Consider the following 144179-nt stretch of genomic DNA (forward strand, 5'->3'; position numbering starts at 1 on the left):
TACCACCCACCAAAATGTTAAAATATTCCTTCTCACCACATTCTGGGGCACATTAGGATGGCGGACGGAAGTGCGACCGCAGTCCTGGAGTAGGCGGAAAATGCCTTTTCCGTGTCCGCCTGCCGCGGTCACTCCGTCCGCCATATTAGGATAGTAAACACTGTCAAAAGTCTGTGCGCGACGGAAGAGCACGCACCGCCGACGAACTACACCCGACCCCGCGGCGGATGTAACCAATCCAGAGACACCGCTGTATGGACTAAAGTCAACAACCGTCCCCCAAATCACGATGACGGAAAACACACATAAAACCGCTGCGGAAAAACAACCTGCCTGAACACGGCGGATTCCCCACAGCGAAGAAAACACACATAGCAGAGATACCCACCACAAGCTGCTCGCCGTCATGGACCCAGCGCTACACGCTTTTCCGATACTCTTCGCGATCCACCACCTGCAAGTCATGGACCATCATCGACGACGATGATGCAGGTACGCAACACACCATTTGCTGTCTGAAGGGGAGTACCTGCCAGGGTCGTGACGTTGGGAGTGGGAGTGTCATGTTTGAGAAACCACATCACATCGCAAATACATATCCACAATTGGAGTACACAAGCAGGAATGACAACGACAAACCACTACGCATGATTGACTTGCTTTATTAGACACTAGCAGCCCGCCCCAGCGTTGCCTGGGGTAGAAGGGGGCAGGGGGCTGCATTTCAGGTTTGCGTGCTCTCCCGCCCAGGCCCCCGCCCGCCACGACATTGTCTGTGTCCCGGACAATGTTGTGGCGGGCGGGGGCCGGGGCGGGAGAGCACGCAAACCTGAAATGCTGGCTTCCCCTACCCCCGCCTGCCCTGACATTCCCCAGCAGCCCGTGCCCCGCCCGCCCGCCCCGACCCTGGCTGCCCCGGATTCTTACCTTGCCTCTGCTACTCACACCGCCGGTCCATATTTCTTCGCTCCGCCGCTCTGCCACTCACCACCTGTCCGCCGCCGCTCCTCCCCGCGCCATATCTGCCTCTCCGCTCCGCCGCTGGCCTCACTTCACCGCTCCTCCCCTGCGCGCCATGTCTGCCGCTCCTGGGACGCTGCTCTTCCCCTGCTCCTGACGTGACCACGCACAGTCGCGGCCGGCGCTACTTTGGGGAACTACTTTTTGTAAAAACGTAACTTTTTATATAACGTTTATTTTAAAAAAAATTTAAAGCCTATGACCATCTACACACCCTGCCGATTTCAACGGTGTATCGGGTGTGTAGATTGGCGCTGTGGTTCCCGAGTTTACCTTGCCTAAAGGTGCAAGTTCTCTCTTTATAATAGTAGTATAGATATAGGGGTATAATCACTGAGTATGCAAGAGCATGGGCACTGGGCATAACAGATCAGGTAAATCAGAGGCAGCATATGAGAGGGGCACAGAGCATCAACAGTCCATGGCATCGAACAGGTACATCAGAGGCAGCACATGAGAGGGGCTAAGTGCATCAACAGTCCATGGCATCGAACAGGTACATCAGAGGCAGCACATGAGGGCAGACTGTAGTATCTGAACACCAACAGGGCATTGTGGCCAACAGAGCAGGTACATCAGAGGCAGCACATGAGAGGGGCAAAGTGCATCAACAGTCCATGGCATCGAACAGGTACATCAGAGGCAGCACATGAGAGGGGCTAAGTGCATCAACAGTCCATGGCATCGAACAGGTACATCAGAGGCAGCACATGAGGGCATACTATAGTATCAGAACACCAACAGGGCATTGTGGCCAACAGAGCAGGTACATCAGAGGCAGCACATGAGAGGGGCTAAGTGCATCAACAGTCCGTGGCATCGAACAGGTACATCAGAGCCAGCACATGAGGGCAGACTGCAGTATCAGAACAGCAACTGGGCATTGTGGCCAACAGAGCAGGTACGTCAGAGGCAGCACATGAGAGGGCAGACTGCAGTATCAGAACAGCAACAGGGCATTGTGGCCAACAGAGCAGGTACGTCAGAGGCAGCACATGAGAGGGCAGACTGCAGTATCAGAACACCAACAGGGCATTGTGGCCAACAGAGCAGGTACATCAGAGGCAGCACATGAGAGGGGCACAGAGCATCAACAGTCCATGGCATCGAACAGGTACATCAGAGGCATCACATGAGAGGGGCACAGAGCATCAACAGTCCATGGCATCGAACAGGTACATCAGAGGCAGCATATGAGAGGGGCACAGAGCATCAACAGTCCATGGCATCGAACAGGTACATCAGAGGCAGCACATGAGAGGGGCAAAGTGCATCAACAGTCCATGGCATCGAACAGGTACATCAGAGGCAGCACATGAGGGCAGACTGCAATATCAGAACACCAACAGGGCATTGTGGCCAACAGAGCAGGTACATCGGAGGCAGCACATGAGAGGGGCTAAGTGCTTCAACAGTCCATGGCATCGAACAGGTACATCAGAGGAGCATATGAGAGGGCAGACTGCAGTATCAGAACACCAACAGGGCATTGTGGCCAACAGAGCAGGTACATCAGAGGCAGCACAAGTACATGGTGCAAGTTACCAGTCCCAAGGACAAGAACAATGCAAGTCTGATTACAATGGACAATCCACACACCAAGTCAAATTACATGTGAGTGAATGTAAATACACCTCACATCACGCAGCTGGTGGACTGCCTGAACTACTTGCCTCTGACACACTGGTAGCACCAGAAACTTGAGTGTGAGACACAGCCACAGCTCTAGTGACTGACACATGAGCCATAGACCCAGACACACTGCCAGCACCAGACATAGGAGTGTGAGACAAAGCCACAGCCCTAGTGACTGACACATGAGCCATAGACCCAGACACACTGCCAGCACCAGACATAGGAGTGTAAGACACAGCCACAGCCCTAGTGACTGACACATGAGCCATCGACCCAGACACACTGCCAGCACCAGAACCAGGAGTGTGAGACACAGCCACAGATGTAGTGACTGACACATGAGCCATAGACCCAGACACACTGCCAGCACCAGAACGTCGAGTGTGACACACAGCCACAGCTCTACTGACTGACACATGAGCCATAGACCCAGACACACTGCCAGCACCAGAAACAGGAGAGGGCACAACTGAGACAGTGCCACTACATGATGCATGACAGCAAACAACAGACACAGTGCCACTATCTGACAACTGAGAGTGAACCTCTGATGCGCCACTGGGAACACCGAAATGATGAGCCACAGGGCTGTATGGGCCAGGAGGCAGGGTGGCTCTGGGAGCTGGGGTTAGCTGTACTGGAGCGACATCGGGTGGTCAGGTGTCAATGGTGTGTGTCTACGTTTCGTAGGGATATGTGAGGGCACCCTGGACATGGCAGGACTGGCAAGTGGTGCGGACTCCAATGAAATATCACCCACCAAAGGTGGAGCATCTGCTGCTGGGGGTCTGCTCTCTGGGGACGTGCTGGACCCTGCTTCTCGTTTGCTGTGTGCCTGCCTTCTGGCCTCTGCATCATGTGTAATGGGGGATGTAACAACAGGGTACTCCTTCCTCTGCTTCTGACGGGCCTGGATGGGAGTGGAGGTATGGGGGTACTCTGCCGCGGAGTCATCTGCTTTCCGTTCCTTCAACAACATCAGTCTCAGTGCAGCCAGGGGTGATGTATGCCTGTCCTTGATGGAGCTAGTGTCTATGGGAGAAGCCTTCTCCCTTGGATGTCCCTTGGCTGTAGGAGGAGTCTTGTCTCTGGACTTTACCTGTTCCCTGGACGGTGCCCTGTCCCTGGCAGCAGACTTGTCCTTTGTAGTGTACCTGTCTCTAGAAGACACCTTGTCCCTGGGTGTGTCCCTGCCCTTGGGAGATGCCCCTTCCTCTGCAGTTGGCCTGTCCCTGGGAGTGTCCCTGCTCTTGGGAGTGGCCCCTTCCTTAGTTTTGTCCTTGTCCTTGGGAGTGTCCCTGCTCATGGGAGTGGCCCCTTCCTTAGTTTTGTCCTTGTCCTTGGGAGTGTCCCTGCTCTTGGGAGTGGCCCCTTCCTTAGTTTTGTCCTTGTCCTTGGGAGTGTCCCTGCTCTTTTGAGGTGCCTTTGCCTTTGTAGTGTCCTTGTCCTTGGGAGTGTCCCTGCTCTTTTGAGGTGCCTTTGTAGTGTCCTTGTCCCTGCTTCTGGGAGTCACCCCCTTCCTTAGTAGTGTCCTTGTCCTTGGGAGTGTCCCTGCACTTGGGAGTATCCCTTGCCTTGGGAGTACCTTTTGTGTGGGATGCCTGTGTAGCATGTGAAGGCATTTCCCCCAACACCACTTGGGGATCCTGTGTGTGAACTCCAGTGTATCTCACGTCGTCTTTGGTAACAGATTTTCCTGTCCTAGGGGATGGTGTCTGTGCCCTCCGTGCCCTGCCGTGCTGCTTGTGGCTGCTTCTAGTGCAATAACCTGTAAAAGAGTCCTGGTCAGAATATTCACTCCCCCTGAGACATCACGTGGTGTAGATGGGGTACAGAAGTAGCACCCTGTCTATGCGACAGTACGATGGCGGAAGAAACAGTGTTTGCCAATGACTGAACAGTCCTGTGTAGACCAGCAACATCGCCATGCATCCCTTCCATGAATGCCACCACCTGCCCCAACTTCCTATCGTGGTCTTGGAATGCATTGATCATGTTGGTCTGCCCCATACACAGCTGTCGCAGCAGATCAACCGCCTCAGCACAAAGTGCACTTTGTGTCACCGGGGCAGGGGCAGCGGTGCCTGCACCGAACGCCACTCTGCTCCCCCTACGACTGCGTGCACGAGCAGTACTTGGTGCAGTTGGCGGCAGTGTGGGCCCTGTGTGCTGTGTCGCGACCGAAGGTGTTGATTGCACACTCCCTGTCTGTGACAACAGTGCTGACTCACCAACACTGTCGGAAGATGAGGACGATGGTGTCTCGACATGAGAGTCCTCAGGGACGGTCCTGTCCCCCTCTCCGGGGCTGCCCTCTTCTGTGTCAGTCTGCGTGTGTGGGATGTCTGATCCGGATGCATTGCCACCACTCATATCCGTCGTCTGTGGCTCAGTGCCCTCTGCCAAAGCTGAAATAGAGAGAAAAGAGGTGTAAGTAAGTGCCACACTCACGTACTGAAGGACAACAAACCTCTAATTCCATTTCAGACAAAGAACATGTAGGCCCCATCCTGCACACGTCCCACCCCTACAGTCATCCTCACATGAAATAACCGGTGGTGGCCGTGAAACATGTACATCATACGAACAGGGCAAGTGCATGTAGATCTGCACACATGTCTTGCCATGGGACCACAGACCTCTACGGCATGTCCTAGAACCCTCAACTACTAAGCAAGTGGCGTGTCAACATGGCGGACATGGATGCCAAATTACACTCCGCTAATGGCACCAACATGGTATTCCTGCAAAACATACGCACCACGGAAATCACTACTGTGTCTGAGCACCAATACATGCATTGCACTCCCAAGTAACATACACATACAGTCTGCTTACCGCTAGTTTGCTGTTGATCCACACTCAGCCGGGCGGACAGGTCAGGATGCCTCACAGCAATGATACGGTGCATAAGAGGGGTCATGGTGCGTCGGGCCATTCGTGTCGTTCTTGGAATCAGCCTCAGTGTCATCTCCGCTACATTCTTGCTAAGCCTGGATATGTCATCCCAGCACTTGTGGCAGTGTGTGTGTTGTCTATTGCTCACCCCCACTGCCCGTACATCACGTGCTATGGTCCTCCACACGGCCTTGCGAAGGTGCAGCTTTACCTACCATGATGGGAGACAAGAGGGTAACGTAAGTGGACAGTATGACATGCACAAACTTCGTAGAAACACGTATCTACATGCAGCCATGCTCTGCACAACACATGTGAAGGTCCCACAGTACACCGCCAGGCTTGCAGTAGACAGGAGCCACTGACCACCTCATGGCCAACAACATGTACACCACTGCACTTACCACCTGTCCGGGTGCACCGTAGAGCTGTTCGTAGTGGCTGAGCACACCGACCACAAGAAGATCTAGTTCCGCTGCGGTGAAGGGACGAGACCGGATCTCTCACACTCTCTGCCTGGCAAGGTCCTATACTGTGGCACTACAGCAGCAGTCGTTGGTCAGCTCAGCAGCAGCAGGTGGAGGTGATGGTCACAGGTAGCAGTCGTTGGTCAGCTCAGCAGCAGCAGGTCGAGGTGATGGTCACAGGCAGCAGTCGTTGGTCAGATCAGCAGCAGCAGGTCGAGGTGATGGTCACAGGCAGCACTGGATCACAGAAGTGAAAGTGTGATTTTGGAAATCACACATGTATAGGGCCCTGAGCCCATGTGAGTGGCATACGTCGGCAGCAATGGGTCCCCTCTGGATGCCTTTTTCAAAAAGGGCCAATGAGTGGCCCTGGTGTGGCGGTGCACGGATTCCGCAATTTTTGATTGGGCATACGGCCCCGCGTTACCCCTTCCCATTGGCTGCATGTGCACGGACCGTCACGGTCACACATCGGCAACCGCATGTGCGCGGTTCCGGGACGGATGCTTCATTTGCAACAATGTTCAATCAGTGGTGCCACCATGGCGGTGCACGCATTCCGCAGGGGAGGTGCAGGCCAACACATCCTTGTGGTGATGAAAATCGAAATGGCAGTTCATGACCCCCCTTACAGTCACATTGCATCATCCACCGTACACCGGCCGGCCACGGCCGGTCCACAACCGCCGTGCCAGGCCAGTCACCCACCATCGTGCCAGGCCAGTCAACTACCGCCGTCCCAGGCCAGTCACCCACAAACCGGCCCAACCCGGTCCACAACCGCCGTGCCAGGCCAGTCACCCACCACCGGCCCAACACGGTCCACAACCGCCGTGCCAGGCCAGTCACCCACCGCCGGTTGTTGACTGGCCTGGCACGGTGGTGGGCGACTGGCCTGGCACGGCGGTTGTGGACCGTGTTGGGCCGGTGGTGGGTGACTGGCCTGGTACGGTGGTAGTTGACTGGCCTGGCACGGTGGTGGGTGACTGGCCTGACACGGCGGTTGTGGACCGTGTTGGGCCGGTGGTGGGTGACTGGCCTGGCAGGGCGGTTGTGGACGGGGTTGGGCCGGTGGTGGGTGACTGGCCTGGCACAGCGGTTGTGGACCGGGTTGGGCGGTGGTGGGTGACTGGCCTGGCACGGCGGTTGTGGACGGGGTTGGGCCGGTGGTGGCTGTCAAAGACGGTCTTTGAAAAACAGCGCCGGGAACTACAGGAGGGGGAACAAATCCAGTCAGGTGTATCCGCCTGTCTACCCTAATTTGAGCGCTACTGCTTCAATCTCTTCTCCTCCCGGTTATGGCCTCCTTACGACTACACTAAGGAACCATCAAACTACGCGAGTAAAGTTCATCACCCATATTTCGCCATTTCGGGCGTTGGCCACATCACTACTTCCGGTTCTTTCTTTCAAGAGGCCCTGAAGATTCGCAGTCTGTTTCCCTGCGATGAAACACGTGTTGGCCAGTACAAGAGGAACAATAAACCGGTGTTTTATACCAAGAACTCTACTTCATTGAAATTCCTTTCTCGGCACTTTGCAATCTATTGACTTTGAGAAACTTTCGATGTGCACATTTTACTTATGCTACAGTAACTAGAAGTCACTCAGACATTATTGTTGATTTTCCAGTGCAGGGGTTTTGTTGTTTTTGTGCAATTTGTGTGGATTTTGTGATCCACTTTTGAGCGGTTACGAGGGATTACCGCCCGCCCTTTTGCCTGGAGTCTGATACCCTATAGCAGTACAATACTTTGCGGTTACTTGGTTGCGCGCCTGACCAATTCTGGAATACCTTAAACCATGTGTGGCACGGGGTACCCACCAATTCTGGTTGTGATATTTGTGTCTGTCATCCCCTTACATAGGCGACTCTGCGTACCCAAACCGGCCGTGGCTGCTGAGTGAGAGAGAGAGAAACTTGTTTATTTAGACCATAGTCTTTTAAACAATACAAACAAAATGCAAACAGAATCGGACAAAGTACGAGCCGACAAAATATTCCTACGTCATAAATAGTGGCTGCTGAGTGCCATACGTAATCCAACAACAGTGGGTGAAATGCGATACAATGATGCCCATGGAAGGACACGAAGAGTGGTGGAACGTACTTTTGGACTGCTAAAGTCTAGGTTTCGGTGCCTGGATAAGACCGGAGGGGCCCTGCCTTACTCACCAGGCAAAGTATGCAGGATCGTGATTGCCTGCTGCATGCTCCACAACCTGGCCTTGCGCAATGACATTGAACTGATCTTGGACCCTGAAGGCCAACAAGTTCCTCGGCCTCCCTTCCCACCCATGTCGACTGATGAGGATAGTGGTGAGGAGGAAGGTGTGGACCAGAGGCGTCAGCTCATTGATCGCTACTTCCCTTGAATGTGAGTGACTACCTCTTGTGCCGGTTGACAATGCGTTATGTATGTTTGCTGGTGGTGTGTGGGTGTGGTGTTCATGAGTTGGCTGTTCTGGTATGTCATGTTTGCATGTGTGTGTGGTAATTTTTGTGTACATGCAAATCTACATGATGTGTGTCCTCTCATCCACTGATTTGGTGATGAGTGTGGTTTGTGGGATGTTGCACTGCAGTGTGTTGTGATGGGTGCGAATCAGTTTCCTGACGTGTGTTTGTTGTCTCTCTTTTTCCCTAGATCACTCCCACAGAGGCATGATTCTCACCGACATAGTTCCCTGCACCTGGTGACGTCTGTTTATGAGTCAATAATGTGATTAAAATATGGAGACAACACATCATTGAGTGATTAAGTAAAATTTATTTACAGGTTGTGAATTGATGCTGGTGGATATATACAAGTAAGTGTTGGGTGGGGGAGTGCGAGTTGAAGGTCATGGTAGATGAATAGACCGTGGTGACACCACTTTGGGTGATGTCCAGCTAGTCCAGCAGACCTGTGCCAATACTTGGCGTAGTGGGACAGGATAGTTTGTGGGTGGATGGCAGCCTCAGTCAAGGTTAGAGTCATTTGCGGACCCTCTTTGAGTGGCTTGATGGAGCATCCCCACTGCTCTCACCTACTTCCAGCCTCGGACGGCCCCTCCGTCTTGGAGCCGGAACGGAGTCAGCTGGGGGGGCAGGTTGGGCAGGGGCCACATCCGTGTCCATGGGCTGAGGTGGCGGTGGTGTTGGTGACTGTGGCGGCTGGGCACTTGGGTGAGGGGGGGGGTGGTGTGGTGCGGGATACCAGTCCCTCTACAGTGCTGTTTGCTGGCCCATGAGGTCCACTATTTGCCCGATTCGGCTGTCAATGGACCGTAACAGATTACTGTTGTCTACCAAGTCCTGGTGGGCACGATCAGCCTGTTCCTACCCACGCTCGTAGGAGGCCTGGACTCTGGCTAGGGCTTCCAGTGATTCAGCGCCATGATGGGGTGGGTGTCCTTCCCCAGCTCGCCGGTGAGATGCACTCCTGCTTGGGGGATGTGGCCTCAGCTCTCTCCTTTCACGTCCAATCTCCCTGCTTGGCTGGGATGTAGATGGCCCTACGTCGTGCGGTGGGTCAGGCAGGGTGGCACAGGCAGGAGTGGTGGTACTGGTGGTGATGGAGGTGGTGGTGGTGGCTGTACAGCTCACTATGGCAGGTGCTGCTGGAGTGACACGGGCCGAGGTTGTGGAGGCAGGGATGTCCAGTGAGCCTGATGGCCCTGGGAGTGTGCTTGGGCCCGCTCCGTCCTCCGCACGGAGCTGTCTATGGGATCGTCCCCAGAGAGTCCTGGCTGTGAGTGAGGCGACTGTTGCTGGTTTCGCCGGTCAAGTTGCGATCACCTGAGGGACAAGATTTTCATGATCAACACTGTGGACATGACATGTTTTATTTTTCCAACATTACATTTCACTGACCTCTCACACACCCCACCCGCCACCACCCTCCCTGTGGACATGGGGGCCTGTTGGGAGTTGTAGTAGTGACCACTCAAGTTCAAGTTCAAGTTTGAAATTTGTATAGCGCCCTATATACCCAGAGGGTCTCAAAGCGCTTGGGGGAAGGGGAAGTTTATTTGTCGAATATCCCGGTTTTTAGTTGTTTTCTGAAGGTGAGGTGGTTCTGGGTAAGGCGGAGATGGGTGGGGAGAGAGTTCCAGGTTTTGGCCGCTAAGTAGGAGAAGGATCTTCCTCCCATGGTGGATTTATGTATGCGTGGGATTGCTGCGAGGGCTTGTGTGGATGATCGCAGTTGGCGGGGGGGGTGTAAAAGGACAGGCGTGTGTTGAGGCAGTCGGGTCCTAGGTCGTAGAGGGCTTTGTGTGCGTGGGTAAGGAGGCGGAACGTTATTCTCTTGTTGACGGGAAGCCAGTGGAGGTCTTTCAGATGCCCGGAGATGTGAGCTCTGCGGGGGAGGTCCAGTATAAGTCTGGCTGAGGCGTTTTGGATGCGTTGGAGTTTTTTCTGGAGTTTGGTGGTGGTTCCGGCGTAGAGGGTGTTTCCGTAGTCCAGTCGGCTGGTAACCAGTGCGTGGGTGACCGTTTTTCTTGTTTCGGTGGGGATCCAGCGGAAGATTTTTTTAAGCATGCGTAGGATGTTGAAGCAAGATGAGGTGACGGCGTTGACTTGTCTGGTCATTGAGAGGGAGGAGTCTAGGATGAAACCCAGGTTGCGTGCGAGGTCAGCAGGTGTGGGTGCAATTCCCAGGGCCGGTGGCCACCAAGAATCGTCCCAGGCGGAGGGGGATGAGCCTAAGATGAGGACTTCAGTTTTGTCCGAGTTCAGTTTTAAACGGCTGTCTTTCATCCATTCGGCTACTTCTTTCATTCCTTCGTGTAGGTTGGTTTTGGCGGTACTGGGATTGTTGGTGAGGGAGAGGATGAGCTGTGTGTCGTCTGCGTAGGAGATGATGTTGAGGTTGTGCTTGCGTGCGATGGATGCGAGGGGACTCATTTATACGTTGAAGAGGGTGGGGCTGAGTGAAGATCCTTGTGGTACACCACAGATGACTTCGGTGGCCTCTGATCTGAAGGGGGGGAGGCGGACTCTCTGAGTTCTTCCGGCGAGGAACGAGACTATCCAGTCTAGTGCTTTATCTTGTATCCCGACGTTGCTAAGGCGTTTGATAAGGGTGGTATGGCAGACAGTGTCGAATGCTGCGGAGAGGTCAAGTAGGATGAGTGCGGTTGTTTCTCCATTGTCCAGTAGTGTCCGAATGTCGTCAGTTGCTGCAATGAGGGCGGTCTCCGTGCTGTGTTTGGCTCAGAAGCCGGATTGTGAAGGGTCGAGGGATTTGTTGGATTCGAGGAAGGCGGCGAGCTGATTGTTGATGGCTTTCTTGATGACTTTGGCAGGGAAAGGAAGGAGTGAGATGGGGTGGTAATTCTTGAGTTCGGTGGGGTCTGCTGTGGGTTTCTTCAGGAGGGCGCTGAGTTCGGCGTGTTTCCAGCTTTCTGGGAAGGTGGCAGCGTTTTGGGAGCAGTTGATGACATCTCGGAGATGGGGTGCGATAACGGAGTCTGCTTTGTTGAAAATGTAGTGGGGACATGGGTCGGTTGGTGATCCTGAGTGGATGGAGTTCATCAGACGGATGGTTTCTTCAGTGGAGATTGGGTTCCAGGCGCAGAGGTTGTTAGGGGGGTGTTTAAGTTCAGGTGAGGGCGGTGGGGCTTGGATTCCGGTCTCATTTGCGAAGCTGTTATGTATGTCTGCGATTTTGTTGTGGAAGAATGAGGCTAAGGAGTCGCAGAGGTCTTGGGAGGGGGTGATTTCGTTCGTGCCGGCAGGGGGGTTGGTGAATTCTTTGAAAATGTTGAATAGTTCCTTGCTGTTTTGGGCGTTGTTGTCGAGTCGGTCTTTGAGTGCTGATTTCTTGGTGGATCGGATCAGTTGGTGTTGTTTGCAGATGGCGTTCTTGAAGGCTGCCTGGTTGTCAGAGGTTCGGTCTTTTTTCCAGGCTTTCTCGAGGGTGCGGCAGGTCTTCTTGGAGTTTTTGAGGTCCTCATTAAACCAAGGGGCTTTATTGTTGATTTGTTTGGATTGCTGTTTTTTCAAGGGTGCTAATTCATCAGCGCTGTGGGTGATCCATTGTGTGAGGTTGGTTGCTGCAAGGTTTGGGTCCGATGATTTTGCAGGGAGGTTTTGTTGCAGTGATGTGAAGAGTTGGTCAGTTGTAATTTTGTTCCAGTGTCTGCGCGGAATTGGTTGAGGGAGGTTGTGGGTTATAGTCTTTTTGTAGCTGAAGTGAACGCAGCTGTGGTCTGTCCATTGGTGGGCTGTGGTGTGGTCGAAGGAGATATGCTTGCTGGAGGTGAAGATTGGGTCGAGCGTGTGCCCTGCGTTGTGAGTGGGGGTGTTGACAAGTTGTTTGAGTCAGAGATTGGCGAGGTTGTCCAGAAGGGTGGTGGTGTTGCTGTCATTGTTCTTTTCTAGGTGGAAGTTGATGTCTCCTAGCAGGATGTAGTCCTCGGAGGGGAGGGCGTGAGGGGTGACGAATTCAGTGATGTCTTCGCAGAATTGTGCGTGGGGTCCTGGTGGTCTATAGATGAGGGTGCCTCTGAGTGTGGACTTCGGGTCGGTGTGGATCTGGAAGTGGAGGAGTTCGGCGGTAGCAAGGTTATCGTCGGAGCTGGTAGAGATGCGGATGGTGTTCTTATGGACGATGGCGATGCCTCCACCTGTTTGTTTGGTGGTGCGATCTTTTCGGATGATCTTGTAGCCGTCCGGAATGGCTATGGCGATGTCGGGTGCTGAAGATGTGTTCATCCAGGTTTCTGTGAGAAAGGCGATGTCCGGCGCTGTGGTGTCAAGAAGGTTCCATAGTTCGATGGCGTTACTGTGGACCGAGAAAATGTTGAGCAGGATGCACTTCAGATGGTTGGGGTCGGAGCGCGGTTTGGAATCTGAGGGTGTGGTGGGTTTCTTAGTGCAGTTGTACTTGCAGGAGTGGCAGGCGAATGGTCCATGGGTGCGTCCAGATTCGGCTTGGTAGCAGTTTGGTGACCCGCCGGGATTAAGGGCTGAGAGGGTAGCTGCATTGTATGTGATGCGGGAGGGGTGGGGTTTGCGGGGACCAGGGGGTCTGGCGCTGGGCGCGGGCTTGGCGCGGACGGGCGTAGACGGGCTTATCTTTGGCGCACCTTCGGCGCGGCCGCAGCGCGTGGACGCTGCACGTAGGACCATCTGACTTAAATGGATAGTGGAGGGGGCGGAGCGTGGGAGGGGCAGCTGGGAGGCTGGGAGGAGACACGGGCCACGAGCACAACAAATGGAGGGATGGAAAGTGAAACTGGGGCACGGACACACAGAAGGGGACAGCTAAAACCCAGTAAATGCAGCGCAATATAAATAAAATATGCTTTAAAGTAAAACGAAATTACACAGGGCAGGCAATGCAGCGCTTTTAAAATAAAGTGAATTAAAATGTGATATTCCCTAAATAACGATACCACACAGGCAATGAGCGCTAGTCCGGCGTCGAGGCGCTAGAACTGCAGGCGATGTCTGGCAGTGATTAGCAGGAGTTTTTCCAGGTGGTCGGGGAAGTGAGGTAGGGAGCGAGAGGGAGCGACCCACCTCTCAACACACACCACCTCCACCCTCCCCGTGGACATGGGGGCCTGTTGGGAGTTGTAGTAGTGACCTCTCACACACCCCACCCACCGCCACCCTCCCCGTGGACATGGGGGCCTGTCGAGAGTTGTAGTAGTGACCTCTCACACACCCCACCCACCTCCACCCTCCCCATGGACATGGGGGCCTGTTGGGAGTTGTAGTAGTGACATCTCACACACCCCACCCACCTCTCAACACACACCACCTCCACCCTTCCCGGGACATGTGGGCCTGTTGGGAGTTGTAGTAGTGACCTCTCACACACCCCACCCACCGCCACCCTCCCCGTGGACATGGGGGCCTGTTGGGAGTTGTAGTAGTGACCTCTCACACACCCCACCCACCTCCACCCTCCCCGTGGACATGGGGGCCTGTTGGGAGTTGTAGTAGTGACCTCTCACACACCCCACCCACCGCCACCCTCCTAGTGGACATGGGGGCCTGTTGGGAGTTGTAGTAGTGACTCTCACACACCCCACCCACCGCCACCCTCCCCGTGGACATGGGGGCCTGTTGGGAGTTGTAGTAGTGACCTCTCACACACACCCCACCCACCTCTCAGCACACACCACCTCCACCCTCCCCGTGGACATGGGGGCCTGTTGGGAGTTGTAGTAGTGACCTCTCACACACCCCACCCACCGCCACCCTCCCCGTGGACATGGGGGCCTGTTGGGAGTTGTAGTACTGACCTCTCACACACACCACCCGCCTCCACCCTCCCCATGGACATGGGGGCCTGTTGGGAGTTGTAGTAGTGACCTCTCACACACCTCACCCACCGCCACCCTCCCCGGGACATGGGGGCCTGTTGGGAGTTGTAGTAGTGACCTCTCACACACACCACCCACCTCCACCCTCCCCGTGGACATAGGGGCCTGTTGGGAGTTGTAGTAGTGACCTCTCACACACCCCACACACCTCTCAACACACACCACCTCCACCCTCCCCGTGGACATGGGGGCCTGTTGGGAGTTGTAGTTGTGACCTTTCACACACCCCACCCACCTCCACCCTCCCTGTGGACATGGGGGCCTGTTGGGAGTTGTAGTAGTGACCTCTCACACACCCCACCCACCTCCACCCTCCCCGTGGACATCGGGCCTGTTGGGAGTTGTAGTTGTGCCCTTTCACACACCCCACCCACCCCCACCCTCCCCGTGGACATGGGGGCCTGTTGGGAGTTGTAGTAGTGACCTCTCACACACCCCACCCACCTCCACCCTCCCCGTGGACATGGGGGCCTGTTGGGAGATGTAGTAGTGACCTCTCACACACCCCACCCACCTCTCAACACACACCACCTCCACCCTCCCCGTGGACATGGGGGACTGTTGGGAGTTGTAGTAGTGACCTCTCACACACCCCACACACCGCCACCCTCCCCGTGGACATGGGGGCCTGTTGGGATTTGTAGTAGTGACCTCTCACACACCCCACCCACCTCCACCCTCCCCGTGGACATGGGAGCCTGTTGGGAGTTGTAGTCGTGACCTCTCACACACCCCACCCACCTCTCAACACACACCACCTCCACCCTCCCCGTGGACATGGGGGCCTGTTGGGAGTTGTAGTTGTGACCTCACACACCCCACCCACAGCCACCCTCCCCGTGGACATGGGGGCCTGTTGGGAGTTGTAGTAGTGACCTCTCACACACCCCACCCACCTCCACCCTCCCCGTGGACATGGGGGCCTGTTGGGAGTTGTAGTAGTGACCTCTCACACATCCCACCCACCTCTCAACACACACCACCTTCACCCTCCCCGTGGACATGAGGGCCTGTTGGGAGTTGTAGTTGTGACCTCTCACACACCCCACCCACCGCCACCCTCCCTGTGGACATGGGAACCTGTTGGGAGTCGTTCACATTTTGGTGAGTATGTGGCACAAATTCATGGGTTGGGGCCTGGGAGATGTGTCTTCTCAGTTGTGTGAGGTAGACCATGTCGGTGTGATAGTGGTGCTTGGTTTGTACTTACCAGCCTCTTCTCCCTCGTCAATTCCTTCCAGGCTCTCTGGGTGCAGTATGCCCAGCACCTTTTCCTCCCATTCAGTATACGGTAGGGGCTCCGAGGGTGTTCCGCCGCCAGTGTGATGTGCTCGCAGGTGGTTTTTGGCACGGATGCCTTTGACCCTGGTTTTTAGGTCATGCCACCGCCTCTGGATCTCGTGCTTTGTCCTTGGCATGGTCCCTGATGCATTCACCCGACTTACTATCCTGTCCCACATGTGGTTTATGGTTGCCACGGTGGTCTGCTGGACTAGTGTGCCGAATATGTGGGGTTCAACACGGATGATTTCATCCACCATGACCTTCAACTCTGTGTCAGTGAATTTATGGTTTTTCTTAGGTGCCATGGTGTGTGCTGATCAAGGTGTGGGTGGAGTGGGTTGGGAAGTGCAGGTGTGTGGTGTGTAGGAATGGTGTGGTAGGTGTTTGTGTGGTGGGTGTGTTTGTGCGCTGGTTGTCTGTGTGAAATTTGTGTCTGCTGTCCGTCGTATTAGGCCTCTTGCTAGCAGCTATGCTGTGATGCAAAGGATTGTGGTAGTGGGTGGGAATCATTTTATACTCTGTGTCGTGGTTGTGTCCCAATGGTTGTTGCCAGTCAGGTGCTAGGTGGGTGTGTTGACTTGTGTGGATTTGTAGGTGCTTGGGGGGGGTGTCATTGTGGCTTGTGATTGGTGTGGGTGTTTCAGGTGGGTGGCTGTCCTGTTTCGTGTGTTTTGTATTTACTTCCATCAGCCATTTTGAAATTGGTTTGACGGTAGGGATGGTGTTCGTGTTGGCCTTCCGCTGGGATGCACCGTTTATCGTTGCATTGTTTCCGCTGCGGTCGTGGATGGAGGTGAGTTCCGTAGGACTGGCGGCGTTATCCTAATTGCGGGCACGGAGCCTCCGCAGGTATTGCGGTGGCTGTGGCTGTTCCCGCGGTCATGTTCGTCCGCGCCGGTCGGTGTTTCTTAGGTTCCGGCCGCTTGCGGCGGTCTCCGGCGTACTCCGTCCGCCGCGGACGGAGTTTGATGTGGTCCGTTCGCCGCGGTCGGAGTTTCGTTCCATTATTATCCTAATCGCAACGGCGGTTTATCCGCGGAGCGGTCCGGAGTATCTTGGCCGCTTCCTTGGCGGACGGAACCCGTTTCCGTCCGCGATCCTAATCAGCTCCATGGTATCCATACTGGGATCAATTGCCAACATGGACTGGGGAGGAGGTGTGTTAGAGGAATAAAGCCCATAATTAATAGTACCAACCATGGGTTGTGCACTCTGGACAGTGGAAGCTCCTCCCACATTCCAGAGTGTGTACACTCCTGGGTGAGGCCAGTGGGATGAGGTTCTTGGCGGGTAGGAACTCTGTTCTAAAATCTCAGAACTTCCACCAAAATTAGCATGCTCCAGTGTTACCCAAAGCCTAATGTGATCCGGATTGGCAGGTGTTCTTTAAGGGGACTTGTACAATTTATCTGCAGTATCAGCAATTGGCTTGTGCCTCGGAGTTCTCGGTTATTTTTGACAAGATGAGGTAGCAACATTTTGTAAGAAACTGTGCTCAATTTGGGCTAGTGGTTGCAAGTGGACTAATTTTTTTTTTCATAATTTGATGCAGTGCGTGATAGAGAGAGGCAGAAAACAGAAAAATAAGGGGGATGTGAAAGATAGAGAAAATGTGAGAAAGGGAGATAGCAGGCATGAACAAGAGCCCACAAAAGACCGAAAGTTTAGGGTGGTAAAAGAAAGAATCTTGAGGTGGAAACAAAGCTGGCAAAACCAGGGAGCATTGGTGATCAGCATTACTGGCATTCAGCAACACCAGCCGCAGGCTCCTTGGAAACATTTTAAGATTTTATAAAAAATATTTAGGGGGCGTGGCCGAGCTGCGAGGAGCGATAGACGCAGCTTAGCAGAGCTCCGCCGATTTCCTTCCTTCCCCGTATATCCACTACACTTCTCCGGGACCCAATCTCACGGCCACAGCCCGATGCATAGTCTGTGGGAGAGTGCACCTTGAGGAGGCTCCAGAGGCCGAAATTGGACCGTGACCGAGGCACGGCCTTGTGGCGACGGCGAGACCGGGGCATCGAGTGGAGATCGTAGCGGGGAGCGAGGCTCCTTCCGGATATATCCCCCCAGCTGTGAGCTCGGTGTTGGAGGGTGTCAGGGGGGATATCCCCTGCTGCGGAGTACCTGTGTAAACACCGGGAGTCCCGGAAAGGAGTACAGGGCACCTGGGGCCTACCTGGATACCAGGCGCCGGCGCCTAAATTACCGAAGCAGTTGGATTGGGACAGAGTCCGCTGAAGTCCTGCGGCGGATCCTGGCCAGGGATCGCAACCGTCTGGCTGAGTGCTGCTCGGGGGGGCTTCCCCGCCGCCCCTTCCCCCCCCCATCAGCGACGCGGAGGCCTGCATCACCAACACGCGAGGATGAGCCGAGTATTGCGGGATCAGTGTGGTGTTTGACGGATGCCGACGCCCGGAGAGAGTACGTGACTTGGGGGTGACCTGCGCTGGGTGTGCCTGAGGCCTGCAAGGAGAAACGTGGCTGGAGGCCAGGTAGCACCCCCCACCTGCATAACGCACAGCGATGGTAGATGGACTGGGGCTCAGGATATAAGGCCATTTCTGAAGGTCGAGAGCTCTGCTGCATTGGCCACTATCAACGCATCACCGGTACGCCTGCTGCATGACCTTCTGCTCTAGCACTGTGATACATTAGTTGTAAGTTGCCTAATTGCACGTATCAATGAATGCCCGTGAGTGACTTGCCTTGTAGAGGTCGTGAATCATGTGATGCTTGACCTGGGCCAAATCTGACGCTGCCGAACACACTCAGCGATCGACTGAGGGCCACAGCTGCCCACTGGGGATCGTCGCTCTGATACGCGGGGGAGGGAGGGGGGCATCCACTCCTCCTGGCCCCCACCCTTCCCGCCTGTGTGTGCGGTAGTGGGCACCAGTTTTGTTGGCAGCCGGGGGGAGGAGCGGGCAGGGTACCAACGTGGACAGAATCTCCTGACCTGGTCGCTGCTCCAGAGGCTGGAAACCAAGTGATCGCAGAGACAGTGGTGGAGAGACTGAGTAAGCCATTACCCTTGGGGGTGACCTCTCACAGCTGTCGCGCCAGGGACCAGTTAGGGGTACCATGTCTTTGTCCAGGGGCAACAAACCAAGACAACAGAACCGGCTTGACAGCTACACACTCCCCAAGACTTCATTGCCCGATTCTTCCCCCGGCAGCAAGGGTTGTGCTGCACAAGGAGAAGCAGTGCCGGAACCCACGCTGGCAGCAATAGCGGATATCAAGACCTCCCTTGAGCACAAGATGGATACCATCATGGTTGAAGTCAACCTACTTAGGGCGGATATGAACAAAAACAGCGAGCGAGTGAAGCAAGTTTAGCTGACAACTGCGAGTCTGGTGGAAGATGCTTCCGACCTACAACAACATCTCAAAGATCTACAAGCTTTCCAGAAATTCGCAGGGTCCAAGCTCGATGATTATGAAGGACGCCAGCGTCTCAATAATGTGAGAATCCTAGGTGTACCGGAAAAATCAGAGGGCAGTCCACAGATCTTTTTGTGGAAGACCTTATCCTGAAGCACCTGTAACCCAAGGAACTTGGAAAAAAAATTGGGATCGAGAGGGCCCACAGAGTCCCGGAGGTCGTCCCTAGCCTGGAGCCCCCCCTCGTCTGATCCTTGCCAGGGTGCTCAACTTCCAGGACCAGGTTGTCATACTCCAGGAAGCCAGGGCGGGACCACCCTTAAAATATGAGAATGCAGACATCACCACCTTCCCAGACTTCACTCAGCTGGTCCAGAGACAGAGATGCTCCTTTCTGGGAATCAAATAGACACTGAGGGATAAGGGCTACAAGTACGCCATGCTGTTCCCGGCAAGACTACGGAGTTGAAGCGGATGGCAGGGCCTGGTTTTTTGAGCACCTGGAATCAGCGGCGGAATGGCTGGAGAATCGCTGACCAGTGGAACTTTGTAAATGTGGGTGGGGCTGATGGGCGGGGTGGTGTTGAGTGGGATGGATCGCGTATTAGACTATTATGCAGTGCTGGGCGAGTGGGGTCTGAGATCGCGAATGAGGACATGCCAGTGAGTAACCTCGACCCTCTTGGTCCTTCCTCAGTACATATTAATAAGGGGTGAGATGATGTGTTTGTACAAAATGTGAGATTGGGAATTACCCTGGAGGAATGGGGAGAGAGAAGGGGCACCACGTACCCTGAGTTTCTACCTTTAGTTGGTTGAAGGGGCGACAGGCACTCTGCAAGTTTAATCATGGGCAGTTTGAAGCACAGAGTGCAGGGGAGCAGGGATAGGGGTGTGGTTGGGTGGGAATGTTCAGGTCGAATTACATTTTTTTATAATTGCTTGACTCACTTACGGTTTGAAATATATGTTGAGTCTGTTCTTTCGACAACAACAACATGGGTTACTGAGCAGGAGCGGTTTCTATGCGTTAATATAGATAGGTACCCAGTGGGACACAGGGGTTAGAGTCCTCAGTTGGACCGTAAATGGACTGGGTGACAAGATCAAACAGAGCCTGGTCAACCAGTACGTAAGGAGACAGGCCCCAGATGTTGTCCTCCTGCAGGAAGCACCTTATCGGGAATTAGTGCCTGGATCTGAACAAAGGGGGATATAGGTTGGTGGCACATGTGTTCCCTTTCGCCGTACAAGCCACATGGTCAGATGTTAGGGGTAGATACATTGGAGTTTCGGGTAGGTGGGAGGGCAGGGCGGCTACATTTGTCTCGGTGTACGTTCCACCCGGCCTTCAGAAGGACGCATTCAGGGACCCGGGTACCATATTCTTATTGCTCCCCATGGGACTCCTAGTGATAGGAGGAGATTTTAATGCAGTAATGTCTGGAACACTTGATTGCTATCCGCCGCGGGAAACTAGACCCGTCCAGAAGTGGCTACCAGACTTTTTAGAGTCCATGGGACTTGTGGATAGCTGGAGGTTACACAGCCCAGGCAGGACCCAATATACATTCTTCTCGGGAGCCCACCGTAGTCTATCTAGAATCGATTATATCCTGATCCCAGCTGCACAGGCACTCAATATCAGGGAGGTTCGTCACTTGGGTAGAGGCATCTCAGACCACTCTCCAGTCTGAATAAAAGTAGTCCTGGGGAAGGTGAGTGCCGGAAGGATAGCCACCATTAATCCATGGTACCTGCAGGACCCAGAAAATAGGCAAATCATGGATAATTATTTTCAGGAAAATGAGGGATCTGTTGCCTCAACCCGGACACTGTGGGAAGCCTACAAAACTGTTGTTCATGGGGAAACTCTGTCCCTGATAGCGGGTAAGAAAAAGGAAAAGCAAGTAGAGTTAGTACGAGCAGAAGACGAAATACGGAGAATGGAGGAAGACATAGCTCAGGCGGTGACCCCGAAAAACTACATCTCTTTACCCTGAAACAAGACAACTTTAAAAGCGTAGCGGAGGACAGAGCCAGGGCGCAGGGCAGAGACACGCAGAGTAGAATCTACGAACATAGTGATAAGGCGGGTAAACTAATCGCTAGGTTAGATAGGAGGAACTGGGCGGCTCGATTGGAGCCTGAGCTACAAGGGGAGGACACCATACCCATAATAGACCCGCAGGAAATAGCTGACCAGTTTGCGGACTACTATCAAACAGTATACTCCACAACTAGTAACTACACAGAGGACGAAAATAGTGAATTGCTTAGAGATATCAGACTTCCTACCCTCTCGGATGAAAACAGCAAATATCTTGAGTCCGCTTTTAAGGATGACAAGGTGGCACATGAAATAATCGGGGTAATTTCGGGAAAGGCGTTGGGTCCCAGTGGCATTCCGATTGAATTGTACAAGTTGAGACCAGACAAGATAGCCCCGTACCTCCGTCTGATGTTTCTGAAGAGCAGGGAAGAGGGAATGCTCCCCTTTGATCAAAGAGTGGCAAATATCGTAGTCATTCATAAAGAAGGGAAACCCAAAACCAGCTGTGCGTCCTATAGACCAATATCGCTGCTGAATGCAGAACCGAAGATCCTTGCAAAACTATTAGCTACTTACTTGATCAAAGTTATTGATACACTGGTACACCCCGACCAATCGGGCTTCATGCCACATCGCAATACCGCCCTTAATCTACACCGCCTGCACGGTGTTCTGGGCAGGGTCCAGACTATCCTAGAACCATACTGGTATCCCTAGACACCACTATGGCGTTCAATATGGTTGAGTGGCCATATCTCTTCGCCGTCCTGGGTAAATTGGGATTCAGCCCCGCCGTTAAGGGCTGGGTCCGCCTGCTGGTTGTAGTGAAGGGCCAAAAGTCTTCAGCATTCCAGCTGAGCCATGGGCCGCGTCAGGGGTGCCCCCTATTCTTTCTCCTCTTTGCGCTAGCCCTAGAACCCCTGGCTGCATGGATTCGTAGAGATCAAGTGATCCACGGGATGCGGTGGTCTCCGGGCTGGGAAGAATAGATATCGCTGTATGCAGACAATATTCTGCTCTGACTTCCCCAAGAGCCTCCTTGATTGGACTTCTAGACATTCTCGCGGTGTCTGGGAGATACTCCGGTTTCACCATAAACTGGTCAAAGTCTGTGGTCGACGACCTAAAGAGAGAGAGACCCCCTCTCTCCCGTGGGCCTGCCCGATACAAATAGAGCAGGACGGCTTCCGTTATCTTGGAATCTTTATTATACTGAGCTCGGAGCTCCGCTTTGCCCGCAACCTGGTTCCTCCTATACAGAGGCTGAAAAGTGACATCAAGAGATGGAAGTCTCTACCCCTCTCGTTGTTAGGCAAAGCGGTTCTTTTTAAGATTATGGCATTGCCCCCCTTCCTGTGCGCTCTCCAGAACTCAATGGACCCAGTTCCCATATCTTATTTCAAAGAAATAGAGAACCTCAAAGAGATCTTCTATGTGACGGTAAGCCCTGGATTGCTTTCACCAAATTGACCCTTAATTGGTATGACGGGGGCATCAGCCTGCCAGATATTAGGAAGTATTATTGAGCGTCTCATTTGGCAGCTATCAACCAGGGGATTTATGGTCGACCGGATGACCCCGGTTATGCCATGGACAGATGGCTGCTCTCTGGGGGAGAGTACAGCAGAGTGCTATATGCCGGGCCCAGTAGCTACCCACTTACAGGTCCATGTGTGGCATGTAGTTTACAAACAACTAGGATGGGACCGTAAACTCACCATGGCAACTCCATTATGGAACTCTGAGAGGCTGGGTAATCTGTGGCGGTCCAAAGGCTTTGATAGTTGGGATTTATCGGATTCTCACAGATAAAAAACGTCTGGGGCAAGGGATCAATTCTTCCCTTCGCCTCCCTCCAGCAGCAATACCACAGACACAGCATATTATAGATACCTTCAAGTGCGCTATGCCTTGCATACCCGGGGGGGGGCGTGGCTTGCGCGCCATCGAGGGACTCAACCCACGGATGCCGTGAGAGCCTTTTTCGCAGTTTTTCCGAACGGCTGTTTGGGATGCAGTGTCGGCGGAAGGCGCAGGGAATACGAAGAGACCGCTGAAAGTTGTATCCATGCAGCGCAATGCCTTCTCTGAGCTGCGGTAATTTGTCTCTCTCCTGAGACGCGGGCGGCCGCCATGTTGGCCGCTGAGCCTGCGTCTGTGTTTTTTCCCGTGTTTGCTACGTCGCATCTCAGGAAATGCCTATTAACTCTGATAAATGGATTGTGTTGCCATATTGTTGACCCTGTTGCAGAAACATCTATATTTTTTTGCTGGTTGCATGATGCTACTAAGTTCTCGGCGTTCTTCCCCTACTCTGTGTGAGGGTTAACGGCCGCCATTTTAGGAATGCCTGACTTGAAGAGACAGTGTTTTTCTACTATGTCATCTTCATTGCAATAACTTTCAAAGCGAGTTTTGCCATGCTATCTAGCAATTCACGTGTGCTGGGTCATGAAGGTGTTTCCTATTGAGATTTCCGATTCCTCTCAGTGCACTGCTGCAACGTGTATTAAAGGTCTCTCAACACAGTAGTTAGACAGTCACTCCAGTTCTTTGTGGACATGTATCCCAGCTTATACTGGCTAATCTGTTCAATTTGTGTACACCTATTGCTGTTTGCTCGTCTAGGACTCTGTGAGGTTACGTCTGACATATAGGTACTTGCAGTTCTGAGTGCTGTACACCCCATTCTGCTCCCTTTTGCAACGCGTTCTGGCACACCTCAGTGTTTTCATCATGGCCAATGACTCACCTCATCCAAAAATGTCTCACACTGGGACCAAACCTAAGAGACCTAAGAATGACCCGCCTTCTCCTATACAGTCTTCCTCAAACCCGGTCCTGGATTCCATTCTTGAGGAGGTTTGTGGTCTCCAACTGTTCATGACCGCCACCAATAAAAAGCTTCAACAGATTGAGGAGCGCTGGGTAATTATGGAGGGAAAGGTTTTGAATTTGGAGCAACGTGTGAGCGATATTCAGGATGCCTCAGCTAAAATCCCGCTACTGGAGCAAGAGATCCACAAACTCAAACTGCATACTGAGGACCTTGAAAATCTTATCGTAGGAACAATCTACGCGTTTATGGTATTCCGGGGAATGTGGAGGGGCCAGACATGGTGTCTTTTATACGAAAATTCCTACAGGAACTTTTGGATCTTCAACCTGCTTCGCACCCCCTCAATATACAGAGAGCCCACCGTTTAGGACATCTAAACTCCAACTCTACCAAGCCACGTGGCATTATTATGCTTTTTCTAGAGTTCACAGAGTTAATGTCTGTCCTGAGGGCCGCTATGCTTAAACGACGTCTCCAATGGTCTGGTCATAACATCTTTATCTCTCAAGATCTCTCGACTGCTACGAATGCCTGACGCAAGGAATTCTTGAATCACCATCCTCTAATGAGAAAACTGAACATTCAATATGGGATTCTACATCCGTGCTTCTGCAAGATCACGCATAATGGCCGTACCCGAGCTTTTGATGATCCACAAAAGCTTCACTCTTACTTACAGAGTGTCTCTCCTTCCAATATGGACAATGCTAACTAATGTTTCTCTTCTTCTGGATTTCACTGTAGTTCTTCTTGTCTTCATCCTGGCTTCTTTTGGTCTTTTATTCTAGTTTATGTTCCTTTTCTTGAGGTTCCACTTTTACATTCTTGTCTTTTTTCTATGTATATGTCCTTTTTTTGGCGGCTCGTGGGGATGTGTCCCCTCTCTGGTATTTCCTGTCAGATCAACACCCAACCTCCCAACACTGCAGAGGCGAAGATAAGCCCAATCCCCTACCCCCACTCCGAACGCGGCTCACCGATCTATAACAATGAACCTGCGATCCGAGCGGGAAAAAGTCCTTAGACTGAAAAAAAACCTTTTTTCTGTGCATAAAATACCCATAAAGCAAATATATCAGGCAAAGACCTGATATCTGTGGCCACAGTACTCAAAACACCCAAAAAAGGACTAGGAAACGCTATCCTCGTGAAAGCGTCCAAAAAGTCTACAACGACTAGGATAGGTAAACAAACCCGGAAGTAGGGATTTTCCGGAACTACTCGCGTCTGCACACAACCGTGCACAGACACTGTCCAAGTCTCTAAAACGAGCGATGTTAATCCTCAGAAGAGTCCTGGCACAAGGCTCCAATTTCCCTACAATCCGGCAGGAAATCCAAAAAGCAATGGTCCGCGATCCCGCGAACCTTCGAAGCGCAGCCGCGCCTCGCGATCAGCAACAGCTACAAACAAAGACAAAGTCCCGAAAAGCAATCCAGACCTCCCAGGAAACCGCTGAGCTGACAAGGATAGAAACCAAGCACTGATGTCAGCACAGGCTCCATTTTTATGAAGAAGGAAGGTAGGAGGGGCTGTACCTGCTGACCGGTGTAGGAGTGATGCATGGCCATAGAGAGAGGACAGGCTAGATGGATTACCTGGCTAAATCGCAACATTTCCTCACCCCTGATGTCTTGGTTATTTTACTTTTCTCTGATCTGGCTCTTATGCCTTGATCTGTATACTCTTTTACTTCCTTTTTTTATTTTTTTCATCCTTCCTCTTCTATCTTTTTTCCTTCCTTTACTTGGCTTTTTTGCTTGTTCTCCTTTTTTCAATATTATTTTTTTCCTGAACGGTCTCTACTTCTATTGTTGTTCTTTAGGTTGTTATTCTTCTGGATTCCAGATGTATTTTACTTCAATAATATGAGTGTGTTGGGAGTTCCCTTTTCATGTAACTTATGTGTTTGCTTTTTCCCTTTTTGTAGTTATCTTCATGCCATGTGTCTACTCCGTGTGTTGCCCATCCTTCCTTCCTACCATCATGTGTAATTTTGTTTCGTGAAACGTACGAGGTCTTGGTCATCCTGTCAAGCGTCAAAAGGTATTGTCTCACTTATCTAAACTTAATTCACAGGTTGTTTTTCTCCAAGAAACGCATTGTTCTGATGTTGAATCTATCAAGCTGAAAAGGCATTGGGTGGGTCAAGTTGTGTTTTCTCCTGCTGTTATTAAAAAAGGGGGGGTTGCTATTTTATTTCATAAAGCTTTAAATGTACAAATTGTTTCCTCTCAGAATGACGATGAAGGACGTTGGGCATTGGCCAAGGTTGTCATCCAAAATAAGACAATGGTATTGCTAAATATTGACGGCCCGGTACGCCCTGTTCCCAAATCTTGGAAAGATATTAAAGTCCTAATTTCGTCCATCGACTGTCCTGACTTTGTCATTGCTGGTGACTTTAACCAATGGTTAGACCCTTTTTCAGATAGATTATCCTCCAGTAAATTTCTACCAGACAAATCTCATAAGAGCTTTCAATCTGCCATTGCCTCTCGTCCTTTATATGATTCATGGAAATTGTGTAATCCTGATTTGCTAGAATATACTTTTTTTTCTAATGTGCATCACACCCGCTCTAGAATTGATTACATTATGGTTAGTAAATCCTTACTCCCTTCAGTGCAAAAATCTGTAATTGTTTCCATATTTATTTCCGACCATGCTCCTGTTTACACTACACTTGACCTTTCCCTCATTTCCTCCAAATTCAGCCGTTGGAAAATTAATTCCTTTCTTTTGTCTGATACTATTTTTAAGAAAGAAAGTGTGGGTTTTTTTAACAAATTTTTCTCCTTTAATAATCCTTCCGATACCTCCGTTCCTTATAATTGGGACACTTTTAAGGCTGCTTTCCGAGCATTTACTATATCTTACGTCTCTAAGAAAAAGAAACTTAACAGGAAGAAATATGAAGACCAACTTCAGAAAATTAAACGGCTTGAACATTCTTACTTTTCCTCTAAGTCCTCCTCTGCCCTCCAGGAATTAATCCTAGCCAAAACCGATCTAAACTAAATTATCACTAATGAAGCTTGTAACACCCTCCTTAAAATCAAATCTAAATTCCATGGCGGCCAGAATAAAGCGGGAAAAATGTTGGCAAATTATTTAAAAATCAAATCAGAACGTAAAAATGTAGGTCCTATCTTTAACGATTCGATTAATAAACTAGTTTCGTCGGATGAAGATATTGCTGAAGTGTTTCATAATTATTACCAATCCTTGTACACTGACGACACGCACCCCTCTGATGTAAACTTAACGTCCTTTTTTGAAGGCCTTCCCTCTCCCCCACCCCTTACGGCTGACTTCGCTCAATTGGAAAAAAATTACTCTCCAGGAAGTCACTCGGGCCATTAATTCTCTTAAAAAATCAAAGGCTCCTGGCCTGGATGGCTTGCCTGTTGAATTTTATTCTTCATTTCATAACTTTTTTGCACCTAAACTCCTACAACTGTATAACTCCTTTATTTCATATGCTAAGGCTTCTGGATCCTTTTTGGATGTGCTGATTATCATAATCCCCAAACCCGACAAAGATCATTCACAATGTAAAAATTATCACCCTATATCTTTAATTAATTATGACTGTAAAATATTTGCTAAAATCCTGGCTTCGCGTCTTGACTCCATTATTCCCCGTCTAATTAAAACGGACCAAGTGGGGTTTGTGAAAGGTAGACTTGCTGCTGACAATGCTCGTATGTTTTCCAATGTTATTGTACATAGTAAAAATCTTAAAGTTCCATTGGCAGCTTTGTCCTTAGACGCGGAAAAAGCTTTTGACCGCATAAACTGGCAGTTTATGTTTTGCACTCTCCTATGGTTTGGATTTGGTCCCTCTTATTTCCTTGGTTAAACTCCTTTATTCCTCTCCCCGGGCCAGTATTTTTGTTAATAATCAATTTTCCAAGTTTTTTTCTTTATCTAGAGTCACGCGACAAGGATGTCCCCTTTCACCCTTATTATTTATTCTCTGTCTTGCGCCTTTTTAGAACGAATTCGGTCCAATCCTAGGATTACTGGCTTTATACTCTCCTCTACTGAAACTAAATTATCTGCTTACGCGGATGATGTACTGGTATATATGTCTGACCCTGCGTCATCCCTTCCACACTTTATGGATGAGGTTCGGTTGTACTGCTCTATATCGGGATATAAACTCAATCTATCCAAAACGGAAGTTCTGCCCCTAGATTCGATCTGTTATCAACACATGTTTAATAATACTGAATTTGCATGGTGTCCTTCCAAAATTAAATACCTTGGTATATGGTTCTCATCATCCTTAATTGATACCCTCAAATTTACTTTTGATTCCCTTTTAAAGAAAATCCAACCCCTCCTTCAAATCTGGTCCCCCTTATTTCTTTCCTGGTGGGGTAGATTAGACACGATTAAAATGATTACTCCCCATGTTCTTTATACTGTTTCCATGCTCCCTTTCAAAATTCCCAATTCATATTTTTCCCGCATACACTCTATTTGTACTAAATTCCTATGGACTGACAAACATCCTCGAATAGCCTTGCATAAATGGATTCGTCCTAAAAATGAAGGTGGAGTTTGTTTCCCCAATTTTAAAACATACCACTCCGCCTTCTTGATTAAGCAATCCTTTTCTTTGGCTTAGGACTTTACGGATAACCCCGTACCTAAATGGGTTCTCCTAGAACGCTCTCTCTCAAAAGATTTTTCATTTCAACATACTGTTTTTATGTCAAATTGTTCTTTTTTAATTAAATACCCTATTTTAAAATACTCCCAGTGTTACACAATGTTTTCTCTTCTACTCTTTCTCCTCTTCAATGTTTTTTATCCTCTGTTGTGTGGTACAACAAATTTTTTAGATATAAAGGCAAATCGTTTTACTTTAAATATTGGAAGGAAAAGGATATTATGTTTGTTCATCAGTTTTTTGAGAATGGCTCTATCATTCTGTTTCCTGTAATGCAAAATTTATTTCATTTGCCTTCATCATCTATAACTGAATACACCATTATAACTTCTGCCCTTCAGTCACACTTATCTTCTTTCTCATTACCTGATGTCTTTCCCTCTTTCACCCCTATCACTCAACTATACCCTTTATTTTCCACTCAACAACCTAAGGCTGCTCTCGTTTATTCAATTTTGTTATCTAATGTTAAGGACCGCCCTAAATCAAACGTAGAGACTGCTTGGGAAACTGATCTTGATGTTTCCCTCTCCGTCTCGTTGTGGGTTCGTTTATGGTCCAAACTGTTTAAAATATCTCTTGCTGCTCGTATTACTCAATCTTTATTTTTCATATATCATAGAGTTAATAATACCCCAGTTATTATCCATAAATTTTCCCAAAACTTCCTCTTCGCTATGTTGGTCATGCTCTAAAGAAATTGGAACGCTTAAACATCAATTATACGAATGTTCTCCTGTTTCGTCATTTTGGAATGAGGTATGGGATATTTGCATGCCAATGTTTTGTTGCTCTGCCTCATTATCACTATTGAATGTTTTTCTAGGATCTTTATCCACGGATATTGATATTGTATCTTCTTATGCTAGATTATTGGACCTGTTTATTGCTCTTGCATTTAAAGTTATTTTATCGTGTTGGAAGGATAACTCTAAGCTGTCTGTTCATACTTGGTGGAATTTTATTTGTGATGAACACAGGATCGCTATTGCTTCATCCTATTCTGTTCCCCTAAAAATCAAATCCGACCTCCTTTGGCTCCCCTTTACCATTTATCTTTCTTCCAAATCTCCTAGTTGATTGTTTTATTTTATTCCCACATGTTCCCTCTTGTTTTTTTTTTCTTCTCTTTCCTTTGTTCTTCTATCTTTTCTCTTCTCCCTATATCTCCCTATTCCCTTTTTCTTTCCCCTTCTTAATATTTATTTCTTGCATGTTACATATGTTTTATACTCCTTATTAATTATGTACTTTTCTCCAATATTTATGACATGTGTATTGTTTTATATTTCAAAAATGATTAATAAAAATGTCTTAAACAAAAAAAAAATGCCTTGCATACCCACATTACAGCTAAATCCACACTTCCGGAGGCCTCCCCCTTGGAGGATAGATTGTTAGACGGTCACCTCCTTGAGAAATCCATATCCCTGATCTAAAAAAAAGCTGATCAATAATATGGCAGATCCACTACAATCGTTGAAGGAGAAATGGGTTAGAGATGGATTTGAATTGGATGAGGAAGACTGGCAGGTGGCAATCTCCTCCCCGAGAGAAGTAGCTGTCCAGGCAAGGTTACGGTTGGTGCAACTCAAAATACTCCATAGAATCTACATTACAGGGCCGGGCTTGGTGCGCATAGGCAGAGCAGAAGATGGGGAGTGCAGACATGGGTGCGAGGAGGTCAGCACATTTGTGCACATCCTATGGAGTTGTGTGCACATACAGTCCTATTGGCAAGCCATACACCACACCCTATGGGAGGTGCTTCGTATCGACTTGCGACCCGAGGCACGCAGGTGCCTGCTAAACATTTGGGAACCTATGGATCTCACCTCTCATACTACACAATGGGCAACTTCGGCACTGATGATTGCGAAACAAAATATTGCTCAGCACTGGTGGGCCCGTCAGTCAACTACACTGGGAAAGTGGAGGGGGGGACCTAGATTGGTGTATGTTCAGGGAGAAGTTTGTCTATGTGGCAAGAGGGTGCCCTGGGAAATGGAATAGAGTGTGGGGGCCCTGGACCCAATACAGAGGGGATATCTGCACTCCACCGACTCCTTTGCAGGATTCTGAGTCTCTCGAAACCCCTTGATTTATTCAATTATCGTAAAATGTTATTTGATTTTCTGTGTACCAGATGGGAAGTTTGAAATGGACAATGTATCTTGCTTATGTATTACAAAGGTGAATTTTGTCGATGGTGTTTAAATTATTATTATTTTTTTAAATATATATTTAAAAAGTTTAACAAATTAAGCAATTTGTAAGAGGTTGATCAAAAAAAACAAATGTTACTGGGACAATGAAAAATGTTAGTGAGTCTGTACAGCGTGTTTAAAGATACAATCACTGACCTTTAACATCTAAGTGCTGGTTTTGCTACATACCGTCAATAATGCTACATATTGTCAATATGTGGACTTTGCCGGCTTTCTTTATGTTTTTTCTACACAGATTATTGCTGTGAGCTCTGCAATATTTCCCACTTGTCTGGGTCACTGTCAGTGGTGCAAAGTTTTTTTCCAACAGGAAAAGAATGCAAAATTCACAATTTCTGCCCTTGGCCAAGGTTGCAAGGTTTCCCTGTTTCTTTACCACAAAGCACGTTTTTCCATATTACGAATGACGACACAGGGACACAATTATCACTCAAAGAAAATCCAGCAACACTTTTATGCAGGTTTGTTTTAGTTAAGAATGCATAACACTGAACAGGAGAATACGAACTGTTTTCACACAAAGGTGACAAAGCAAAACATTGTCCAATCTTCGCAAAGCTTCACACTGACCTTCGTAAAGGTAGAAGGGAAAATGTAACTTTGCAAGCATCTGTTTACAGCGTGGAGTGTTGTAGATTCTTAGGCTGTTCCTATTTCTGCCATCTAGTGTTGGGCTCGTACATTTGCAGGTTGTTTTTCTTCGTAGAAGTGTTTTGAGTCGTGAGGTAGTGTTACTCCTCCCTTAGTTGGCAATGTGCATGAGCATTGACCTCACGTTAGATTGTTTTTTGTTCAGAGGGTGAGAGTAGCATGGAGTGGTCAGTGCAGGCGCGAAGCTAGGCACTCTACCGCCTGTGGCGGTCCCTGCCTTTTGCCACTGTACGCTACGCTGAAGAGCCAGGGGGTGCTGGCTTCGATTTTTGCCGACACCCCGTAAACTCGCACCGCCCCTCCCCCACCCCTCCCTTGCTACGCCTCTAGATGAGTGAATGCAATATGGTGCACGTGTATTGCTAAAGGACGCGACCTGAGATCAGAGCCATACACTTCCGGGAATGAGTGTAGGAGCAATAAATGACAAGTTATCCATGAAGGACCATGTAAATCAAACCCTGGCCAAATGCTATGGCACTATGCGAATGCTATGAAAAATCTTCCAATGGATACCGCTGGAAGCCAGGAAAACGCTGGTTCAGGGTATAAATATTAACCGGTAAGACTATGGCAATGTACGCATGGCTTTCATTAATGAAGACCTATATATTAGACTCCAGGTAATGCAGAATACCGCTGCCAGATTGGTCCTAAATCTTCAATCCCAATCCCCTTCGGCACCTATACTGAGATCACTGCACTGGCTCCCAATCAGGAAGCGTACCCGTTTCAAACTTAAGTGGATTGCACATAAGGCCCTATACGGAGCTAGGCCAAGTTATCTATCAAAGAAACTCACGTGGTACTCACCAAGAAAGAACCTTAGGTCGGAAGGAAAACTTGTTCTGACCTCTTTGAGAGTTTAAACCACCTGAAATGGGGGTCTTTCTTTCTCTCAACTGGCCCCTTAACAATGGAATAAGCTTCTAACACATATTTGTGTTATCTCAGACCCTAAACAGTTTAAAAACCTGGTTATTCTAAATCCATTTCTCCAGAGTGTAGGACCCACTCCTTAGATGGCCCTGGTACAGAGCAATGAGACCCTTAGGGGTGATATGTGCATTTTACAAATGGCCATAACATAACTTTCTACAGCACTGCACACTACGAACAGATGCTACAAACAGAAAATGTTATCCAGTAAGCAAGTGTTGCTGTAGATACACATGCTCGGCATAGACTTTAACATAGTACTCTCCTATAGGCGGTGGTAAGCATGTGGATAATGTAGATGTCTGAGATAAGGTCCTAAAGGCTGTCCGGTTAATCAGTGCCTGCTGTCTGTCCAGGTTATCCCATATAAATACTTAGCAACTGTGTGTGGGCTTGCCCAAGTGGCAGCCTAACGCATGTCAGCTAGGGGATATTTTCTAGGAATGCCATGGTGGTAGGCTTCTTAAGTGTTGCGTGTGCCCTGGGTTGTACAAGGAGGGATAGCAAATTTGGATGCACTTGACTATCCATTTGACAATTTGTGCATTGGATATGGGAACCCAAAGCAGCCCTGGCAACTTTGTAGGACCAGCCCCACCCCCTTTCCTGAGGGAGATGGGGTGCAAGTATGAAGCGCTGCTGTTTTTCTTACTGGGGGCCGATATTGCAGAAATGCTGCAAAACCAGCCCCTAGTAATTAAAAAATGGCCCCCACCTTTCCAACCTTCCAGGAAAACGCCTGATGCCCCCTATGGCCAGTCCGACTCTACTGGTGTTGACCCCTAGAACATCTAGGGTGCATGCAGCAAATAGTTGCATCTGAGATTATCTTCCCTCTGCCACTAATTCCTCAACCCTCTTCCTGTCGTCCTGAGCTCTGGTGGGAGATGCCTTACCAGTTCCTGTATCTCATCCCACTGGTCCCTATGATACCGGGAGAGGAGGCTAACTGAGTTGACTAGGTGGCTCCTGCAGCTACCCTCGCTCTAGTAGAAGCAAGCATTTTGCTCTCCATCTCAGACAGGGAAGCATGGCCCACGGCGTGAGCAGAAGCCCATTCGCATGTCAAGAAAGACCTGATACCTAATGTAGGCTGGATCATTTGAGGAGGGCATATATTTTTTCTCGACATATGGTGTTACCACCTTCGCTTTGGCAGGTTCCTTAAAGGTTTGTTTGGTAGATTTTAGCATGCCCTTCTGCATGTGGAGGAATTGTCTGGTCCTCTCTGATCTAGATAGTATTTCCACTAGGAAATCATCTATCTTCCTCCAGGAGGACCTGCATATCGAACCTTATGAAAGGTGACTGCTCTTTGAATCACCTGATTGGGAAAAATGGTGTCATATGGGGGCGATAGCCTTACTGGATAGTGATCCAGGTCTGGATCTCCCAGGGTCATCAGTGAGCACCAGATCAAACGGTGCATCGTAAGTATCAGTGGGATTTAAAGTGCTGCCTTACCCACATGGGTGGTGTGGGTAAACCTTGGGCGAATGTGAAGGTAGTGATGTAGGAGGTAATGGTGGGAGAAAGAGACGCAGGAGGAGGCGGACAGAATGGAGGGGTGCTGATGTCCCTGCCCTTTCTGCTTTTTTGTTTAGGAGCCGGGAGGGGTTTGCAAGTCAACTCTTCATCAAAGGTTATTATCCTTGTCCAAAGCAAAGTCTGCATAGGCTTGAGTAGGAGCGCGCTATGTAGAGGTTTTTCCAGAATTTGGGGGGGGGTTGGGTGTTTAAATGATCACATCCTCCTGGAGCCACTGAAGGATGTGTTGCTTAGGGTCGTCAAAAAGGTGCTCCTGAAGTATCTGGTGCCAATGGGGTCCTCTGACCCAGACTGAGGGTCGCTGCTGATGGCATTTTCTGTACTTGGGTCAAAAGGATCTTTGGCCTTTAAGTGGCTGGAGGTTTGTGGCAGTTCCTTGAGATTGACAACCGCGGCACGTTGATGCCATGGGTGGAAGCATTGCAGGCTCTGAAGCCTTCGTCACTGAACTCAGCTTTAAAGCGGTGAAGGTCCAGAGGGCTACACCCTAGCCAGAAGGCTTGAAGCTCTAACTCCTCGGGTCATGCTCTGCATCAACAAGCGGCCTTTTGGAAGGCTTGGTATGGTTCTCACTACTCACCATACTCAGTGTCCGTGCCGAGGGCTTCATCCAGGGACCGGAGGGTATAGAAGCAAGGGAGGACTCCTCAACTTCTTCGTCTGGGTCAGAGCAAAAGATTACTTCTCAGCTGGGCAATAGCTAGTGGGGCAGAATGCCGGAGGGGCCGCCTCTTCACTCACCTTGACATTGGACGAGGCATGTTCCCGAAGATATCTGGGGCATCTTCAGTGGCTTGACGCTGCATCCTCTGCTAGGCCGACCTTCTTTCTCATCGATACAGAAGAGTTTTCTTTGAACGGAAAGTAAGGCAGGTCTGGCGCATGCAGTTGTTGTAGTCGGGGAAGAGGCAGAAATTACACACCTTATAGTGATTGGCCCACAGGAACTTCATGTGGCACAGACACAGTTCTGGAATGGTGTCCGTTCTATCACTGTGTGTATATTCTCCTCTGTGAAGAAGTGGTCAAAGATGAGGGGCCCATGGCCCTGGCGGTTAGAAGGTGATTGTGGATCAGTTACTATAAAGTTGTCCAGCAACACAGACAATAGTGTTATTTCCCTAAGAATCAAAGCTAAATTTGCCGGCTGAAGCCAAACTGTAGTATGAGAAACGTGTCAAACTCGGAGCTCCAGGGTACATGTCAAAACCAATGATGGAAGAAAAAAAAACACTCTAACATGAGTCAGTGCTGATGCGCATAGTTAACTCTGAAAGAGTCACAATATACTTTGTGGTTCATTACACTTTTTCAAACAAAAATAATCTGCAAACGTAGGAGCCCAACACTGGATGCCAAGAGCATGCAGAGCATGTATGCCTACAACATCAAATGCTACGTATATACACCTTTGAGATTCAAACAACCTTGGTTAATATATCACAACCTCCAATTATAGTGCCAGACAAACAACCTAAGTTGGCACAAGCAGGTGATGGCAGCTATGCTCACCATTTACAACTAAATATTGGCACTATATTGACCTGGAATAAAAGGCGGGTCAACTGCTAGTAAGGAAGCAAGTTCACCACAAGCAGAGAATAGCTGAAGACAAAAGGGTTGGCTACACTGACACAATAGTACCGTCTTCTGGGAAGCTGGCCACTAACTAGATAAGACATGAGAGTCAGAAATGTATTGAAATGGATTTCCTCAGCAATGATTCGGCACTCGCAGCAACAGTGCAGGCCTGCAAGGTGCTACCAATTCAAACCTCAGTATCTAAGCCTGAGGAAACATTTATAGGAGAAATTGCAAGACTGCAGAATAAAGAAATCTGTGTGGGAATTTCAAACTACATAACTGAAAAAACACTCACCGCTATTTCTAACATGAAACCATTGCTACATATTTTGTCACCATTGCTTTTGGTTTTTGTGAAGAAACCTCCTGAACGCCCTTTTTCTCCAGATCTCCCTTTGCAGGTGACATCTAGGTCCTTCACATTCCTCTGCAGGTTACTCCTACAATTAGTCCTCACACACACACATTCCTCTGCTTGTCACACCTTGCATCACCACATATTTATGTTTTAGGTCTCATCTGGCGAAAGCAGCGCGCATGCGTTGCTCTCGTCATACGAGAGCTTCTTGGAATCAATACAGATTCCAAAGCTCTCGGAGGCGGAGTTGAAGCCCCGTCCATCTTTTTAATTGGTTTGTGTCATCTTGCGTGCAAAACGCTGACTTATCATTGTAAAGGAGGCTTCTTAGTCCCTCATTGTTGCCGCCTTGTCTTCTTTTGGCCCTGCCCAACCGGGATTTGATCTTTTACAGGCGGCGTGACACTCTCTCCTTCATTATTCCCCACTCATTTTTTTCTTCTCACTCAGCTTTGGCAAAGTCAGCCGCGTATTTATTTTCGCATCACGCTTTCACTTAAAGTGAAAGCGGGATGCAAAAGTAAACACATGGCTGACTTTGCAGTACCGTTCTTGTTTCATGTAACCCTTCGAACGAATAGATCTGGGACACACACACACAAGATAAAAAAGCATCGTGGAAAATGAACTATTAAATACTTAGAAAGACGCACAATTACACATTGGAAGATTGAATTCAAGATTTGAAGCGAGTGCATTTAAATACCATTTTAAATAAACAACGTTATCTCAATGCCGAGTCCGCAAAACTCAAGCCTTCCCGGTCATAGTTTCAACCTTTCTCTCTGTCTGTTAATATGCAAATCAAAACGAGAAGGGGGCGTAATGCATGATGGGCTCCATTACAATGGGGAGACGACAAGTCTGTCGATTCAGTAAGCTCACCTTCCTGCTGTAATATGGTTCAGAAAGCGAGACTTTTGTTCGAATCAATATTAAAATTCCAGATCACTGTAGCAAAATGAGGATCTTTACTGGTCATCAGCGATGCGCTAGGATTACTTCAGCAACCATCCTTATCTTGGGGTTGCGCTGCTGTTCAATGAGCGTATAGTGAGGGCAGCACAGCACTAATGTGAAAGCTTTAGAAAGATGCAATTTTTAGAACCCTTAGTTCTACTAATCGTTCAACAAATAAGAAATTAACTATTACCATCGTCAAGCTCAAAGATTTATAATGGCCTATAGGTGGCAGCACCATTGACTCAGATGAGCATGTCTGCTTATTTCTCGCCAGCGGCTAAAGAATGCAGCTGAGACCCTAGCATATAAACTGTTAGTTGAAGTAAATGAAAGAGCAGTTCACCCATTATACTATGCCCAAGAAAGAGAATAAGGTGAATTACTATTTTAACTCTTGTCCTCGAACATCTGAAGAAGTGTTTGAGAGCTTTCCATTTCTATAGGGGTAAAAACAAGCATTGAAAATGCAATAGGTCTCGCCCTTGATTAAGTTAAAATTTGCTTTGCGAATGGTATTTTATAGAAAAATGACTTTAACTTAATGAAAGGCGAGACCTATTGCATTTTTAATTCTTGTTTTGATAATATGGTGGTGGTGGCTGTCTGGATGCGAATTATTGTTATCTTCTCGTAATGCCAGTTAAAAGTCTAATACAAAAGCCAAGTTATTATTGTTTGCACAAAATAGTATTTCCAGTGACATGAACTCCAAACATTGTCCGAACTTCTCAGGGCATCTGTGAAAAATCATGGCAAAGAGACATGCGTAGACCTTAAAGGGAATTTAGTTTCCTTAGCTTCTACCATGGTCCTGTCAGATTTTGAACAGCTTTCTTTAGATGCCATTTGCCAGACACTGCTTACCTCGCACAAGTTCAGCATAATGCAGAAATCCTCACGCACCAAAAATCAGCATAGGAATCAACATGAGAGAGTTAGGATTCTGATTATTTTCTATGGGGAGCCTTGTCCAGATTGCCTGCAGTGTAGAATTGGTGTATTCTGATGAGTGATTTATGTAAGGTCGGAACATTTCCAAAGACTCAATTGTCTTCCTCATATAGTGAACTAAGAGCACAGTGCCAGCCGGAGCACTCTTATGGACAGCGATTTCGTCCCATCCAACTTCGCTTGGGGTGTAGCAAGAACCGAAGGTTTTCTTTTGGCACAACCATATTCATAAGTGTCGACCCTTCCAAAAAGATTGATCAGGCTCTGGGAGACCCAAGGGCTGGACAAGCGGTCATTAGTAAAGCCTTCCACAAGTAAGGGGTCACTTGAAAAGGGACCTACTGATTCCTTTGTACCTTTGTAAGCAGGTAAGTCAGTGATGTGCAGAGGGAAACCACTGACTGGGATTGAAATCCCACTGGGTGAGTAACAGGACACCGGGTGGGATCCAGGATCAGTGTGCGGGGTGGAGAGGAGCTTTTCACAATACCGGCCAACAGGCATACCGGGCTGCTCATATTATCCAGACTGGAGTGTTAGGCAAAGCCAACAAGGGACGGAGGAGGTACCCTGCTGTGGTGGAAGGGACAGACAGTTTATGTATTTTCCCTGCATTAGTGAATTCATGCTCACCCATTTCAATAGCCATGGGATGTAAGTAAGCTGAGTAAACTCATATCCTGCTGTGACAGAAGATGTATATTTAAATACCAAAATACTGTATGGAAATGTTGCCCCTGTTCAGGTTGTGCGCCAAACCGGCTAGGTTGCTTAACACCATCGATGCTAGTGTTATTTTCCTCCTGTGCTGGATGATCTTTTTTCCCATTGTTCATGACGAGCTCAGCTCGTCATGAGTGTATGGAGTTGTACACCATGACGAGCTGAGCTCGTCATGAGCGTCCAAGGGGTTAAGCAGAGGGTGTTTATGTCAAGTTTGGCCAAAACGTTTAAATTGCATGGAAGTTGAAAATACGAAACAATGGTTTAAAAATCTAATCCTGTTAGCAATCCTTGAAATAAATCCACTAGCGCATTTGCAGAGAGCTAGTCAAAATTGTAACCAGACTAGTAACATTTCAACAGCATGCCATTAAATTCACAGTGATAGACTGGATATATTTTTTTAAATGACAAGTAAGAAAGATGACACCCTGTGCATGTCTCAACAGGAACACAATACATCTGTTTGAATGCCTGAGTTTGTGACACTAAGGTGATCATTAACTTAGACCACACAAATTCAATTAACTAGCCATTCATATTTAATCTCACTCAGCTCTGCTGTTTACCTTTTCAAAAGAATGAGACACCGTCTAAAGGGTTTACAATCAGATACAAAATCACGAATAATCCACCGAGAATAATTATTATTTAATAATGGAATGCATTCAAATAAACATATTCACAATAATTCCATTTTATCCTTACCGTTGTTATTTAGTGTTATGAACATTATGGACAAAAGCAGGCAGCGCTTCTGGAGAAGGACGCTTTGGCGAGAAATACGCAGGATGGTAGTAGGAGGAGAAATGGAAGATAAGCTAGATGTATAATGCTGGCCGTGCAGCTTCTGTTATGCAGAGGGCTACTATCCTAAACATCTTAGAGATGGCTCGACTCAATACATTTTTTAAGTGACCCTGGACAGCATTTTTCTGGGATGTCCATGATTTTGTATTATGTCACAGAGTGAAGGGGGGAAATCTCTTCCAAAACGAGAGAATGCACATATGGCGACTCAAAACCAGGCGTGCTCCGGTCTGTTGCATGCAACTAGCTACAAGCAAAACGTAAAGCAACATGGGAGTTCTGATTACCTCCAGGGTTCAGGGGATAACATATGCTGTTCACAATTCTACTCTCAGTGACGGATAAAGAAGCTGACTGACTGAGTCGCTAGCAAGTGGTGCTATGACTGAAGCACTGCACCCAACCAAATGTACGCACAGTAGTCCCCTTGCTTCATAGCAACTTTCTCTAGTCATCATACCTGCCCCTCACTCAACCAGCTCCCAAGCTCTTTATGTTCAGGACCAAAGAGCACAGCTTCTTGCTCTGTTTGATTTCAGGACCAACCCGAAATGAAAAATCAAGGACGCAGAAACCCCCAATCTAATGCCACTCAACAAATTCACATGAATCCGTTCACACCAATAATAAAACCATTGCTGAGTATTGCTGAGTAGTGCCCTTTGGGCCATGAAAAGGTTTGTCAACACATTTTAGATGGACCAACTTGAATACCCCATTTCAAAAAAAATGCTCACCCTAAATCTGGCTAATAATCCTACAATCCAGGGTTCAGTGAAACCGTCTATGTGAATCGACCCACAGGAAGCTACAGTTGGGAACAGGGGGTCACTCTAGCCATGTCTATATTCTGTGCCCATGTGAGACTTGGGAAATAACTTCCAACTCTGTCAGACACTTCCATCTCTCAACTCCCTTTAAGAGGGAATTGGGTTTCTCGCACGATGTGTGCAGCAAGCCACAGTCAACTTTGGTAGTAGGAAAAGGACAGGCTCCAGTGGTGATGTTCTTTCCCATCCACGTCCTATAGTGCATGGGGCATTCCAAGACTATTGTGGCAACAAAGGCCCTAAGCAGTCACCCTGCTCAATGTGCACCAGGTCTTTGGAGAATATGCCATCATGGACTGCAAGGCTGCAGTGTACGAGGCCGCAAAATCCATCTCTGCTGCTCAGGATCCATACACTTCGCAATCATAAAGAAAGCAGAGAAGCGGCTGAGTTACCAAAAGGGGAAAAGCCTCTTTTTTAGGATGTACAGAACAGTTGAGAGAAAGAGGGCCAATGCTAGGAAGATTAGCAACTTGTCTGTTAGTTCTCTTCGGTTGTACTTGGTGATGAGTTTCCGTCCAAGCTGTATTGTCCCAGACATTGACTTAAATTCTTCATTGGCCTCCAGTATGGTCCTTGAAGAAGTAGCTGCAAGACAAGAACTAAAGTCAGCATGGTTGTGGGACAAACTGTGTGTTTGCTTGCATTTTATTACACAGAAGGCTCGGTTCTTGATAAGGTAAAGGGAAAATACAAATCAAATATTGGTGGAATATGCTGAAGCAACAGATTTACAGGAATAACAGGAACATAATTTAAAATTGAGAAGCCATGACAAAAAAATTCAATAACAAATTACAAGCGGGAATCAAATATTTAGGTCACAGGAGAACATGACATCATCTATGGGTTCATATGTCGGAGGTGACCACTGCACTGTGGGAGTTTGGTAATAAGATCTCTGTCTTCTCTCAACATTGCACAACGTGCAAGTATTACACTCAGCCCCCAACATAATATGACATGCTGAGTTTCATGTAGGTGGAACTGGCCAGATTGCAACAATTAAAACCAAACAGTTGAAAGTTGGTTTGAGGTTTAATCCCAAAAACTGTCTCAACAGGAGTTTCCCTGAAGACCTTTTGAACCACAAGACAGCAGGCCACAAATCGCTGCACATTCCCTATAAAATATCTGTCCATGGAGCGGGCCTGTGATATTTAAAGGATTAACTGAAGGACCTATCAAAGCACCACCATATAGTGTTCAGGAACTCATACTGGAAGGATATTGAAAGCCAGGATTGTCCGCTACGCGGTCCGAGTGTAATGCCACCTGAGCCTAATACCCATTTATTACTGTGAGGGATAGACTGAGTTGACACAGACCATATCCAGACAGAGTTTAACAGTGACATTTACATTCCTAGTAGGGCATATTAAGACTAACAGTCTGGTCTTTCATTTAGTACATAATAAAACGGAGCTTTACTTATACCCTACTTTGGCTAATGTGTTTACGATGAGACAATAGAAGCCGCTGCACGCTTCTTTTTTGGTTCTCGTGACTGAGTGGGCATTATATCATTTCATTATGGGTATAAATTAGCCCTTTGATTCAATAAAGCCTCCAATATTCTTTGGTGCAGTTTTCAGAAGCTAAAATAATGTTATTTTCATGGGCAAGGCTTGTTTAAGATAGCTGTTGGTAGTTTACACTGTGTGCAGTATCTTCAAAAACATCTCTTGATAAATCCTAGTACAACACTAGAACCTTATTTCATGTCGAAAGTAGCATCCTTATCAATGGAAGGTGCTAATACCAATTTCAAATCAAGATCATTGCTGGTCAAAGATGAGTGTTTTTTTCCTAAGCTTTGCATTGTGTATTTGCTTTAATAGTACTCTACTGGTTGTTCCATATTGATCCCTTGATGCCGCTTGTTTTTCATCTATCCAAAATACATTAATTAAAGGTTTCCTTTTTAGGTCTTGCATAGACAGCGCATACACGATCTCTCCGAGAGATTTTGTATGGAGTTAGTGGGCTAAAGCCCACCCGTTGCTGATCGTTGGTTAGCTGCAACATTTCTGTCATGTGCTTCTTTTCTATATGACACAACATGCATACATCAAGCTGTCTCTTGAGTTTGTCTTTCCTTTGGAGGAGCAAGGACCAAGTACTTGTGCTCTTTCACAGCTCCCGTTTTTGGAGTTACTTTTTGTTTTGTTTTGAAGCACTTCATGCAAGTGTTTGTGTTTTCCGTCCCATGTGATACTACTCATACCCTCACACCACCCAGCATTTTGTCCCGGTTTCATCTCCCACCCCAACCCTCATTCAGCTCCCACTCACTCCTGTTTCATCTCTCTCCGCCCGCCAATAAGCTCCTTCTAAAACGGTTTTAAGTGTTTTAAACTGTGCTTTTTTGGCCAAAGTTTCTGAATATAAACAGTTAATTATGAAATAGATAAGATCCCAACCCTTTTGGAGCAGCTAGCTGCTTCCTTACTCACAGCAGCACTTAGCTCGTAGGCATTTTGAACAAGAGCAATTCTACTTTTGTGCTACCGCTTTCCGAAGTGCTACAATAAAACAGTGAATAGTAAAATGGACATCGCGCATAATGCATTAAACCCAGGGGAAGCGCAGTAAAAGTGAAGTTGGAAGCTATCCTCATAGCCTTATCTGATGTATGTCAAATACGAACACAATGAAGCAATTCCGTTAGTACTCTATTATAAAAATTAAAAATAAACGTGAAGCACAAGTTGATCAACAAAATCGTGTTTCGCAGTCGAACAGACAACGCCTTGAAACAGAACATTTTCTAATGATATTACTTATGAAATTAATCGGTGTTACATGCAAGCTGCACCGAACTGCTCTTCTATCCCTTTATGTTTGATGACTGTAAAGAATCCACATTAGAAACGTCTGGTTGGTTAGAAACATGTCATATGTGAGGAATTGTCTCTAGTTATTGTTATTGCAGCCAATTTCTATTGCAGGGAAATGGGACGCCCATTATTCTCCAACTGCCGTGACTTTCACAAACTCCAGCCATGGTCTTTTGGCACTAATATTGTCAAGCCTAAAAGCTCTGCCCTTTATAAACCAGAAGGTGCTTGAAATAAAGGAGGTATAGAGGGCTTGCTCTTTTGCTCAGGATGCATGCCCCAAAAACTTCTGGCCCTGCTGTAAGTTACTTCCAACAAATCCTGCACTGTTGCGTTCAGGGCACAAGACTTTGCTATTTTAAAAATAAATCAGTTATTTGTTATTTATGAACTGCACCAGCTTCATCCTTACAACAACATTTTATGTACTTCCGTTTTGTCCGCATTTATTGCCCTAGTTCGAACTCACTATGCTATGCAGTTTCACTTTCCTCTCCAAATGTCAGCCATACTTTGCAAAAGTAGAAATCAGACCATCCTTTCCGGATTCCAGCGTCTCTGTACTATATCAGTGATCTTGGGATCAGTCTATATGGTTGGTACGTTACGTGAACACGCTTGACAGATTTGGTCTTCTTTACAATAGCGGTCATAATAAGTCGTCCCGCAATCTCTTTCAAGTGCTCCAAAATGCCCATCACCGAGTATCCACACAACTGGATAACATTGAAGCATAATAGCTGGTAAGGAAATCAGTGGGTTGTTAGTCGATAAAATAGTTTCTTAGGCAAAGTGCCTGCTGAGAGGTTTGAAGGTGACAGATTTGAATCCCAATATGGATAACTCAAATTGTAGTACTTTTTGTAACTTTTATAGTGTTTCTTAATAACTTTTAGTCATGCTGCACTTGATATTCATGCTGCACAGCAGCACGCTGCTATATATCATGGCTAAAACATACTGGCAAAAGTCAATATTTCTTGCATAAGTGTGAAGTATTGGCTTTGCCAATGGTCGTTTATTTTTAGTTGTGGTTTTATTATAGCGCAGAGAGCAAGGCTAAAGCAAACTTGGTAATAGCAGGCACATCACTCTAAATCTGCAGTTTTTCCTCTATGAACGAGCGTTTACATTTATTTCCTTGTTTTCCCTAAATTGTACTATAGTTACTAGAAGCCAAAACCTTTCAACCCCAACCCCTCAAAATAGGCAATGAGTTACCCCGAACCTTAACCTCAGAGTGTAGATTCTGCCTAATCTGTTTTTTGTTGTTTTTATTGTGTTTGGGAGTGTGTGTAACTCTTGTTTTAGGCTGGTCTACCCTTTCCCTCACACCTTGCTCAGCCACTTACCTTTGGGAAGGAACCCTAAAGTAGAAACCTCCATTTTGTTTCCCAGCTTCTGTGAGTCCTGAACAGTCCACAATGCAAGGCGAAATGAAAGGTGCACAGTCTGCTGAACAATTTCCCTCTAAACCTGCTGTTTTTCTCTGAGCGAGTGTTTTAATTTATTTATAAACTGTAAAGATCACCAGAAGCCAAGCCCTTCCACCGCCCACATTCCCAAAATACAATAAAACAAGGCAAAAAAATCCCCCGAAGTGTGTAGAGATAGCTTAATCTGATTTTTGTAGTTTAAACTGTGTTTGGCAGTGTTAGGGTGACCAAGCGTCCCTGATTTGCCCAGGCGGTCCCTGTTTTACACCAGCAGATTTCATGTAATTTAGCTCCAGTCCCGGTTTTTAGAGAGGGTCGACTGAAAAAGGCTAGAGGTGCTTTTGTATCTTTTACAAATCATAGATAGTTAGCAGTTGTTTCAAGAAAGTAATTTAATTAAAAGGCAAGCTTCTGAGTTTAAAAATTGCATTTTATGTATGTTCTAACTGCCTGTGTTCTGTAATTCTCTGCTGAGGAGCGAGGTCATTCTGTGCGCTCGCTTGAAGAAGAACTGTAGTCCTTCTTCTATTTTTGTGACATGTCCCGGTTTTTGGCTTTACAATTCTGGTCACCCTAGGCAGTGTTCTTTCAAATAAGGCTATTATTAGTTGTTTTACCCACATTCTGATTGGTTCCAAGGGCTATGATTACAATTGGACCGACGGCTTGGGGTTTAGTTTCAGATTGGTTGATAAGGCTAGGATTCTGATTGGCTCCCTGGGCTAGGGTTTCTATAGGACCTATGGCTTAGGGTCTGGGTTCTGACTGGTTATAGGGCTAGAGTTCTGATAGGGCCCCAATCTAGCAATTTCCATGGACGCCAACCTGTCACTAAATGCACAAGTGGATAAGGTGGCCAATTCAAGTTTTCTCACATGAAAACACTGACGCATCTTCCCACACCAATGATTTCCTTACAATGTTCAAGCTACCATCTCTCTTGTCCTATCTAAACTAATGGTCAGTATCATGGCTCACCTTTATCAACTATTAGAAGATTACAGAGAATTCAGATTACAACTGCTAGTTCCGCCTACATGTAGAGCCAGAAACACACATCTTCCTGCCTCGGCGGTTTTAAGATTCCTCTTCAAGTTGCTTTGTATCACACACAAAGCAATAAATGGGAAAAGACTGCTCTTCCTCAGGAGAAAAATCAACAGATACATACAACAAGTAGCTTCACTCAAGTAGGCTCAACATTCCGAAAGACAAGAAAACATGGTTGGAACATCTTATTCAGTTCAAGCAGCCAAACTACAGCATTCACCACCCACACACACAAGGGCCACTGACAACCATCTTAACTTCAAAAGATCAGTCAAGAGCTGGCTTTTTCCCCACATGACAACAATATACACAGCAGTATTCACGGACAATCGAAACTATGCTTCTCACGGCATAGAGATAAAATTGGTGTCATATATGTGTCATAGTACACTTAACTGTGTTTCCTGTTATAAGCAGATATATTTATACAAAGGAAAAAAATTATATTACACCTTAAATACATCTGAATTAATCACAATATCATACCTACTGTTTCTAGGGCACCCCAATTTGGGGACAAGGCTTTACACGTGTTAGCTCCTCTGAATGGTCAGAACAGATGACCATTATTTCTCCTGGAGTCATTCATAGTTTGTAAAATGGAGTTTCTACCATTCATTTTTAATCTTCATATTCCTGATAAAATGTCCTACTAAGAACAGAGTTCTAAACTCGGTTCTTAGTCAGATGGCTGGCAAGTCAGCAGTATAACACTGGCAGAACGCTGGTTTTTAATGCGATGTATGTGAACCTTGCTCACAGCCGATAAATGATGGGACAAGGGAAGCATAGTTCGAATAGACTTCACGTAAAAAGCCCAAACATCCCTTTGTGCTTTCCTCAATTTGATGCACTATGCCTCTGACAGCCAGTGAGGTATGAGTGCTTTGATGGAAGATCATAATAATCACAAAGCTCCTCCCTCATTTTATTGCCCCTGCTTATTACTTTCCCTTGTTCTGGTTTCCCGCAACCCGGTCTGCCCTCCAGGTCTTTGTTGCAGCCCTTGGCGGCATAAAAGGTTTGAAAAGAAACCAATATAAAACAACAATCCTCCAGGAGCAATGCCGCGAGACTGTGCCAGATTCATCAATCATGATAGACTTCTCTTCATGAACTGGCACAGGTCATATAGAACACATATGAGTCATGTCTCCAGTCTTCTAAGCAGCAAGGAACCCTTTGGAACAAAGTCCTAGACCTTTTTAATATTCCAGGGCCCCTAGTGAGGCATTTGACGTTTCTGGGTCTCTTGTAACAGTTTAATGATTTTTCAGTGATACATATGCACGTGTTTGGCACAGCAGTCACCTAATCTGAATCAATTGATTATTCAGGATTGTATGTCTTTAGACACAGGCCTTGACATCCAGTGGATCCGTTATAATAAGACCCAAATGGACTCACTATGTTGTCCTGACTTATTCTTGAACCCTAGAGCTCTCGGCAAGATGGCCATTAGAGCTGTGAAGTCTCAGTTCCTGAGTAGGTCGATGTCAATAAGGGAGGAAGGGGAACTGGCAAAACCCTCAGTTAGTAGTTTTGTCATGTTGAGTTCAGGCAGAGAGATTCAGCCATACCTGACCTACATAAACAAACCTTATCACCTGTTTGTGTTAACAAGGTTTAAACACAACATGCTCCCATGGATATTGTCGTTCCCAAAAGGCTTTTCTAAAGATGGGACTTTGGGCCCCTGTCCCTGCAACAATTTCTCAGAGCAGAACATCCTTCACATGGTATTTTTCTGTGATTTTTATGTTCCAGTATGCAGGAAATTTATTTTACCATTGTTAAGGGGCTGTAACTTTAAACAAGTTAGGCCAGCGTTAGCCAACTTGCAAATGCTTGATTCCACGGTTGTGTGTTTTGGGGTAGCCAGCTATATCTCAGGGGCCATCAGGCGAATAAACAAACTGAAGTTATAGTGTTGACTCTATTCTTCTCTTCTAAGTATGTTTTGTAAAATTGATTTTTTAAACGGAAAACTTGCTGTGTGACAAACCTTTTATTAAACATATTTATTTGAACGCCAAGGGCGCTTTTCGATGGAGAATGTGATATATTTGGGTTATGAATTATATCAAATGCTCGTTTTATTTGTAATGTGTATAGATATTGTGATATTTGATCTGTGCTTTGATGGTTTTAAATTGAACCGAATAAAGCTAACTTTGAATTTGATTCTTCAGTGATACATATGCACGTGTTTGGAATGAAATCTATACTTTCTGATAGAAGTTGATTGTTTTGCATTCAAAGCAAGTCTTGTCTTGAAGGCACTGCAAAGCATCCGGTCTTTCAATCATTTTTTTTTATAGCAGTGGTTTTATCACTTATTTTATTACTATTTTCAAATAGCACAGAAGAGAAAAAATCATATTGAAGCATACTTTACTCACAAATGTCCACCATGCATTATTCCAATATATCTAGTTTCAGAGTAATACAAATGTAAAATATGTCCTGACTAGGACACCCCAATCTGTTGAGTAGGCTTTACAGTTTAGGCAAAGAAGATAGGTGAGCATGTTATTATGAAGTAAGACAATCCATGTACGGTTATAGGAAGTCTTTATTACCAACAGCATTCATGTGCAATCTCTTCAGGAAGAATGACAAAGGTCCAACTGTCATACCTGAATAATAGGAATCCAACATTCTAAATTCTACATGGGTAGAACTACAAGGGGAAAGGGGGGGGGATTACCAGCTGTACAAACTAAAAGATGAGAACACAATTCTGTGTTTAGAGTTACAGAAAATGAGGATAATCACATACTAAGGCAGATATGTGATCAATAACATATTTATAGATTACAATACATTTCTATTTGAGGAACATATGCACACATTTTGTGTTAAAAGTGAGTCAACATAAATTAAATAATGGGTTCAGTAAGATAAACAGAAGAGTATACTTATTTCCATTATGATCAAAACAGGTGAACCTATAAATTTTCTCTGAATGACATGGGCCTAGAATCCATGGGAAAAACGTTCTTTAGAGTAGGTGCTGCTCCTTAAAAAAATTGTTATTGGGGCTTGCATAGATCTGTACCAAGGTACCTCAAAGTACAAAGAATTCCTGATTTGTAATCTTTATTCGAGATGTGGAGTAGATTATCCAACTATAGAGGCCAATTTAGATGATGGGCTTGTAGGCTAGGCATCCTAGTTTAAATGTGATTCTTGAGTCACTGAGAAAGCAACACAGGGTGGAGAGGATTGGGGCGGTGTCACTGAAATGCAAGTTTGGTCATAAGAGGCTTGGATTCAAGACAACTAAATGGCAGGCTTTGAAAGAGTTTTAGTCCAAGAAGGATTGCTCAGTAAGGGTAATACCATAGGCCTAGGACCGATTGTAATTGGACAAAGGAAGTTAATCTTGTGAAAAGGCCCATAGTGGCATGCCTAGAAGGGCATGGGTGTACTCAGAATGACAAATCCTACACTGTATTACTTTTGGCATTACAGTATGAAAGGATTTTGATGGCTGAAAGCGTCTACATCAGAGGCGGCACCAGCTCATCTATAGGGGCTTAGGGGTGTTGACGTCCCCTCGGCAAACCACTACACCCCAGACAGTCTCATTATTAACATATTTTCCATTAATAAACTCCACGTACTTCCATTTATTTTGCTTCATTTAGGGGCGAGCCAGGGCTCTCTCTCCCAGCAAAGCAGTAGGCTGGTGTCTGCTGCTACTAGGATGTCAGTAGGTTGAATGGAATGATGACCAGATGAGGTTATGTATACTTTTGGACAAAAAGCTTATTCATGCAAGTGTTAGATGACTTGACATTCTATCAAAAAAGAATATTTGGTGGCACAAGATTATTAGCATAGATTTATAACATCTAACCAGTAATAAGACTTTGCAAATTAAAGACTTGACACAGATTTTTGTGTACTCTGGGACAAAGACAAAAAACAAATAATTGGTATCCCAGCAAGGTAATTTAAGCTTTTTACCGTCCTGAGGTCAAAGAATTTTGTAATATTAAATTTGGCAATAGTTTAAAGAAAGTGTACACTGCCTAGGAATAGCAAAATCACGGTAATTAGAGCAATGCAAAAGGAAAATGTTACTTACCCTGTAAGCATCTGGTCAAGGCATGTAGTGCTGTAGATTCACATGCTGTGCATACGTCCTTCATCTGGTGTTGAGCTCGGACGTGTACAACTTGTTTTTCTTCGAAGTAGGTGTTTCGAGTTACTGGATCTAGTGACTCCACCAGCTAATGGAAATTCGCATTGGCTACATTGTTAGATTGTTTTTTCCCCACTCTTGAGGAAGAGATTAGATAGAATATATAGACACAGTAAAGACCATGCAAAGCAAAGTATTAAAGAAAACGTAATAGAAATATCTGTAACAACCACAGGCGACCAGGGAAGAGTGTGGGTGCATGTGAATCTACAGCACTGCATGCCATGAACAGATGCTTACAGGGTAAGTAACATTTTCAGTTTGTGGCATGTGTGGATGCACATACACATGCTGTGCATAGACTGTAAAGCAGTCCTCCCTAAAGTGGTGGCTTAGCCTGAGGATGTTGAAGAAGACTGGAAAAGTCTATGAAGGACAGCCTGGCTAACTCTAGATTGCTGTCTGGCCAGGACATCCACGCAGTAGAGTTTGGTAAATGTAGGAGGCGTGGACCAAGTAGCTGCTTTACAGATGTCAGCTAATGATATGTTACCTAAGAACGCCATAGAAACCCCCTTCTTACAAGTAGAATGTGGTCTGAGTGGGACATGCAGGGCTCTTTTTGCTTTTTCATTACAAGTGTGTACGCATTTGACCAATCAGCACCCACCATGAAAATGGCATGCCCCGTGTGTGGCTTCGAATATGCCACGAAAAGCTGTAGTGTTTTTACGAAAATATTTTGTTCTGTCAATGTAGTACATTAATGCTTTTTTGACATCTAGAGTAGGTAAAGCGTGTTACGGTACAGTCTCTGGGTGTGGAAAAAAACTGGGAGCTTGATTGTCTGGTTAATGTGAAAACTGGAGACAACCTTAGGGAGGAGTCTTGGATTGGTCCTGAGGACAACCTTATCGTGATGTACCTGAAAGAAAGGCTCTTCCAAGGTAAAAGCGTGAATTTCGCAAACCTGCCTGGGGGCTACAACGAACGCTACCTCCCAGGAGAGAAATCGGAATGGACAAGAGTGGAGGGGTTCAAAAGTCGGACCCATGAATCTTGTAAGGACTACATTGAGGTTCGAAACAGGAGCAAGAGGTGTCCGATGTGGGATTACCCTTTTGAGGACTTTTAGAAAGGTTTAATGACTGTCATTGTAAACAATGACACATGTTGACTATTCTGCAAGTAGGCAGCTACAATCACTGGATGCAATTGAATGGAAGTGTAGGCAAGCCCTGATTTTTGCAGGTGGAGCAGATAACGTTTGGGAAGACAATAGTGCACACAATGTTTTTAAGAACAGACACATTCCTCTGGGAGGTTAAGATAACCAAACTCTATGACCTCAGGAGCCAAATCGCCAGGTTGATCTGCAGACGTTTGGTATGTCAGAGAGAGCTGTAATTTTATGAGGGAAGGTTCAGACTGTTGGGAGCTTCTCATGAGGACCTGGAGTGAGTTTGAGCAGTGTTGTGTACCATGGTTAGCATGCCACCACTAGGATGACAGTACCACTAGGATGACAGTGAGGCAAGTTTGCTTCAGCACCACAAACTGTAGGAGTGGGAGAGAAAGAAATGCGTAGGCAAATATCCCTAATCAGTTCATCCGTAGTGCATTGCCCACTGTCTGTGCCTAGTGGCAAAGTTTGGGCATTTTGCATTTTCTGTGTGGCGTACAGATCTATTTGTGGGAATCCACAATGTCGAAAGTAGGGAAGCAGGACTTGGGGTGGAGTTCCCACTCGTGGACCTATTGATGCATCCTGATGTGCAGGTCTGCCAGTTCTTTTTTTACCCAAGGAATGTGCTGAATGATCAGGTGTACTCTGTAATGTGTCACCCACTGCCAAATGCTCTGGGCCCCTCTGGACACCTGTGTTGAGTGTGTGCCCCCCCCCCCCTTATTTTTGTCAGTAAAACATGACAGTCATGTCTGCATATCAGGCATTGTATTAGATCCTGAAATGCCCTGAGAGCCAGCAGTATAGCCAGCAGCTCGAGGAGGTTGATGTGGAGGGATTGCTGGGCAGGCGTCCACTTCCCCTGAATGGTGAAATGTTTGAGTTATGCACCCCAGCCAATGAGTGAGGCATTGATGGTGATGGTCTATTGTGGTACTCGCTCAAGGAATTGACGGCCCTTCAACAGGTTGTTTGAGCTTTACCACTGCAGAGAGCGACTGTGTGCCCCAAACCAACACTAGATTCTCTAGATCACCCTCCGCTTGAGATCACTGAGATGCAAAGCACTCCTGTAACAGACACATGTGCAGTCTGGCTGAGGATCTATAGCTATGCAAGATGCCATCATGCCAAGCAGTCTCCTCACTGTTCTGACTTTCACCTGACGATCTGGCTGAAACAGATGTAGCACTTTTTGGAAGGCTCGCACTTGTGCTGTGCTGGAGAACGCCTTCCTACCCTGTGAGTCTAAGAAGGCCCACAGGAAGAGCTGCACTTGAAGGAGTTGGAGGTAGGATTTGGTCAGACTGATGGTGAAGCCTAGACTGTGCAAGGTCTGGATATGTGGTAAGCATAGTTGGTGCAAGGCGCTCTTGATCAGCTAGTCGTCCAGGTAAGGAAAATCAGGGATGTCTCTCCTGAGATGAGCTGCTTCCACTGCGGGAAAGAGGATGAAGACCCTTCGGGCTGTGGTAACCCCAGATGGAAGTACTTTGAACTAGTAATGTTGTCAAGTCAAGTCAAGTCAAGTTTAAATTTGTATAGCGCACTACTCACCCAGAGGGTCTCAAGGCGCTTGAGGGAGGGGGGGAGCTTTACTTATCAAATATCCAAGTTTTTAGTTGTTTTCTGAAGGAGAGGTGGTTCTGTGTGAGGCGGAGGTGGGATGGGAGGGAATTCCAGGTCTTGGCCGCTAAGTAGGAGAAGGATCTTCCTACCATGGTGGATCTTTGGATGCGTGGAATTGCGGCGAGGGCTTGATTGGATGATCGAATATGGCGGGTGGGGGTGTAGAAGGACAGGCGCGTGTTAAGGTATTCGGGTCCTAGGTCGTAGAGGGCTTTGTGTGCGTGGGTGAGGAGGCGGGTGAGGAGGCGGAACGTTATTCTCTTGTTGACGGGGAGCCAGTGGAGGTCTTTCGGGTGACCGGAAATGTGAGCTTGGTGGGGGATGTCTAGGATGAGTCTGGCTGAGGCGTTTTGGATGCGTTGGAGTTTTTTCTGTAGTTTGGCTGTGGTTCCGGCGTAAAGGGTGTTTCCGTAGTCTATTCGGCTTGTGACCAGTGCATGGGTGACCGTCTTTCTTGTTTCGGTGGGGATCCAACGGAAGATTTTGTTGAGCATACGTAGGATGTTGAAGCATGAGGATGAGACAGCGTTGACTTGTCTGGTCATCGAGAGGGAGGAGTACAGGATGAAGCCCAGGTTACGTGCGTGGTCCAATGGTATGGGTGCGGTTCCCAGGGCCGGTGGCCACCATGAGTCGTCCCAGGCGGAGGGGGAAGATCCTAAGATGAGAACTTCCGTTTTATCCGTGTTTAGTTTTAGACGGCTGTTCTTCATCCACTCGGCTACTTCTTTCATCCCTTCGTGTAGGTTGGTTTTGGCGGTGTTTGGGTCTTTGGTGAGGGATAGGATCAGCTGAGTGTCGTCTGCGTAGGAGATTATGTTGAGGTGTGTTGGCGCGCAATGGATGCGAGGGGACTCATGTATACGTTGAAGAGGGTGGGACTGAGTGGAGATCCTTGGGGTACGCCGCAGATGACTTCGGTGGCCTCTGATCTAAAAGGAGGGAGGCGGACTCTCTGGGTTCTTCCGGCAAGGAACGAGATTATCCAGTCCAATGCTTTTCCTTGTATTCCAACGTTGCTGAGGCGTTGTATAAGGGTGTTATGACAGACTGTGTCGAAGGCTGCGGAGAGGTCGAGTAGGATGAGGGCAGCAGTTTCTCCGTTGTCCAGTAGAGTTCGAATGTCGTCTGTTGCTGCGATGAGGGCAGTCTCGGTGCTGTGTTTGGCTCGGAAGCCGGATTGTGAAGGGTCGAGGGATTTGTTGGATTTGAGCCAGGTTCTGAGCTGGGATGGGGCAGTGAGATAAATAACGGTGATGGATCAAGCCCTGATCTTTGGACTGGGTAAGAGTGGTCTGCTTAATTCAGACACTCTGTTCATCACCACCCCCTTTTCTAAATCGTTTTTGGCCACTATAGGTGTGGCAGGGTATACTCAGACATGAGTCCCTTTCTCACTGCTCCATCAGGATTCAAGCAAGCCGGGCCGAAGACGGCTGAAATGCCAGAAACCGGTCCCCGGTAGCTTGTCTCCTTTCTGGTGAAGAATTGGCTTGGTAGTTTAGTCTGCCCTGTTCCCATGATGCACTGGGCCAGGGACAGACTGATTTGCATATAGCCAGGTTCTGAGCTGGGATGGGGCAGTGAGATAAATAACGGTGATGGATCAAGCCCTGATCTTTGGACTGGGTAAGAGTGGTCTGCTTAATTCAGACACTCTGTTCATCACCACCCCTTTTCTAAATCGTTTTTGGCCACTATAGGTGTGGCAGGGTATACTCAGACATGAGTCCCTTTCTCACTGCTCCATCAGGATTCAAGCAAGCCGGGCCGAAGACGGCTGAAATGCCAGAATCCGGTCCCCGGTAGCTTGTCTCCTTTCTGGTGAAGAATTGGCTTGGTAGTTTAGTCTGCCCTGTTCCCATGATGCACTGGGCCAGGGACAGACTGATTTGCATATAGCCAGGTTCTGAGCTGGGATGGGGCAGTGAGATAAATAACGGTGATGGATCAAGCCCTGATCTTTGGACTGGGTAAGAGTGGTCTGCTTAATTCAGACACTCTGTTCATCACCACCCCCTTTTCTAAATCGTTTTTGGCCACTATAGGTGTGGCAGGGTATACTCAGACATGAGTCCCTTTCTCACTGCTCCATCAGGATTCAAGCAAGCCGGGCCGAAGACGGCTGAAATGCCAGAAACCGGTCCCCGGTAGCTTGTCTCCTTTCTGGTGAAGAATTGGCTTGGTAGTTTAGTCTGCCCTGTTCCCATGATGCACTGGGCCAGGGACAGACTGATTTGCATATAGCCAGGTTCTGAGCTGGGATGGGGCAGTGAGATAAATAACGGTGATGGACCAAGCCCTGATCTTTGGACTGGGTAAGAGTGGTCTGCTTAATTCAGACACTCTGTTCATCACCACCCCCTTTTCTAAATCGTTTTTGGCCACTATAGGTGTGGCAGGGTATACTCAGACATGAGTCCCTTTCTCACTGCTCCATCAGGATTCAAGCAAGCCGGGCCGAAGACGGCTGAAATGCCAGAAACCGGTCCCCGGTAGCTTGTCTCCTTTCTGGTGAAGAATTGGCTTGGTAGTTTAGTCTGCCCTGTTCCCATGATGCACTGGGCCAGGGACAGACTGATTTGCATATAGCCAGGTTCTGAGCTGGGATGGGGCAGTGAGATAAATAACGGTGATGGATCAAGCCCTGATCTTTGGACTGGGTAAGAGTGGTCTGCTTAATTCAGACACTCTGTTCATCACCACCCCCTTTTCTAAATCGTTTTTGGCCACTATAGGTGTGGCAGGGTATACTCAGACATGAGTCCCTTTCTCACTGCTCCATCAGGATTCAAGCAAGCCGGGCCGAAGACGGCTGAAATGCCAGAAACCGGTCCCCGGTAGCTTGTCTCCTTTCTGGTGAAGAATTGGCTTGGTAGTTTAGTCTGCCCTGTTCCCATGATGCACTGGGCCAGGGACAGACTGATTTGCATATAGCCAGGTTCTGAGCTGGGATGGGGCAGTGAGATAAATAACGGTGATGGATCAAGCCCTGATCTTTGGACTGGGTAAGAGAGGTCTGCTTAATTCAGACACTCTGTTCATCACCACCCCCTTTTCTAAATCGTTTTTGGCCACTATAGGTGTGGCAGGGTATACTCAGACATGAGTCCCTTTCTCACTGCTCCATCAGGATTCAAGCAAGCCGGGCCGAAGACGGCTGAAATGCCAGAAACCGGTCCCCGGTAGCTTGTCTCCTTTCTGGTGAAGAATTGGCTTGGTAGTTTAGTCTGCCCTGTTCCCATGATGCACTGGGCCAGGGACAGACTGATTTGCATATAGCCAGGTTCTGAGCTGGGATGGGGCAGTGAGATAAATAACGGTGATGGATCAAGCCCTGATCTTTGGACTGGGTAAGAGTGGTCTGCTTAATTCAGACACTCTGTTCATCACCACCTCCTTTTCTAAATCGTTTTTGGCCACTATAGGTGTGGCAGGGTATACTCAGACATGAGTCCCTTTCTCACTGCTCCATCAGGATTCAAGCAAGCCGGGCCGAAGACGGCTGAAATGCCAGAAACCGGTCCCCGGTAGCTTGTCTCCTTTCTGGTGAAGAATTGGCTTGGTAGTTTAGTCTGCCCTGTTCCCATGATGCACTGGGCCAGGGACAGACTGATTTGCATATAGCCAGGTTCTGAGCTGGGATGGGGCAGTGAGATAAATAACGGTGATGGATCAAGCCCTGATCTTTGGACTGGGTAAGAGTGGTCTGCTTAATTCAGACACTCTGTTCATCACCACCCCCTTTTCTAAATCGGATTTGAGGAAGGCGGCGAGTTGAATGGCTTTCTCAATGACTTTGGCAGGGAGTGGGAGGAGCGAAATGGGGCGGTAGTTCTTAAGTTCAGTGGGGTCTGCTGTTGGTTTCTTCAGGAGGGCGCTGAGTTCGGCGGGTTCCCAGCTTTCAGGGAAGGTGGCGGAGTTGAGGGAGCAGTTGATGACGTCTCGGAGATGGGGTGCGATAATGGAGTCTGCTTTGTTGAAAATGTGGTGGGGACATGGGTGGGTTGGTGATCCTGAGTGGATGGAGTTCATCAGGCGGATGGTGTCTTCAGTGGTGATTGGGTTCCAGGCGTAAAGGTTGTTGGAGGGGGGTTATAGTTCGGAGGTAGGTGGGGTGGGCTGGTCTCCAAAGCTGTTATGTAGGTCAGCGATTTTGTTGTGGAAGAACGAGGCTAGAGAGTCACAGAGGTCTTGGGATGGAATGATGTCGTTGGTGCCGGCGGTGGGGTTGGTAAATTCTTTGACGATGTTGAATAGTTCTTTGCTGTTGTGGGCGTTGTTGTCGAGTCGATCCTTGAATGCTGATTTCTTGGTGGATCGGATCAGTTGGTGGTGTTTGCGAGTGGCGTTCTTGAAGGTGGTCATGTTGTCAGTGGTTGGGTTTTTTCGCCAGGCTTTCTCGAGTGTGCGACAGATCTTCTTGGATTTCTTAAGGTCATCATTAAACCAGGGGGCTTTTTTGCTGCCTTGCTTGATTTGATGGTTTTTCAAGGGTGCTAATTCGTCCGCGCTGTGGGTGATCCATTGTGTGAGGTTGGTGGCTGCTTGGTTTGGGTCCGATGATTTTGCAGGAGGATTTTGGTGGAGCGATGTGAAGAGCTGGTCGGTGGTAATTTTATTCCAGTTTCTCCGGGGAATTGGTTGTGGGTGGTTGTGGGTCGTAGTCTTTTTGTAGTTGAAGTGGACGCAGCTGTGGTCCGTCCAATGGAGAGCTGTGGTGTGATTAAAGGAGATGTGCTTGATGGAGGTGAAGATTGGGCCGAGCGTGTGCCCGGCAAAGTGGGTGGGGGTGTCAACAAGTTGTTTGAGTCCGAGATTGGCGAGGTTGTCCAAAAGGGTGGTGGTGTTGCTGTCGTTGTTCTTTTCCAGGTGGAAGTTGAGGTCTCCCAGTAGGATGTAGTCCTCGGAGGGGAGGGTGTGGGGGCTGATGAAGTCAGTGATGTCTTCGCTGAATTGTGAGCGGGGTCCGGGTTGTCTATAGATGAGGGTGCCCCTGAGTGTGGTCTTAGGGTCGGTGTGGATCTGGAAGTGAAGGTGTTCGGCGGTTGTGAGGTTGTCATCGGAACTGGTCGTGATGCGGATGGTGTTCTTATGGACGATGTCGATTCCTCCTCCTATTTGGTTGATGCGGTCCTTTGGGATGATCTTGTAGCCGTTCGGGATGGCAATGGCGATGTCGGGCGCTGATGAGGCGTTCATCCAGGTTTCGGTAAGGAAGGCGACGTCCGGCGAAGTGGTGTCGAGTAGGTTCCAAAGTTCAATGGCGTGTCTGTGGACCAAGCGGGTGTTGAGTAGGATGCACTTCAGGTGGTTAGTGTTAGTGCTTTGATTGGAATCTGTGGATTTGGTGTGGGAATTGATGCAGTCGAACTTGCAGGAGTGACAGGTGAAGGGACCATGGGTGTGTCCTGGGGCGGCTTGGTAGCAGTCTGGGAAACGGCCGGAGTTGAGTGCTGATAGGGTGGCGGAGTCGTAGGTTATGCGGGTGGAGAGGAGTGTGCCGGGACCAGGAGGTCTGGCGCTGGGCGCCGTCCAGGCGCGGACGGGCGTAGACGGGCTTACCTTTGGCGCACCTTCGGCGCACATGGGGCGCGTCCGCTGCGCGCAAATGCATCTGACATAAGTGGATATTGGAGGGGGCGGAGCGAGGGAGGAGCAGCTGGGAGGCGGGAGCGGGGTGGAGAGGACGGGCTCCGAGGCACAACAACAAGATGGCAGCAAAAGCAAAACCGAAACAGGATGGGGCACAAAGTAGGAATACGCTGTGGCCAGTGGCACCGGCACAATCAGGTACTAACAATTGTTTTTAAATCAGTGATGTGAGCGCTTCTATAACAACTGCACAAACGAGCAATACAAATATGGTCTAAGCTTCACAAGCGAGCAATGCACCGATGAGCAATACAGATTAGGACTGCAAAACCTCAGGCATCATCAATGCACTGGGTGGATGGCAATGGAGGCCGGTACGTTTTGGAGGGAGGAGAGCGGGCAGGACGCACACATACACAACACTCACAGCCAGGCATTCACACACGCACGCGCAAACACACACACACACACACACAAATACACCCATTCACAACACTGTTTACCAAACATTCATTACATACAAGCAGGCACGCACCAAACATTAATTTAATAGAAAACAAAACACACTTACCTGCAGCCCGCTCTGCCTAGGAGGTTCCAGGAGGCTTGGGTCTGCTGCTTTCCCTCATTGGCTGACCTAAGGTCAGCCAATGAGGAAAGGCAGCAGTCTCAACGTCATCACAGAGTGGGATGGGGTCAGTGGGACTGCTGACCCCACCCCACTCTGTGATGAAGTGTCACTGATTGACACTCAACTCTGGGCGCTTCAGGGCTTAAAACTCAAGCGCCCAGGTGTGAGGCAATCAGTGACGCTACCTCTCATCACTGATGGGAGGGCCTCAGGGACCTTTCGTAAGCTGAGGCCGTCACGCCCATAGGAGATGTGACTTCTCAGCCCAGCAAAGTTCAGCTCAGGCAGCCAAGAGCCTGCGCATTTTGCGCATGTCTGGCTCCTGGCTGCTCCTGGCTGCTTGAACTGAAAGTAAACCACTGTGCAGCCTGACAGACACTGTTCGTGAGGGGCAAAAGGTGGAGAGGCATGGCCCCTCAGCCCCAATGGACCGGCCGCACCTGGTGGGTGGGTGGGTGGGTATGTGGAAGTAGGCATCCTTCAGATCGAGGGCGATCATGAAGTCACCTTTCAGGAGTAGTGGTATGACGTCTTGTGGAGTCACCATGTTGAAGTGCTCCAACAGAATGTATTAGAGGGGCCCGAGATCGAGAATAGGTCAGAGGGAGCAGTCTTATTTTGCAGTTAAGAAAGTACAAGGAATAGACCCTTTTGGCACAGTGTAATTGCGGAACCAGCTCTTCGGTCCCTTTGTCGAGAAGGCCCTGTACCTCCTCCTGAAGGAGTCGCAAATGTTCTGTGGCCATTCTATATTGTGGGGACACACGTTTGGTGTTGTTTGAGTGAGTTCCAGACAGTATCCCTCCTGTGTGATCAAACGGTCAGAGGTGATATCTGACCAACGGGACAGAAACACCACCTGAGACCGTTTTTTGACAGGTGTTATGTGGTCAGGGTTTTGGGGGTGAAGAGTGTCATTAAATATGCCCCTGTGCTTTACATGTAGAATAGTGGAGGACTGTCTTGCTCAAAGTAATATGTTAAAAACATCCTCCGAGATTTAAAACTAAGAAGTCTTTTTGAAAGCTTGGGCAATATTAACTCACACTCTACGGAGCTGGTCAAGAAAACGGGTTTTGCACATAAAGAGAATACTAGGATTATGAAAGCCCTTGATATGATTATGGTTCAATCATACGTGCTACCCTCAACTACTCAAGGCATGGAGCCATACCTAACCAGGATACAGGTGCCATCACTTAGATTCTATCTTAAACGGTTAACAGTTAATAGGATACATTGTCCAGTGGCCTTTCCTGTTACAGACACTTGGTTTGTGCCGCTACCATGAAGACCATGCAGTGGGATGTCCTGTCAGTCAACCAGGAACTTTATCTTATTTTGCACCTTGTACGCTTCTTTTAGAATATGGTTCATCCGTTTCATTCTCAGCGGAGGAACTTTTCATACACTTGTACCAAGAGGGTTTGATCTTCCTACAGCACCTTGGGTCCCCTGCAATATGTTCCTCAGTCCTGAAATGTATTACTCAAGAACTGAAATGGCGGAAGAAATATGCATTGTGAACTGTGTATTGGCATCGATTTATTTTTCAATCGTGGAGTATAGATCCGGTTGGCTCTAATGAAATTATGATGGCAATTTGATATTTGACCAAGAACAATTTTCCAGGATTGCTTTTATATTTACTCTTTTAGAGGCTTAAATACAGTGAGCCTGAATGTGATACTTTCTATGTGTTTTGACTGTGCTGTGCTATTTTTTAACGCAATTTTTAATGTGCTTTTATGATCATATATATATCACCGAATAAAGCTGATTATGACAATGGTGTTCCAGCACCATGCAATATGGAATCAGCTCCATATGAACTAACTTGCTCCTTTTGTTTGTAGAGGTGCCGCATTTCACCTCTTTCTGAGGCATACCAAATTTGGCAGCAGATCTGCTGAACCAGACAAATAATTTTCATTTAAATCTTATAATGATGCATAGACCTCTGCACACATTCTCTGAATTCCCCTTTTACCCAGTTAATGCAGAAAAATGTGACGTTATAGAAAAACACATAGATGAAGTTCCTGAAAGTTCCAAACCCACCCATACACTGAAGAAGAATATGACACTACCATCCATGAGACGCTCGCTATGTTTCCACCTGAGGATAACGAACAGAAGTATTCTGTACCATTACAACCCTGAAGTACAACAGTACTGTATGTAGTGCCAGCCCAGTCTCCTACAACATTACCATAGCAAGTGGTCACACCTTCTCTCACACCATGGCATTACATACCCAGCGTCTGCACGGTCTCTTCACTCTGGTAGACCTGCTGGGACATCATCTTGCTGATACTCATCAGGCTTTCAGTGATATCGCTGGCGGACTCAGCCAAATTTTCCTTTGTTGTTTTTCTGAAACGTAGGAAACCAGCATGAGAAATAGAATGTTGGGAGAGAACTAAACACAAGGAACCAAAAGGATACAGAAGAAGCTAGGCGACGGTCTAGAACAATCATTAAGAGGGTACAAGAAAAGAGTTGAGTGATAAGTGAACAGATCAGCACATTCTGCACATGTAGAAATAGAATAGGGACGGTAAGAGAGAGAACAGTGGGAACGCCCAGCAGAAGAACAGAGCAAAAACAGAGGGAATGGAAATCTGATAGACAACAGGAGGGGCAGAAGGGTGCTGAGGATGCAGGAGGAGGTAAAAGGGGCCAAGCGGAGGGAGTCGAGATAGGACTGGAGGAGAGAGCCGAGTGAGGGCGGGAGATGCAAAAGTCAAGAGAGGGAGGGGGTGGCGAGAGAAGGTACAAGCTAGGGTCGAGGGAGAGAATGGCGAGGGAGAGCAGGGAATGGACAGTTAAGGATGGTAGGTACCAAGTTAAGGAAGAGAAACAAATACAAGGGACGTACGAGAGAAGACATGTCTGTAAAAGGTGACCGGAGAAAAGTGCTGCAATATATGACATATAAAACAATGTACCTTAGACAAGGAACATTGTATCATCTCATACAATCGACAATTCCGCAAACACTTCCAAAAATCAAAGTCAATAAAGTGCACCTAAGATGTTGTCTACAGCAATGCTGAAGCCTGTAACAACTCTCAGAAATAAGCGATTGACACAAGGGTATCAGATCATACTCTGCTGGAACGTGCATGCACTGAAAGAGCCTTATTTTCTACCAGGTAGTGAAAACACATCCCTTCAGACCCCCACAATCTACACTCCAATTGAAGAGCACTCTCATATGAGAATCTCCCATTACAGCACACCCTAGTTCAAGTACTGAAAGTGAACCTTACAAATATGCGGCATCAACCTTCAGGGTGGTTTAAATAATGAAAGCTGCTGGAGTCTATGAAAATGCAGTCAATCGTGATGTAGTATTTTGCATTTACTGCAAAGCTTCGATGTGTTATTCTGTGAACAACCTTTGTATAGCTCGATTGATCAACTGTCCCCTCTGGTACTCTACTGTAAACTGCAGTCTCGTGCTGTTCTTGATACTAATCTTTCATTTACTTGCAAGCCCTGTGAATGAACTGTTTTTAGCGCAAACACAGTCTCTATAGGGTTTATAAGTTAGTGTGAGACCTGGGGTCACCAGCTCTCAAGGGGGGTAGCATGGCACGAGCCGGAAGACAGCCAGGGGCTTGCGTGTAAAGCAGCTACTTAACGCACACATCCAATGTAAGACACAGTGGCGCAATAATGGTGACCAAACCAGTAGTTGTATTTGAAAGAATCAAGATCTTTTATATAGGCTTTCAAATAGAGCGTTGCATTATTAATTCTTCAGCATTTCAGGTAAGCATTTCATTGAGACATTTCATGAATCACGTTCAGGCTACATTTCTTATGAATGGGTGAACATTTCTTTCGAATCATAACCCACTTATCTAGCAGTGAAACACTAACTAACCCGGCCTGTCGTATCAAACTCTCTGACAGGCAACGGGGTGACTGTATTAACCTGGAGGATCCTACAAGAAGCGACTATAGTAATGCGTTTAAATATCACATCAAACCTCTCATGAATGCTTTTCCTTCAAGGTAATAAAACATATCGGCAAGTACTTATCAGTCCAACAAGGAACTCCAAAGAACACAACCTTTAGTTATTTGTGACAAGCCTTTCTTCTTGTGAATTCCGGTTGGCTTGCAACCTTGATCAGATCATCAGAAAACTATGGAAGCCCACCTCTGCAAGAAAATTCAGTACAGTGAAGTGAATCTCCCTCTCAATTCAGGCTTGTAAATACGGTGCACTATAACATTTCAGGCTTGTAAATACGGTGCACGCTAAACATTTCAGGCTTGTAAATACTGTGCACTATAACATTTCAGGCTTGTAAATACGGTGCACGCTAAACATTTCAGGCTTGTAAATCCATTCTTGTGAGGCACATTCGAAGGGGGGGGAGGGGGCAACAGGGCCCAGTCTTAGAGAACCCCGGGGGAGGGGCGACCTCGGGCCTCTCCCGGCCTACCGCCCTCCTCCCCAGGGGGTTACCTCACTTCTTCGGCCCTCCAGGGCCCTTGCGTCGGCTTCAAAGGTGGAGAGTGGGTTCCAACCCTCTTGTGGCCTCACTCGTCCCAGCGCGGTGCAGGCTCAGCTTCAGGGCATCGGCGCTGGGGACGAGGCAGGGGCCGCATGCGGCGCAGGACGGAGGGGGCTTCCGGACTCCACGACCCCCTCTGCAACGAGATGGGGCTTCCCCGAGTGCCGGGGCTCGGCAGGGAAGGCCCGGGCAGGCAGCCAATGGCTGCGCGGGTGAGGCGGGGGCACGGCCGGTGACGCAGCAGCGCTCCCGTCAGGTGACACAGGCCTCGGAGGCTTCAGGCCTAGCGCGGCCTATCGTGCGCGGTGCGGCGGCCCTCTCCTGGCATACGGGGGCCGCCGAGGGGGGTTCCACACGACCTCTGAGGGGATCCCTCAACGTGGCGGTGAGTCCACCGGGGCAGTGCTTTGACTCCCCGAGTACTACGGGGGCAAGGGGACAGCACTGCGCCAAGAGCGCTCGAGGCAATCGATGTGGGGGCACTCCCCGGGGCACTGCAGGGCTCAGGGCAATGGCGACTTCCAGTCTGGCAGTCTCCGGACTCCACGGCCCCCTCTGCAACGAGATGGGGCTTCCCCGAGTGCCGGGGCTCGGCAGGGAAGGCCCGGGCAGGCAGCCAATGGCTGCGCGGCTGAGGCGGGGCCGCGGCCGGTGACGCGGCGGCACTCCCGTCAGGTGGCACAGGCCTCGGAGGCTTCAGGCCTAGCGCGGCCTATCGTGCGCGGTGCGGCGGCCCTCTCCTGGCATACGGGGGCCGCCGAGGGTGACAGGACGAGGCAGTGCTCCACCCGGGCGCCTAGGCTCCAAGCAGAGGGTGATTTCCGGCCCAACGCGGCCTATTGAGGATTCCGGCGGCCCTCTCCTGGCATACGGGGCCGCCGAGGGGGGTTCCACACAACCTCTGAGGGGGTCCCTCGACGTGGCGGTGAGTCCACCGGGGCAGTGCTCTTGACTCCCCGAGTACTACGGGGGCAAGGGGACAGCACTGTGCCAAGAGCGCTCGAGGCAATCAATGTGGGGGCACTCCCCGGGGCACTGCAGGGCTCAGGGCAATGGCGACTTCCAGTCTGGCAGTCTCTGACACAGCGCTGGGCAGGGAGGAGCAGGCTGGGAGCAATTTACAGTGCTGGGCCCACAGTACAGTCAGGGACATACAGGTTGACCCAATTGTAGGCAGGGGATGCGCAGTGCAGCACAGTCCAGTACCTGGTCCCAGAAAGCAGTCTTCTTGGCGCTTGGATGGCTCTGCGCCCTTGGTTGCTTGTTTCTTGAAGTTACTGGGGAGGGGGGGGGGGTGATGAGTTGAAGGCCTGAAGAATTTCTCTTCAGTCACTGCAGATGGTCCCTGGGGTTCCCTACCACTGGGCCAGATCAGGGGGCTAGATTAGGACACCTCACCCAGCTTAAGAGGCAGCAACTAAATCCTGTCACTCCCAGTAGCCTAGGTTCCTCACTAGGCCCTCCCGCCTAAACTCCTGTGTGGGTTCCCCAGGTCAGTAATGCCCCAACTGACTAGAAAGTTTCCCTCCCTTTCTTTATATAGTGTCAGTTGGCAGTTGGCAGTGGCGGTTGGTGCCTCCCCTATTCTGGAAGGTTCCAGGAGCTTCCCTCATTCTAGCTATGGGCAGGCTGGCAGGCTGTTATGGCAACATTGTTTAAGGGTTCCAGCCAGTTCCTGGCTACTAGAGTGCGCCTAATCAGACCACGCTGCAGTAGCAGGGGTCAGAGGCAGCCATGTTGGGGGAAGTGAGCGCCTGTATCTAGCATGGGTTTTAATATAACCCAGGGCATTTTAACCTCTCAGGGCCTATACAATTACAGTACAAGGGGGGACATCTGGAATTAGGGGAGCAAAAAGCGAAAACATTTCTGTGAAAAGGGCCAAGTCCAACACAACTCCCCCCAGCCAAAAGCCAGGGTAGACCGATCATCACCTTGATGGTCTTCCCTGCTTGGGGCGAAAAAAGGTGGACGCAGGCCTGTTACTTCCATGGCATCTGCCAGCTCTTCACCATTCAAACCACCCCACTGGTGTTCCCTAGTGGGATGTGGCCAGGACTGGCCTCTAGACAGTTCAAAAGTCTTTGGCCCTAACTCTCTCTCAGAGTGGGGGGCAGTAGCCCCAGGCCCGTAGTACCATTTGACCACTCTCCTTCCCAACCTAGAGTCTAGACCCTTAGGTTGAACTGGTGACAGGGGCGAGTCCTCCCTCCCCCTGCACTCCCTCCCAGAGTTCTGCACCCTCCTAACCGGATAAGTACCCCGGAGAGTCACATCCGGGGGGACTCTGATTACAGATGTCCCACCCGCCAGGTCCGGCAAACCCTCAACCTGGCCACCCAACCCGGGATCTGCGCCCTGTGGCTGAGCCGGTGACAGAGGAGAGTCCTTCCTCCCTCCGCACCCCCTTCCAGAGTTCCGCACCCTCCCACCGGGAGAGGTACCCCTGGAAGTCAATTCGGTAGGGACCTTAATTACAGGTACCCCACCCTCCAGGTCAGGCAACTCCTGAACCTGAGACCCCAGTCCAGGATCTAAACCCTGCGACTGGTCAGAACCCTGAACCACTGGAGCTCTGGTTACTGATGCTCCGGGTTCTTCTGGCACGAGAGGATTCCTTTTACTGGAAGGCACAACAGGACAGCCTAGGCTCCCAACCTGGGGTTCACTTACCAAACTCTCCAGGCCCTGTGACTGCGGTTGGGGCACCTCGGGACACCTCCCTGTCTCACTCCCTCCTGTAGATGGGATGTGAAGCCCTACAACACTATCACTATCCTGGGACCTAGCTGGGCTTCTCCTCACCTCTCCCGCCTCGCTGGGTCGGATGATCCCTGCACCACTCCCTTCAGGATCACTCCCCCGAACCTCGGGTACGCTGCCACCATTAGGACTTCCTGGCGTACCTATCTGTAATGCTCTCAGCTCCATTTCTTTGAGCTGAAGCTTGTATGCCAGCTTCCTTTCTTCCATTGCTAACCTTTCTCTCTCCAAAGCAAACTCTCTATCTTCCCTTTCTCTTTCCCTCTCGTGCTTCAACTTGACAAGCTCCCACTTCAATTGCCTCTCCTCCCTCCTGTCCTCATACTCCTGCGGTGACCTTCTCTCCCTAGATACACTACTCCCCGCCCCGGAACGTCTTCCTGGCAATACATTGTCTGACATGTCAATGTTGAGTAGGCCTGGGTCTTCCTGAGTGTCCGCCTCCCCGTGTGCGACCTGTTCCCCATCCTCTTCCTCCTCTTCTGGGTGGGCCCTTACCCATGCCCTCGAGGCGGCACGTAGCTCTTCTTTAACAGCTCTCGTCCCCACAGGCACCCCGATCCCCTGACAAAACTCCCTTAACTGCACTACTGTGTACTTATCAAGGTCAGCCAGCTGGAACTCCATTCTGTCAGGTGAGGACCTAGATATCCTGGAAGAAAAAATTCTAGGATGTGGGCAACACTACTAGTCCACCACACTTTGTTGCAGGCTAGACAGTGGTGAGCAATTGGGTTTGCTTGAAGCACGATAGGTGTCCAATTAATTGCAGCACACCCTGTCCCACTGGAGGGTGTTAAGTAGCTACAGGTCCTGGATCCCACCGCTCGCCAGCAATGTGAGACCTGGGGTCACCAGCTCTCAAGGGGGTAGCATGGCACGAGCAGGAAGGCAGCCAGGGACTTGCGTGTAAAGCAGCTACTTAACGCACACATCAAATGTAAGACACAGTGGCGCAATAATGGAGACCACACCAGTAGTTGTATTTGAAAGAATCAAGATCTTTTATATAGGCTTTCAAATAGAGTGTTGCATTATTAATTCTTCAGCATTTCAGGTAAGCTTTCATTGAGAGATTTCATGAATCACTTTCAGGTTACATTTCTTACGAATGGGTGAACATTTCTTTCGAATCATAACCCACTTATCTAGCAGTGAAACACTAACTAACCCCGCCTTGTCGTATCAAACTCTCCGACAGGCAACGGGGTGACTGTATTAACCTGGAGGATCCTACAAGAAGCGACTATAGTAATGCGTTTAAATATCACATCAAACCTCTCATGAATGCTTTTCCTTCAAGGTAATAAAACATATCGGCAAGTACTTATCAGTCCAACAAGGAACTCCAAAGAACACAACCTTTAGTTATTTGTGACAAGCCTTTCTTCTTGTGAATTCCGGTTGGCTTGCAACCTAGATCAGATCATCAGAAAACTATGGAAGCCCACCTCTGCAAGAAAATTCAGTACAGTGAAGTGAATCTCCCTCTAAATTCAGGCTTGTAAATACGGTGCACTATAACATTTCAGGCTTGTAAATACGGTGCACGCTAAACATTTCAGGCCTGTAAATACGGTGCACTATAACATTTCAGGCTTGTAAATACGGTGCATGCTAAACATTTCAGGCTTGTAAATCCATTCTTGTGAGGCACATTCGAAGGGGGGGGGGGGCCAACAGGGCCCAGTCTCAGAGAACCCCGGGGGAGGGGCGACCTCGGGCCTCTCCCGGCCTACCGCCCTCCTCCCCAGGGGGTTACCTCAATTCTTCGGCCCTCCAGGGCCCTTGCGTCGGCTTCAAAGGTGGAGAGGGGGAAACATCCTGAACAACGACTCCGGAACAACGAGTTCCGGAGTAACGAAAGCAGAGGAACGATTTGCCTGAACAACGACGCAGCCTTAACCACGGATGTGCGTGGTAAAGGCAGGTTCGGTCTAGTGTTCAGGCGAGACGGAGTTCCGCTTCCGTCGTTGATCAGGAAGAAACTGCCTGCTCTATTTCCGTGTATGCAGAACGCCCCCGTTTTGTGTAAACCTCCCGAAATTAAACAATTTGAATCACCAAACACTGTTGCCCAATAGGTCGCACTGCACCGTCTCATATGAACATGCCTGCTGTATTAATGTGTGGACTAACTTACATGCATGAACGTTATGTATCCATCTGCACTGCCACCAATACACTGCCTGATGAGATGCGCCCTGCTATACAAGCATATGAACACCACTGTGCCAAACAGATCAGCCAGTTACATCCGAAAACAAGCATTGGAAATGCAATAGGTCTCGGATTTATTTGAGTTAGAGCTAATGGCATTGTAAATGGCAATGCCTTTTAGCCATGTGTTATGAAGTGTATGCATGTGGTGTGTAATGGAATGATGTGGTATGGATTGGAATTGTTCACCCTGCACACTCACTGCTCTGCACTCACTGCTCTGCACTCACTGCTCTGCACTCACTGCTCTGCACTCACTGCTCTGCACTCACTGCTCTGCACTCACTGCTCTGCACTCACTGCTCTGCACTCACTACTCTGCACTCACTACTCTGCACTCACTACTCTGCACTCACTACTCTGCACTCACTACTCTGCACTCACTACTCTGCACTCACTACTCACTACTCTGCACTCACTACTCACTACTCTGCACTCAATACTCACTACTCTGCACTCACTACTGTGCACTCACTACTGCGCACTCACTACTGTGCACTCACTACTGTGCACTCACTACTCACTACTGTGCACTCACTACTCACTACTGTGCACTCACTACTCACTACTGTGCACTCACTACTCACTACTGTGCACTCACTACTCACTACTGTGCACTCACTCACTACTGTGCACTCACTACTGTGCACTCACTACTGTGCACTCACTCACTACTCTGCACTCACTCACTACTGTGCACTCACTCACTACTGTGCACTCACTCACTACTCTGCACTCACTCACTACTCTGCACTCACTCACTACTCTGCACTCACTCACTACTCTGCACTCACTCACTACTCTGCACTCACTACTCTGTACTCTGCACTCACTACTCACTACTCTGCACTCACTACTCACTACTGTGCACTCACTACTCACTACTCTGCACTCACTACTCACTACTCTGCACTCACTACTCTGCACTCACTACTCACTGCACTCACTACTCACTGCACTCACTACTCACTGCACTCACTACTCACTGCACTCACTACTCTGCACTCACTACTCACTACTCTGCACTCACTACTCACTACTCTGCACTCACTACTCTGCACTCACTACTCACTACTCTGCACTCACTACTCTGCACTCACTACTCTGCACTCACTACTCTGCACTCACTACTCTGCACTCACTACTCTGCACTCACTACTCTGCACTCACTACTCACTACTCTGCACTCACTACTCTGCACTCACCACTCACTACTCTGCCCTCACTACTCTGCCCTCACTACTCTGCACTCACTACTCTGCACTCACTACTCTGCACTCACTACTCACTACTCTGCACTCACTACTCACTACTCTGCACTCACTACTCTGCACTCACTACTCACTACTGTGCACTCACTACTAACTACTCTGCACTCACTACTGTGCACTCACTACTCACTACTCTGCACTCACTACTGTGCACTCACTACTCACTACTCTGCACTCACTACTCACTACTCTGCACTCACTACTCTGCACTCACTACTCACTACTCTGCACTCACTACTCTGCACTCACTACTCACTACTCTGCACTCACTACTCACTACTCTGCACTCACTACTCACTACTGTGCACTCACTACTCTGCACTCACTACTCTGCACTCACTACTCACTACTCTGCACTCACTACTCACTACTCTGCACTCACTACTCACTACTCTGCACTCACTACTCTGCACTCACTACTCACTACTCTGCACTCACTACTCTGCACTCACTACTCTGCACTCACTACTCACTACTCTGCACTCACTACTCACTACTCTGCACTCACTACTCTGCACTCACTACTCACTACTCTGCACTCACTACTGTGCACTCACTACTCACTACTCTGCACTCACTACTCTGCACTCACTACTGTGCACTCACGACTCACTACTCTGCACTCACTACTGTGCACTCACGACTCACTACTCTGCACTCACTACTGTGCACTCACTACTGTGCACTCACTACTCACTACTCTGCACTCACTACTGTGCACTCACTACTCACTACTCTGCACTCACTACTCTGCACTCACTACTGTGCACTCACGACTCACTACTCTGCACTCACTACTGTGCACTCACGACTCACTACTCTGCACTCACTACTGTGCACTCACTACTGTGCACTCACGACTCACTACTCTGCACTCACTACTGTGCACTCACTACTCTGCACTCACTACTCTGCACTCACTACTCACTACTCTGCACTCACTACTCTGCACTCACTACTCACTACTCTGCACTCACTACTCACTACTCTGCACTCACTACTCACTACTGTGCACTCACTACTCTGCACTCACTACTCACTATTCTGCACTCACTACTCTGCACTCACTACTCACTACTCTGCACTCACTACTCACTACTGTGCACTCACTACTCTGCACTCACTACTCACTACTCTGCACTCACTACTGTGCACTCACTACTCACTACTCTGCACTCACTACTCACTACTCTGCACTCACTACTCTGCACTCACTACTCTGCACTCACTACTCACTACTCTGCACTCACTACTCACTACTGTGCACTCACTACTCACTACTCTGCACTCACTACTCTGCACTCACTACTCACTACTCTGCATTCACTACTGTGCACTCACGACTCACTACTCTGCACTCACTACTGTGCACTCACTACTCACTACTGTGCACTCACTACTCACTACTCTGCACTCACTACTCTGCACTCACTACTCACTACTCTGCACTCACTACTCTGCACTCACTACTCTGCACTCACTACTCTGCACTCACTACTCTGCACTCACTACTCACTACTCTGCACTCACTACTCTGCACTCACTACTCTGCACTCACTACTCTGCACTCACTACTCTGCACTCACTACTCTGCACTCACTACTCTGCACTCACTACTCACTACTGTGCACTCACTACTCACTACTCTGCACTCACTACTCTGCACTCACTACTCACTACTCTGCATTCACTACTGGGCACTCACGACTCACTACTCTGCACTCACTACTCTGCACTCACTACTGTGCACTCACTACTCACTACTCTGCACTCACTACTCTGCACTCACTACTCTGCACTCACTACTCTGCACTCACTACTCTGCACTCACTACTCACTACTGTGCACTCACTACTCACTACTCACTACTCTGCACTCACTACTCTGCACTCACTACTCACTACTCTGCACTCACTACTCACTACTCTGCACTCACTACTCACTACTCTGCACTCACTACTCTGCACTCTGGAAACTCACTACTCACTACTCAGCACTCTGCACTCAGCTGGTGGTGACTGTGTGTGCATGGCAGTGGTGGGGATGCAAGACATTTTACTATCTTCTATGTAAAAGGAAGTGCGACCGCGTGCAGGCTGGGTCAAACGGATGAAAATACAGAAAAGTACGACCAATTTTTCTAATGTAATTATCAGACTATGCAAGCCATAGTATATGGAAAATACATTGAATGTGAAGGTTTTTGTCTACATCTTCTTAAGTGGTTATGGTTCATCTGCACTAAGTGGGTTAGCATCCTACAACAAGTCGAAAATGTATAAACATATACACTATGGGGCTTTTTACAAGCCCCTTGCGCCACCGTTGAGTCACTTTTTCCCGCAATTAAAAGTGGCGCACCGGCAGAGCAAGGGGCTTGTAAATAAGCCCCTATGTACTTCTGGATAAAGCAAGGGGACGAGGGTGCGCAAAGTAAAATATTTGATAAGTTACAGCTCAGGCTTTTACATAAATGTGCAAGTTTGCCCAGAGGGCACACGTTCCAAGCCTTAAACCCCGCACGGCACCTCCGGGAAAGGGACGTTTATAGTTCCTGTGTATAGATGACTGCGTCACAACATTTCGCATAAAATTCAATGTTGTTTAGCACCATGCTACTTGCATTAGAATAAATAAAACAGTATAAATAAAACAGTTGAACTGAACAGCCTCCCCCAAGTATAGTTCTTGTTCGAGGACCCCCACATTCTTAAAATGACCCTAATTTAAAGAAGTTGACGAAACTACCACAAAAGACTCGATATGAAAACGCTGAAGTGATAATAGAACCGGTAACCACAACGATGCATTAATGTACAAAATGGAGTTGGCGTAATCACTTAGCACTTGGCATTTACAAAATACCAAAACATTATCTTTATTTTTTTCTCTGACCCAAGTGACAAAGGGGAGTAGCGCATGTTTATAGACGAATGAAGTGGTGAAATTAAACAAACATACATTCAATACCCAAAAAGCATAACCCGTTAGTGGCAACGTTAAATCAAATATATTCGAAGGACACATTTTATGGGACACAAAAACGTACAGCCGTGAACGGCGGCTGCGCACGAGCACTAGCACGTAATCTGAGAGGCAGGGACGGCACGCGATTGGGGCAAGCCGGTGTGTCCTGTTGAAAGAGGGTGCCCCTCCTTAGGTGCTCGGTGACTTGTTGGGGGCCTGTTGACGACTGTGCACCTGCCCGTCCTTGTGCAAGACAGTCTGTCCAGTGCTCACCCTCATTTGGCGAACGTCACCATGGAGCGCAAAGACACGCCGAGACGAGGTAGGAAGGGGGGGGGGGTGTCTCTGTGTGCGTGCGCATGAGCTGCGGCGAGGGGGGGATGTTCTGTATGTGTGTGTGTGAGTGTGTGTGGGTGGGTGTGTGTATGTGCGTAGGGGGAGGGTCTGTATGTGTATGTGTGTGCGTTCGTGTGAGTCTGCTTCCAAGGAGCCATGGGAGACAGGAAGCGCGCGCGACCTGATCCCAGTTCCAAGGTTGCGCGTGCACCTCACTTGTCTGTCTCCCTTGACTCCTTGAAAGCCAGAATGATTACAAAAGAGTCTCGGAACGACAGATTGCTTCGCAATCTGTTCGCAGTTCCGAGACCTAAAAATGGCTGGTGAAAACAATGTACAAAGAAGAAAGAGACAGCCGCTGCGCAATTTTGAATACTGATCTTTCCTCCCATCGCGAGTTCGGAGTAGCGTCGCAAAGGAACAGGTAAGAAAGGTTAATTTACAGTTGGTGGAGGGTTTTGGGTTAGATTTAAGGGGTTGGGGTTTATTTAATAGGGTTTGAGGGTAATCATGTTTATTTTTAGAATGACGGAATTCGTTTTAAGAGGTTAAGAGGGCACAGTGTTAGGAGATAAAATACAGGGGTTGGGAGGCTTCGGGATTTGTTTGTAGGGGTTGGGGTTAGTATATAGGGTGTGTGGGTGATCATGTTTGACTTTAAGGTGTGGGGAAATCGTTTTAAAGAGGTGGGGGGGATCGGGATACTACTTAGAAAGCATTTTTTTTTAAACGCATCCCTTCACTGAAAAAAACCAGGTAAAGGAATGCGTGATAAAAAAATTGTGGTTTAGATGAGGTTGTGGTTTAAACCTCGATGTAAGGGAAGTCGTTGTTAGGGAAGTCATTGTAACGACATACAATCGTGGAGAGGGGGTTCCAACCCTCTCGTGGCCTCACTCGTCCCAGCACGGTGCAAGCTCAGCTTCAGGGCACCGGCGCTGAGGACGAGGCAGGGGCCGCATGCGGCGCAGGACGGAGGGGGCTTCCTGACTCCACGACCCCCTCTGCAACGAGATGGGGCTTCCCCGAGTGCCGGGGCTCGGCAGGGAAGGCCCGGGCAGGCAGCCAATGGCTGCGCGGCTGAGGCGGGGCCGCGGCCGGTGACGCGGCGGCACTCCCGTCAGGTGGCACAGACCTCGGAGGCTTCAGGCCTAGCGCGACCTATCGTGCGCGGTGCGGCGGCCCTCTCCTGGCATACGGGGGCCGCCGAGGGTGACAGGACGAGGCAGTGCTCCACCCGGGCGCCTAGGCTCCAAGCAGAGGGTGATTTCCGGCCCAACGCGGCCTATTGAGGATTTCGGCGGCCCTCTCCTGGCATACGGGGGCCGCCGAGGGGGGTTCCACACAACCTCTGAGGGGATCCCTCGACGTGGCGGTGAGTCCACCGGGGCAGTGCTCTTGACCCGAGTACTACGGGGGCAAGGGGACAGCACTGCGCCAAGAGCGCTCGAGGCACTTGATGTGGGAGCACTCCCCGGGGCACTGCAGGGCTCAGGGCAATGGCGACTTCCAGTCTGGCAGTCTCTGACACAGCGCTGGACAGGGAGGAGCAGGCTGGGAGCAATTTACAGCACTGGGCCCACAGTACAGTCAGGGACATACAGGTTGGCCCAATTGTAGGCAGGGGATGCACAGGGCAGCACAGTCCAGTACCTGGTCCCAGAAAGCAGTCTTCTTGGCGCTTGGATGGCTCTGCTCCCTTGGTTGCTTGTTTCTTGAAGTTACTGGGGAGGGGGGGGTGATTAGTTGAAGGCCTGAAGAATTTCTCTTCAGTCACTGCAGATGGTCCCTGGGGTTCCCTACCACTGTGCCAGACCAGGGGGCTAGCTTAGGACACCTCACCCAGCTTAAGAGGCAGCACCTAAATCCTGTCACTCCCAGTAGCATAGGTTCCTAACTAGTCCCTCCCGCCTAAACTCCTGTGTGGGTTCACCAGGTCAGTGATGCCCCAACTGACTAGAAAGTTTCCCTCCCTTTCTTTATATAGTGTCAGTTGGCAGTTGGCAGTGGCAGTTGTGCCTCCCCTATTCTGGAAGGTTCCAGGAGCTTCCCTCATTCTAGCTACGGGCAGGCTGGCAGGCTGGTATGGCAACATTGTTTAAGGGTTCCAGACAGCTCCTGGCTACTAGAGTGCGCCTAATCAGACCACGCTGCAGTAGCAGGGGTCAGTGGCAGCCATGTTGGGGGAAGTGAGCACCTGTATCGAGCATGAGTTTTAATATAACCCAGGGCATTTTAACCTCTCAGGGCCTATACAATTACAGTACAAGGGGGGACATCTGGAATTAGGGGAGCAAAAAGCGAAATAATGTCTGTGAAAAGGGCCAAGTCCAACAGTTAGGTTTCCATCTCTTTAAAAACAACAGTGCCTTATCGAAAGACAAAGTACTGTACAACTGATGTACTTCATTTAATTATCGCATTGAAGTTATAACTACCCAAAGCAAAAAAATCGTTCTTGGACAGACCTGGCAACAGCACCTTTTTGGCACAGCAAGTGAAATACTAATTTTAGACTTAAGGCAGGGGCTTGTAATAATGCAAGTTTGTGCTGGTATCTTCACTTGCGATATTGGTGGGATAAGTTGGGTGACCTCGCTAACACAATGACTTGGCACAATGTGAACACTGCTCCTTACCTCTGCCGGACAAAATCGCCTCCTTGCAACAACTCATCCTTCTCGGAGTTGTCTATTGCATTCTTGCACGCTACGTTCGCCTTCCTCCACACAGTCTGATTGCTGGAAAAAAAAAATATATATTGCATTTTGTCACTTAGCTCTTTATTTAGATCGGTGCAGTCAGGGCCGGCCTTAGGCATGTGCAAGCTGTGCACCTGCACAGGGCCACCCAACCCCAGGGGCCACCACGCCAATATATATCCTTAATATAATAATCCTCGGAGGATGGATACATATTTGCGTGGCGGCCTCTGGCAGGGATTTGGCAGCCTCCGGCTCCGTTCCACTTCCAAACACCCTGACCCCCCTCCGCCCCGCTCGTACCTCCTCTTCTGGGGCCCCCTACCTGCGCTCCCTGCCCAGGGCCACCATGAGCCTAGAGCAGCCCCTGGTGCAGTCAAATCAATCTATAAACTTCCATATTATGGGACAATCTTTTCCACATAAGCATGAAAAATATTCTTCAAAATGCTTGTAATGTTTCCATTGTGTTTGCATTATCCATGAAAGTGCAGAATCTTTGAGATTTGCATTTAACCTACTAATTAGTTTGAATGATGAAACCACTGCTGCATCTGTAGTAATAGTGCAGTTCTTATGGTAAGGTCACCTAATCCTAACTCTCCCAGGAATGCTCTTTCATTAGAGGGACCTCCCCATACTTCAGCAACATCACCGATGCCAACCAGTGAGAATATGATTAAGTAAAACAAACAAAAAACATACTCTGATACAAAAGAAAAAATATTACATATTTTTCCGCAAAAACTAAAGGAATTTGTGAAATGGATTTTCTTGCCTCGTACCAGCTCCTGGTCTTCATACTATGCCTGTTTGCGGAATGGAATGCAGCATATTCATAACAACCAGATGTTTACCTGCAAAACGTGTTCCTTCCTCAAGTAAAAAGCGAAGGAATACTGGTACTGTTGCTTGTGTGATTCGCCATGTAAGGGAATCTTCCTAGATTTTGCTATTTGCAAAATTAAGATATCATGGCACAGATGGGGTAGGATAGTGGCCACCTACATTGCCACCAAGTTTGCGGAAAATATTATTCAATCGTCATCAAAAAATAGTTTGCAATTCTTCCTCATGAATGGATTTCCAGCATGCACAATCTCATACAATCCCTCAATGACCACTCCCAAAACGTTCATAAACTAAAATACTTGTTGGTTGCCATCTAGGACTCTACTGAAAAGAAATGCCATCACTGAAGTCCAATGGAAACTGCAGGCATCATCCCTCTTCATAAAGCGAAGTATTCCTTATGTGCCTCTTGTCTCTCAACCAAATACAAGCTGGCCACACAAAGGTTAAACAGGGTGGTCCGGTTACTTGCCTGTAATAGCAGTTTGCCATCATGGATATCTGACTAGTTAGCGCAGCTATTCAATGTTTAATACTGGATTTCAGACAGTATGGTAATTGCACTGTTGAATAGGGCTGACAGGTTAGGTAATGCAAGAGTGGGGATAGTGTTCAGAAAGAGGTAGTTTAACTTATGAGAAGACTGGATGTGCAACCTTCGTTACATGCAGGTGTAGAAAGTCGGAGGAAGTACTTGTATGAAGGAAGGGGCACTATATTTAAACAGACATGACATAAATACAAGAAAGCAGGTGGAGCATAGAGGTACTAGAGTCTTTGACAGAAACAGAGTAGATTTAAGGTACAGAAGATGACAGCAGGTAGTAAATTCAAGAGGGCCAACAAGAGCGGACACAACACAAAACAGCCATATTTGTATATATGCACTTTTTAAATAAATCAACATGCATGCATAGGAGATGTGCATTAGTTTCACACTTGTCATTATAAAAAAAAAACAGTACCTGCATTAAAGATGCATGGACCATGATTTGTACTTTTCAAGGCAGACGCATTATCAGCTACTGGTAATTGCAAAGGTTGGAACCTTAAGAAGCCTGCTTGAAGTGAGAAACGTCACAGAGTGATCGAGATTCTAGATGTTATTCAGCAATTACATTTACCACGCAATGACACTCTGTTGATCATAACTGGTGATTCTAACTTCAGCCTTACAACATATAGCTCAGATGATCAGGTGTATTGGGAGCAGAAGCTATTCTCGAGAATTTACCTCATCAAGGAAAGTACAAAGTTGTTGTTGACCTTCTAGATACCTTATATAGCCTAGAACTGTGGGCCTTAAATGGAAAATACCAAACAGATTCCCTAATGCAATAGAAGTGATTCTGCACTCTTCACTCCCTTCCCATCTCCAAAGCTGAATTATTAATTTGTGTCAATTAGACCATCTGCTAATATATAGAACTTTACAATATAGCTAATCTTAAATAATGATCATTACCCTCACAATTCTACATGAAATTGTGGTGCAAAAAGGGATCTGACCCGGGCAAAGTAGGTTTTAGCAGCTGCCTGGGTAACAAAGGCGCGAGTGGAGAGAGAATTCTTAACTATTTTTGAGATCTGTAAAGAAAACAACAAGAACATTTTGGAACTACATCCGTAGGCTTACAGTCAAAGATGATAATAAAACCATCAGCTGTATCATCTATCCATCAGGTTGGGATTTTTGTATCAAACCTAAATAAGCACTAAAGTTTAAGATTAACCGCACTAAGCTCCATGAACAAAATGACAATGCTACGTTGAAGAGTCCCGGTGCCCAACGGGCTCCCTGCGGCCTTATTTAAATCAGACATGCATGTCTGCTCTAGATGGTTCCGCCCATTTTACCAATAACTGTTTCTTGATTCGGTACAGCTGAGTTTACAAAAAAAGCAACCCCGTACTCTCGGACTTCTTAAACTATCGACTCATTGCACTTCTGGATATATTGGCTCAAATTCTTACTACAAAACTAGAATCGTCGCAAACGCACCAAAATCTTTTTTTTGCCAAACAAGAGTGGGACATTAGATAATATTCTATCCTTGTCCACTGCCATTCACACTTGTTAATAATGGCAATCTACTGCGTGCCTGTTTTGCTGACTTTAAGAGAGCACTGGAAATTTATTACTGAATTAATTGGGAATTAACTGAACAGATAGGGGATTCAATGTATGCTGCTAAAAGCCATCCATCAGTTACAGTTGGACATGCGTTCAAAAACATTCATCAGCACACAGCCTTACCTTCTAGAATCTATATGAACAGGGGGGCTGAAACAAGGCTGAGTAGTTGCCCCACTCTTGTTCAACGTTTACATTAAAGTTTTAGGAGCATCTCTGGCCATATATACATTACATACAAATATACATTCATACGTATATACCCGCCCCCCAAAAGCGAAGGAGGAATTTGACCTCAATATCATAGAATGCAGATGACCCAGTCATATTGGTCAGCACGAGGATTGACCCTGCTTTGATTATATATCAGCAAGATCTACAAGATACAAAGCTAGATGATGTTGTTTTGAGGCAGAAAGAACAAGCGACCAGGGAGGTGGACTATGTATGGGCTGGTCATTGCCTGATTATCAGCTTGTATCTACACAGAGGTCTAGTTTAATGTGAAGCTCAGAAACTATTTACATTGTGAAAACTATTACTTACCTTTTGGCTCATAAGAAAAACACAACCTTAGAGGTTGTAAGGGCCAGATCTATGTCCTCTCTGACCCACAGTGAAGCTTTTAAGATGGCAGGACATTGAACCATGTAGCTTGATCAGAATTCTATTTAGGCTATCCAACTCTACTATAAAAGGACACATTAAATTGGAGTTATCCTAACCAAACTAGCACTGACTGGCTACGGAGCCTGTTTTGTCCTCACCTGCTACCAGATGAGACCCAGAGCGAAGCACGCTCAAATATCTGCTTTGACTGGACGAAATCAGTTCAAAGGCATACCCTTAACTCCTGTTGTCCACATATCTATCCAAAGCACTAACTTCATTGGACACGCACGAGCCATTGGAAGTTGTGAAGGTCACATTGTACCATCGAACTAGATTTGCGTAAAGAACTTGCAGATTTAGAGATCACCACTTATGAAAGGCAATAACCAGCAGTGGTATCTACTAAATGGGCTTTCAACTTGTTGTAAAATTAAGTTTCTAAGATGAAAGTATATATTTTTGATTGGGGGAATACTGGCAATCTTGGGTTAACGAAAACCATGTGGACCGAGATGGAATCTGCAACAACAGCAAAGAGTATCTTATGAACACAATCTGTCGCCGTACCAAGATATTAAACATACGACGAAGCTACTAAAAATCGACCTTCATTAGTTCACGCAGATAAAACTGTACTCTAGCAGAAAAGACCTATTTTGGCAACCCCCAACTAATAGGTAGTTTTGGAAAATCCAACACTGAGAGTTTGAAATCTAGTAAGGAAGGGGAAGCCCATGGAGTTAATGAATATTGCTTCCCGCCCCCTCCTCCCTCTGACCTTCCTGCGGGTTGAAATACTCCTTGCGGCCCCCGCTGGCACGGGTGCCGCTCGTTTAGCGAGTGAGACTGCGGATTCTGTCTGTGGCTATACCTGGGACTTCTTTCACCAACGGAGCCCTCCAACAATCCTTCACAGTGACCTGGGAGCATTCGGCTCGGTTACCAACCCTGAGGGAGAGAGACAAAGGCCACCTGCACAGGGAGCGGGACTGCGAGGACCACAAGTGCTTGCGCCGTCCACCGCGCGCACCTGGTTCCTCTTCCCGCCCCCTCCTCCCTCTGACCTTCCTGCGGGTTGAAATACTTCTCGCGGCCCCCGCTGGCGCGGGGCCGCTCGTGTAGCGAGTGAGACTGCGGATTCTGTCTGTGGCCATACCTGGGACTTCTTTCACCAACGGAGCCCTCCAACAATCCTTCACAGTGACCTGGGAGCATTCAGCTCGGTTACCAACCCCGAGGGAGAGAGACAAAGGCCACCTGCACAGGGAGCGGGACTGCGAGGACCACAAGTGCTTGCGCCGTCCACCGCGCGCACCTGGTTCCTTGGACGATTTTATCACTAGGACCCACACTGCAATCGATAATGAAATAACTAAGATGCAACACAGGGTCTCCTTAGAACTTGAAGCTGCTAGAAGACTGTCAGTTGAGCTAACCGCTGCCAAAAAATCCTCCCTTGGGCCTATTGCATGGGCCAAAACACCAGAGCGCTCGCTCGGAACTGCTCCCACCTTGATCGTCACAAATGCCGATATTCACCAACCACAAGTGGACAGTATATCCTTGCCACAGGGGGGATCTCCATCAAAACCCACTTCTTCCCCACAACTCCACCCGGGTGTAAGCACCGAGCAAAAGATTGAGACCATGGTGGGTCCTTCCCCTAAAGCTACAACCGGCTATGCAACGCTGCCAAAAGGTGGCAATTCTCCTATCCCACAATACGGCCCACACAACAAAAGGAAGCGGAACCACACCTCGGCATATTCCAGGAAAAAGGCTAAAATAGCCAAGGCCCAGCTACTAACTAAGGCACCTCCCGCTGCTCCGCAGCCAAAAACCAAGACCTCTCCCCAGGAAATGTGCCTAGTAAACTTTCCCCCGCATACAGTAGTCATCCAAGAAAATAATGATCTCACCATAGAAAGTGACACTGCTGCAACCCCGCTCTGCACTATTAAAGGGAAGGACGTTGAGTTTCTGACTGTCGTCTGGGAAACACTTAAAAAACTTCTTTCCCCTCTAGAAGTGAGATTCACACACATAGAAACACAGCTTCTGGAAATAGAAAAAAGCATTTTAAATTTGGCCACTATCACCATGCAAAATGCTAAACCATCATGCCCACATGGAACTCCGTCTCCAAAAGTTCCATCTGTCCCTGTGACCCAAGCTGCTGTGAATCTGCAGGTGCCTATGAAGGCTAAGTCCCTGGGAGCAACCAATGTTACTCTGCCTCTCCCCCCTGCTGTAACTTCTTCCTCTGCCAGCCCTATTGTTATCCCCAAGGCCAAACCAATTCCCAAACCTCGAACCAAGGCAATCACTCATAATCCTCCAACTAGGGCAATGACGACCACTATCCGACCGGCGGCTGAAACTCTTCCGCCACCCCCACCAGTCACACCCGGCCAAAGGGAACCACCCTCGATAGATCAGCTTAATTCTAGGCAACGTCGCCAGAATGTCAACCATTTAACATCGCAGAGAGCTAGCACCAGTTACATACGCTCAAGGGGATATGTAGACCTCCCCCCTGAGGTTAGTTCCTATGTTGTAGTGTTGACCGGGGTAACTGAATTGACATATAACCAGCAGGAAAACTTTGACTCCTTAAAGAACAAGGTGATCCACTGGTTTGACGTCAACAAACCAATACCCAACCACCTAAGGAGTAAAATTCTTATGGTGCGGAGGGTACCCTGGGTAGGCACCACACAAAAGTCCACCAGTGGCGACTGTGTGATTGTATCCTTCGAGGATCCAAACACTGCAAACGCCATTTATTCTTGGATCAATCATAGCACTACCTCAACAATAATAGCCAGACCCCTCACTTTTTTCTATCCACCCCGCCTTCATTCATCCCAGGGGAGGAACTGGAGAAGAATCCCGGAGAGGAACCATACATGGGGAGGGCAAAGTAATACTTGGGCGGATGCACTTGGTGGCTGGAACGGGGTACCGATCTACAACAGATACGGGTGTCTTGAGGAAGTGGATTGACTTCCACACCTGCCAACGATCGCACCCTCATCACCCACCCTAAAAAGCTCTCAATCTTATTTAATGGGGGATCCATCAACACACATTATATCAAATGCAGACATGGGTGGCCAAACTCCTCAATTAACATCAAATCACGCAAAGGTGCACAAATGTGGAACAGGGCCAGGTAGGCACGATACCCGCCCACCAAAGCCATTAAATACTCACCCCCACATAAGGACTAAAGATAGCCCCCCCAAATCACACAGTCCCAAACGCAATAGTGCTCCACTGGACGTTTTTCCACCTACTTCAGCAGAGGATAGTTCTCAGACACCAGACACCAACAGTACACAAGAGGCTCCGGGTGTAATCTCCATTCTCTCCTGGAATGTGGCGGGGCTATCCAATAAAGTAGACACGCCTGACTGGCGAGATCTCATTGAGGGTTACGATGTATATCTCCTACAAGAGACATGGGCAAGAGAAAAACACTCCTGGCAGGGTTTCGCCATCTTTGATATTGAAGCAAAATGGGGAGGAAAGGGCTGACCTTCAGGAGGCCTCTCGATCTGGGTTGGGTCCCATTTGGGATGTAGGGCCACACACTTGGAGGCCAATTCTTGTGACTTCCAGTGTGTCTCCCTTGAATGGCCATGCGGAGGGAAGGTCACATTGATTAACATATATTCTAGACCAGTAGGGGTTGCAGCAACCTCGGGACCAGTGGAGGATTTAGCTCAGTTCCTTGACACACATAATTTCAGCACCCCTCTAATTGTAGGTGGAGATTTTAATCACCAATACGAACCACTCCCTGATTACCTGGTGGGCATATCCAGTGAAGAGGATGAACTGTGGAACATCCCTACCCTGACAGATCCAGTGACCAGGGCCTGTTCCCCACTCGCAAATCAAATAATGTCCCTCACGCTCAGTCACTCGCTTAGGGCGTGTAATGGCAGGTTCAAAGGCGACATTCCGCCTACCAATACCTTTAACAGGCCGGGCTATCAGTCACGGATTGATTACATAATGGTCCCAACTAGGGACTGGAGGAAAGTGAAAGACTTTCGAGTTATCCCCAGACTTGATAGTGACCACAACTTGCTCTCACTAAAATCGATATCAATGGCCGGCAATTAGATAAGGTCGACACCAATTCTGCATCACAGTCTGACCTTGTGCTATCCAGCAATAGGCGCAGAATCAAATGGGCCAAATTGCTGGAGAACCATAGTAACATCAATAGACTCTATGCACTAGTCGTCCCCGCCCTGGAAAAAGTAGAGCGTTGTATGCATCACTCAGTCACCGAATCTGAAATCAATCCCACAGGTAGTATAGGGGTACCTACTTCCCCTACATGCAAGTCGGCACATTTGACTGAACTTGCTGACATCCACTCTGAACTATGTACTAACCTAGTAGAGGTGCTGAACCCAGTGGCCAGGCCTCGCAAGGCCAAGCAGAGAAGAGCCACCTGGTTCAATGCCTCATGTAGGGAAGCAAAAGCCACACTACTGGAATCACTCAAAGCAGGAGACACTCCAAACATAATCAGGGAGAGACGATTAGCATACAAATCAGCCCTCCATGCTGCAAAAATAGACTGGGACGAGGGGAACTGGTCAAAAATAACAGCTGCCCTTGCATGCGGAGATTCACAGACTTTCTGGCAGATTGTTAGGCACGGCTCGGCCGAACCACTTGTAGCAGTTGAGGCCAATATAGCACCATCTGTATTGGAGGAACACTTCACAAATTTATACGAACCACATAGCAGTGACCAGGTGATGAACGAACCTGCAGAAGTGTACTACTCCACTAACAATAGTCTAATTGACATGGATGGTTTTAGTATAAAGGAAATCACTATGGCAATTACATCCCTGCCCGCAGGTAAGGCACCGGGCCTGGATAGGCTCCCAGGTGACCTTTTTAAACACGAACCTAAAATCTGGGCTCCCTACCTCGGGGTGTTATTCAATTCCATTCTGAAAGGCATGCCAATCCCATCGACCTGGCCGGGGGCTGAAATAGTCCCAATTTTTAAAAAGGGGTCCCCTCTTCTCCCGGCCAACTACAGGCCAATAAGCTTGATCGATGTATCCCAAAAACTCTTTTCTAAACTACTGCTAAACCGCTTACATGAGTGGATTAGGGATTTTAACATTCTCAGCCCCTTTCAAGCAGGATTCAGGGAGAAGGTCTCCACCATTGACCAGGTCTTTCGTCTAGTCCTCATACATTGGAAAACGGTGCAGTTGGAGGGTGGCAGCCTCTTCACTGTTTTCGTGGACCTGAGGGCAGCGTTCGACCTGGTCCCCAGGAACAAGCTGTGGGGGGTACTTGCTAAATTGGGGGTTCCCGAAGGCCTGCTGAAAATGATAATCCGCCTTCACAGCACTAACTTTGCCCAGGTCAGATGTGGCAGGATGGGTGCAATGTCCGAGAGGTTCCCCGTTGGCAGGGGGGTAAGGCAGGGTTGTGTGCTCGCACCAACCCTGTTCTGCCTCTTTGTCAACGGGGTAATCTCCCACTTAGCGGGGGTACCCAACTCTGACGCCCCAAAACTAGCCGCTGAAAGGGTGCCAGCCATCATGTTTGCCGACGACACACTGTTACTATCAAAGTCGGCAACGGGCATTCAGCGCACCCTCAACGGCTTTGTGGATTTCTGTGAGGCCCATGGTTTAGAAATCAACGCCATCAAAACGAAATTCATGGTCCTCAACCCCCCACAGAAATTCCACTTCAGTCCAAGTATTGCACACACCAGGCTTGAAAGAGTGAACACCTTCGAATATCTGGGCATTGTGCTAAATGATAAACTTACTTGGAACACCCACCTGGAGAAGGCAGCACTCAAATTGACCCAACACTCGGGTGGCATTATAAAACTCGTGGCAAACAATAAATCCTCAATTAGGCCCATCGCCCCCCCAATACAGATATACAAATCACAGGCCAAGGGGGCTGTTACTTATGGATCTGAACTTTGGGGCCACGACAAAACATCAATGCTTTTGAAGGTGGAAAATAAATTCATCCGTAATCTTGTTGGGTTACCACCGAGCACTCCCCTTGTCCCCCTTAGGATGGACCTAGGCCTATGCCCGCTAGACGAGGATTTGGCCCTACGCCCACTGGCCTTCTGGCGTAGACTATGGACAACTCCAGAACTGGCCAGCTACAGAGAAGGACTGCAGGAGGTCCTTGCTATCCCAGGTGCTGGAAAACTTAAATGGCTTAATTACATCAAACTGGAATTGGAGGCCTTGGGTCTCTCCTCAATGTGGTCTGATCCCTTGAATTCGTGCCACCTCCTCTCTAAAAAGGACCTAGTCAAGTCTTACCGCGATAGCAAACTGTCCCTGTTACTTAACAATCAAAACCTCGGGACTCTGACAGTTTCCTTCTTGTCCCACAAGGCCAACTATAATATGGAACCAACTCTGGACAAAATTTACCCCTCCATACTGAGGAAACTATATCTACAGTGGAGACATGGGTCCCTCCCCATTAGAACTCTTACATCTAAATGGAGCGACGATGCAAGCAGTACTTGCCCAGCATGCAGAATTTCGGATGAAACAGAACTCCACATCCTTTTTCTCTGCCCTGCCTATCGAGAGATCCGAAGGTACTGGTTGCTCCCCTATGTAGGAATCTGGGCCTTAATAGGTGTCTGGCTGCCTTCACAGTCTTAAAAACTGATCTGTCGGACCATATTGTGTTTGCTATGGCCAAGTACTTGGGCGCTCTCTGGTCTATTAGAAGGAAATGTCTCAGGGCACTGACTTGACTTTCAGTATATATGGACTTTTGTAAGAAATGCCTTTATAAATTTTACGAATTGCTGTAAAAATTATTTAAATGAACCACTTTTTAATGTGTATTACGAACGTCTTTTATGGTAAACTTTTACCGAAATAAAGATATTTTTGAATTTGAAATTTGCTTTTAATGTGTACTTCAGATTATCTATAACCATTCATTTTAGATTCTGTTGTCATGGTGGGTACTGCAGATTTCCAAGGTCTATCTGAGAACATGCATTTCTAGCATATATATTTGAACTAAGTGAACCTCAAGAGGTGTGACAAACATGAGTTTATAGCCTTTCTGTTTACCTTTTTGATTTTTTAACATTGCAATGGTTTTAAGAGACTTCAATAAAGCTTTGAACTTAAAGGCTGCTTTAAGTAACACTGTGGCGATGACATGAGAATAAACCATCTGTATACTGCCATTTTGTTTTGCAGAAACAACAGTTGATGGACAGAATGCAGAACAATGTCATACATTCACCCCAGTACAGAGATCTAGTTCTAAATCCATAGTTTTTTTGCACTCCACACCACCCCAGTTCAGACATGGCCATATGCAAATCAGCCTTGACCCTGTGCCTCATGGGAACAGTCCAGCCCGAACTGCCAAGCCATGTCTTTCCTGGACCGTAATCAAGCATCCTAGGACCTGTTTCTGGCTATCAGTCCGTCCATCACCACCCCCTTTTGTACTGCATTGTTCGCCATAAGTTGGCAGGGAATGCACAGACGTGAGTCCCTTGCTCACTTTGCCACTGGATTCAAGCAAGCCGGGCTGAAGACGGATGAAATGCCAGAAACCGGTCCTCGGAAGCTTGTTTCTGGTCAAGGGAAGGCATGGCTTGGCAGTTCGGGCTGCACTGTTCCCATGAGGCACAGGGTCAGACTGATTTGCATATGGCCATGTCTGAACTGGGGTGGCAGAGTGGGCTAAAGAACGGTGATGGATTAAACCCAGATCTGTTGACTGGGTGTGAGTGTTTGATTGGTTCAGATGCTCCATCCATCACCACCCCCTTTTGTACCGCTTTGTTCGCCATAAGATGGCAGGGTATGCTCAGACGTGAGTCCCTTGCTCACTTTGCCACTGGATTCAAGCAAGCCGGGCTGAAGACGGCTGAAATGCCAGAAACCGGTCCTCAGAAGCTTGTTTACGGTCCAGGGAAGGCATGGCTTGGCAGTTCGGGCTGGACTGTTACCATGAGGCACAGGGTCAGACTGACTGATTTGCATATGGACATGTCTGAACTGGGGTGGCAGAGTGGGCTAAAGAACGGTGATGGATTAAACCCAGATCTGTTGACTGGGTGTGAGTGTTTGATTGGTTCAGATGCTCCGTCCATCACCACCCCCTTTTGTACCATTTTGTTTTGCAGGGCACCAATGTACACAGAACTAATTCAGAAGGGATACATATGATAACTTGCCATTTTGTCCTTAACAGAAGTTTTAAACTCATTATAATCTGGATTGTTGCACCACAGAGAACCTATTAATTTGTTTGTCAGTCGTACCCATTAATCATAGTCCACAGAAGAGCTTTCAAAGAGCCTGCTGACACAGCTCTTAATCGCCTGCTTCTTTATAACAAATCAAGTTAATTAATTAAAAGTTTTGTGGCTTTACCAATGGACATGATTTAGGCAGATTTTAAAACCGTCTTCAGACATCCACCAAGATCAAGTTATTTTTGTTTTAAGCAAGTTGATAGGGAAGGTGCCATCAAGCAGAAAGAGTTGTGCTCAGGAGGTCATAACACGAGCCAGAATGTCTGAGCAACACCCTACAACGAGTTGTCCAAGTAGGTGGGATAGGAGGGTCACGACTTGCCCATACTTTTTAATTCAAGGAAAACAGTTACCCTACTTTCTGTGAAAAGATGACCGTCCCAGGACAGTTAATTCCTAAAGCTGAAATGCTTCAGCTGCAGTGTAAGGCACAGTCTCCTGTGCTGTGAAAACGAAGGTGGAGAGACAGATAAACAAGCCTTCTTCCCAGGTTGCCTGCTGCCTGAAAGAAATGTACATGTGCACAACGGATCAATCTACAAACGTAAAGAGAGCTCGTAAGCCGGTATTGGCTTTAATTAATGGAATCACGTGACATTTCCCATCACAGATTTATTATTTTTGAATAGTAATGGAAAGGAGTTACCAGCTGAGCTGGGACGTCTGTGCTTTTTAAAGGGGTATAACACAAGGCCCTGCGGGGCCTGTGTTACGCATCTAACCATTCTCCACTGCTTCCACCAGGTTTCAATTCCGTGGCAATTTGGTTACAGGTACAGACCCCCACAGTGCATTTCCTAATAGAGGTTCCATAAAGTACAATAGTCCATTTCCCACTGATTAACTTAACTTGCATATATTTTACATTTAAGCTGTGTTTTATTTTATATTTACACATCAGAAGGTGTAAGACTAAAGAAAGTTACAGAATATTTTATTTTTAGCCATGCCCCCATAGTGTACAACATCGCAGTTCCCTTACTTTTTTAGGTCTCGCCTGTCGATGCGCATGCGCATCGAGCAAGCGAGACTATGGGGGCTTATCCACTCTTTATCCAACTTGCAAGGAATCGTGGCGATTCCTTGCAGTGCCCGTGACTTTTAAGCTCAATGCGCATGCGCATTGAGCTTAAAAGCGCGTGCACATGCCCCCAGCCGCCTGTCGTAATGTATCCGAAAAGACACGCCCCACCCCCAGCCGCCAGCCTTGCCTACTTTCCCGCCCCCTCACTTCTTGATTGCACGGCCGCTAGGCTGTGCCTCCCCTACTCTCCTCCTCCTACTCTCCTCCCCTCGCCGTCTGTTCCCGCACTCCTCCCACACCCCCTCTCCGCCCCCTCCCCTGCCTGCCATGTCGCGTCGCATTTCTCCTCCCCCCTCCCCACAGCTCCCCTACTCTCCTCCTCCTACTCTCCTCCCCTCGCCCTCTGTTCCCGCACTCCTCCCACACCCCCGCTCCGCCCCCTCCCCTGCCTGCCATGTCGCGTCGCATTTCTCCTCCCCCCTCCCCACAGCAATGCCCTCCATTTTGACTCGCTGCCTCCTCCTTGTTACTAACTTGTTTGACGGGAGGCCTGCAATATAGACATTGCTACGGCTAAGCCTATTAAGGGCACCGTGAACCCCACATGAACCTTAGCCTGTGATTCGCCTAGTCCTACTGCCCTCCCATCTGCGCCCACTGTGCACTGTGGTAAGTGCAGCCTTTCCCACTGGGGTCTGGCAGGGCTGTGACTCTGTTCAGACAGGGTGTAGACAGGAAAGACACTGCGAATGTCACGGCTGACCGACCAGACTTCTGAGATCAGAGAGATTACGCCTCATTTGCTCACCAGCTCTGCCAAAAACAGCACAATTTAACGGCAGGTACTCAAAAAGCCAACAGGCGCATATAAAAGCATTCTCGGCTTAAAAGAGGACCATTCATAACCTATAGAGGTCGGGGAGAGAGAACTGCTCTTGGTAATTGTCCCTGACCGAGGGGAAAGAAAGGTTGACTGTGGTCACGGCTTTAATGCATTATCGTGACGTGAACTGTTTCAAGCTTGCACCTGAATCACTTTTACAAGAGCTATTTTGTAGGATAAAGTTGAGCCAAGAACAAAATGTTTACAGACACTGGAAGCATAATGAGGGAGAATGGAAACCAACTATACTTGCTATTAGTGTTCACATAACAACAAGTTACATACAGCCTTTAAAAGTCTGAAATATTGGCTACGAGCACGATGGCTAAGTGAGCTGAACGCTTGCTGCTGACAAACGCCCTATTATGGAGGACAGGGGCTCGGATCGGTGCGCCGAGTCCCCTTTCCTCCTGACGTGGGCAAACTGATAACTTTAAACTGAGTAATCATAACATCAGCTACTTACGGCGCCGGGGAACTGCGGAAGATGGTATTTGGCGCTATATCATGACTTTTTTTTATTGTTGTGAAAGCAAAGCTACTGAGTAGGTCTTTGTCGCACGAATGTCTCAATTGTTTTCCTTGCTGCACAATAGCAAGGACTTCGGTTGCTTTTGCACCAAACATTTGACAGAGTATATGCGCAAGACAAATGTCTGTAAAACTAGGCAATTGGATTTCCTACCTCTCCAATCTCTCACTTGGCTCCCATGACACAATTCCTCTGTTATTCTGCCTTGCCATGGTAAAGTAAACCAGCCAGCTACCCAGAACACAAGCCAGCATAATCATCCCCTTATGAATGATAGCTTTCCGCTGAAGGAAAGCAAATAGGCCTGCCCCTGCTGCAATAACTGTTTCTAATACTCCATTTATTCTCCCAGCTGTTTATAAAACACTTCAACAGAGGTCAAGCTGGGAGGGCGACAACAATTGCACATTAGGCCCGTCCTCGAAGCATCCAGCGTCTGCCAGTAAACACTGCAACATTTGTTAGGATGTGAGGGCGCACATCAAAGGTTGCCTTCACCATTATGGACTGGGTGTCATCCTTTGTGAAAATCATTAGTCGGCCCCGCCTCGTGCGCTGGGATATATCAAAACGCATGGCACAGAAAGAGCTGCTGGAGGCCCAGAAATAGTTTTCAGGCTGAAACTCTTACACGTGCAACAATACAAGTACAAAAGAAGGTTCCAGAAAAAAAAAATATGAAACTGCACAGCCAGCCTCGTAGTTCCTGCACACTATGTTACCGCCAATGTTTGAGCAAGTTCATCCATGTTAGTGCAGGCTCCAGAAGTTCACAAACTTCCCCTATATGCTAATTAAGTCAACCAAAAAACACCAAGGCACACCAAATGCTTGTAACTGTTATCCAATTTCCACGATCTATGGTTCAACCCGTCGAATAAATATCCTTTCGTAGAAGTCCACAACAAATGTTGAATTAGATTATTTTACTTGTTTACTTGCTCACCCTCACCCTCACTCACCCTCAACCCCTCACCCTCACTCACCCTCACCCTCACTCACCCTCACCCTCACTCTCACTCACCCTCACCCACACTCACCCTCACCCACACTCACCCTCACTCGCCCTCAACCCCTCACCCTCACTCACCCTCAACCCCTCACCCTCACTCACCCTCAACCCTTCACCCTCAACCCCTCACTCACCCTCACTCTCACTCACCCTCACTCACCCTCAACGCCTCACCCTCACCCTCACTCACCCTCAACACCTCACCCTCACTCACCCTCACCCTCACTCACCCTCAACACCTCACCCTCACTCACCCTCAACCTCTCACCCTCACTCACCCTCAACCCCTCACCCCCTCACCCTCACTCACCCTCAACCCCTCACCCCCTCACCCTCACTCACCCTCACTCACCCTCAACCCCTCACCCTCAACCCCTCACCCTCACTCACCCTCAACCCCTCACTCACCCTCAACCCCTCACTCACCCTCACCCTCACTCACCCTCACTCAGCGCAACCACAGCATCTTCACTAAATATATTTAATAAACTTTAAGCTATTGGCAATATAAAATAAAATCCATTTTATTTACGTATTAATTATTAATTGTTTTTTAAAGCCATTGATTTTTTTTATATCAATACATATAAGTCACATATAAGTCCCGTTAATACAAAACATGTTGCTTTACAAATGCTAGAGGTGTCACATTTACAAAAATTATAACTATTGGCTTTGTAAAGAAGAAAGCTATTTATTTAGCTATTTAGAAAAAACAACACATAAATAAAAAACAAAAAAATAAATAACACCAATAGCTCTAACTTTCCTACTGCGAGACCTATTGCATTTCCAATGCTTGTTTTTTAATGCACGACAACCGCTGCCTACAACTTTTGTTCAACTGGGGCTGGTGACTCAGGACTGCTCAAGGAGTGTTGCTGCCCATTCAGTAGCAGTTGCTACCGATCGGGAGTGGTGGGGCTGGGGGAGGTGGGAGGGGGTGGGCAACTTACCTAGCACTGCCGACCACCCACTCTCCTCCGTCCTCTTCTATCTGTCTCCACCAGCAGCAGGAAGCAGAAGGGTTCCCAGGCTCCCCATAGCCAATCACAACAAAGAGCTGGGATTGGTCTGAGCACAGACCACAGCACCCAGACAGGGAGGCTTTGCATGTTCCTCATCAGGCTGTGTAAAGCAAGGCTGGTGGGGAATATGCAAAGTGAAGGACTGTTTGGCTGACCCGACCACTCCTCTCGTGGCTCTGGCCAGCACCGCCCTACCCCAAGAGCCAGTGACTTCAATACGAAAAATAAAAAGATGATAATAATGACACACTATTATCACTTTCTTTATTTTTCCGTTTGAGCAATGGGGCGATGCTCCTCCGCCTTACGGAGGAGCCGCCATTGTGCCAAGTGTCAGAAACAAGATTTAGGCTAGTCTCGTAGCTTTATAAGATCCCTACTCAAAACCAGCCTACTACACGAAAATCATCATAAAATACAAGCATTTGGATCAAGTAAAGAGAGGCTTTGGCCCATTCTTATCACAAAACGTTCTTGGCATGCTCAAACACAATGTGTTTACCCAGACTGCACGTGCACCCACCTGAGCATTTGATTCCTGTGGTTCTCAACATCTTTCAGCAGGGCCTGTTTTTCAGATTCTTTATCTTGTTCCTTGGCCATCTGCTCCAGCTCCTTTAAAAATTAAAACAGACAGGTAATATAAAACAGGGAACCATGATTGCAGACTTCAATCCACCAATGGGTACCGGTGCCTTCTAGTCATCTTCGCAAACTGAGTTGAGTCAGTGTCTACAAATGAAATGAATGACTGTAGCGTTCCGTTGTCCTAGAGCCGAGCTCTTTTTTTCTTTTTTTAAGGGTCACCTATTTATGCTTGTGCAAGAATTTTCAACACTAAACGGCCACAGATCCAATTGAAAATGGCACAGGACTCACTACAACTACGCCCAACACTTTAATGCGTTAAGTGGTATATCTCACTGGGAAGGATGGGTCTAGTACCATTACTGCCCTGCTCTACCCCACCGTCCTGACAGAGGCAGCGCAAGCGAAACTAGTGGGAAATGTCTGATCGGTGTGACAATGAATCCACACTTCGGTAGTAACTACTGTTCTACCGAGAAAGAAATGTAAAAAAGATTGGCAAATGGTGCGTTTTAAAGCAAATGAATGTAGCGATAAAGCAAGGCTTAGAAAAGCAGTGGGAACATACAGTCTTGAAATAGTAAACACATTAAAAACTACCCCATATCTTCATGCATTAATATGTTCAACAGTTACTGTAATGTGTAAATTGTACCGCATGACAACGTTAGCCCTTTTAAATGTATGCTTGCCCAGTGTCTTGCACTGCATGCAGCATTAATTTAGGAAAAATATGCTCCTACCAGACTTCGAGAATCACCCACAGCTGCTGATTGCAACCAGTCATATAGAAATATGTGCAGACAGGCCTTTAAGTGGGATGAAAAAAGTGGGGGCGCTCTATAAAGGAACAAGTCAAATAAATGTCTGTGATTCCAATAGTGTGCCAGCTGACCAGTATTTTGGTTTCTTTCTGGGATGTAATTGTATCCAGATAAATGCCAACAAATGACATACACCTAAAGCCTGTCAGTATGATTGGCTTTGTCAATGGGTGTTAGCTGTTTAAGATAAATGAGTAACAACAATGATTTGTTGTAAATAATCAGCATTGAAATTTTTCAATTCTGAAACGGAGTCTGTAAATTAAATAGCATTGAGGCCTGTGGAAAGAGTTTTGCCCATCAGTTATGCATGCTTAAAGTTAGATATGTATCCTCTTTTTTTCTGCATATGTTGGCCATCTGCACATCTTCAACTACCTCTCTTTCCTCTTCAGCATTCTCTTTTCAATCTTCCCCGAATGCACGTCCTCGCATCTCTGTCACTTCACCATCCGCAACCATGCACTGCACTCCCTCAAATTTAAGCACTTTAATTTCTCTTACTTTGTCTTCCAAATATGTTGACAATGTGTAACCCCTTCACATACATAGCCTCAGAACTTCAGTTGCAAATGGAATACATAAACATAGTTCTGTGTGCTCTGCAGAGAGGCCAACCCACTAACAAACACGGAGTCTTCAGCCTTAGTGCCGGTGTGCTCAACCAAAGCCCCTTATACACCTGGCATGGCTCAAGCCTCAAAGTATGCAAAGAAAAAAATACAGATAAACGACTACATTAAAAAACAGCTACCTCTTGGAGAATGCAAGATTAAGTAAAGCATGTGAAATAAGAGCGGAACTAAAATCGCTGAAATGCATTCCCTTAACGTTTTTAACATTCATGGTTTGAAAGTCAATCCATGTTTTTGGCATCAGTGTTAACTTAGGGACATGAAGACATGGCCAGTTTAACGTCATACATCAGATAACTGTCCACTGTAAGCACATATTTCTCGCCTTGCTTGACTCAGATTTTTGGACCAACTTCGCAAGGGAACAAGAACCCTGCTCGTTATTTGGATCTATTTAGCGAGGGAACGAAATACAGCCGCTCCACTTCTAACGGAGTCAGCAATCTGCAGCGAGGGCCTGGGGTGTCACAGTGGGGGAAGTTAGCGTGGTGAGGGGTCTCAGCACAATATACATAACACAACATTAGCATGAAAATGCTTACCATTAGCAAAAACAAGGCACCAGATCAGACATGCTTGCATCCACTCTCACATATGACGAAAAGGTGGGATCTATGCCTTTGAATGAAGGACGCCTTAAATTATGCAGGAATTAAGCCTCCGATGCCCGAAACCATGACGCTGATTGTGTCACCAGCCTACAGAGTGCATACAAACTTAGACCACACTGGCAATGAAGGGCTTTAAAACAGAAAGCCCTGCGTCATGCATCACAGTTGAAAAAGTTGATTTATTGCGTAGCTTCCATCTCCTGCATCAGAGCGAGGCTGGGCAGGTAGCCTGAAACGGACAGCCCAGAGAAGTAAATAGATCGATTTATTAAGCGATGCAGTCATCTCTCTGAATAAATTGATCTATTTAATATGTTTAATGTAAATGTGTAGGAATTTCAGAGGGGCCAAGTACCTGAGCCATAATGGAGAAACCGCCCCTGCCTTCTACACTAGGGACGCATTTTCGGCCTTGTTGTGCAAATATGGCAGGTATTTTGAGAATAAAGAAAAAACTATTGGTGATACACATTCTGTTGTGCTCAGTGTCTCATGCTGCTTTGCAACTATCTCTAACCCTGAAAAAGGAGTCTGTGATAACTCTATGAAAGCTCATAATTCGCAAGACAAAGTTAGCAATAACTTGACCCATATAACTCCTTAGCATCTTTTTTGGAAAGCCACAGGGCACTCTGAAAGAGCCTCCACAATGATGACTGGGCAGCCAAATCAAATCAGCTTTATTTGTTACAAGTATTCTCACCATAAAAGCATACTATTAAAAGAACCATTTAAAATTACAATTTTAAAACATCCAGATATAAGTCGGGGAATGAGATCAGCATCACATTGAGTTGCAAGATGTCAGATTACAATACAATATTATGGGGAAAAAATCAATCTAGCCAAACAATAAAAAAATGTACAATCAGGGGGGTACAACCGGCAGTTCATCAAAATGCGTAAAGTGCAAAAACATGTGTAAATGACTCGAACTACGAGCCATCGTCTAATTGTTCGTACGACAAACCGTCCGAGAAAGCATATGCCCTCCTTCTCCTTATAGCCTGTTGTATGTACATTGCTTGACTTGACAGTGAAGATCCCCTATTCCATTTAGCTTACCTACCAATCGAATGCCTATCTTTTTTATGTACAGCTTTATTCCACTCATTGTGACTTGTTCATCATCAATGGTCTACGATCATCCTTCAATACCGACCGGTTCGGTCTTGCACCTTATCTGACTTTCCGTTCTATCTATGTTTGTCCTTGCTGCCAACCTATATGGTCCTGCTTATCCATAATGTTTGATTTACCCCGTGTTTCATGTATTAAGCATTTTGACTTCACTTTTACTTTCCTGCTTATTTTTGTTGTTTGATATGCCTATACGCATTTATTGCAATGCGCTCTGTTATAGTCATAATGTTCGATCTGTGCCTTGTTCCTTTATTTAGCTTTTTGACTTTATTCTTATGGTCCTGCTTATTTTTACTGAGTTGTTATACCTATACACATTTACTGTAAAGCGCTGATACCCGTAAGGGTCTTGTTCGCGCTATATAAAACTTTCAAATAAATAAATAAATAATAACTGCATTGATAATTTTCTGATTTTCCAAACTGCATAGAAGGTTAAAAGCCTGTTTATAGTAAAAAAAAGTCTCTGTTAAAAACAAAGGTTTTAAAATGGATCTCTGAATGTCCATATAGAAACTACAAAAAAGTAAAACTGGGCAGCCATGTGAGAGAGCTCACCAGATTAGCAAAAAACCTGGCAATCCGCCTAATAGACTAGGACTTGGTGCAGTGCTTAATTTGTAAAAGAATGGCTGCCCGTGACCAAAGCTCTGCTAAGAAGCTTGCGGACAGTTCTAATACATATTAACCCATGAATACCAAAGCTGCATATTCTAAAATCCACATTGTGCATATTTAATCTAATACCAGACACTCCATACCCCTTTATCTCACTCTTTCAAGCTATTGCATGTTCCCTTTGTGATAGTTTTTCTGTCTTTCATGTCCTAGGTCTTTCCTCTTTGTGTGATTGTACCTCTCTTGATCTCTGTAAATGTCTGATGAAAAAAAAAAGTGCTGGTCCCCAAACAGGAGTGCAGGTGGGGCACACAAGCAATTACCGGCTCAAATTAAAAACTGGATATGGGTGAGTCCTATATATGTCCTAGCCGGCGACGATATCAAAAAATAGATGATGACCACTTGAATGGGTATGTGCATGCAAAAGATGTAGTGCGTTTAAAAATAGAAAAAGCAGTTCACCTTAACAGGTGGATACCGCCCTATGGCCTAATTTCAGGAGGTACCTGGGGAAGAATGTAATGGAATCTGTCAAATGTGTTCACACAGACAAGGTTCCTTCACCATCTACCATTTAAAACAGAGGGAAAGGGAGGCAAGAAAAGAGTGAAAAAACAGTAAATAGAACAGGTTTTAAAAGGCAAGAAAGGCACACACAGAAAATAAGGCAGCTGTTGGCCACCTTGTCCAATGCTCCTCATTCAACAAGGACTATGCCCTTGCACAGCACACTTAGTGCCCACCTGGAGTTTGAGCCGCTGTTGGTGGAACTTCTCCTTCATGTTTGCGTTTAATTCGTTGAGCCTACTCATAGGCCCAGGACAATCCCGGATATCCTGCAAGTGAAAGCAAGGAAAAACATCAACATCTATCAAGAAAGTTGGCCATTGTTTCTGGAAGCTATCATCGCTGTTACTAACTAGACATGGGAATTGAACAGCAAAGTCAACATTGTTACAATCTAGGAGTATGGTAATAATTTGACATCCTGGGCGTGATGAGAACTGCTATGTCAAATCCCATCTGTGTGGGTAAATAGATGCTGATCTGAGCTAAGAAAGTGAGGGCTCATCTAAGGTATTTGCAACAAAACAGACTTTACTCAGCCTTAATCTCCGTCTTTGCTATTACACAAGGTGACCACTAGAAGCATAAAAATGTCATTCCTCGGCCAAGAGAAAACTAGACATCTATGTCCTCATCGTGACCACTGCCACTCATATAACCCAGGTGCCTCAAGTAAATGGTGCGGTTCAAATCACATGAAATGAGCAATTCCAGGCACGTAAAATGACGAGTGTGCCCCTCAGGATGCCCTTACTTACATGTATGATGGTCCATGGAAAAGATCATGTAACGAAAGAACCCACCCTAAACTAACGAACAATAAATAAGCAACTTGCTTGGTGCTACCGTTTTTCAGGACTTAAAGTAAATGTTCTGCCTTGAATGTTATAATGCTTGGGTGCTAAAGTTATTAAAAAATAAGAGATGGTTTTGAACTGCAGACTGTCTAGTCTAGGACACCCCACCCTAGCTCCCTTCAGAATGGTTGATCATTTGTTGTTTATACCCTGTGACGTTTCTTTCTGAAAGCAGGCGCCTGGCAATCCAGGAGTCGTGCGCAAGTTCGGCGGGTACATAAACGTGAGAGGTCCTATCACGTACCATGAATTATTGGTGGGGTGCAAGACCCGCAAAACCTTAAAAACCCACTGTGAATGACAGGCATACGTATGTGCCGGTGGCCAGCTGTCGCACTTTTTGCTTATGAAAATCTCGCTTGTTAGACCGTGGCTTTTCTACTGCAGTACTGGTGCTTGTAGCAGCATACATGGGCATAGGAAGTGTGGGGGACGCGGGGGATATATCCCCCCCAGATTTTGGAGTGGGGGGGACAAGGGTGGGGGGGACCAAGGGACAAAAAAAATTCCCCTCTCTCTCCTGTCTGTGGCAGGGCCATTCGCGCGTGAAAGCGCTACCTAATGGCCCTGCACTTGACCTGCCTGGAGTCAAAGAGGCCACCCGCCCTCTGCCCTTTGTTATGCTGCAGGAAGGCTAGGCGTTCTGGGAAGGGCAGAGAGGGGGGGGGACTGTCTCTTTTCCTTCATACCCATTTCTGTCTCTGTCTCGCTCCTGCTTAAGTTCTGATTTCAAGAGCTCTTATGTACTCTCTCTTGCATCTCCTTTTCTTTATTTGTTTCTCTGTGAAATTGATCAAAATAGGCGGACACTTTGGCTGGATATTTCCTCATTTACTGACCGTTTTATAATTCCAAAGAAAAACCTCGGGACAGAGAGAAACTACACCTTAGAAGGACCGATAGACCTTAGAAGCCCTTGTGTCTTAGCACCCGCAGGTGGACCCTAACGGTGGCAAGTGTGAGTTAATCTTGAAGGCCTGTCCACCACAATCCATACTGCAGTTCACCTCCTGTCTTGCGAGCAGGCATACGAAGAAGCACACCCTAGATTGACAGTGACTGTCACTGAGGTCACAAGATCCTTGAGGCAAGTCCAGTGCATCCATTGGTACCTCCATTGGCCTTTTTCAGCAGTAGTGGTGCAACTTACCAGGAGTTGGCAATGTAGGATTTGCATGCACACCAAACTTAGGGGGTGATTATAATGGAGGTGGAACCGCCACATCACCCCATCATCAGTGGCGGTCCCACTGCCATCGGTGACTGCATTTACGCCAACCATATTACAATATAAACAGGGGGGGGGGGTTGTCCTACGGGTCCTGGCTGGACAACTATACTATTAAGAAAATAAGGTGCCAGGGCTCGAGTTTGAACCACCAAAGCTTGTTTATTCAGCTGGTGTAGGCCTTCCTTTCAATGATTCAAGAAGGTATGCATTTATCATATTTCAACATTTCACAAACTTATTTACATTTTCATTCAATCCTCATAGGAAGAAACCTTCCTTAAGCTGTGGATGCAGTTTCTTCCTATGAGGATTGAATGAAAATGTAAATAAGTTTGTGAAATGTTGAAATATGATAAATGCATACCTTCTTGAATCATTGAAAGGAAGGCCTACACCAGCTGAATAAACAAGCTTTGGTGGTTCAAACTCGAGCCCTGGCACCTTATTTTCTTAACCATATTACAATGGCGGTGGTCCCCTGGTGGTCGGAAAGACCAACCGCCACACACCCGACTGGCTCCTTGAGCCCACCAGTGCGGCGGAGGGGCTCGTGGTTCCTACAATGCTGGTGGTACCTACCAGGCACCACAGTAAGGATTACGATACCCCTTACCCACCAGCCTATCCATGGCAGTTCACCCACCATGAAAATTTGGTGGAAGAGACATTGGAGGCCCATAGCGGGGCCCTTTCCCCCAGCCCCCAGACATGGAACCTGGGGAGCATCTAAGATGCCCCCCTACATATCACTGCACCATGTGGCAGGCACCGCATTGTGCCTGCCACGTAGTGCAGTGATATATGTAACGTGTCAGTTTTTACATTGCGGCAGATGATGCAGCCAGCAGCACCTGCTGCAATGTAAAAGATAGGCACGGCGAGCTCCACAGTGGCGGTCGCATTGTAATGCCTATCCTGGGGCCGCCACCTTGAAGGCCAGCGGTCCCATTCCCCGATTCGATGGCGGACGGACTGAAGTCCGCCTGCCTTCGTAATCAACCCCTAAGTTTGCAAACTTCATGGTCTCTGCTTCATGCACAAACACTTTTAACGTGTGCAGCCTTCTTTCAGGCCACTGGTGTTATGCAGCAATGGAGGCCAAAATTGTGTTGCAGTGTTGACTAAATAATGCAACAATAAAAAGGCTGCAGTGTGATGCAGTGCATTTTATGATACTTTATTATTTTAACATATTTATACATCCTAACAGCTTCTGCAAAGCTTTTGCCTCATTAGTACCTGTGTAACATACAAATGCAGCAGAGGGAAAGGGGACCAATCAACCTTTGCAAAGGGCTCTGTACTTCACAGAACATAAGACACATTTATTTTAGTAATTTTTGATCCGTTTGAGCTACAAAATTGTTTTGGGTCAAATTGTTAGATCATGCAGCAGATGATGTATTATGTGACAAATATGATACAGACATAGTTAAGTTGAAAACATTTTTCCACTTAACTTAATTTTGCCCCAGCATTGTAGTTGATCAATTTATAAGTTCCCCAAATCCAAAAGTCGAGTTTGGGCACAATTTGCATTTTAAAAGCAGTCCTACAACACAGGGCTACTTTTAAACTGAGCTCAGGCTTCAGCAGTGCACACATGCAAACACAGAAAGGGCTGCTGGCCTCTAAACTGCCATGCCCTATTATATTCCAGGGACTTAAAGGTAGTTCTAATCTCCCTGCCCTATTATGAACTAGGGCCTTATAGGAGAGGTCATGCCAATCATAGGGATACCCTAATCCATAGTGCACCCTAGTGTATGTAGGTGTTTCACAGTATCTTTAAGTGTCTCTTTCAGAATAGCACTGGCCCTGTGCCTGTTCAGGCAGAGGCCAGGGTCGGTCAGAGTCAGGTACCACCAGTACCAGTCAGCAAAACGTTGGGGAGGGCACAGGATGGCTTTGCAATACTAAAGAAGCACAAATTCAGAATTTAACCCCTTCCACGCTGATGACGAGCTGGGCTCGTCATGGCGTAGCCTCCTCGCACGCTGATGACGAGCCCAGCTCGTCACGTAACATGCGATTTACAAAATTACAGCATGAGAGCGGAATTCCGCTAGCGCGCATGGAGTTAAAATATAACACCATGGTTGGGGGGTTCTCTTTAATAATCTGAATTGATTTCTATCCTAATGGACCCATTTTCCAACTTTAGGATAAGGAAAGACTGGGGAAAAATCATAATGTTCTAATCTATACCTTGATGTTTTCATGCAGCTCTTTGATGACGGTTAATAGCTCACTGTTCAATGTTAGGATTTTAACTTATAAACTGCAAATACCAAAATAATCTCTCAGACAAAAGCAGTAACTCACTGACCAATTTACATGATATGCATTTTGTGATCTGCGTGCTACACATTCTTTGCAGCAGACATATTAGCCCACTGTGTCTACCTTAACAAGAGTTAAAACTTCCACTAGACAAACCTCCGATCTCTCTCAATAAAGAACATTAATCACCAAAGTTATCTTCACATTTTTATTGTTGCCTGAAAATTGCTGGAGACCAGGAATGCAGCAGCAGGTACTTTTCAAATCATAATGCACTTTCAAACACTACGCCCCCACCCAAAGTCAGCGACCTATGTTTGCTTGGTGCAGCAAGATTCATATACATGGTTCTTTAACATTTGGTCTGACTACTAAATGAATGTAAACAACAATAAAGCATACATGAAAACTGTGACAACATGCCTGCTTTTCTCAATATTTCACTTCGAAAGTATGCGATTGTATTTGGCAGTGATTTGTATAGGGTCACTGGAAAGTGAACAAGGTTGTCCCTGTCGCCCCCAGAATTTTAGTGTCTCCTACGGCCCTGGCAGCATATGCTTTTGTTTTCGTTTTATAAATGCAGGCTAAATGAAAGTCTCCAAAAGTAAGAAAGGAAAAAAGCAGGGCCAATGAAATACATACAGTAACCAAGCATGGGGCAGCAGCAGAAAATGAAATGCAACATCTGTCTACTCCAAGGCCGTGCTGCTGCCTTTCGTGGCGGCTCGGGGTCCGGCGCAACAAAAGAAGGCTGCCCTACGTTCATTAATACTGTACTGTACGTGCCTGTATAGCCGCTTTTATCTCCAGGTCGCACTTCACTAGCTCATTGTGGCAGATCCGGACGTGAACATCTGAGGCTGCTGCAGCCGCCGCCATCTTTGCTCCGTGTCACTGACAACTACGGCGAGCAAGAGAGGACAAACATTGTGGGTACAGCACTATGCAGCGTAAGACAGGGCAACAGCTCTCTCTTCTGAATACAGAGAAAATTGCAACTCAGGGAAGTGGAGGAACTATAATTGTAGGTACAGCAATGGCGTCATCTAGCGGCAGTACGGGAAAGCACACCCTTCCTTTACAGTCTACGGAGAAGAACTGTAGAAAAATAAACACCTGCTATGTAAATATGTTTTTTCTGGCACATTTTAAACACTACCCATTAGAACCAGTTTTGATGGGGTGATCGCGTTCTAAAGAGGTGTGATTGAAGCATCACATTCTGGAGTGTTAAGAGGAATAAGGGAACAAGTCCTAAAAAAAAGGAAGTGGCGGGACTAACCTAATTAATCAGTATGCAAGTGGCATCACGGCGCGTGGCATCACGGCGCGTGACATCACAAGAAGTGACATCTGATCTTAAGCCCTCACATATATGTTTAGCAGGTTTATCATGAGTGCATTTGGGCACATTTCGTGTATACTTGCAAACACTCTTGATTTAGGCAAAAGCTTCTTACTTTTGTAAGCTTCACATAAACCAATGTTGCATTTGTCAGAGTAAAGCTTCCTTGAGCCAAAGTGCTTTACAAGAAAAAATAGTGACATTTAAATTATTACAGCGCCATCTCACGGGTAGTAAGTGCTATATAAATGCTATTTATTTTTTGCTAATACTGGGAAAGATCAACACATCTAACTTTTTACAGTGCATGCATATCTCCTAAACAGAACCTGAGCAAAGTGAAAAGCTGCACCTCCTAAGTATGTGTGAAGTGCTAACAAGGTGTGAGCCTTTGTTTCCCCTCCGCTGCATTTGCTTAAAGGTGTGAGGCTCCTGAATGCTGCCAGCCAGGAGACTCGAACAAAAGGAGGCCTGATCCCCCTCAAATTCGACCTTTGTTATGGGCCCAGCAGGAATCAGAAATAAGAGAGCCCCATCCCCTCCCCGCCTGCACGTTGTTGCGGATGATAAGCAGATAACAACGTGCAGGCGCTGCTGAAAGTGTCCCGGTGTTTGGAAATTACACCAGGACGAATTCAGCATCTTTTTCGGTGGGGACCCCGGCTTGGCAGGGTGGATGGCGTCCACCCTGTGAAAAAAGAGGGTGGACGCCGTCCACCCGCGTGTACCCCCGACTCGTGCCCTGGGCTTAAGTTACTTTGGTGTATGATACCGTCGCTTGACAGCCGAGGTACTTGTAAACAGTAGCTACATCACGCATGACACCAATTACCCCATACAGGGTGAAGGGAAACAAAGTAAGGATTCATGGGCATTGCGCAACATTACAATCCTCCAACAAACGCAATTGAGAAAAGACAATAAGCATTGACAAAGCCAAGCGGTCTCTACTTTCATTTGTGCTATCCAACCTTTGCCATTTTTTAACATTTTTAATTTAATGTCCCAACATTGCAGACTCCAACTTCAAAATAAAAAAACGCAGGGGCGTGGCCAAGATGGCGACCGGGACGGACGTTCCTGAGTGAGGCTCCCAGCCTGAAACCCCTATCCTGACCACCTAATAGCCTCTACCCCCAGTAGGCACCCCACAAAAGTGAGCGCTTGCTGCCCGGGGCATCAACAGCCGAATCCCGCTGCTTCCTGAGCCGGCGCGGTCCCGTTGCTGCCCTGAACGGGACTTCCTCCACGGTGGACCCGGCCCGATATTTTATTGCACGGGAGGAGCGGTGGTTGCTGGCAGCGGCCGGAGCCCTGTGGGTGAGATGAGGGACCCTGGTGTGGCGGCCTGCCGGTGGATGGCGACGGGCCGTGAAGAGGTGCCCGGCTTCCCGCGGCTTTCCGGCTGCTGGGGAAGCGCCCGTGGGGGAGCCGCGTTGGCGCCGGCTCGCCAGTCAAATCGAGCCCCCGGCTGCTGGGCCTGGACCTGGGGCCCGACACTCGCCGAGCTGACGTGATCCCACGGTTACCCTGGACGAGCATTCTTTTGCGGCGGAGTCCATCCCTCTGGGTGAGCGGAGTGCTGACCACTGAAGGCGGCGGAGTGTCCTGGGTGAGGTGGCCCAGGAGATGTGAGGAGGGGCCCATCATCCTGCAACTTTTCAGCCGCCGAGGGAGGTGACCGCAGGCGGGTCGCACTCACACCGGCCTGCAGCAAATCCAGCATCTGGCTCTCGGGCCTGGGTCCGGCCCCGGAGCTGCGACACCCCCTGGGGCAGAAGGGCCCTGACTACCTGTGTGGCGCGGCGGCCTGGGCGGCGGTGCGGGGCAAGCAGCGGAATCCGGTGAGTGGAAGCTGCTCTGAGCCGGGGGATTGCGCCGAGCTGCCTGCTGCGAGCTACCCGAGCCCCCGGCTTACAGGCCTGGCATTGCGGCTGCAGGGGGATAATACAGAAGCCCCGCACAATATACTGGCGACACTGCAAGAAGGGGCCCCCTCCTGATAGCGACTGTGTCCCGGGGATGGCCACTTTATAGAAACTACGCTGCGACACGTGGCCCGGCGCAGGCACTTGGCACCGGTGACACTTGAGGTGCTGCCCCGGGGAACAGTACGGGGGGCGCGGGGATCTGGGAGGTGCCGACGGGACGCCCGGGGGGTCGAGTGTGAAGCCTCACTTACCACTGTGCTGTGGGCATTGATACTGTACATTGGCGTGGAACGACGAACAAAGCGGCCCACACAGCATCTAGTGCCTGGACTCGTGGGCTGCCCTACACCGGCGCCGCGGCGTGACATCTCAACTCTGCCCCCCGCGGCGGGGAGGACTCTAGACCCTCGCGGGCGCCCTCTTGGGCGTTATGGCGACGGGGCAACGGGGCAACGCAGAACGGGGCGCACTATCCCGGACATGTTGGGGAAGAGTGCCCGAAAGGGAGACAAAAGCCGGACGCCCTTGGTGCCCCAGAGGGTCACCACGGGACGAGAAGATAGGGCGCCCCCATCACTAAGTCCTTCCTGGAGACTCTCTTCAATACCCTAAGGGAGGACTTCCAAACTTTGAAGCAAGACGTGGCTGGGGAAGTCAGAGAAATACGCAGGGATGTGGATGGCCTAGGGGAACGAGTGGCCGCAGTGGAAGAGGCTGACCTATCCAAGGGTGAGGAGACAGCGCAACTGCAACAAGAAGTGGTACGCCTCAAAGAGCAACAGGTGGATCTCCAGGCTCACGCAGAAGACTTGGAAAACAGGTCACAAAGAAATAACATAAGGGTCCGGGGCGTGCCACTCGAAACGAAGGGAAATTATGTCACTCTCTTCCTGCAAGGCCTCTTCAGGGACGTTCTGGACGAGGGAGAGGACTTCGAGGTGCGCATTGACAGAGCACACAGGGTGGGCCTGGCACGACGCACGTCTGCCCCCCCGCCAGACATCCTGGCATTCCTCCCAGACTTCCAGCTGAAGGAACGCATCTTATTAGCAGCCCGTAAGAAACAGCCCCTTCGATACCGGGGCCACTCGATGTCACTGTTTCAGGACCTCTCGGCCATAACTCTACAGAAGAGGAAAACTTTCAAGCCAGTCACCGCCTTTCTGCGGGACAAAGAGGTCCCATACTCATGGGGCCACCCTTTTCGGATAATCTTTAAATGGAACGATGCCTTGCGGCAGCTCCGATCCCTACAGGACACGTGTGCACTTTGGGGATCACCCTGGATGATGGCGCTGAGGGGGAGGACGCGGGGGGGAGGTCCTCACCCAGGTCCCCATAACGGACCTCGGACGATGGCTGGCACCGAGTAAAAGATCGAAGAGGGCCTAAGAGGTCCCTGAAACCGTATCCCCAACTTATGGCACAGGAGCAAGCGGCAGCTATTCAGGAGGTATCCAAAGACACGGCAACGGCGGAATGATTCAACAGGACATGAATGGTGCTCTGAAGCACCGATCTTTGCCACAATTGTGCATGGGGGTTCATTTGCTTCAGTATGAGCGGGTCAGGGGGGGAAGGAGGGGCCGATGGGATCGCCATCACCACACGCTCCACACGGAGAAGACTCTGTGGGCCTGAACTACGGCTGGATAGGTCCAGGACTATGGTAAAGTTGGGACTCCTGTTGATGTTGGGGATGGGGGAGGGGTGTGGAGGGGGGACGGGAGGTGGACCACAGTTGGGGTGCGGGGGTTGGTCCTTTGGGGGAGGGGGGAGAGTGGGGGGACATGGGGAGGTTCGTGGGGGGCTGTTGGGGTGGGGGCAGGGGGGCGGGACAGTGGGAGGGACTCAGTGTGTCAGGGGGTCTTGTGGGGATGCAATGCTCCTGGACTCAATGTCAGACACACCGGGGATATGTGCTTTTGCTGTTGGAAGCAGGTTTGCCTTGCTATACCTCTTTATGGCTTGTGGCGCGTATGACTTCTTGGGATGGAGTCTAGTTTGAAGGTACTAACCCTCAATGTGAAGGGCCTGAACAATCCGATTAAGCGCAGGGCCGTGCTTTCATACTTGGAGAACTCTGAGGCAGACATATGCCTCTTACAAGAGACCCACCTCCTACCTAAGGACTGGCACAGGATGCGCACGCGCGCCTTTCCCCATCTGTTTTTCTCCTCATTCCCCACAAAGAAAGCAGGGGTGGCTATTCTAGTCTCCAAACGCTTCCGCGGCAGCATAGGTGACAAGGCGGGGGAGATCAAGGGTAGATTACTAGCATACACCTTCCTTATGAGGAACCAGCGCTTCACGGTTGTCTCCCTCTACGCCCCGAACTCAGGGCAAGAAATTCTTTTGAAAAAAAGCCATCTCGGAATCATTTCAATCTCCTGCCTCTCTCCTACTCATTGGGGGAGACCTTAACTTAGTAATGGATACGAATACAGACAGGTCGGGTCACCGATACTGGGACACCGGTGCCATAACTGCTGCCGGTAGGGACTGGCTGCAAGAGAGGGGGCTGGTGGATCTGTGGAGAGTCACCCATCCCAACACATCACACTTTACATTCTACTCACATGTTCCTCACACATACGCCAGGCTGGACACTATTTAGGCTCTACTGAGCTACTAGCCACTCTTAAAGACGTAAGCATTGTCCCAGCGGCGTTGTCTGACCACAATGCAGTGGAACTGACACTACAGGTTCCTACGTCTGCCCGAATTACGGGAACGTGGAGGCTGAGGGAGACTCTCCTGCAGCGTCCAGAGGTCACCGAACAGATCCGCACCTGCCTCAACGACTACCTAGCCATCAATGACATCCCCGGAACTTCGCTGTCTGCCCTGTGGGGGGCCTTGAAGGCGGTGGTCCGTGGCGAGTTTATTGCCATTGCATCAGCAGAGGCAAAGGACCGCAGGGCAAAGAGGGATGACCTCACGGCCCAGGTCTCTGAACTGGAAAGGGTCCATAGCCGTACAGGTGCACCACGAATTTGGAGACAGCTTAAAGCTGCCAGGGCCCAACTAGCTAGCTTAGACACGGACCGTGCCGAACTTGCCGCACTACGTCTGCGTCACTCATACTACACAGACGGCAACAAAACGGGCTGCTTACTTGCTAGAGCCCTGAAGGCAAAGATTCAGCGCTCCAAAATCACTAGCCCCACTGACGACAATGGCCTGGAAGTCACGGGCGACCCCCGAATCGCAGACGCATTTAGGACATTTTATGCCACCCTGTACAAAGCCGACTCGGTCTCACCGGAGGAGGCTCGTGCTTACCTGGATTCAGCGAACATCACAGAATTGTCGCAGGACAACGCGGACACTCTTGACGCCCCCATCCACGTGGATGAGGTACTCGCCGCTATCTCTCGCCTTCGCCCCCTTAAGTCCCCGGGACCTGATGGCTTTTCAGCCGGTTTCTATAAGATCTTCGGTCGGATGCTTGCCCCAATCCTCACTAGGCTTTTCAACTCCTTCGAGGGTCTGAGCTCCATCCCCTCGGACATGCTGGCAGCTGAGATAGTTGTGCTGCCCAAACCGGGTAAAAAACCCACGTGTTGCTCAGCTTTTCAGCCTATATCCCTATTTAACCTGGATTTGAAGATCTTCACTGGGGTCCTGGCGGCGCGTCTAGGCCCATGCCTGCCCGGGATTCTGGGACCTGACCAGTCGGGCTTCATTCCAAACCGCCAATGCAGCAACAATACTAAGCGGATAATTCATCTGATCGACAAGGCCCACTTCCAGAGCTCGGACTCTGCGCTACTAGCGATCGACGCGGAGAAATCGTTCGATCGGGTAGATTGGACCTACCTCCAAAAGGTCCTGCGGCGCTTCCGGGTTGGAGATCGATTCCAGGCCTGGATGCGAGCTGCTATCACCATCCTCAAGCTCGTGTCCACATGGGCGGTTTGCGCTCGAACCCTTTTGAGATTCAAAGGGCACAAGGCAGGGGTGCCCTTTGTCGCCCCTCCTATTTGCCCTGTATGTAGAACCTTTGGCGCAAGAAATCCGCAATAACCCTGCCATTCACGGCATGTCCTTTGGCCGGGAACCTCATGTGATAGGTTTATATGCCGACGATATCCTAGCCGCTCTGGATCGTCCGGATTGCTCCATTCCCGCCTTTTTGGCGGAACTGGAATCCTTTGGGGTTGTCTCCGGGTTCAAGATTAATAAAGGGAAATCCCTCATCCTGCCTCTGGGCAGCAACGCCCAACGACAATCACCTACACCCACCTACAGGGGGGACTGTCATCGAACGTGCGCCTCCCGTACCTAGGCATAACTCTCACCGCGTCCACAGACTCTACGCTGATTCTCAATTATGCGGCCCTCTCCTCCCAGATCCAGTCAGACCTCACATGCTAGTCCAAGCAGCCTCTCTCTCTGCTGGGACGCATCGCGGCAGTGAAAATGTCAGCCCTGCCTAAAATACTGTACATTTTTCAGACTTTCCCAGTGCTCCCACCGGCTGGTACCATCGCGACTCTACAGGCGGCCTTCCACCACTTCATATGGAGGGGCAAGAGAGCGCGCTTACACAAACAATTGTCCTATAGAAGCGCAGACGAGGGAGGCCTTGGGGTCCCCAACCTTATCCAATACTTTCAGGCTGCTCAGCTTCAATACCTGGTGGAATGGTTCAGACCAGAGTCCGAGAAACGCTGGCTTTTTCAGGATAGAGCAATAGCTCGCACATCCCTTTGGAAGGTTCCATTCATGTCCCGACGACATAGACCACGCTATCTCTTGCGATCCCCCATCCCTCGTACTGTCATGCGGGTCTGGGACGCGGTGGCGGTCAAAAGAGGGCTTACCACCTTCCCCTCTCCACTCACCCCCGTTTTGGACAATCCTGACTTTCCGCCTGGTAATGACCCCCGGGCGTTCTTGCAATGGCGCGGCGTCTGCTGCCTCTCTGCCGGCCATTTCTTTGATTTGCAAGGTTTCCTTACCCTACCGGACATAATCCAGGGCTACGACGTTGCCTCCCCACACTTATTTCAATATTTCCAAATTAGGCCCTGGCTCATACTCACAGACGTTGCCCCTCTAGTCGGCAGGCCCATGACGGTCTTTGAAAAGTGGCTCGTAACAAAGGAATCGGACAAACATCTTATCACAGAACTTTACAAGATGCTCAAACCCCCGCCCCTTCAGGCAAGACAGCAGGTCAAAAAAGATGGGAGGCGGAACTGGGGCGGACCCTATCACGCAAGGAATGGAGCGCTGTGTACTACAGGGCCTCTCACACCACACGAAACACTGCAAGCAGGGAAGCGGCGACAAAGCTAGCTATATACTGGCACCTTACCCCAGCCCAGCTCCATAAAAGTAACCCCACACGTAGTGCCCTATTCTGGAGAGGATGCAGAGAAACGGGCACCTTAACTCACCTCCTCTGGGAATGCAAGGAAATCCAGGAATACTGGAAGACAGTCCTGGCTGATATAGACTCAACATTTGACACTGAAATCCCTAGATTCCCGGCTTACACCATCCTGGGTCTGCCCAACGCACTCACTTTCCCCCTAAAATCCCCTAGAGGCCGCCAGATGGGGATTGCCATGCAGGCTGCTACACAGCACATCCTGTCCCTCTGGGGTTCCAACACCAAGCCCACTCACACGGGTGGCTGCATAAAATATGGTTTACTTTGGGAATGGAACGCATCCAGGCCACGCTCACACATTCCACGGCTGCTTATCGGAAGGTGTGGCTTCCATTGCTGTCTCTACTATCCAGGGAATTCAACGAGGTCACATGTCCTAGATATCTACGCATATTGCGACTCACAGAGCACACACATGACTCCCCAGGCACATCTGGGTGATTGCACCCTCTGCTATATGATCACAGCTATGTTAGTTTCATGGATCTGGCACACTGGGTGGGGTGGAAAAGGGGGAGGGGCTCATGGGTTGGGGCGGGAATTTTGGTTGGGGTGTTTACTTATACAATTTCAGTACCTCATCACAAGAGACATCTACAAGCCAGGCATTACACCATGGTCAAATCGAGCATCACCTGCCGTCTGCTTGATTTGCAGAATCTATGTACCTACCTGCCTCGATATCTTCCCTTGTCTGCTCTGCCTCTTATATGCTGTAATGTTTATTGTTACTTTTGAAACCAATAAAACAAATTTAAAACAAAAAAATAAAAAAACACACGCACACACAATGGGCAGGAGTGGGAAAACACGAGGGTGGAACAAGTCACTCCTACTAAGCCACAGGAGGGAAGAGTGAGATGGTGAAAGAAGAAAGAGGAGCTGAGGCAATGGAGTTTGAAAATTAGATTTAAAAAAGCAGAAAAAAAGAAGAGACTGGGGGTACAAACGCAACACAAAAAACTTGTGGGGGTGCAGGGAAAATAGGGGGAAGCAGCATATGAGGGAGAAAACAAAAAAACACATTAACTCCTGTTGAGAAAAAAGTAGGCAGACAGTGCCACCATGGGTAACAAGGCGATGTGGCCAATTTCACCCCTTGGATCAGACGTCTGTCTCCAAACCAAAAAATACTCAGCCCATACGGACAGCAACCAACATAGGTCACTGACAGCTGTCAGGGTCAAGAGCCAGTTCTACTACCATCCAGGGTTCTCAGATCTTTGAGGGTTCTCAGAGTGTGGGGCTGTAGCCTAAGGTGTTAGGCACCCTTCTTTCACTCCCCACGAGTACACAAGCGGCATCCTGAAACTGGCCACTCAGCCCAGGTTCACTACCCTGAGACTGGACAGGACACAGTGGTGAGTTCTCCTTCAACCTGCCCCTCCATCATGGCTCCTGTACCCTCTGCATGGGAGTGGTACCTCCAGAAAACTGCACTGTCAGGGGCGCCATGGGCAGCTGCCCCTCTCAGTTCGCCTGACACCCGTGATAGCGAGCACAGGTCACCCAACTAGGATCTTACCAATAATCGCATGGGCCCATAATTCAAAATGGGTCATCAAATTTTATTTACCTCAGACAGGTAACCCACGCTCTACTACCAGTTTGTGTTTATACTAATTCCTATACCAGTAACTTACCAATCCTTGTCACTAGATACCTACACACGATGAATCAGGGAGTTTAATAAAGAAAGGCACTCAAAATTACATAACATTTGCATTTATATAATAACCACAGACTCAGGGTAGGTTCAAACTCTTTATCTAATCATCATCAAAAGTCATAAACCATAGATTGAAAGCAATTAAACTATCAGTAACCAAGATCAGAAAGAGTGTATAGCTATGTAAAAGATAGATTATGCCAATCATTTAGCAAACTTGAAATAAAGGGAAGGTAGAAACGAAGAACATGCTATTTTTAGGAAACAGTCTTTCGCAACTTGATTAAAGTAGGGTAAAGAAAGGGAACATACTAAACCCAAAGACTTTCATAATACATTGGCAGTTTGCAAAGGAGAACACAACTTATGCAATTCGATTATTCAGAATTTAGCTCAATAACTATAGGGAAGGTTAGATGTGGAGCATACTATAAATTCAGCTTATCTCCTTAAAGAGGGAGGGTAAGAAAAGGAACATATAATAATATAGGAACAATTTAGCATTTATTAAGGGTGGGTTGAAAAATGGGAACATACTAATAGACAGTAATACATGAGAGTTTCATTTAAAAGGAACATATGCAATCAAAGCTTTACAAATTTCAGGGAGGGTAAAGAAAAGGACGTGATTTAGAAAGACAATTACCCACACAGATTTATGTTTACCTAGAATAGTGTGAAGACCAACCCTGGCCACGGGTTAGTTGGAAAGGACAGGGGAAACCAAAAAGACTTCAGTGCCAGTGGGCAAGTAGGTGCAGCTCATGGACCATCAGGACAGGATAACCCCAGAATTTGGATCAGGACCCGCAGTTTCGGTTGCAACGCCTGCGCTACTCCCTCTCTACAAGGAATCTGCCAAAACCCCGATTGGGTTATAACTTTCATCAACAAAGTGCTTCGCCAGCACTTTCACTTCCCAAAACCCCGACTGGGTTCTCGAACCTCCCGACAGAGTGCTCCGCAGCTCTCTTCTTTAGTCACCTATTGAGTGCGTTGGGTCAGTGACAGGTCAGCTATTCAGACAAGTCGGACAATTTCTCTAGCTAAACCTACGCTAGTTATACTGTTTTTCAGGTCAGTGTACCACCTCACAATGTTGCAAGTGTGAGGATCCCCAATTTTGATTGGACAGAGGAGGAGGACAGGTCATCACACCACCTACATTTTTGACTTTCTCAGTCTCCTTATTTAAATTATTTCTACGCCCATTACATTTTCAGGTTCTCATGACATATGCCTTTCGGTTAACAATGGTGAATATAACATTAAATACATTGTAAGAATTTTCAGTACAGTGCAGCTTCTTCTAGCTGGGTTAAGGTTCGTCTTCCCAAGCGCATCTTGGCTGTTGCTGCCATCTGGCTGGGTTTCAATGCCACAGAGTTCATCTCCCCTCTGCAGAGTGACATGCGCGGAAAGGACTTTCAAAATGGAGTTGTAAGCACCTCCCAGGCCAATAGAATACGATACATGAAAAGTAAAAAGAAACAATTTAGAACACAGAAAATAAATGATTACACTGTATACCATGAATTTCTGCACTATACCCATTACTTTATAATAAACTATAGCATTAGGATTAAGCAGAACGAACAGCTTAGCAAAAGCAGCAGTGCAAGCCTCTCTCATGTGAGAACACAGAACAGCCATTTTAGCACTACTGCGCAGATGCGACAGGGTTCCCTCCAAAACTGCGCGTACGTCATGTCACGTGGGTATGACAGACGCATGCGCAGTAGAAATTCCCGCGTAGCAGCAGCCATATTAGACGCAAGCTTATTAGGATTAGAAAACAAATAAGCAAGCTTCGCTCGGATAACCCATGTAAATGTAAGATGTGCGAAATTAGTAAAACAAACAGATTGGTTACTTCGTTATTGTTATTCGAGGTTCATGAGTATGAGCAAGTCGCTTCGTATGCGAATCCTTGCTCCATCAATCCCCTCTTTGATGATATTTTATATCATCACAAATTAATGAAACAGATGCCAACTTTCACATTTCACCCATTTCAATCTCTTCAAACTTTCTATTCTGCCTTTTCTAATTATTTCTAGTCGGATGAGAATTTTTCATCTATTTATATATCTGACTATTCAATTCTTCTAATTCAAGTTCTTCAATATTTCTTTTTACTCCTCGTTGATTCACGGAATATTTCTTCTTATTTTTTCGACATTTGCAATAAATTATTATCCCTAAAACTAATAAACCTATTCCCGCCATTGGCATCAGTATTTTACTCACAAGACTTTTATCTAGATTAGAAAACCAACTTCCTACAGAGGAAAGACTATCAGTCAGTCTCTTCCAGGCACTATCATCCTCCAGTGGTTTAAGCTCTCTTTCGAAATTAGTGATGTTTTTCACATACTTCTTAATTTCAACACTTTTGTCTGGAATGTAAGTGCAACAATGTTGCGCTTTCAACATTCTACAGACTCCGCCCTCTTTTGCCAATAATGTGTCAAGAGCAAGTCGATTTTGTAAAACCATAGATCTGATCGCAACCAATTAATTATTGACCATCAGGAAACCTCCAGCAGTGTCAGTTGAGAACCGATCTACTACTGTTGAGAATTTGCAAATTCTGTGTGTATTCAGAGCCACTCTCACTGTAGGTATCAATGCACTAAATATATCACCTACTATTTCTCCAACACTTTCTCTTTTGCTACGTACTAATCCGTTAGTTTCTTCATTGCTTCCAGTGATTTTATCCACATGGTATATCTTTGGGAAGACAATACCAAAATAACAGCTTCCATAGCAGTGATCTGGTAATTTGAAATAAACCTTGGTCCCACATATATAATAAATTCCTGGAAACACAGGTTCTGTCCCATCTTTGAAACCCCAACCCCCGATTACCTTATAATTGTGCTCACATTTACTGGAACCAATGAATACGTTGTTATAATAACTAGTCATTTTGTTAGAAGGGTTCTTCCAAGAATAAGACAAAGGCAGGCTTGATAGATGAAGCTCTTTTAATCCAACTTCTTAACAGCATCGATCCCACACAACAGCCCAGATCTGAAGCTCAGCAGCAACTGCCTAACTTCGAATCCCCATGTAGGAATCTGTCGTCCCCACCATTCTAAGATCTATAGAACCACACTAAGATAACAATTCTAGGGTTCTTCCAAGAATAATACAGAGGCAGGCTTGATAGATGAAGCTCTTTTAATCCAACTTCTTAACCGCATCAATCCCACACAACAGCCCAGATCTGAAGCTCAGCAGCAACTGCCTGACTTCGAATCCACATGTAGGAATCTGTCGTCCCCACCATTCTAAGATCTATAGAAACACACTAAGATAACAATTCTAGATGAAAGAACAAGACATAACACATTTCTCTGTGAAGACAGAGTTTCCCTTTCTTTTCAAAATCCAGCAAGATAGCAGTGTTAGCTCCACCATTTGAGGTGCTCCCCATACTTTCAGCTCATTTAGGGGTTTTCTGATTCTTGTCATTTGCTTTTCTTTGGAAACTCTCTCTTCTCTTCTCTACCATGTTTAGAAATATCTTTTCTTTTTCGTGTAATAGACATGTGAAGTTATTTCTGTGTGCATCACCTGTATCTATTTTCCCTACAGTTAGAAAATATTCACTCATATAACGTGCTACATCTCTAGTAGTATAAACAGGGTTTAGGTTTCTACGTACAGGAAGTTCGGACAATATCACATCTGAGTTAGAATAATAATATTGTAAGGGTCCTTTCTTGTAAAATAAGCTAGCTAAAATACTACAGGAAATTCCATATGTCAGAGGCATGTGGTGATACGTCACCCCCTCAGCTACCGAAGTAGGCAGCTTCATGCAGACATAACAGTCTTCTATTTCCATTGCTTCTACTTAGTGTGCTAACAGGTTTGCAAACACATTTAAATGAGTTCTGTTTTTGATTCTATTATAGTGCAGTCCTTCCTCATCTGGTGCATCTAAGTCTATTTTAGTTTGTCTAAGGCTAAGTACTTTCTCTCTCTACTCTTTGTGGTGTATCTTTTGTTTGCAGCTCTTCTATGTCCATTGTCAGTGGCTTAGTAGGGTACAAATTAGTATCTTTACTCATCATGTAAGGAATAGCTATGGTTAGTCCTATCCAAAGTATAAGTACTATCGCTCCACTACATAAACATACTTTGCAGCATGTTTTTAAACTATTTCTTTTCGGTCTTCCGTTAACAGTTGAATCTGCCATTTAGCCTAAAGGCGTCTCAACCCCTCTTTGAAGCTTTTACACAGTCTTTACCCTGTGCAACTCTCAGGTGGGTTTTACTTCTTTGGTAGTTTGATCAGCAATCAATTTTTCATCAGTCTCGTCACTTATCTCTAGGTTCTCAAATTCATCCAATACTATGTAGGGCCACTCAGGGCCCTTGTATTTGTTGTTCAGTCTTTTTAGTTGTGGACTTCTTCTTCTGGGTTGTATCACAAGTGGATCAGTTTGACTTGTTACCTCATCCACTTGTTCAGGCTCTTCATTAATTTCTTTAAGCGCAGTCTCAGTCTTTTGACATATCTAGGCCATTTGTCTCCTTTTCTGAGTCGTTTAACTGGCACTCTGCTCTGGCCCTCTTCGAATTCTCTTTTATTCTCGCTCAGTTGTGGCACATTGATTTCAGTGTCTTCTTCGTCCCTCTCTATCTGACTAGTTTCCAGGTCTTATTTCTGTTTCTTCTGCCTGGTTACTAAACTGGCCTTGTTCAGGAATCTGTTGGATTTGCCTTTTATCTGTTTCACTTTCTTCGTCCTGAACACAATTGTCTATTCCTTCCTGGTACTGCTCAAGCTCTTCGAACCCTTGATTTTCTTCCGCCCTAATTTCTATCTGTCCCTTTTAAGATTCTGGAGTTCTGGGTGGAGTATTGATTACCTGATCTTTCCCTTTCTTGTCCTCCTCAGAATAACTTTTGACATGGATTTCAATGACCTGAGTATCTTGCTCCACACCTGTCTCATCATCGCTATCCCTCTGTCTGTCTAAATAAGTTTGACTTCTGGTTCAAACATATTCTGCAGGTATGTCGATTACTGGGATCCAATCATCTTGACTGGTGCTCGGTTGTTCTTCTTCAGCTACTTCAGGATCGATATCTTGAGACCCTTCAGCTGCGCAACCTTCAGCATCAGTTTCATCAGCTTCCGTCACCTTCTTCATGTGACTGACATTGAACCAGTGCAGAACTCCTGCACACTTTACTGCTGTGGTGGTAATCAGAATTACTTGATGTGGTTTACTCCACCTGGGGGTGAGGCAAGATGTTCGAGTATGTTTCTTAAGGACAACCCAATCCCATGGGTTCAAGTCATGAGCTGGAGTTGCTGGTCTGGCGACAGCGTCTTCCCCAACCTAGCAAGACTTAGAACGCACTTGGTCAGCCAGTTCTTTGTAGTATTCCAGTACTAAATCATCAGATATGTTTAGCAGTCTGCGTCCTGGCACCCATGCTGGCTGCATTGCTCTTCCCATCAGTATTTCATGGGGACTTAAGCCTGTGTTCCGGTCTGGAATACTTCTAAGTCCCATTAGAACAAGTGGCAGAGCATCTGGCCATTCCAATCGAGTTGACTCATACATCTTTCCCAATCTTGACTTTATAGTGCCATTCAATTGTTCTACCACTCCAGATGCTTGTGGGCGATATGCACAGTGCAGTTTTTGCTTAATTTTGAATGCTTCACAAATTAGACCCATTATTTCACAGTTAAAATGTTTTTCTCTGTCAGATTCAATTGTTACTGAGAATCCGAACCGTGGGATAAGCTCTCTAAGTAGAAGCTTAGCCACGGTGATGCTATCGTTCTTACGTGTGGGGTAAGCTTCCTCCCACTTTGAAAACAGGCAGACAATGACAAGTACATATTTTAGTCCTCGACAAGGGGGTAACTGAATGAAATCAATCTGAAATCGGATAAAAGGACCTTCTCCCTTTCCAATCTTTCCTGGCAATACCACTATTCTCTTCCCTGGGTTCATTTGCTGACAAATCAGACACCTCTGGCAGAGTGCCTCTGCTATGTTCCTGAATTTCGCATTAAACCATGTTCGTCTGAACAGACGTATCATAGCATCTCTTCCCAAATGTGAATCTCCATGAATCAACCTAGCCATAGGAGCAAGCAGACAGTTGGGTAACGCTACTGTTTTGTCAAGGTAAACAATGGCACCATCTTCAACCCTTCTCTTACACCCTAATTTCCTCCATTGTTCCTTTTCTTTAGGTTCTGCTGCATTCTGCAAATCTTTCACTTCTTCCCATGTATCCACACCATCCAGTAACATAAGTTGGCAGCTGTTTCCTCCCACCTCAACCTTTTTATTTATAGCCATTTTGTATTTGGCAAAATGTTGGGCTAACTGGTCAGCATATTGATTACCAGCTGTCACTTTGTCATGCCATTATGAAAATGGGGTAACCCAATAAGGTTCAGGGACCTGGGTAAATGACGTTATATTGAAAACAATGGTCCCAACCAAACAATTCCTTAACAGAAAAATCTGTACAATAATGAATTCCTTTAGTGAGCTTCCTAAGTTAACCACTCAATTGAATTAATCAAAATTACCACTCTGGTAATCTATACATCACATAGTTTTTTATACAAAACCTGACACAAACCAAGGATTTATTTTGAAAAAACACAGGAGTTTTAATGATTTACTCCATTTCAATTCACTATTTTTATATACATTTTTACAATTTATATACAATTTCAACTTAACGGTAAAAAGAAGAGCAACGCAGCTTCTAAAGTAGTGCAAGAAAAAAGAAAGAAAAGAACGTGATTGTGGTGACGAAAGGGTGCAAGCCTCAGAAGATAGTGACACGTGAAAAAAGGGGGGTTTATTTACAGATACAGCGATACTTGGTATTCAGCTGTTCTCACAGAAAGAGCCACAATTAATTACTATTGTATTTTATACATTTATACAGTCAAGCAATGGCGTGTATAATGATTTTCAAAAGTGGTCCTATCTGAAATGAAAAGAAAGGCGTCGACGTTTCGACCCGTCTTTTGGTACATGGGCAAGTTGGAGCCTCGACCTGCGGGTCTTCCTCAGGACGAAGATTGCACACACGTTTTTACCGTAGGCTATTCAACGAATGGTCTAAAATACAAAAAATTATTTATGGTGGTCAGGTTATTGGGTTAACAAAAGTGGGTAGATGACCTTATCCCACATTCTATTATTCGCTTACCCACCCAAGGTTAATGGGCTGCCAACGTCCTCCAGTGTTGGGATAGACGGGTAGTCCAATGGATCAAAAATGGGACACCTGTAATTAATAAGGTATCGTAGGTATTCTGGAACTTGTTCAAACCATTTTTGGTAATTACTTTATGGTTCAAATTTCCAAAAGAATAAGCTTACCATAAACTAGGTGGTACATCGACTGTCTGGATATTCAGGCGTTTTTAGGTCAAAGACACTCAATACAGGTGTTTTCCAAATGGACCACCTGTAATAAATAAGGCAGGTACTTACAGATACCCATAGCCATTTTTAAATATCCACTAATGCTGATGGTGTCGTATTACAAAACGTGGGCTTACCCTAGACTGGATGGTGTGGCATCCGTATGGGTGTTCAGGATTTAGGGTGACCGCCACTCGCGCAATAGCGCCCAAACACTGCATAGGAGACAGCAAGGTGAAGGGGAACAATGAATCTCAGAGGCCCTAGTGTAAAGTTAACTGTGGACCATAAATACACAACGTCACGATATCCATACCTTCTAAAGCGCCGTTTGTCACGAATGTCACCCAAGCAGAATAGGTTCGTTGTTCGCCAATTTCCTCCGCAGTAAGGCGATAGGGATCGCGCTGCAGGGACAAATTGGTTCAATCAATTGTAGGTTGAAACCTCACATACGGGTGATGCTAATGCCTAAATGCCGCGTTTTTTGTGGTTCCTACCTTTCGCTATACCGCGTTGTTGTCTGCCTTCTAACACCGGGCCGCCATGTTGAGATCAGGCGAGGACGCGCTAGCGTCACTCGCGTTTCTTTTACACCTTCCGGTAAACAGAAACAAGGGACTCCCCGGGTGCGGTGGATGGAGGAGGAGGCAAAAGTCCCGTAATTGAAATATATTCTTAATAGCGATGTTATTACCGGCAGAATGAACTCACAGTTATAAAAATAAAAATTAGTTTGGTTAAAGTCTCCCATAGTGCAAGTGTGCAGGAGGGTGATACATGGACCAACAATAATGCGGGGCCATATCTTAATGGAGCTATTACTATATGAAAACGTATCCAATTCACCCAGGGCACAAGTTTATAATTATATGGGGATAACGTATCATTAATGGCAAATGCTTGCTATACTGGGTAACAAGTTATATAATCAGGGCACAAGCTCTTGAACAGGAATGACGAAAAATGGGTCACATCCAGTACCCTAAGAAATTAACTAGCCATTATTCAAAATAGACACCTGTCTGTTTATCTCCTCATATTCATTGAGACCCCGTCTAATTGTGTCGAAGAGATGTATGAAACGACACTCCCGAATACTAAGGGTTTGGTTAAAATCTCCCCCTCTTGGATTCGGTGTCACTTTTTCCAGGATACACCATGACAAGCTGTCCGGTGCGTGGTCAAATCTAGAGAAGTGTTCAACAAGGGGTGCCCCTTGGGTCTTACACTTAATGCGGCTGACATGTTGCAATATCCTACATTTTGCCTTTTGGATAGTTTGCCCGATATATACAAAACCACATGGGCATGTGATAGCATAGATGACCCCAGAAGAGTTACAGTTACTGTGGTCACGTATCACATGTGTATGATCATTATATTTGAACTCCTTGACTTCCTGGGTCAATGGGCATGCCTTGCAATTTCCGCATTTTACATGTCCTTTGACTGGTGGCATCCCCCACAGTACTGTTTGGCTGGGTTGTAATGATGTAGGTAACAACGCCCTAACCACATAGTCCTTTATGTTTTTGGCCTTTTTAAAGGCGTGTAAAGGTGGAGGAGCATTCCCTATCTCGTCTGAGATCATATGCCAGTGCTGGTTTATTATCTTTTTTATTTTGTTACTCTTTGTGGAGTATGTTGTCACACAAACCAGTTTGTCGTCATTGGCCCCTTTCTTTGTGGTTCCCAGAAGGTGCTCTCTATGATTATGCCACGCCCGTTTTCGTGCCTGCTTGAGGAGTCTCATGGGATATCCTCTATCGTGGAGTCTTTCCAGCAGGTCCGAAGACTCATTGAAGAAATCCTCCTTCTTGGAGCAATTCCTCCGCAACCTCAGAAATTGGCCAAAAGGCAGGTTATCTCTGAGGTTGCGGGGGTGATGACTGGTGTAGCGGAGTAGGGTATTACGCTCACTACTCTTACGATACAGGCCAGTGTATAAGGTCCCTGACTCTACATTAATGGTTATATCCAAGAAGCTGATCTTCATTTTGTCAGACTCAAGCGTGAATTGAATGTCTTCAGAAACTGTATTAAGCCATTGATGGAAAGAGGTTAATTGATCAGAGTTGCCTTAGAAGGTATGGATATCGTGACGTTGTGTATTTATGGTCCACAGTTAACTTTACACTAGGGCCTCTGAGATTCATTGTTCCCCTTCACCTTGCTGTCTCCTATGCAGTGTTTGGGCGCTATTGCGCGAGTGGCGGTCACCCTAAATCCTGAACACCCATACGGATGCCACACCATCCAGTCTAGGGTAAGCCCACGTTTTGTAATACGACACCATCAGCATTAGTGGATATTTAAAAATGGCTATGGGTATCTGTAAGTACCTGCCTTATTTATTACAGGTGGTCCATTTGGAAAACACCTGTATTGAGTGTCTTTGACCTAAAAACGCCTGAATATCCAGACAGTCGATGTACCACCTAGTTTATGGTAAGCTTATTCTTTTGGAAATTTGAACCATAAAGTAATTACCAAAAATGGTTTGAACAAGTTCCAGAATACCTACGATACCTTATTAATTACAGGTGTCCCATTTTTGATCCATTGGACTACCCGTCTATCCCAACACTGGAGGACGTTGGCAGCCCATTAACCTTGGGTGGGTAAGCGAATAATAGAATGTGGGATAAGGTCATCTACCCACTTTTGTTAACCCAATAACCTGACCACCATAAATAATTTTTTGTATTTTAGACCATTCGTTGAATAGCCTACGGTAAAAACGTGTGTGCAATCTTCGTCCTGAGGAAGACCCGCAGGTCGAGGCTCCAACTTGCCCATGTACCAAAAGACGGGTCGAAACGTCGACGCCTTTCTTTTCATTTCAGATAGGACCACTTTTGAAAATCATTATACACGCCATTGCTTGACTGTATAAATGTATAAAATACAATAGTAATTAATTGTGGCTCTTTCTGTGAGAACAGCTGAATACCAAGTATCGCTGTATCTGTAAATAAACCCCCCTTTTTTCACGTGTCACTATCTTCTGAGGCTTGCACCCTTTCGTCACCACAATCACGTTCTTTTCTTTCTTTTTTCTTGCACTACTTTAGAAGCTGCGTTGCTCTTCTTTTTACCGTTAAGTTGAAATTGTATATAAATTGTAAAAATGTATATAAAAATAGTGAATTGAAATGGAGTAAATCATTAAAACTCCTGTGTTTTTTCAAAATAAATCCTTGGTTTGTGTCAGGTTTTGTATAAAAAACTATGTGATGTATAGATTACCAGAGTGGTAATTTTGATTAATTCAATTGAGTGGTTAACTTAGGAAGCTCACTAAAGGAATTCATTATTGTACAGATTTTTCTGTTAAGGAATTGTTTGGTTGGGACCATTGTTTTCAATATAACGTCACTTTGTCATGGCCAGATTTGTGAGCAGCACACTTGACCACAGCCACTTCCTTTGGTAACTGGATTGCTTCCAGTAAATCTTTCACATATTGACCATTTCTGATGGGGGTGCCTGCAGAAGTCAGAAGCTCCCTTTGCATCCACAGTTGGCCATAGTTATGCACAACCCCATATCCATACTGGCTGTCAGTGAATATGGTCACTTTCCAATTTTTCCCAATTTTACAGGCCTTTGCCAGGGCAACCAATTCGGCAATTTGTGCAGACTTGACTCCAGGTAAATAGGATGCTTCCACTGGGCCTCCCAAGGTACACACTGCATAGCAAGCGCTTAAACCTCCTTCCTCATGTCTCATGCATGAGCCGTCAACAAACAGCTCATAGTCGGACTCAATCAAGGGCTCCTCTCTTATGTCATGCCTTGGCTTTGTACTGTATTCAGTCAGAACATTGCAGTCATGCTCAACTTCCTCCTTAAGTTCTGCACTGTATGAATTTGGCAGTAGGGTTGCTGGGTTCAAAATGTTGCACCTAGCAATGGTTACATTTCCTGCACCTACAAGAATTCTCTTGTACTTAGTCAGCTGACTAGGTGTGAGGTACTGAGTTTTAGTCCTGGTTAGCAAGATTACAACTGCATGTGGAACATATACGGTTACAGGATGTCCCATAATGATGGATTCACTCTGCTCAAGACTCATGCAAGTTGCAGCTACTGCTTTCAGACATCCGGTAATGCAGCGGCCACTAGGCCTAGTGTGGATGAAAGGTATGCCACAGGTCGTCGCACTAATCCATGAATCTGAGTCAAAACTGAAAGTGCACAGTTATCTGGTGTGTCACAAAAAAGTGCAAAATCTTTCAAATAGTCAGGCATTCCCAATGCTGGAGCTGTACACAGGCAGTTTCTCAAATTTACAAAGGCAGTCATGCTTTCGTCATCCCATTCTACTGGATCTTTGGCTCTTTTCTTTGTCATTTGTATCAGAGACTTTGCAAGGACTGCGAATCCCCCAATCCATTGCCTGCAGTATTCTACGACTCCAAGAAACATCCTGACCTCTTTTTGTGTCTTTAGCACATTCATGTTTTTAATTATCCTGATTCTTTCTGTGGTAATTCTCCTGACACCTTTCTCTATCTGATGTCCCAGATATTTCACGGAGGTAGCACCAAATTCAATTTCTCTGGGGACACTTTATGTCCTCCTTCACCCAGATGATTCAGTAACGCAATGGTATCAACAACATAGTCTCTCCATGATTTTGAGGCCACCAAAAGGTCGTCTATGTACTGAACCAAGACTGACCGTCCAGGTAGTACTAACGACTCCAGGCACTTTTTCAAAATCTGATTAAAGATTGATGGGCTTTCTGTGTACCCCTGAGGGACACGATTCCAAACATAGACATGACTGTCGAATTCAAATAAGAAAAGAAATTTGCTATCCGGGTGCAATGGGATCGAGAAAAATGCATGGCATAGGTCTATGACAGTAAACCATCCAGCTTCCCACAGTATCTGATACAGAATCACGGCAGGATTTGGCACGACTGGACAGCAAGGGACAACAATCTTATTAACCTTTCTCAGGTCCTGTACTACTCTGTACTTACTGCTGGGTTTCTTTATACCAATTATGGTGGTGTTACATGGACTGCTCATTACTTCTTGCAAGATGCCTGCTTCCAATAACCGCTTTATTTCTACTGCAACTCCTGCCTTTATTTCTACATTCATTTTGTACGGTTGTGTGTTTGGGTAAACTGCGTCTTCTTTTATGGTCACTTTTATTGGGTCAACATTTGCCATTAATCCTACATCCTTTCCAGTAAAGTCCCATACCTCTGGTTTTACCGTCTGTTGCAGTTCTTCTGGTAAGTCTTTTATTGTCATCCTGGCAACCTCTGCCTCTGGTCTTGCTAACATTAGTTTGTAAATTCCATCTTCGCCTGGTGTTCACCATTTGGAGTGCAAAAGGTGGTGCAATTCATTTTGCACAACAAATCTCGTCCTAGCAGGTTGACAGGACTTGAGTCACAGACTACGAATCTATGCATTTCTTTAAAATTCCCTATTTTTACTTCCATTGGTTCTGTGACTGGGTTACTAATCTGTTTATTAGAAACGCCCACTACTTGGATCGCTTCTCCTGAGAGGCGTAGGTTTGGAACGTCTGCTGTTCTCATAGTAGAACGGGTAGCACCAATGTCCAACAGGAAGGTGACATAATTTCCTTCAACCTTTCCTTAAATGTATGGCCCTGACTGGTCTACCGGCAAGGAGGCGCCAAGCACGCACTCCTCGTCCTCCCCCCTTAGGCACCGTCAGTAAGGTTCTTCACAAAAGAATGTGTCATTCAAAAGAAATTGTGAGGTTGATGCATCTCTTTTTTCCTTTCCTTCCCAATTCTGAGTCTCTACCTTCTGTTGTGCTTTGCTCCTATAATTTGGCATAGGGGCCGGGGGTATCTGGTTCTGTATTACCTGCTGCTGGGTCTTCCGTGGCACCTCAGGCTGCATCTGTGGATTTAAATCATTATTTTGCACATTACCATTCTGCGCAGCCTTACACTCCTCTTTCCAGTGCCCCAACTTGCCACATCCGTGACAGGGGAACTTCTTTTTCGCATCTTCTCTATTGAATTTTCCCCTGGGCCTTCCCCCACCTCCATCGCCCTTATTCTGATTAGTAGTCATCTGATTCAGCTGTTGTTCTTGGTGCTCTGCTTATTTTACTTGTGCCCACATAACCTTTTCTTTTAATTCTTTCCGTTTGTTTTCTAGCTCATCTTCACAATATTTTGCATATTTCAGGACCTCATCTAAGGGCTTTGCTTGCCAACAAATTTTATTGTCTTTAATTCATTGTAGAATTTCTGGTCTTAATCCTAGCACAAATCAATAGATAAAATATTTCATGTCATTCATGTCAATGTTGCCTAATCCACTGTATTGTTTAAAGGTCTGCAGTAGACGTTCATAGTATGAATGCACTGATTCGTATTTATTCTGAGTGGTTCTATCTATTTTCATCCAATCTGTCTCTTTTGCAGGCCCCTTTCCTTTCAGGTAAAGTATTACCTGATTATATTTCTTCATTACATCCTCAGAAGGTGCTCCTGTCTTCGGGTCTCTTGGGTACTCATCACTAGGCCAATCAACAGCTACTTTGCATTCTGTCCACAAATCTACGGGAGCTACAATGTCAAATAAGCCATCTAAGTCTTTCAAAAGACACTTTGACACCTTTACAAATCTTTTGACCTGTCTGTACCTCTCTACAGGTTTTTATCGAAGTTTTGGGAAATCATTTGTAAATGACAAAATATCCTGTCGGGACCATGGAACAAGCACATAACCTCCACCTGGTACTTCTCGCATGGGACATACTTTTTCTACCTTTTCTGCTTCTTTTAAGACATATTCTGAAGTCATTTGCCTTGATCGAATTTCTTCCTTTTTCTTTGCCCATCTTGCTTTCCATTTCTCTAGATCTCCCCATTTTTGCATTAAATTCATCAGTTCTCTTATCTGTACTTTTTTCCCTGACACATTCATGTTTGTTATATCTTTGTCAGAGAATTCTACTCAGTAGGGTTTCTTCAATACTTTAGATTTACCAATGTCGATTCCTATGCTAGCTGCCGTGTCCATTAATTTTTCGTGAAACACCTTTGTATTTCTAGTGATACTTTTACAGATAAACAGTAATTCATCTTCACTAAGGGTATTTAATCTCTCCAATCCCACATTTCCAGCCATCATTTCTTCTATTTCAATCCTTAATTTATATATGTCTAATGGCTTGGGCTGTGTCTTTGGTCTCTCTATTTCTCGTGTCCATCTATCCATCTCTTCAGGAGTTACCACAGTGTCACTTCTTGTACATGAGGAAGTCTCCATCTGTACTTCTCTTGAAGTTAAAGGAGTGGTTTTCCTCATTAAACCACCTTCAGGTTCCCTTATTGGTAAATCCATTAAGGATATCACTGATTCACATTTACTTGCCTGATCATCTACTATCAGTGGCTCTTTTCTTGGCTGTACTACTGATGCAGTTATAACTGGAGCTTTTAGACTAGCTTTTTTTATCTCCGTACAAAGGAACAACTGGGCCAATAGTCACTGGAATTGTCAAAGCCTCAGGACTGGTATTTAATTGGGAAATTTTCTGAATTAATTCACTTCTCTGTTTATTTAAAGCTTCTCTTTCTCTTTCTTGTAATACCCTTTCGATGGAGGTCTCAAGGTTGCGGAATTAAAGGCGGCTTTAAGAACGGGGCGGTTGTGTTCAATGTGCTTGACTCCTCATTATAAGGTGGCTTGAAAAACGGGTTATTCGGATTTACTATTCTCGTCTCTTCGTTATAGGGTGGTGGATATTTCATTAATAAATCCACCATGTAATCATCATCTGAATCACCACTAGTCATCAAATGTTTAGTTTTCTCAGTCCTTTTCCCTCCCACAGGCTCCTCTACAGTTAGTACTGGGTAAAGCCCTTCCACTAACATATTCTGTCTCCATTGTTTCATTTGTTTTTCTTTAGAATCTCGTGGAACCTTTGGGTAAAATTTACTCAGTCCTTTGTCAATCCTAGGTCTGTCTCGCTCAAAAGCCTCAATCTCCCATTCTTCTAATGCCTCATATTGCGTTAATCTAGGTCTGGGATGTAAGTCATTCATTCGAGTCCTTAAATTAAACAAAATTCTTCCATTAAAGGTGCCTTCTAAGGGAAATGCCAGAAGCCCATCATCTTTTGTGTATTCCACCCAGTTCTCTGACCATACACAAGAATGGTATCCCCTGTCAAACATCATGAATGATGCAGGAGTATTCGGAGGTGGGCTAATGACTCCTTCTCTAGTCTTAATAGGCTTGTCTTTCTTAAAGTAATTTTTAACTTTGTCTACAAATGACAACTTTCTCTTACTTCCGTACATTTTATTAGGTCCGCCTCTTAACATCTGATCCCTAGCAAAGCCTAAGTATCTCGGATCAGGTCGATTTTCTGGATGACTTGGATACCACATATATCTCGTAAAATCAAAATGCACGAAAAATGCTTACTTTCTGTTTACTAAATACTTCCAATGCTAGCACATCTTTTATTTCTCGACAACCAACCAACACTGTGGTTTCAAATAATTTTAACCAATGGGTGCGCGGCCTTTCCGTGAGATGAGTTCCCACGCTCCAGCGCTCACCCCTCCTTTACAATGCTATCTCAGCTACACGCCCGCTGTTTTGACCAATACCAGCGCGGCACTGAGTGAAGTCAGGGCAGCTCCACGACTGACACGCTCCTTCACAAGGTATTTCGAAAACTAAATTCTTTTGAATCTTTAAAGTGCAAATTTTTATTATTTAACAACGGAAACACATTCGCCACTGTACCCGAGTAACTAGAAAGAAATATCTCACTGCAAGTAAATCCCTTCCGTTTACTTTTCATACACTACGAGTAGAACCCTTCCGCCTACCCTTCACACAAGCATTAGAGAACCTGCTACTCCTTTAGACTCATCCACTCCGCGATATATACTGAGGCCAAAGTTTCACCAGCGAACCCCTTTGCTATCAATCAAGCTTAGACGAACCTGCTACTTCTTCCGTCTGACCCTTACTAGGTTATATCACAACAAAAGTTTTGCTAGCGAACTCTTTGCTATCACTTATTCATACATTCATACGAAAACCCTAAATAGTGCTTTTGGTTCTGCCCAACCGTGCACTAACTTCCTCTAGGCAAGGGACCTCAACGCGTGGTGGCTTCTATTTACCACCCACTATTCTGCCCCAGGGGATTCCAGACAAAACATATAACAGGTACGAACGAATTTGGTTAATACATAAAATTCAACATAGCAGCATCAAATAAACATTTCAATAATACCACATTTGATTGATCAATAAAATATGAACTTTAACCTACTGTGAAAGATCCGCGGTCCCTACCTCGTTGGAAGCGCAGAGTAGGTGGGGAAGCCACACCCCCATCCCGGGAGGAACATAGTCCCATTGTCACCGGGCTTCCTCTCTTCGCCCACAGGATCCGCAAAACCCCGACGACCCGGAACCAGAACAGGATACCAGAAACAGAACTCCCGCCGACGACCCGGAAACCAACCAGACCGGAACCGGAAGTGCAACCACGGCAGTCAGCCGGGACACTAGAAAAGACGGCAGGAGCGAGGAGACAGTGTTCAGCCCAGCGGACTCGTGGCAGGAGACAGCGAACGGCGCGGAACCCCCGACGGAGAGAGGAAGGAAGGAGGAGAGCGGAGAGGAGGCGGAGACCGGAGAAGAGAACGAGGAAAAGACCTGTGGACGGAGGATTGGTGGCGACCTCCGAAGGTGGCGGGAGAGCGGCCGTAACTCGGATGAGAGTTACGGCGGGGCACGTGAGTACACTCTATCCTTCTCCGTGTTTCCCTAGTGTAAATATTGTACCTAACTGTAAGATATTGTATATAGAGCCCCCACGAGCACTCCGCACCAGCCTTAGTACTTAGAAGTAACATCACGAACACTGTATTCATAGTCCCCACACTTATCCCGAACACTCCCATCACAAACCCCTCCTGCTTGCCGAGTGATCTTATCCTTACCTACCCTTCCCTCCTTCCCCCACGTTCATTACCTGGCCATTCACTTACCGGTGACGGTGGTAGTACTCAGCAGTCCTTACTGAACGGGACTAACCCCTATACTCTCTCTTACTTATCTCCGAGGAGACCCATCGACCGGCAGTAACCTGACGACAACAGCCCAGCAGCGGACCACATCCCGGATATCCACATACCATCGAGATTCCCTCCCGGCTGGGAGCTTCTTGGCAGAACTATTCTTCCCTACGAACTCTTTATACCGGACTTTGTATTCACTTTCCGCCAATAAATCCTTGACCATAGCACACTACATCTGGCCTCCCTGCTTGTTATTCCGGCCCGCCCAGCCCACAGTCTCACAGGTGGTGTCAGAAGTGGGATCAGCCGGAAGCATGGAGGCCGCCGTCAAGCAGCTAGCGGAGAGCCAAGAGCAGCTTGGCAAGATGATGGAACGCTTCCTGAAAACTGCCGAAGATGATCGTGGACAACTCCATGACGTCCTTAAGGGACAGGGGACCGCTCAGGATCAAGCCCTTGAAAAACTAACTACAGTCATGGGGCAACCAAGACCCACAACCTCCTTACCCTCCGTAGTCCTCCAGAAATATGTCTCGGGTGAAGACCCCGATTATTTCTTTACCAACTTCGAGCGTCTGGCTCAAGCGGCAGCATGGCCTGAAGATCGCTGGGGCCACTATCTAGGTCCCCTCTTGACTGGTGAACTGCAGGCAGCATATCAGCAGGCCAATATCCAGGGTCAGACTCCCTACCAGGACATAAAAACATGTATTCTCGAGAGGCTGGGAATAGACGACGAAACCTACAGGGTACTTCTGAGACAGGCAAAAGAGGGACCCCAAGAAACGCCCCGGGCTCTCGCATTCCGAATACAGGACCTGGCAAACAGGTGGTTGAAACCCGCCACAGCCACCAAAGACCAGATTCTCGCAAAAATATATCTGGAACAGTATCTGGCCTCCCTACACCCGGCCACACAAAAATGGGTGAGACAACACGCCCGCCTGACTTTGGACAGTGCAGTGGAGATAGCCAGTGCTTATAGCAGAGCCCAAGAGTCGCAACGGGTCCGAGAGGAACCACATCCACGAATTCCTCATGGAAGCCACACTCGTCCCCAAAGACCCCCACCGACGGCCAGAAGACCAGATCCTACTCCCTTGATGCCCTACCCCGTCATGCCTCGTCCTACCCCACCTGGTCCTCAGTGCTATCACTGCGGAGGGTATGGCCACATAGCTCGGGTGTGTCCCCAAAAAGAGGAACCGATGGACATTGGAATGGCCCGAAACTACGTTTGCCTGACTAACGAAGTAACCCCTCCGCCGTTCCGGTGTCCCGTGAGAGTAGAGGGACACCGGATGATGGCATTGGCCGACACGGGGTGTAGACATAGCGTTCTCCGACCCCAGGAACTACCCCACCCCATTGGGCCCCTGACCGGAACAGTAGCGATCAAGTGTGTTCACGGAGACACTCGGAGTTACCCGACAGCTCAAGTCCGGGTACAACAACAGGCAGATGGAGGTAGAATGTTAACCATCGGGTTGGTCCCTAACCTTCCTGAACAAGTCATATTAGGAAGCGACTACAGTGGTCTTCCCCACCTCCTGAAAGACACTACGGACTCCCTAAAGAGGTGGTGGGCAGAGGCCCCGTTTCCCCAGGATTCCCCCGCAGCCGAATCGTCCTCAAAACCAGAGAAGTCCAAGAAACAAAAGAAGAGGGAGAAAAGGACCTTTACTGGCGCTTATCCGGCTCAGGTCGAGGCCCATCCCTGGGAAACCGACCGCGAATTCAGAGCCACCCAACAAGAAGACCCCGTATTGCAGGAAGCCTGGAATCGTGCCTTGGACAATGAGGATCCACTACACGTAGGTCCTTACTTTTTTCGAAAAAATGGTCTCCTCTATAGAAAAGGTGGACCGCAGCTACCAGCCCAGTTGGTTATCCCAGGATTGTTTCGGGACAAAGTCCTATATCTGGCCCACAGTCACTTGCTAGGTGGCCACTTCAGTGACGAAAAGACTGGCCACACTATCTTAGAAAAATTCTACTGGCCGGGCGTACACGGTCAAATAAAGCAGTACTGTAGGGAGTGCCCGGTCTGCCAAAAAAACAGTCGTTACCGGCCCCCTCGAGTCCCGCTCCAGCCCCTTCCCCTTATTGACGTGCCTTTTTCCCGAGTTGGGATGGACCTGATAGGACCCATGTTGCCCTCTAGAACGGGGTGTAGATACGCCCTAGTATTGGTAGATTATGCCACCCAGTTCCCAGAGGCCGTCCCGTTGAAACAACCCACTACCCAAAATATCGCCAAGGCTCTTATCTCCATCTTTAGTAGAGTAGGGTTTCCTAGGGAGATCTTAACAGATCAAGGTACGCCTTTTGTGTCCTCCCTCATGCGTCAAGTCTGTGCCCATCTAGGTATTAAACAGATACGAACCTCGGCGTATCATCCACAGACCGATGGGTTGGTAGAGCGCTATAACGCCACCCTAAAGACCACGCTAAAAAAACTGTTAGGCCTTGAGAGTAAAAGGTGGGAGGAGATGCTTCCTCTAGCTCTTTTCGCGATCCGGTGTAAGGTGCAAAGTAGCACCGGTTATTCCCCCTATGAATTATTGTATGGCCGAGCCCCCAGGACACTACTGGACATGGCCCGCGAGGCCTGGGAAGCTGAACCCGACCGAACCCGGCCCCTCCCGGAATATGTGGATAATCTTCGAACCCATTTAACACAAATCCGAGAAATAGTGAGACAAAACATGGTAGCCGCGCAGGTCTCTCAGACACAACAGTACAACAAGGGAACCAAGGCCCGTACATTTAACGCTGGAGACCTGGTATTGTTGCTTCTACCCTCCTCCGACCATAAACTATTGGGACAATGGCAGGGCCCCTTTCCTATCCTAAGGCAGGTGACCCCTGTTACCTACGAGCTTGATATTGATGCCACCGGAGGGGTCACCCAAATATATCATGTTAACCTATTGAAGAAATGGGTAGGACCCCTCCCGGTAATGACAGCCAATCCCTCTCTACCCTTTGAGAACTGTATCGATCCTGACCTCCCGGAAAAGAACAAACAGAACCTGAGACAGGTCTTGTCCTCTGTACAAACAATTTTTTCCTCCATGCCCGGGCACTCCACCATTGTGGAACACGCCATTCACACTGAAGCCGGGAAAACAGTGCGACAGAGACCCTATCGGATCCCTGAAGCGCGAAGGGCGGTCATAAAGGACGAAACGACCCAGATGTTAAGGATGGGTATAATCGAACCCTCCTGCAGCAGTTGGAATTCCCCAATCGTTCTCGTTCCTAAACCTGATGGTTCTACTCGTTTCTGTATAGACTTCCGGGAGGTGAATAAAATCTCTGCCTTTGATTCATACCCCCTACCTCGAGTGGACGAGATGGTGGAGCGTATCGGTAAAGCCAAGTACATCAGTACCCTAGACTTGTGCAAAGGGTACTGGCAGATCCCTTTAAAAGCGGAGGACAGACCGAAAACGGCCTTCTCAACCCCTGAGGGTCTGTTCCAGTTCAGGGTAATGCCCTTCGGGCTCCACGGGGCCCCGGCTACCTTCCAAAGGGCCATGAACCTGGTCTTACGACCCCATACCAGCTATGCCGGGGCCAACCTCGATGACATAGTCATCCATAGTGACAGCTGGGAACAACACCTTCAACACTTGCAGGCGGTAGTACAATCCCTGGGTAAACACGGTTTTACCATCAACCCTGCCAAAACCACCTTGGCGGCCCAAAGTGTGAAATATCTGGGGTATCTATTGGGCGAAGGGGTCATTCGCCCTCAACACAATAAAATACAGGCTATTCACTCCATACCCTTCCCTCATACCAAGAAGGAACTCTGAGCATTCCTCGGGTTGTTGGGGTACTACCGGAGGTTTATCCCCAACTTTTCCCAAATGGCCGCCCCCTCGACCGACCTCTTGAGAAAAGCCTCCAGAACCGAAGAGAAGTTGCAGCAACCCTCTCCCCAATTGCTGAAAGCCTTCGACCTCCTTAAACAGTCCCTGTTGTCTGATATCGTGTTAGTCAGTCCTGACTATTCCCGTCCCTTTATCCTGCAAACAGACGCCTCCGACCAGGGTTTGGGGGCTGTCCTGTCCCAAGAAGATGAAAGAGGGGTCGAAAGACCGATACTGTACCTTAGCCGAAAACTCTTTCCGCGAGAACAAAATTATGCTGTGGTAGAAAAAGAGGCTCTAGCGATTAAGTGGGCAGTAGACAGTCTCCGATACTATCTGGAGGGTCGGGAGTTCCTCCTGTATACGGACCATGCCCCACTGGAATGGATGTCCCGGAACCGCGACCACAACGACAGGGTACTCAGGTGGTTCCTGTCCCTACAACCCTTTCGGTTCAAGACACTACACCGAAAGGGACTAGACCAAGGCAATGCAGATTACCTCTCACGTTATCCCACTACTGATACCCCTACTAGTAGGACAGCTAGGGAAAGGGGATGTGAAAGATCCGCGGTCCCTACCTCGTTGGAAGCGCAGAGTAGGTGGGGAAGCCACACCCCCATCCCGGGAGGAACATCGTCCCATTGTCACCGGGCTTCCTCTCTTCGCCCACAGGATCCGCAAAACCCCGACGACCCGGAACCAGAACAGGATACCAGAAACAGAACTCCCGCCGACGACCCGGAAACCAACCAGACCGGAACCGGAAGTGCAACCACGGCAGTCAGCCGGGACACTAGAAAAGACGGCAGGAGCGAGGAGACAGTGTTCAGCCCAGCGGACTCGTGGCAGGAGACAGCGAACGGCAAGGAACCCCCGACGGAGAGAGGAAGGAAGGAGGAGAGCGGAGAGGAGGCGAGACCGGAGAAGAGAACGAGGAAGAAGACCTGTGGACGGAGGATTGGTGGCGACCTCCGGAGGTGGCGGGAGAGCGGCCGTAACTCGGATGAGAGTTACGGCGGGGCACGTGAGTACACTCTATCCTTCTCCGTGTTTCCCTAGTGTAAATATTGTACCTAACTGTAAGATATTGTATATAGAGCCCCAACGAGCACTCCGCACCAGCCTTAGTACTTAGAAGTAACATCACGAACACTGTATTCATAGTCCCCACACTTATCCCGAACACTCCCATCACAAACCCCTCCTGCTTGCCGAGTGATCTTATCCTTACCTACCCTTCCCTCCTTCCCCCACGTTCATTACCTGGCCATTCACTTACCGGTGACGGTGGTAGTACTCAGCAGTCCTTACTGAACGGGACTAACCCCTATACTCTCTCTTACTTATCTCCGAGGAGACCCATCGACCGGCAGTAACCTGACGACAACAGCCCAGCAGCGGACCACATCCCGGATATCCACATACCATCGAGATTCCCTCCCGGCTGGGAGCTTCTTGGCAGAACTATTCTTCCCTACGAACTCTTTATACCGGACTTTGTATTCACTTTCCGCCAATAAATCCTTGACCATAGCACACTACATCCGGCCTCCCTGCTTGTTATTCCGGCCCGCCCAGCCCACAGTCTCACACCTACTAACTAATTGACTACCTAACTTTAACTAATCCCTAACCATACTACTGCTACCAAGAAATTAACTGATAGAGTGTGCAGGTCACCCGACTAGGATCTTACCAATAATCGCCTGGGCCCATAATTCAAAATGGGTCATCAAATTTGATTTACCTCAGACAGGTAACCCATGCTCTACTACCAGTTTGTGTTTATACTAATTCCTATACCAGTAACTTACCAATCCTTGTCAGTAGATATCTAAACACGATGAATCAGGGAGTTTAATAAAGAAAGGCACTCAAAATTACAGAACATTTGCATATATATACTAACCACAGACTCAGGGTAGGTTCAAACTCTTTATCTAATCATCATCAAAAGTCATAAGCCATAGATTGAAAGCAATTAAACTATCAATAACCAAGATCAGAAACAGTGTATAGCTATGTAAAAGATAGATTATGCCAATCATTTAGCAAACTTGAAATAAAGGGAAGGTAGAAACAAGGAACATGTTAATTTTAGAACACAGTCTTTCACAACTTGAATAAAGGAGGGCAAAAAAAGGGAACATACTAAACCCAAAGACTTTCAGAATACATTGGCAGTTTGCAAAGGAGAACACAACTTACGCAATTCGATTATTCAGAATTTAGCTCAATAACTCAGCTTATCTCCTTAAAGAGGGAGGGTAAGAAAAGGAACATATACTAATATAGGAACAATTTAGCATTTATTAAGGGTGGGTTGAAAAATGGGAACATACTAATAGACAGTAATACATGAGAGTCTCATTTACCAAGGGACGGGGAAAGAAAAGGAACATATGCAATCAAAGCTTTGCAGATTTCAGGGAGGGTAAAGAAAAGGACGTGATTTAGAAAGACAATTACCCATAAAGATTTATATTTACCTAGAATAGTGTGAAGACCAACCATGGCCACGGGTTAGTTGGAAAGAACAGGGGAAACCCCAAAGACTTCAGTGCCAGTAGGAACGCAGGTGCAGCTCATGGACCATCAGGATAGGATAACCCCAGAATTTGGATCAGGACCGGATCACCAAAGGGTAAGACCATCACCCGCAGTTTTGGTTGCAACGCCTGCGCTACTCTGTCTCTGCAAGGAATCTGCCAAAACCCCGATTGGGTTATAGCTTTCATCAACAAAGTGCTTCGCCAGCACTTTCACTTCCCAAAACCCCGATTGGGTTCTCGAACCTCCCGACAGAGTGCTCTGGAGCTCTCTGCTTTAGTCACCTATTGAGTGCTTGGGTCTGTGACAGGTCAGCTATTCAGACAAGTCGGACAATTTCTCCAGCTAAACCTACGCTAGTTATACTGTTTTTCAGATCAGTGTACCACCCCACAATGTTGCAAGTGTTAGGATCCCCAATTTTGATTGGACAGAGGAGGACAGGTCATCACACCACCTAAATGTTGGACTTTCTCAGTCTTGTTAATTAAATTTTGTCTACGCCCATTAAATTTTCAGGTTCTCATGACATATGCCTTTCGGTTAACAATGGTGAATATAACATTAAATACATTGTAATCATTTTCAGTACAGTTCAGCTTCTTCTAGCTGGGTGAAGGTTCGTCTTCCCAGGCGCATCTTGGCTGTTGCTGCCATCTGGCTGGGTTTCAATGCCACAGAGTTCATCTCCCCTCTGCAGAGTGACATGCGCAGAAAGAACTTTCAAAATGGAGGAAAGAAACAATTTAGAACACAGAAAATAAATGAGTACACTGTATACCATGATTTTCTACACTAGACCCATTACTTTATAATAAACTATAGCATTAGGATTAAGCAGAACGAACAGCTTAGCAAAAGCAGCAGTGCAAGCCTCTCGCATGTGAGAACACAGAACAGCCATTTTAGCATTAGTGCGCAGATGCGACAGGGTTCCCTCCAAAGCTGCGAGTACGTCATGTCACGTGGGTATGACAGACGCATGCGCAGTAGAAATTCCCGCGTAGCAGCAGCCATATTAGACGGAAGCTTATTAGGATTAGAAAACACATAAGCAAGCTTCGCTCGGATACCCGATGTTAATGTAAGATGTGCGAAATTAGTAAAACAAACAGATTGGTTACTTCGTTATTTTTATTCGAGGATCATGAGTATGAGCAAGTCGCTTCGTATGCGAATCCTTGCTCCATCGCTGGGAGCAACACTTTCCAATAATGCAGTCTATGGTCATCTGGGGACTAACCATGACCCTTCTTTGGATCACCTTACACCCCAATCCAGGGATACCAGGGCCACAGGGAGGAAGAAATCCTGCCCATGGGTCTGAGTTACCCTACACACCTGGCCGGTGTACTGCTCTGAAGAAACTTTCCTTTCCACTATGATGGTCTGGCTAGCCCTAGTGTCTCTTAGAGCAGTGACAGGGACCCCATTCACTTTCACCTGGTGGAAGTGACAAATTCCACCCTCAAGGATCACAAGCTCACCCTCGGAGTCTACCTCCTAGCAAAGGGAGTTCATGGCATGGTTTATGACCTGCCCCTGGAGACTACTCATCACTAAGGCCATATTGGCCACCCCTGTAGAGGTCCCACAGTGGTTGGTTTCTTAGGACAGACAGAGTCCCCCTGCTTGTATCCTAACTGAGAACAATGAGCACAGAGGGTTGGAAACGGGGCGCCCTGGGTCACCACCGAACAGAACCTTCTCCCTGTTGCTCAGAAGGGGCATGAAAACCCTTTCCTCTCCCACTTATTCTGGGATCTGTCTGTGTTTCCCTTGACCTCCCCCTCAATCTGCTGGGGGAACCTGAACCACCCTTCTTGAGGTCACTCCTAGGTACCTTCTGGTGGACTCTGGTGCTGAGCCTGTTATGTTTTGTAATGTACTCCTTGGCCTGGGTAGTCACCTAACCTTTCACCTACATTTTCCACTGCCATTGTACTACATAATGGTTCTTTGGTATTGACCTTTTTTTTAGTTAGGTACTGCATAAAATATTGTGTAGTTTTCTCATAAAACTAGCCTCATTAATTATGCATGAGCATTTTCAGAATCACAGCAGGATTCCCATCTTCTGCATAATAACTATGGATAAGGGTCATCCCTCTAGTCATCCTCGGCCGATATGACACAGCAAGGTAGAACCCCTGAGGGTACCTTTTGGGTATATATACACCATATCTTTGCTGGGGCGCGATACCCTGAGGTTCCTGCATGCAGACACGTCAGCTCACAGTGGTCTGACATCCCTCGCGAGGTGTCCATCTTGAGACCAAGATGGGGTCCCACAGTCTCTCACTTCAGGTTAAGCATGGGCGAATTTTGCGAATCTCGCGTTCGCGAATTTTGCGGATTTGCGAACTCGCAATCCGCAAAATCCGCGAATTCTCGCGAATTTGCGGATTTTTTTTGTGTGTGTTCGCGCGGGTTTATGCCAGTTCGCGAGGGTTTTGTACAATTTCGCAAACGCGAACTTACCTGTCGGGTCGCAAGTTTTGCGAACTTGTTGTTTCTACGTGTCCAGCCTGTTTGGGACACTCTTCTTCATCACTGCAACTCTCTGTCACCACTGCCACTCTCTGACTACTCATGCCACCCTCTTGCCCACCCATGCCACCCTCTGTTTCATCACAGCACCCTCAGGTTGTCCAGTGTACAATATTGTGGCAAAGCAAAGCACACCTTCCCTGCCTCAAGTGACCTGAATTAATTTGGGGCTGATTAATGTGTCACAGAATATTTTTTTAGCTGGCACCTGCTTCCTTAGTGCTTCCTGATTAGTGATCTTTTGCACTTGCTAAGTGCTTTCATTGTTGCAAAATTAGTTACAACACCTGCCCTGCCCCAACTGACAATAATGAATTAAGGGCTGATTAATGTGTCACTGGATTTGAACTTCCAGCCTGGCTCCTGCTTGTCTGCCTTAGCTGTAATTCAGGACCTTTGTGTAACTATTCTGAGGGTCAGAGCAGGGTCACATAATAGTTGCAAGTAGGCAACTGAACCCTGGAGGGGCCCCTCAGGAAGCACTACAGGAAATGGCTACTAATGATGAGCTTGAACTTTTGAACCTAGTTTCAGTTTTGCTAAGATTGTATTTCTGCAATTTAGCGCTTATTCGCGGGGCGCGAAGTTGAACTGGGAAGCCACGAACTCACGCGAACAGTGCGAGCAAGCCATAAAATCCGCTGCTCGCGGATTTGCGGATTTTGCGGGAAATTCGCGAATCTCACGGATTGCGAATTTACCGAAAATCCGCAAAATCCGCGAGCGGAACGGATTTTCCGCCCATGCTTACTTCAGGTAATTGGGTTGAATTCAGCCTAGGGGAACTCTTGGCTCTATAGCTACATACATGCTAGGTACACTTAGGTACATCTAGATAGGGTTGCAACGTAGGAGTATGCATTTTTACTGTTATGTATTTATACACCTCCCTGTATTCATTATTTTAGCACTATGGTAGGAATCTATCATCCATTTACACTATTGATGCTTATAATCATTTATATCTGTTTCTGTCTTATGGTTGTTTCAGCATACCTATGTTACACTAGAATGACACTGGTTCCATAAATGCTTATTGAAAAAAGTCCCCACCGTTTATTCTGTGTTTCTCTCTAAGACAAAATGAGCACAAGTGACTGAGCGAAAAGTACTGTACTGTTTCTACTATCCCTGATGGGACAGAGTTGTCTTGTTCGATAGTTGCCAAGAACTATTCTCTCCTTGGTAAGCGGATTTTACAGTGGCACTGTGAGCTAGCTGGTATACAGGCAACCATAACCAGCGGGGGTATCTGGAATCAGTCTAGACAACAATCCCACAGTTTATGTTGTCTAAACACGCATATCCTATATAGACTTATAGGAGCTACACGACAAGCCAGCGGTCAGCCTCCTTAGCAAGCTCCCTGAAGCCAGTGAGCTTACTATCAATCATGTGTTGGTGCAGCTCTGGAAAACAATTACTGAACATGTGCTCTTTTGTAAACAGATCATATATCCCTTTGTAATCATTCACCTCAATACCCTTCACCCAATTATCCAGTGCCTTGCTAAAGGAATCCACAAAATCCACCTAGGACTACTGGGGCAGCTTGCCCCGGAACTTCTGCCTGTACTTCCCGGATGACCACATTATGAGACATTGTTCTTATATTTATAAAGGACCTATGATGGATGAGTTGAATTCTTTTTTTTTTTGGAACTGCACACTGGTTTATATTGTACAGTTCCTTTTGGACATGATTGACAGGGGAATAGCACTGGTATCCATAGCAGGAAAATTGTCAGGGGTGGCTTTTTATAAGAAGAGGTTTTGGATGTACAAGCCTTCAACTGGTGACTTGGGGAAAAATAATTATTGGAGGAAGGGCTAGTCAACAGGGCTTTGGACAAAGACTATGAAGACCGATTACCCTGGGTGAAAATGATTTTGCTGTTCCTGGAGGTAGTTTGTAAAAATGAAAATGAGACAGTGTTGTTCTTAGGAATGAAGGTGTGGTTGTTTTTTTTTCCGTATTTCAGAGATATTGGGGGTGCAAGGGGGGTCTTAAAGTGAAGGATGTAGTGGAGTGTTGAGGCAGTCCAGAGGTGATCGACAGGAACAGCATTACATCTCAGAAGGGGTTTGCAAGAAGGGTGACCTTACATACATTCAAATACCCAGTGCCTAAGGCATGCCCATTACAAGCTTGGGGGACATTAAAAAGGAGGTTGGGTGGCAAGAGCCACATATTTATCACAGGGATGGGTCCAGGCTAAAAAGCGGACAGGTGTTGGTGATTTTGAGAAAGTCATGTCAGGCATTGGGCTTGTTGAAAAGGACGTTAGGGAAGCATTCTTTCAGAATGGGGATGGACACTGAGAGTTTATGGGAGGTGGAGATTTTAGAACCTGGTGTGGGGGTCTTGGATGTCAGAGTCCTTTAAAGGGTATGTTCATCCTGAGTGGGTGTTGTGCGGATATGTTGGTATTGTTAACATTTTCCATGTCCCTGTTTTGGTTGTTCTAGGTTGTGTTGCTGGTTCTATAAATGAATATATATTGGTGTGGATATGTGGTCACTTTATTTAAAATAGGCAGCAAGGCAGGCTGCACGGCGAAGATATGGCAGGCAGTTGGGGTTCAGTGACGTACAGGTGCAAATACAATGGTTCTGAAAGGGTGGCATGCATGGAAAGACTTGTTGTCTACAACAACAACAACAATAATCTTTATTTAGATATAACACAGATATCTTTAAAAGAAAGTTACAAAGTTCACATTATATTAAAGCTATTAAAATTTGGGAGAAAGCAAGCGAACGCTTCGGTGGCTGTTATAAAAATGGAAATCTTCCTCGTCCTGAACCTCCTAATTCTGTAACATTTTAAAAAGGAACAAGCAAGAATTTAAAAAGTTATATAAAAAGCTGTTCACCCCTTTTTAGTTACACTGACTGTCAAAATACAGCATGTATATCAAAGACAACTGGGATTCCTAGAGAAACACTCGATGTATTAGACTGTCAGGTTGCAAAACATAATATGAGGGACCGACCAGGATCCAGTTAACCCCAGTCTAGATGATTTTTTTGCGTACTTTGCACAAACATGATGTGATGTGATATTTTTACCCACTGCTGCTATTTACTATGTATTATAATGATGTGTATGATTTTTATGTATTGTATCTTACAAGGTTTTTTAAACCGAATAAAGATTGAAATGAATGAAAACATAATATCATTTCATGTCTCTTCCCTTAAGTTTTATTAGCGGGCCTCTTTTGAGTAAGGGAGCGGCATGCTTGTAGGATAAAAGTTGTTAATCCTAAATTTAAAACTGTGTTCTCAGGGTTCAGAGCCACGATAATGGCTTGCCTACATGTCCGCACACCCAACCTATTCCATTCTGCTTTGAGTTTAAGCTTACGCTGGGAATTAAAGGCTGGGCAGAGGCAAACCACATGTAGCAAAGTTTCAGCTACCTTACTACACCCTCTACAGGTTAAGTCATCCGCCGATCGTCCCCAAGAAGGCAGATCTTGCAGGAAGCGCCAGTCACCCAATCTAATTGCCATTAGACTTCGTTTTATGTACAATGAATATGTGCAAGGCAGATAGGTGGCCGGTGCTACCCGCTCGTAAGAATTTACAAGGGCCCAAGCATGCCTACGTTTGGAAAAAGGTGCTTTGTCTGTTACGAGGGAACTAATTCTCACACATTTTTTAATAACGGTTTTGAATGCAGTCCGACTGGGGTTGAGAGCCCAAAGGTCGCTCGCCGACAATTGATTGTCTATATTGAGTAAATTGCCAAAATGCTGGAGTTGCCCTGATGTATTGATTCTCCACTTGGTAAAAATCGACCTGGTGGAAAAAGGAAGTGAACAGTTCCCGAGCTGGGACAGACATCATGTGTTCAGAGTTGATACCTAGAAGGGGTGGTGAAGTGCACACCAGCAGAATGTGATTGATAAGGGGCCCATGCAGATTAATAAACAGTTAAGCCATTTCTGCCGAGAGGGGAGGGTGGAAAGAATTGTTCATGAGGATATCAGATCAAGGAGTTCTTTAGAGATGATGGGGTACATTTGTTGGAGCTAGCAATGGATATGGATTTACTTCTGTTGCGAGAGGGGCTGGCGAGGCTGCTTGCAGAGAAGTTTTAAATTGATGGTTTAGTTCACAAACACATTCTGTTGACTATGGGTGTGGGGGGGGGGGGTTGGTAGAAACATTCCTATCAGTATTTACCTGGTGGCAGGTTGTACTCTGTAGGGAAGGATAGAAACAGGGTTGGTTTTGCTGCAGTATGGGCAGATCAGTTCAAGGGGTGGGGAGGTTGTTGTGTGTGCAGTGGGTTTCCGGCAAAGAGGTCATGTTGGTTTGAAGAGTTTGAGAAAGTCAAACAAAAAATGGCCATCAGAAGTCAATGGGGAGAACAAGAAGGGGCATTTTAGGACAGTGGGGAGATGCAGGGGATGTTCAAGAATTCAATTGTACTAGTGAGGTTTTAAGTTTAGTTTGCATGGTTTTTGCCAAGGTTGTAATAATGTGCTGTGCATCTGTCTCATAAAAGCACCCTTCTTCACACACTTATGGTGTCAGTAGTCATTGGAATGTGCCGTCTCACCTCTTGGGGCTTTAGGGGGAGGCTAGTCGGAGCTTGGTCGCCCAGGGGTCTTCAGGAGAGTGGTGGTAGCCACAGACGCGCTGAGCATGGGTTGGTTGGGTTGGTTGGGTGAGAGATGTGATAGGTTAGAAGCTTGAAAGGTCCTAGAGAGTTAAGGGGAGATCCTCTTTAGGGTGATTACACACTGCCACAAGGAGCTGCATAAGGGGTAGGGTCGGTTTCATGAAACCCATCCTCACTACAAGAAGGGTTTGGGTCAGTAATGGCTTTGGTTATGAGGTGAGGTGGAGAGTGTGCAGTGATAATGGCACAGGTGTGTTATTGTTAGACTGGTTTCACTGCAGTAAAGCTCGAACTCTGAGGCAATTAATGAAGAGGGACAAGGCTGACCCGGCGGACACTCGAAACAGCAAACAGATTGCTTGTGTAGAAGATTTTTATTGGTTTAAATTTTTGTACATTCATAACAACGTGCAGAATGTATTTTTTCACTTGATTGCACATGTACCCACCGATATGCTTTTGAAACAAACTCTTTACAATGAGAAGAAATCTGGTTTTCTGGTACGTGTTAACTATGTAGAAAGGTAATTTCAAATGCCTTCTCTTGCAAGATGGAAGTCACGCCTGCCACTCATGCTCCACCCCTGCCCATGTCTGTCCTCCCAAAATTATGCAGCACAAGGTGAAGCGGAGGTGTACTGGTTTATTTCCAGTGTCATTGTTTACTTTGCTCTTGATTAACTTCCGATTCAATCACTAACTGAACCATTCATTTCAAGAGCCTTCTGCTGTTTCACTGTGCCCTATTCATTCATAGAACACATTATTGTTAAAGTATCAAGTTTGTTTTAGCTTCATGGAATGACATTATCATAGAGGGTGTTGAATAATTATTCATTTTGTGGGTTGGTGCTGAGGTGTTAAGACAAAGGTTCGAAAAAATATTCTAATAATACTATTGTTTTAGACTCGTAAAGTTTACAGAGCACTTGCACTTTTCCCTTTCTGGGTTGGTTCAAATGGTTTTTGGGCTGACCATGTGGCACACAGTAGAAAAAAGTTTTCTAAATCCATTAACAACATACTTGGCCTGCCCCAACCTAAAAAAACACAGGTAGTTTCGGCCATTAGTAAAAATGTTAAGTTACAATGCACCCCTACTGCTACTTATGGTGCAGAAGTTTGGGGGTTTCAGACAGTGTGATAGCATCCAGGAAGAAGAAAATAGATTTTGTCGCAAACTGCTGGGTGGTCCTATTTCTTCATCACAGTACGCCTGCAACAGAGAACTGAATCTGCCCTATATCGAAGATTACATTAAGGCCCGCCTGCTATATTTTGACTTGCACTCTGGAAGAATCCCACAGCGTACATAACTAGGGAAACAATAACAGACTGCCTCAATTGTGACAAGGGAAGGGAAATACCCTGGCTTGCTGCTGGTAGGAAGAGCCTGATTAGAGTGAGTCTTGAGAATATATTTTTAAATCCTATCGACTC

The 144179-nt window shown here is 47.1% G+C and overlaps 1 protein-coding gene and 1 pseudogene across 1 annotated transcript; one reads left to right on the forward strand and one right to left on the reverse strand.

The window, feature by feature from the left end:
* Positions 1 to 36912: 36912 nt before the first annotated feature.
* LOC147703035 (U4atac minor spliceosomal RNA) lies at positions 36913 to 37012 on the forward strand (annotated as a pseudogene).
* A 2162-nt stretch (positions 37013 to 39174) lies between these two features.
* Positions 39175 to 102243, reverse strand: BNIP1 (BCL2 interacting protein 1). Its single transcript, XM_086931576.1, has 6 exons — positions 102050 to 102243; positions 97066 to 97158; positions 92424 to 92515; positions 75432 to 75533; positions 60958 to 61076; positions 39175 to 40768 (listed from the first exon to the last, which is right to left on the reverse strand). Exons 1-6 carry the CDS (start codon positions 102140 to 102142, stop codon positions 40572 to 40574), a joined length of 696 nt encoding a protein of 231 aa, XP_086787702.1. The 5' UTR covers positions 102143 to 102243; the 3' UTR covers positions 39175 to 40571.
* Between the last annotated feature and the right edge of the window lie 41936 nt (positions 102244 to 144179).

The sequence above is a fragment of the Lissotriton vulgaris genome, chromosome 7 (assembly GCF_964263255.1).
Source record: "Lissotriton vulgaris chromosome 7, aLisVul1.2, whole genome shotgun sequence".
Lineage (NCBI taxonomy): Eukaryota > Metazoa > Chordata > Amphibia > Caudata > Salamandridae > Lissotriton > Lissotriton vulgaris.

Coding starts and splice junctions, on each gene's coding strand:
- BNIP1 (XM_086931576.1), bottom strand. CDS start 102,142: ATGGCGGCGGCTGCAGCAGCCTCAGATGTTCACGTCCGGATCTGCCAC. Junction 97,159..102,049: donor AGATAAAAGCGGCTATACAG/GCACGTACAGTA, acceptor TTTCACTTGCAG/GATATCCGGGATTGTCCTGG. Junction 92,516..97,065: donor AACAGCGGCTCAAACTCCAG/GTGGGCACTAAG, acceptor TAATTTTTAAAG/GAGCTGGAGCAGATGGCCAA.